Source organism: Leucopleurus acutus, assembly GCF_964270905.1.
Source record: "Leucopleurus acutus genome assembly, chromosome: 1".
NCBI lineage: Eukaryota > Metazoa > Chordata > Mammalia > Artiodactyla > Delphinidae > Leucopleurus > Leucopleurus acutus.
Window position 1 is genome coordinate 27,160,456 of NC_139142.1, and position 142,944 is coordinate 27,303,399.

The window sequence follows — 142,944 nt, forward strand, 5'->3', positions numbered from 1 at the left end:
AGTAACTCTATGGCCCCTGGGAATCATCCATTCACAAGTGAGAACTTCTGCTATATAGCATCCTAACTATTCACTTGTTAAAATATAAAATGGAAATACTGTTTTTTACCAGAAGCACTTTGGAATCAGTTATACCTTTAAAATGGTGAGTATTTCTGGACTTAAGAATATTCCAAAATCAGATATTTAGTTTCATTTTTATCTAGTACAATGAAGTGCTGAACTTCAGTTTCTGTTTTGTACTCTCTAAGATGGAACAGGATAATTGCTAAGCTTTTTATCTATGCGTTATTAACTAGAACATAATATCAGGCTAACCAAGTTATAGAAAACTGTCTAGTTCCATATTGCAAAGATGCCAGAAAAGTGAATTTTTAAGCTTTGGCTGAAACCTACTCAGCTCCTCTGAATGAAAGTCAGCACTTCTAGCTATAAGTAATTGTTTTTTCCATTCAACTCAAAAATCACTTATTGATCATCTATTCTATTTAATGTGCTGAACTAAACTCTGGAGTAGACCCAGATAAATAAGAAGCAATACCTATCCTCACTCAAAGTGCCTTCTAATTAATAGGAGGAGGTAGATGGAATGTCCTCTCTCCAGCATGATCTCCGTACTTTCTTTAGCCACCACTGACTTAACATTTTGGATATTCCTCCAGGAAGCCTTCACTAACCCAGCTAGTTTGGCTTGGAAGGGTGCCCCTCCTAAATACCTTTCTAGAAGATTGTACTTTCCTTTTAATAGCACTTATATACGGTTGTAATTGCCTGTTTATTTGTCTGTTACATGGATTGTAAGCTCCAGGAGAGTAGGAACCATGTTTATTTTGTTCTCTTGTACCTGACACAAGTTGGTACTCAGTGTTTGTTGGATGAATGAATTGAAAGTTGAAAACTATCTGTACAATCTAAGAACCCCGGAATGAAACCAACAAAAAATTTAACAGGGGTTATCAGTCAGTCAGTCTTGCATTTTGGTTTAAAAACCGTTATATATGTATGAAATAATAACGACCTGATATTCTTTCAACAAATAATTTTTAGGCCTATAATATCAAGCACTTTTCTAGGCACTGATGATACATAGTTGTGAACAAGAGGGCAAAATCCAGGCTCTCATGGAGCTTATATTCCAATGAATGGTGATAATCAATAAAGTAAACAAGCAAGACATCAATTTTATAGATAAACATTGTGAAGAAAATAAGGGGTGATGTGATCTGGTGGGAGACCTGTGTTACTTTGCATCACATTGGCTGTAAAAAAGAGAGGTTTGGTTAAATACAAGCACAGCGTAAGTAGATCATCATGAAGTCTGGTACAATAATAGAAAAAATGGATCCAGATCAAGGAAGACAGAAGTCCCTTGTACCCTCCTATTCAGACCCAGTGTGGAAGGTTATGCAGAGTGTAGCATATCATACTTTAAAAGGAACATTGATGGGGCTTCCCTGGTGGCGCAGTGGTTGAGAGTCTGCCTGCAGATGCAGGGGACACGGGTTCGTGCCCCGGTCCGGGAAGATCCCACATGCCGCGGAGCGGCTGGGCCCGTGAGCCATGGCCGCTGGGCCTGCGCGTCCGGAGCCTGTGCTCCGCAACGGGAGAGGCCCACAACAGTGAGAGGCCCGCGTACCGCAAAAAAAAAAAGGAACATTGATGAACTCTAGAAAGGTCAGAGGAATGTGAGCTCATTAGCTCTCATACCCTTCACCCCATTCTACCAATTCTCTTCCTCCTGTATTTGCTGTCACTATCTACCTAAAAACAAACCTAGATGTGAGTGTCCTGGACTCAGATTTGCCTCACCATATCCTAACTGAGCACAAAGTTCTAAATGTTCCTCAGATGGATTTCTTAAATCTGGGTCCCTTTTCCACTCACAGTGATAGTACCTCAGCGCTTGTCTCCCAGCCTCCAGTCTTTGTCTTCCATATTGTCATCAGAGTTCTTTGTAAAGTATAGCTTTGGTCTATGTAAGGTGATCATATTGTTTTTTGTCTGTGCTGGGCACATGAGCAAAACAAGACTTACTAATTATGCGGGGGGGGGGGTATAAATTGGGACATCACATCCCCCAGCAAATCAGGACATATAGTCACACAAATCATATACTCCCCTGCTTAAAAATCTCCAATATTTTCCATTGCCCACAGGAAAAGCCAAATTCTCTAAATAAACATTTGAGGCCTTGTCATCTGCTTCTACCCCACATATGCCATGGCCTCCAGCCACATTGCCTTCTCTTAGCCCTCAAACATCCTGCTCTCTGAAAGACATCTGGAGCCATGTTGCTGGCTTTGACTCCCAGCTCCCCTCACTACCTATGTAACACAGAGCAGGTTACTTAACCCTTCTCTCTCAGTTCCTTTTGTAGAATGGGAATACTATGAGGATTAAACGGGATTATACATAGAAAGAAAACCTTTAATTTTTTTTAAATATTTATTTATTTAGGCTGAGTCCGGGTCTTAGTTGCAGCACGTGGGATCTTTGTTGCAGCGTGTTTTAGTTGTGGCATGCCGGATCTTTTTTAGTGGCAGCAGGTGGGCTTCTCGGTTGCAGCCTGCATGTGGCATCTAGTTCCCCCACCAGGGGTTGAACCCAAGCCCCCTACATTGCGAGTGGGGTGTCTTACCCACTGGACCACCAGGGAAGTCCCAAGAAAACCTTTAGCATAGTGCCAGGAATATAACAATAAATGTTAGTTGTTATCTCTGTAGGACATATTCCCACAATTTTACGATTAAAAAGTAACCTTGGGGCTTCCCTGGTGGCGCAGTGGTTGAGAGTCCACCTGGCGATGCAGGGGACACGGGTTCGTGCCCCGGTCCAGGAAGATCCCACATGCCGCGGAGCGGCTAGGCCCGTGAGCCATGGCTGCTGAGCCTGCGCGTTTGGAGCCTGTGCTCCGCAACGGGTGAGGCCACAACAGTGAGAGGCCCGCGTACCGCAAAAAAAAAAAAAAAAAGTAACCTTGGAGGGCCTCCCTGGTGGCGCAGTGGTTGAGAGTCCGCCTGCCGATGCAGGGCACTAGGGTTCGTGCCCCGGTCTGCGGGGATCCCACATGCAGCGGAGCGGCTGGGCCCGTGAGCCATGGCCGCTGAGCCTGCGCTTCCGGAGAGGCCGCGACAGTTAGAGGCCCGCGTACTGTAAAAAAAAAAAAAAAAGGAACCTTGGAGATGTAAAGTTGCCCAAGGTCACATAACTGATGGAACATGTTTTTTCACTGCACTGCAATTTTTTTAGTGAGTTTAGGGCGGGGAGCACCCTTTGCAGATTCCCCACCTCCAGATACAGTATCTGGCAGTGCGCAAAGAATGTTGCACGAGGTCAGTTGGTCAAAGATTTGGAAAGACACGTAGAAGGAGAATGTGAAATCTGGAAAGAGAGTGTCAGGAGAGTTGACTTAAAATATTCTTGAAGTTATGTGGAAGATGGAGGGACCCAGCGTAGTCCTGGGTAGGTCTGGAAGAAACAACTGGGCACACTGACTGAGATGACAGGAGGTAAGTATTTCCGCTGGGGGGGAAAAAGGTATAAATTGAGGGGAAAAGGTATAAATTGCTTACTAAACAAAGAGCGCTGTGCGATGTTGGAAGGGACTGTTTCCCCAGTCACTGCCCTTGAGATAGGCCTGGCGCCCATGTGAGACTGGATGACCTCTGGACATCGAGACTGTCTGAGCCTAGAGTCTGTCATACAGAGTGAAGTCAGAAAGAGAAAAACAAATACCGTATGCTAATGCATATATATGGAATCTAAAAAAAAAAAAAAAGGTTCTGATGAACCTAGGGGCAGGACAAGAATAAAGATGCAGACATAGAGATTGGACTTGAGGACACGGGGAGGGGGAAGGGTAAGCTGGGACAAAGTGAGAGAGTAGCATGGACATATATACACTACCGAATGTAAAATAGATAGCTAGTGGGAAGCAGCTGCATAGCACAGGGAGATCAGCTGGGTGCTTTGCGACGATCTAGAGGGGTGGGATAGAGAGGGTGGGAGGGAGGATCAAGAGGGAGGGGACATGGGGATGTATGTGGCTGATTCACTTTGTTGTGCGACAGAGGCTAGCGCAGTATTGTGAAGCAGTTACACTCCAATAAAGATCTATTTTTAAAAACAACTGTCTGGGGACCTGGCCAGCAATCAGGGGAGGGGTCTGCAGACCCGTCGATGACGCCCTTGCCCCCGCCAGAGCCACTGGACTCCACGCGGTCTCCACCAGGCGCCGCCACCACCGCCCGAGGCCTCGACTTCCCAGACCGCCTGGAGGAAATGCAGCCTCGCCGCTAGGCTAAACGAGCGACCAGAGAAAGCGGAGGAAACCCCGCCGGGCCGGAAGCACCCAGAACTGCTTCCGGGTCAAGGGGGAAGGACCCACCATGGAGCCTCGCTGGGTGGCGGGGTGGCTGGGCTGACGGGGCCGCGGGCTGGCGTCTGAAGCGGGAGAGGCGCAGCGCCGCCCGGGACACGCAGGCGGGTCCCGCGGCCGCCGCCATGTCGGTGCTGGGCGAATACGAGCGACACTGCGATTCCCTCAACTCGGACTTTGGGAGCGAGTCCGGGGGTGGCGGGGACTCGGGCCCGGGGCCCAGCGCTGGTCCGGGGCCCCGAGCCGGCGGCGGCGCGGCGGAGCAGGAGGAGCTGCACTACATCCCCATCCGCATCCTGGGCCGCGGCGCCTTCGGGGAGGCCACGCTGTACCGCCGCACCGAGGTAGCGGCCCCCGGCTCCGGCCGCCCCCGCCCCCGCCCCGCCTGCGCGGCCCTGCTCTCCCCGCTCGTCGTCCTCGCTTAGTGTTAGTGCCCCGCAGGGTATCTGTCTCGGGGTCTTCATCACTTGTTCAACTCTCCTGCACTAGGAGTTCGTTAGAGCACTGGTTTTACTGACTGGTCGTTTTTGTTTAAATCAGGCAACTGAACAAGTCATTGAACCTTCTCTGAGCCTTAGTTTCCCCATCTGTAAATTGGAGTTAGTGATAGCTACGTACCTTAAACGTAGTATTTACTTTTTAAGGTTATTTTGTGAATCGAACAAAGATACTTTGCAAACTGTAAATTCAAGTAGTTTATGAATGTGAGGTATTGTCAAAACTGCCTTCCTATTGTGCTGTACAGCTCTCCAAGGTCGAGGTGGAGAGGAGGGGATAGCTTCAAAATTCCCACATCCGTGGCAGCTCCTCGGCCTTTGCCGTATCTTTATGTTCAGATATGAACACGCAGTTGGAGATTTTTCTTGAAGATCATGGGGAAGATTGTAGCGTGTTAGTTTCTTCAGTGATTACCCAGCAGCGTTTATGCGTGGGAAATACTTTTTTATTTTTGGTATATTCTAAGCCATTAGTTCTTAACCTTGGGAGGGACAGGACTCCTTTGAGAATCTAATGTAAACATACCCTCCCCCCAGTCCACTACTGCACACATACAAATCCTTTGAAGAGATTTGTGGATTACTGACCCTCAAGTTCAGAATGTATACTGATTAAAACCCTATACTGAGGAGTCTACTTGCAAAAACTAATCATAAACAGGGTTTGATCACTAAAGTCTTAAAACTCTAGTTTTAGAATAGGTAAGCATCCATGAGAACTTGCTGGGGTTGCTGAAGGCGATTGATCTATCAGTGGTCTGTCTGTCTGCAGTTCTGGTGTGTGTTCCAAGGTACTTTTAAGGCTAAAAGATGGAGGAGGAGAGAGGTGGTTGCAAGATTAATGTATAAGGTTAGAGTTACTGTTGGTATTCTGTTTTCTTATTTGTACTCAAAATATGAGAATGAGGAGATGAGCTTTGGCATTCCTATTTTATAGTTAAAGAAACTAAGATAGTATATTTAAGGACTTGCCCACTTAAATTAGAAGCAAATCCTGGGCTAGAATGGAGTTTCACATCTCCTTGTCCATGCCTTTCCATTATTATCATGTTGAACTTGATTACCAAGGTTGTTTTAAGTTTGATTGCACTTTCCCCAAAATTGCACAGTATTATCCATAACACCAAATGTTTATTACATCTGTGAATTTACAAGGGTTTATTTAGAAGCAGCCCTTTCCCTCAAGAAGCGTATATTTCATTGGGAAGACATGTTAGTCTTGTTAGTAGCAAATAGCGTTTAAGCTGTATGTGTATATAAGGGGAAAAGAATGGACAAATATTTTAGTGTATGAGCTCTGAAAGTTAAGGAAATGCACAGTGGGAGGTTCATTGATCTTCCCTCAAAGTTTCAAAGGCCTAACGAAGCCATTCTAAAGGATAGGGAGGGTTATTTAGGTGGTGATGCTCCTGGGCTGGGGAGCAGTATCTGTAAGGAATTAGAGATGTTATAAAACGGAGTGAATATTGGGAGCCACAGGTAAGTCTTCATGAAAAGAGGAAAACATGATAACATAAAAGTGACAGTAGAAAGAGAGCTGCAGAATGGGACAGGGTGAGGAAAGTGAACTCAGAGCCCTTAGACCTGGCTTATTCTTATCCAGAAAGGATAAATGAAAATCACTAGAGAGAAATCTAAATTTGTAAAATTAGAGGCAATTTTAACATTTCTATTTTACAAGAAACTGTGGTCAGCCATAGGTAACCATTTTCCAGTTCTCTATTTCTCCAATACAATCCTCATCATGACTAGCAGTCTTTCATAATGTCCCTCAATAGAATCTTTGAGACCTACCTCCATCCCATATTTTTTACCTGGAATTGACATCATGTAAATTAAGTGTAGAAACAATGTAACAGAATCTTTTTTTTTTTTTTTTTTTTGCGGTACGCGGGCCTCTCACTGTTGTGGCCTCTCTTGCTGCGGAGCACAGGCTCTGGACGCACAGGCTCAGCGGCCATGGCCCACGGGCACAGCCGCTCCGCAGCATGTGGGATCTTCCCGGACCGGGGCACGAACCCGTGTCCCCTGCATCGGCAGGCGAACTCTCAACCACTGCGCCACCAGGGAAGCCCTGTAACAGCATCTTAATGCTTTCCCAGGCCTGCAGTAAATTATGATGCTTGGTTGTATGCAGAACCTTTAAAGTCTGTTCATGTTTAAAGGAAAAAAAGGAGTCAGTCTAGGAAGTTTTCTTTCTAGGCTTACAGATCCGGGTGTGGATTCATTCTCTGCCAGGCGCGAGGAAAGCATGATAGCTGTATTACTGTGTTACAGGATGACTCATTGGTCGTGTGGAAGGAAGTTGATTTGACCCGACTGTCTGAGAAGGAACGTCGTGATGCCTTGAATGAGATTGTTATTCTGGCGCTGCTGCAGCATGACAACATTATTGCCTACTACAATCACTTCATGGACAACACCACCCTGCTGATTGAGCTGGAATATTGTAATGGTAAGGTAGAATTCAGTGGGACTTCCTCCAGTGAGACATTCCTGTGCCTATACTTACCTTAAGGGGGAGAGAAAAAGAAGATACACATACAAAGAATAAGAACTTTAAATGGATTTCTAGAGTTTAAGAGAAATAGTTCAGGCCCTGGAGAGTTTTGAAATGATCTACAAAATGAGGGGAGGGATTTTTACCCTGCATACTCAGTTCTCCTTTGTGATGATAATTCCATCTTCAAATTACTTGTTCAGTTGAATTTTACATTCATTTTTCAAGGTTTTTTCCTTATGAAATGACATTAGTCAGGCATTAGAGACATAGCATGGTTTGACACTTGATATAATATATAATGAAATGGCTTGATATATAATGAAATCTTATAGGTAATATTTATTTATATTGACTTCAACTAAAGCCATCCTATTGAAAAGTGGTCCAAAGATCATAGCTGACTGAAAATGAAAATGATTTCTTTGAACACTTTTGCTTGTAAAATAGCAGTATAGCCTGTTTGTTAAGAAAGTAGACCCTGAGCCCATATCCTAAGCTTCACTACTTTTTAGCTCTGTATCTTGCATTAGCAACTTAACCTCTCTGTGCCCCAGCCTCCTTATCTTAAGTGAGCTTGATGATAAGCAATAGTTACCTCCTAGGGTTGTTGTATGAAATGAATATGTAAAGCTCCTAGCATAGTACTTGATATGTAGCAAATTTTTGATAAATACTGTACAAGCTATTATCCTTATTAGGTAAGAGAACCCCCAAAGCCCTTTCTTGAACTGCATGCTAAAGAGGTCCCAGCATATTCTTCACTTAAATCTCTTAAGAGAAAGCTCCTAGACTTCTAACTTTCTTACTAGATTCTTGTGTACCATGATTGTTCCTGTGTTCAACCCTAAATGTATGAGATTATATTAGAAATTTTTGAAGTAGCAGAAGCCTCAAGTAGCTAACTTCCTTTGTGGTTAGGAGGAACTAGAATGAATGGTGTATTTATTGAAACTCTGAGTTACTAAATTGCAAGGGGAAAAAAGTTGTGAAACTTAACCAGGACTACAGTGTAAGTTACAGCTGCAGGTAGGAAATAAAATGAACCATCATCATTTGCAGTCTGTATTACTTGATAATGAAAGGGAGAAGCAAATTCAGACTTACTCTGCAGGAAGGAGTTAGTAAAGGGAGTAATGATTGGAAACAATCTAGAGTCTCCCCTAAATTTTGGGAAACTTTTTCAGCGTGAAGTGGAAAGAAAAAGAAGTTGATGATATACACCTGTATATACAAAACATCACATCACAGCTGTAACCCAAATGTTCTAATAGTCACACTGAGAGAGTTGTTACCAAAATATTGCAGATTCCTTTAAAAGCAGTTTCGGAAAAGAAAATCATCTGATTTTGAAGACTTTCAAAGTAATTTTATAAATTAGGGCACTATAGAAAGTGTCTTTACTCTCATCTTTTCTAAAAATGCTGTACTTCCCATTTTCATATTGAGTCTCTTCTGTTAGGGAGGGGAATCTCTGAAGAATATTTCAGATATAGTCCTTGACAGATAGGAAGAGTTTTGTACCCATGTACCCAAGAGCTGAGAAGGAAGAAGGGGTATCTTTTAAGAGGAAGCGGAATCCTTCACTTACTGTGGCACCTGTTAAAACCCTAGGAGCGTTGATCTCTATTAAGCAATTCAAACCTGTTTCTTGTTTTATTGCAGGAGGGAACCTGTATGACAAAATCCTTCGTCAGAAGGACAAGTTGTTTGAGGAAGAGGTAATTCATATTTCTGTGGAAGGAAGCTAGAATTGTAATGTTGTGATTCTTGCATTCTAGTTCTGTATTTACTCTTACAACAATGAAGAGTGTTTTTTTTCCTTTTATTCAGACTCCTTCCAGGCTCTGATTGATATTCATGAGAAAGGAAACCTCTAACAAGGAAGCTGACTATAGCTGCTTCCTAAATGGTTTACCTCCACATCATGATTCTCTATGAGCTTTCTTTCCTGGTTCTGTTACTGCATACTGGTATGCCCAGTTTTCTATACCTTTGCATTCTTCCTGGATTTCTTTCCACAAGTCTGCTTCATCATACTATATAACAATATTGGAACTATTTTATAATGATCTGCTTTTTTTTTTTTAAACCCCTACCACTTTTCTTTGCCTACTCAACCTACAAGCAAGAAATGTCAAATCATGTTGAATCATAACCTCTGGTTGCAGCTTCCTTTGTTTTGTGTGTTCGAGTGTGTGTGTTTATTTATATGGTTTTTTTTTGGTTTGTTTCCAGTCCAAGTATAATTTATTTTTTCTCTGCAGATGGTGGTATGGTACCTATTTCAGATTGTTTCAGCAGTGAGCTGTATCCATAAAGCTGGAATCCTTCATAGGTAATGAGTGAAAGAATGTGGGATGTATTCCTTTCCACCAGTCCAACCCTCACCTTGGGTACCTCCCATCAGCACTATTATTTTCTTGATTAAGCAGTCAAGGCTTTTCCGTTGATATAATTTAGGAAGGAAACAGTGAGTAATGAGGGGCGTTATCTTCACTTCCTAAAGTTAAACTGTGATCTAGGAAGGATCTCCTCAGTAGCTAAGTACTGCTCAGTCATCTCTTTAAGAAGTATTTTAGAGGTGAGTTCATTAATTCATCAGTAAAGCCTAGAAAGCCACAATAAAAGTGGTATTAGATTGGTTGGAACTCATAGTAAATGTTTTCTCTGAGCAATAAAATGGGCAATTGTTTTTAATTTTATAATTAAGTCTTTTAATTTAAGTAAAAAGGGCTTCCCTGGTGGCTCAGCAGTTAAGAATCTGCCTGCCAATGCTGGGGACACAGGTTCAAGCCATGGTCTGGGAAGATCCCACATGCCACGGAGCAACTAAGCCCGTGTGCCACAACTACTGAGCCTGCGCTCTAGAGCCCGTGAGCCACAACTGCTGAGCCCACGTGCCACAGCTACTGAAACCCACGCGCCTAGAGCCAGTGCTTCGCAACAAGAGAAGCCACCGCAATGAGAAGCCCGCATACCACAACGAAGAGTAGCCCCCGCTCACCACAACTAGAGAAAGCTCGCATGCAGCAAGACACAACGCAGCCAAAAATAAATAAATAAATAAATAAATAAATAAATAATTTAAGTAAAAAGCTTATTCACTTTGTACAATTAATTATGCAGTTTTACCAGAGCTTTGGCCAGGGGAAACAGCTTTCTATTCACTTTTAGCTATAGGAGAGAACCATTATAAGAACATTTCCACGTCATTATACCCTGCTTAAGTGAGTCATGGACCATTGTTAGAGATTAATGTTAATACACTAGCATTTCCCTTTTTATTGATTTGTCCGTTCAGTTACCATATATTTCTTGATAGCTGTCGAGTGGCTACAGTTGTGTATTGTTACTTTCTTTTCGACAATTACAAAGAATATTGTTCTGTTTTTTTCACATCTTTCAGTAAAGGAAGCCAGAGTATGAACTAGACACAGTTTATCTGTGTTACTTATGGTCAATTCATCTTTAGAAAGATAGTGATTTTATTTAGGTGATCTGCATAGCCTAATCATTTTGCTGCTGGGATGTGCTGTCTCTTCTGTTCTCTTGCCTTAACAAATTTGAAACTTTGGCACCAACCAAGTGTTAAAATTGCCTTGATAATCACTTATTTCAAGGCACAAGTGTTAATTGAAGAGGCAGTACACCTTATAGGAATTATGATTACCTAGGGCACCATTTTTTTTTTTTGGGCTGACCCTCTCAACTTTTCCTAACGACTTCAGTGTTTTGGGGGACATGCCTGTGCTGCAAAACCACGGAGGATGAAGTTAATTCTCTGCCTCCACTCCCCCAAGTCCCCTTCTCAGTGTTAAAATGTATGAGAAAGTGATGACCACTCTTTGGGATCCCGTAACAACCTGAGCAGTGGTAACACACTCTTTTTATTTTGTAATAATTTGGGGCGGGAAGGGGGATGAGATAAAATAGTTGAGTATATGGGTTTAATATACAGCATCTTTTTTTTCAGAGATATAAAGACATTAAATATTTTTCTGACCAAAGCAAACCTGATAAAACTTGGAGATTATGGCCTAGCAAAGAAACTTAATTCTGAGTATTCCATGGCTGAGACGGTAAGTATGTGTTATCCTTGACTTGGTTGGTTTTGTTTTGTTTTTTGGTGGCGCTATGCAGCATGTGGGATCTTAAGCAAAGTCCTAACCACTGGACCGCCAGGGAATTCCTCCCAACGTAGTTTTTTTCTTTTCCTTTCCTGCACTGTGAGATATAACTGTACCCCCTAAATTTTGCACACTTTTCTCAATATTTTTACAAGTTCTCCATACTTCTAAAGCAAGTCTTCAGGAGTCTTTTTCCTGGACCCACTAACAGTCATTTACATGCTCAGGTGTTTTTTCAAGAGCCATTGTCCACATAACAGCTCTGACATCATTGGCCTTTCCAACACTGACTAGAGACTTTTCTAAAAGCAATAAAATACTTTACCATTTTTTCCAGCCTAGGATCTTTAGTAGATTTCACTTTATCTCTCATTTAATGTTTGTTCTTAGGGTGTTAGACATCTCTGTTTCCTTTGAGTTTTTTCTGGTTCAGAAACCCTATATTACAAATAAAGGCTGATGCCCAAAGAACAATCTCATCTTTAATATGATACACAGTCTGAACCGCAGAGCTCCCTTCCCACCTGATCCTATGAAAGACCATTTGTAAAGAGTAGACATAAGCTGATCTTTAAAGACAGTAATCTGATCCTTTTAGGACTTATAAAACCCAATTATTACTCTTCTGGTTTCACAATGCTTTGTCTTTAAAAGAACTTGAAAATGTAAACTAATAAAATTAATTTTGTCCTGATGATTATTTTTGATAATGTTGAGATGTGCCTACAAGCAATCTAGAAATATCCAAGGATACTGCTAGCCAAGGTTGGGAGTCGGCTTCAGGGACTCAGTTTGCTTGTATGACGGTGCCATATTGAGTTTCTGAGGAAGTAGTCATGTTGTTGCATGGATTTTTCTCATCAAGAGTAATCCGATAAAACCAAGATTTAACTTTTTTAACCCAGTTAAATGCAAAGAAGGAACGATATGTAAGCCATCTGAAAAACTGCTTTGCCTTGCTGATGAAAGATGGCTGTCAGTTTTATTAGAATTTCCAGGGTACTCATTGTCTCTCATCTTGGGAGAGGCATGACCTCCATTCAGGGCGCATTTTTTTTCCTTCCAACACATTCTTGAACTCAGAAGGTCTTTTTAAATTTGGAAGAAATTCACTAGCTGTGTTAGTATTACAAATGTTAAATTGAGTCATTTACGAAGTTTCACTACTATGCGTTTCAGTTAGAACTTTTAACCTGTTTATTCAATTACCATCTCTGCACTACCAGTTTTTTTTTTTCCATTAGTGAACTTTTACCAAGTATGCTTTTTATAAAGTCTGTGAAGTCTTAAGTGGGTCTTGAATGCCTAAATCCTCTGTGATCCAGGAATCACAGAGCTTTTCTGTCTCCCAAATTACCATAGGTCTTTACCACAGAGATTGTCCCTTTATAATTGGCCCAAGAGATCAGATATGAATAAGATTTCTCTTCATAGTGGCATCATCTCATAAAAACCATTTTGGGATATGCTGATGAATGTTTTGTAATTGTTATCACTAGTTCTAGGAAATTTAATTTAGTTGTTGAAATATTAATATAGTTACCTCAGAAAAGAAGTTATTCTTTGATTGCTTTCTTTGTTGTTCAGCTTGTGGGAACTCCATATTACATGTCTCCAGAGCTCTGCCAAGGAGTTAAATACAATTTCAAGTCTGATATCTGGGCAGTGGGCTGTGTCATTTTTGAACTGCTTACGCTAAAGAGAACGTTTGATGCTACAGTAAGTTGATGTATTATCCCTGCATTGTCCTTGCAAATGGTACAGCTTGGTTGAGAGAATCAGCTTTATCCCTGAGCTTCTGATTTCTTGAACAGAAATCAGCTGTAGGAAAAATAACCAGTATTCAGGCACTGGCTTAGTAGTGTATTACTAAAATTCTATAGACAAGATTTATTTCCAACTTGAATTCCCCACTGAAATAATCATAATCAAGTAGTTTGAGCACGGTCCTTGAATCCGTTGACTATAATTTTAAAACTGGCTCTAGGATCGACTGTGTGATGCAGCAATTTAGATAAGCTATTTCATCTCTTACGCTTCAGCTACATCATTTTATAAAAGCTAAGGCAAGTTATATAATACTCATTAAAGTGTTTTGATCTTTTTTATGAAAAATTACACCCTGACTCTTAATAAAGATTGCTACTGTTTTATAAACAACAAATCCCTTTAAGTCTCTTTTCTTTTCCTCTTAAGTAAAGCCCAGTATAAAGCAGTGCTTGCCAAACTTTAATATACATAGGAAACCACCTGGGCATCTTGTTAAAATGCAGACTCTATTTTAGTGTGTCTGGAGCTAGGCCTGATATTCTGCATTTCTGACAAACTCCCAGATGATGCCGATGCTACTAGTCCATGGGTCACAATTTGAGTAGCAGAAGTGGATTCACATCCAATATCCTCTACAAACCAGATGTGAGAACTTAGGCAAATCACTTCATGTCTTTAATCCTCTATTTCATTAGCTATAACAAGGGAAAAAATACATATTCCTCTCATAGAGATGCTCTGCTAATGTATATGAAAATGCAAATATAAGATAATGCAGAATTCTTTGGCCTTTTATGAGACCTGTTTATTTTTCTAAGTGCTGAAGTTTATTCTGATCTATCGTCTAGTTTTCTTAAATAACATAGTGGAAAGAAAATGAGTTTTGGAGTCAGATAGACTTTGGTTGAAATTATGGCTCCATTTTTACTATCCGTGTAGTCTTGGGCAAGTTACTTTACGTCTCTGAATTGGTAATGATAACCTTGCATGGTGTTTGCAAGGGTTAAAAAACATTATATGTGCAACTTATGTTTCTATTGGTCTCAGTAAAGGTGGTGGTGGCACTGTTATAATAATTTCTTATCATTATGAACTTATTATTCATTGCCTTGTCTGTTACAGCAGAGTATCACCTGTATAACCATTATTCGGATATATAAATTAGGAGGCAAATTAGTTGGCAAAGGACATACTTAAAGCCAAGGAGCATAGCTAACCTTGCTTTCCTTTTTCTTAGGATTCAGTTGAAGGGTCAGATTATAATATACTCTGAGTATTATTCTATTGGTCGCATATTATTCTGTTGGCTCCATGTTGGCCAGTTGGCTTCATTCTCTGACAGCAGTAATGCATCCCTAACCATTTCTTTTTTTTTTTTTTTTTTTGCGGTACGCGGGCCTCTCACTGTTGTGGTCTCTCCCGTTGTGGAGCACAGGCTCCGGACACGTAGACTCAGCGGCCGTGGCTCACGGGCCTAGCCGCTCCACGGCATGTGGGATCTTCCCGGACCGGGGCACAAATCCGTGTCCCCTGCATCAGCAGGCAGACTCTCAACCACTGCGCCACCAGGGAAGCCCCCCTAACCATTTCTTGCTGATATATACCAACGGTTGTAAAAAGAAGTCAGACCTAATTCAGAACTCTTGCCATTTCTTTATATGATAGTCACAGGCATCTCAAAGCCCCTGCTAGTAGATTATAATGTCATCTTTATATAACCAAGGACAATACAATAATCATTTTCTCATAGAACCCACTCAACTTGTGTGTGAAGATTGTACAAGGAATCCGGGCCATGGAAGTTGATTCTAACCAGTACTCTTTGGAACTGATCCAAATGGTCCATGCATGCCTTGACCAGGTAAGTGTGACTTAACATATTGATTTCAGTTCAGTGCTTTCCCTTCCAGCCTCAGTGTTTGGAGTATGGCATAGATGAACCTGCACAAAACCACATCCACTTCCCCAGGGTAGGATGTATTTGGGGCTGTATCCGGGAGAATAGGCATTGGCAATTCATGATAGTTGTGTGCTTCAGCCAACAAATTCTTCCTTTACTAATTTGCGAAATGAATTTACCATTCTAAATTGTGCTCCATTTTTTATGATCAAGATTAATTTTTTTAAATTGATTTCATAAAATAATAGAGGTAATTTAGAATTCCTAATGTGCAGAATGTTTACAGTTCTAAATGTCACAGTTGCCTTGCAGTGCAGCTCTAGGTCAGCATTATTCAAAGGTGGTCCAGGAACCACAGACGTTAGAATCACCAGGGGATGGGGGAGTTTTACAAGAAGAAAATGAAGATTCCTGGGCCCCACCCCAGACTGACTGGATCAGAATCTCTGTGGATAAAGCCCAGAAATCTTTATTTGTAACAGGCACTCCAGGAGATTCTTATGTACTATATATACTGAAATTTGAGAACCACTGCCCTGACAGTTAAAACAAGTGAGGAAGGTACATTCTCATTCACATATAAGTGTTGATGATAGTGAGCATGAAGCATAGAATGTGACATAAGAAATAGGTTTTTTGAAACAGAAGGATGGTATATAGTGATCTTTGAATAACAAACCTCCAGGCTTCTAAGAGGAAGTAAAATGCGTCTTTAAATCCCATTTTGCCCATTCCATTTACTTATTTAAATATTTATTTTGGCTGCACCAGGTCTTCGTTGTGACATACAGGATCTTCATTGCGGCATATGGGCTTCTTAGTTGGGGCACATGTATTCTTAGTTGTGGCATGCACACTTCTTAGTTGCAGTATGCATGCAGGATCAAGTTCCCCAACCAGGGCTCAAACCCAGTCCCCTGTATTGGGAGCATGGAGTCTTACACACTGGACCACCAGGAAGTCCCCTGCGCATTCCCTTTAAGTTAAAACTAACCCATTGATACTTTTTAGGATCCTGAGCAGAGACCCACTGCAGATGAACTTCTGGATCGCCCCCTTCTCAGGAAACGCAGAAGGTAAAGAGCAAAGAAGTTGCTTCATTTTCTTTCTGTAGATGGCTGACTATTAGAAGCCTGACTAGAGTACTACAAAGAGAGGGTGGTATTTCCTGACTTTGCCACTCTGCTGCTATTTTCTTCCAACATCTCTGCTTTCATTGCTTGATGTAGTTCCTGACTTTCAGCTCCTTAACCTGTGCTACTTTGTTCTAAATTAATACTGATGAGACCCTGGAGCCCTTCACTCCTCCCCGTCTTCTGTGAGTTCTAATCTAGAGTTTGGGCACTAGAGTGTAGTAATTAAGAGAGGAGGGCTCCGGACTCAGACATCCTTATGTTTGTATCTGAGTTGTGTCATTATCTTTGTCAAGTTATTTAACATCTCTGTCCCTTCGTTTTCTCTATAAAGTGAGGTAGGGTGAGGATTAAAGGAGGTAACGCATATAAAGTGCTCAACATACAAAGCCCAGGGCCTGGCACAAGGTGCTCAACAATTGTTGGATAGTAGTATGGGTTTGGACCAGGTCTTTGCTTTTTAGTGCATTTGTTTAGATGGTAGATTGCAATTGGAGGGGTCCTCTTCAGATACCTTTTGCCCATTTCCTGTAGTCGAGGTTGATTGATTCCTGACAGGTTATTTCCTGAGGTTTATTTAGTGTTAAAGATCTCTAGAGGTAGGAAGAAGGTCCTTTATCCCTCATTTTTTGTAGGAGGCTTCAAACCCTAACTCAGAGGAAGAGGTGTTCTTCATCCTTGTTAAATGCTCTAGTCTCTACTTCATCCTGTTATACTATTTTTTTTTCTGTTATACTATTTTTGCCTAACAACCCTTCTTCCTCCTCTACCAGTTCTTTGTTTTTGAATCTTCCCAATATTCAAACATGTACTGTGCTCTTTTTCAAGTGTTGCCCTTAGATGCATTAAGTGATACTAATTCCATAATCTCTGCTGTTTGGTCAGTAACCTTTATTCTGTTGTATTAAATTAATCTTTTTCTGGTTCTCCAGTTGATCTCCAGCCAGTGTTTTAGTGCATAGAATTATGTATAACACTCCAGATGCAGCACTGTAACCTTCCATTTATGTTCTTTTCGTATTCAGGCAATATCACCCTTTAGGGCTGGTTAAGCATATTCTAATTCTTTATCTGGCTTATTTTCCAACAATATATTCACTGTTTAAATCTCTCATTTAAATATTTCCATTGATAATGCAATTTTTATTGAGAGAGTTGGAGATTTACATGTAGTACTTTGTTAGAACTTTGTTCTTTGATGGAAAAACAGAAGACAAAGAGCTTTCGAGATAAAGCACAGACACAGGGAATTGTGGAAGTATTCAGGAAGCACTAAGTCCTGTTTGGCTAGAGGTTCTAGACCTGGCGTTCTCAATAGCAACACCTCAGGAACTTTAAAGAAAATGCTGATTCTTAAGCACCACCCCAGGTCTTCAGCTATAATTGATTTAGGCAGAATGAGAACCCTGAGTTAGCACATGGGAGTGGATACAGGGAAGGAAGGCTGGAAAGGTAGGCAGAGAACGTTGAATGCCGGATGAAGGAATCTGTGCTTTATTCAAGGAATAGTGCGGACGTGTTGGTTATTTATGAGAGGGCAGTTCATGTGGTGAGAGATGCGCCTTAGGAAGAGTTATTTAGCAGTAATAATATCAGTGTTAAATCAGTATAGGACTGATTAAAGTGGATTGAAACTGTGGTGAGACCAATTCGGTGCTACCACAGCCCAGCTGGGAAGTAAAGCTGCCCAGAACCAAGGTGGTGAGACTGGGAAGGAGACGTGAGTGAGAGGGCATTGTATAAGTAGAATCTATAAAACTTGAATATTGAAGAAAGGAAGACATCTGAGTCCAAAATCACTGAAGTTCTAAACCTAGTTCACTGGGAGAATAGAGGGTGCCAGTTATAGAATTAGGAGAGTCAGAAAGAAAAGCTGTATTGGAGAAAGACAATGAGCTGAGCTTTAGAGATGTTGAGTTTAGGGAGTCAGTGGGCAGACTAAAGGAAGATGTCAGCAGGTTCCAAAAACGAGCATCAGAGGTTCTCAAGGTTCTCTGGTCCAGCCTGGAACATTCCTCAGAGACAGAAAGCAAATGGCCCCAGACTGCTGTCCCCCTTGTATTTAATGAATTGTCTAATGCTAGGCCTATAGAACTGTTTCAGTTGTATCGAAGTACTTTCTTAAAAGTATTGTAACATTGTGGGAGGCATATGGTTTATAGAAGATTAAGTCTGTGAAAGGTTTTAAAGAGACACTAGTGCAATATAGGAACCTATTATTTCTCTCATGTATCTTTGCTTTTCTTTTGGTAGAGAGATGGAGGAAAAAGTCACACTGCTTAATGCACCTACAAAGAGACCAAGGTAATGCTCAAGAGACTCTTGAAAAGTAATATATCTTAAATTACCACCAGGGGGTCTTTCTTTCTTGGGTCTGGACATTGTTTGATCCCAGTAAGAAGCCTTTGGCATCCTTTCAGAAGCCAACATCTGCTTAAATGTCAAATAGTCATTTCAGAGAAAAGGAAAGCTATAATTTTACCGTCATGCTAAAGTGGACATCATTATCATGATGAATGTTGAAAAGTTGAAAAGTGTAGGTGTTATGGATCAGACTGCTATCTGATCTGGCTGAGCTGTGATGAAGCCTTAAGGCAGGAATTGCAAAGCCTGCTATGTTAGAGGGTTGAAATAAGTCGTCGAGAAAGAACATACTTTCTCATACCATAATTGGCAGTTCTCAGGGAAAAGACTGGAAGCATTTTTCTTTGATATAATTTTTATGTTAAATGTTCCTTTGTTCTGGGGGTTGTCGTCAGGTCAAGCACTGTGACTGAAGCACCCATTGCTGTGGTAACATCTCGAACCAGTGAAGTCTATGTTTGGGGTGGTGGGAAATCCACTCCCCAGAAACTGGATGTCATCAAGAGTGGCTGTAGTGCCCGGCAGGTGTGTGCAGGGAATACCCACTTTGCTGTGGTCACAGTGGAGAAGGAACTATACACCTGGGTGGTAAGTGAAAGCTACGTACTTAGAACAGTGACGTGCGCCTCATTGTTTACTGGGCCCAGGCTGTCTAAGAATTTTGTTGGTTGAACATGTGCTGCAGAAGTGGCAGCATGGGATGATGGAATGTAAGCTCTTTTGAGAGTAGGGATTTTGTCTGTTTAGTTCACTGATGTATCCCCAATGCCTGGTACATGTTAGGTCGCTTATAAATGTTTTTTGAATGAATGAATAAAAGAGAGAGAAAGAAAGAGAGAAAGAATTAAAAGGCTTGGACTCAGGAGATTGGATTCTCATTTACCACTGGGTGATTTCAGAAGGTCACTTAATTACTCTGTTCTATTACCATGCATTTCAGAGCAACTCATACCTGTGAAATAGCTTTGTAAACAAATGAAGCAGTGTACCATGTCAGGAAAATTCTAAGACTTCCATCAGTGATTGAAGATGGAATATCTTGAGTAGAATTTTCCTTTGTTCCCCTCTAGATTCTATCCTCTCTCTCACCTCGAACAAACTGCCAATATTTGCTGTCTCTTTTCTTATCTCCCACTCATTCCTCATTCACCTACAGTGCAGCTTCCATCCCTCCACTCAATTGAAACTACTCTTGACAAAATGACCTATAAATTGTGAAAATAAAACAGATAGGTACACTTGAGTCCTTGCTTGATCTCCTGTAGTATTTGACATAGTTGGTCACTCCCTCCTTGAAGCCTGGTCTTCCCTTGGCTTCCGCAAGAGCATGTTCTCTTGACTTTGCTCCTGTCTCTTCTGCTGTGCCTTCTCAGGCTCACTTCAGGCCGCTTTTTCTTTACCTGACCTTGTCTTATCTTAGATTCTCGGTTCTTCCCACTCTTCCTCCTTCCTGAGGAAGCTCATTTTTTCCAGTAGTTTCAGATAACTTCTCCATGAGGACAGGCTTTATCCCCAGTGTGTAACAGAGTAGACACTCAACTATTGATTGATAGAAAGAATGAGTGATTTGGCCTCTGTTATAGAGTTTTAACTTGCTGTTATTTCCTAAAATCCTCTCACTTAAAGAACTAGCTTCTGGGGAGCTGCCAGAGGTGGATTGAAATTAGTGCCTTAAAAAACATTTGTGTAAGGACTTACAGTTGAGTTATTGGATGGGAAGAATTACTTATATCTTTAGAACTGTTGAAAAGTCATGTAGGACTATTCTCAGTGCTTTATAGCAGCGTCTTTGATGTTACCAGATTCCTTATGACTGTTACGTATTTCAGGGAAACTGACCAAAATTTGTAAAACTTTTATAAGGATTTCCAAGAGGCTGTACTCCTGTAAAAAAACAATCAAATTAGACTACGTAAAGAATTTTTTCATCATCACCCATAATTAAATAGACAGTTCACCTTAGACTTGAAGAAGAAAGACAAAATTGAGAATGGGTCCTTTTAAGGCCCGATGGATATCAGTCTGGATACTTTAAAAATCTTTATCTGTTGGCAGGGGTTTTTTACTATCTACCATTAAAAGGTTTAATCCTCTTACCTTTTTTTTTTCCCGTTTCTATATTTCCAACTGATTTTTTTCCTACTGTTTTTCTTAATAAGTGATACTACAGATTAGATTAAAGATTTGGCATGAAAAGTTTAAAACTTCACAAGACCTATTTATTTCACAGAACATGCAAGGGGGTACTAAACTCCATGGTCAGCTGGGCCATGGAGACAAAGCCTCCTACCGACAGCCAAAGCACGTGGAAAAGTTGCAAGGCAAAGCTATCCGTCAGGTGTCATGTGGCCATGATTTCACTGTCTGTGTAACAGGTAAGCCAGCAGCAGAAAGCACCCAGGTGCATTTAATGTGGGGTATTTTAGTTAATTCTATGCAGTTTTAGTTGGGATTTTACAACGAAAGACAGTATCCAAAGAACCAAAGACAGTGAGCAAATATTATACACATTAATAACAACATGCCCAACTTGCTATAGCATTAGAGTAGTGATGAGCAAGGAGAAGGCAGGTGGATAACAGAGAAGAGGTAGGATTAGGAGAAATATATCGTATGTCCCAGTTGTGGGGGGAGCAGAAATAACCTCACTACCTAGTCAGGTGTAGATAACGCTGAGTCAGGAATTAGGAGCTCAAATTTAGTTTGGGTCTTGCCATTACTCACTTTATGATGTGTAAAATAGAGATGGCCCGGTAAAATTTTAAGCCTCTTTAATATATCATCCCACCATTCTTTTTTTAACTGTTACTGTAACAGTACACATGACCCCCTAAATACCAACAACTCTAGGCTTGATAGACAGTCTGTCAGATTTCTGTGATATAATCATCCCATGTGAGCTCATTGGCTGAGGTCATCCTCATTCCAGCCCTGCCCAGCTTTCTGATGAGACAAAATAAGTCATTCCTTTGATGGGTTCTGCTTTCCTTCCTTTCACAGATGAAGGTCAGCTCTATGCGTTTGGATCTGACTATTATGGCTGCATGGGCATGGACAAGATTGCTGGCCCTGAACTATTAGAACCCATGCAGCTGGACTTCTTCCTGAACAATCCAGTGGAGCAGGTCTCCTGTGGAGATAATCATGTGGTGGTTTTGACACGAAGCAAAGAAGTCTACTCTTGGGGCTGTGGTGAATATGGTAGGTGTAGCCTTGACTCTGTCCACTTATTCCCAGGCGGACAGCCTGACATCTTGCTTGTGTGCCTCTAAACACATCATGCAGCCTCTATTTGAGAAGTGTTAATTCAGTAAAAGAGAATCTTTTTTTTTTTTTTTTTTTGGCTGCGTTGGGACTTTGTTGCTGCGCGCGGGCTTTTTCTAGTTGTGGCGAGCGGGGGCTACTCTTTGTTGCGGTGCGTGAGCTTCTGATTACAGTGGCTTCTCTTATTGCGGAACATGGGCTCTAGGTGTGTGGGCTTCAGTAGTTGTGGCACGCGGGCTCAGTAGTTGTGGCTTGCGGGCTCTAGAGTGCAGGCTCAGTAGTTGTGGCGCACGGGCTTAGTTGCTCCATGGCATGTGGGATCTTCCCAGACCAGGGCTCGAACCCATGTCCCCTGCATTGGCAGGCAGATTCTTAACCACTGTGCCACCAGGGAAGTCCAGTAAAAGAGAATCTTATAGATTATTTTCGTTGGGAAGGAAGCACTCATTTTATTTTATTTTATTTTTTTAAGTTGAGGGGTACAGTAGATTTGATTTGATTTGATTTCTTTCTTTTTTATTTATTTATTTATTTGGTTGCACCGAGTCTTAGTTGCAGCAGGTGGGCTCCTTAGTTGCCACTTGCCGGCTCCTTAGCTGCAGCACGTGGGCTCCTTAGTCGCGGCTTGCGGGCTCCTTAGTTGCAGCTTGCCAGCTCCATAGTTGTAGCATGCAAACTCTAAGTTGCAGCATGCACATAGGATCTAGTTCCCTGACCAGGGATCCAACCCGGGCCCGCTGCATTGGGAGCACGGAGTCTTATCCACTGCACCACCGGGGAAGTCCCTGGAAGCCCTCATTTTAATGATTTTCTTTCTTATGTGTGTCTCAGGAAGGCTGGGTTTGGATTCAGAAGAGGATTATTATACACCACAAAAGGTAAAATCAGAGGCAACTTCTTCCTAGAGCCTATCTAGGTCACACAGACTCCAGTAATATGTCCTCTTTACCTGACTCCTCATATCAAGGTGTTTATCCCTGACATATTTCCTATCTGGGAGACTGACAATCCGGGATTCCTAATTTAGCACTATGTGGTCTTGTCATCTGACTAAATCATAAAAAGTTGTGAAAGAAGATGCAGCCACTGTGGACACTCTGGAGTCACATCTTGCTTGGGGATGAGCACTAAAATCAGAATGTATAGCAAAAAAGTCACATCAAGCTAAACACACCCTGGATGGGAAATATTGGAAAGCAATAGAGTATCCCTTAACCCAGCACAGCCATTTCCCTTCCCCTTTCCACAGTTGGATACCAAATGAAGTAGTTGTTTGTATTTAGGGGTCATATTGTATGAAATGTAATATCTAATTCCTCTCAGTACTGCAAGAGCTGGCACTGTGAGAGCTGGCACGGGAGCTGAAACAAGCAGAGAGAGCACGGTCACATGCACCCTAGGACACAGGCTCACCCACTGTTCACTATTAACAATGTTTATTTACATTTTAAAAATTAACATATATCTGTGGGACCATTCTCAATCAATAGGATTCACAGTTATTCCTCTTCTTCTGAAAAGACTATAGGAGAAGGTTTGAGGTTTGAGTTTTCAGGTTTCACAGACATCCATCATGTCCCCCCACCATTCTTCAGCCCTGTCTAGTTAGCTGCAGAGGGATGTGAGCCTTCAGAAGTCTTGGTTGCTGCCTCAATCCTTGGTCACCTCACTTATTATATGACCAGACTGGCACCCCATAGGGCTACTGAGTTTCTTCTATAACTATCATGGGATCTCTGCATCTCAGAGGACTAAATCAGTAATAGATCGAAGCTTCTCTTTTCCCAGTGTTTTCTGAGAAGTCTTCCTAAGTAGGACCTATTGCTAAAACTTTTAGCTGACCTGGAATTGCCTTCTTTTACTTTATTATAAAACTTGAGCTCCTTGTTGAAAACAGTAGCCTCTAAGCTTCTGGGCAAATCTGAAGAAAATAGAGCAACCTTTATTTCCCTGTAGTCATTCTGCTAAATGCAGAGCATCATTTTTGAAAGAATTTGAGGGTTTTTCCCTAATACAGGTTATTTTTGGGAGATTTTCTGATTTTTTTTTTTTCTTGCAGGTGGATGTTCCCAAGGCCTTGATTATTGTTGCAGTTCAATGTGGCTGTGATGGGACATTTCTGCTGACCCAGTCAGGCAAAGTGCTGGCCTGTGGACTCAATGAGTTCAACAAACTGGGTCTGAATCAGTGCATGTCTGGAATCATCAATCATGAAGTGAGTACCCCGTTTGGTATCCTAAGTACATCATCAGAACTTCTCTAGGTTGGAATTTCTTTGAAAATGCTATTATTGGTTTGTGACTGTGGAATTTGACTTAAGAATAAAGTGACGATCTCACAGACATTATGTCCAGTAAAGTAGCCAGCCACAAAAGTGTACATACTATATGATGCCCATTATATGAAGTTTAAGAACAGGCAAAATTAACTTATGATGGCAAAAGTCAAAACAGTGGTTGCTTCTGGGAAGAGGGGCATAGGTGTTAACAGAAAGAGTAGGAGGGATCCTAGGGTGATGGAAATGGTCCATATCTTGATCTGGATGGTAGTTTTACATTTATATACCTTTAGAAAAATGTATCAAGCTGTACAATATTGTATAGTATGTTATACCTCAATAAATAAATTGATTACAAACAATCAGTGACGGAATTCAAATTCTACCTTATCACTGAAGTAGATACAAGAAAGTTAACATTATGAAAAGAAACATTTTTCCATATATCACCTCTCTAGGGAGTTTTTATGATTACTCTCAAATCACTGATCCTATACAGGCTTATTAAATGTAATTACCATTCCCCTCCTTCAAGAATGTCATAAATTCGCCACTGATATTAAGTACTAGTCCCCTCTTTGTGTTCGTATGATGAGTTTTTGTCATTTTCTAAAGAGTCATATTGAGACAGGTTTGCTGTCTCAATGGAAAAGGTAAGCATTAATTTTTAAGGGCTTCCCTGGTGGCGCAGTGGTTGAGAGTCCGCCTGCCGATGCAGGGGACACGGGTTCGTGCCCTGGTCTAGGAAGATCCTACATGCCGCGGAGCGGCTGGGTCTGTGAGCCATGGCCATTGAGCCTGCGCGTCCGGAGCCTTTGCTCAGCAATGGGAGAGGCCACAACAGTGAGAGGCCCGCGTACCGCAAAAAAAAACAAAAAAAAAGGAACGTGGTTTTTAACAAGTTGAGAATATTGTAGGTAAAATTAGATCACAGTAAACTGATGGGCTGGACAGAGTCTTCAGGATTTTAATTCCTTCCCCTGCTTTTGTTAGGTATGTAGAGTGTATAACCAAGACAAAAGTCAATGATTCTATCCTTATATAGATGCCTTCTGGGATGGAGAGTTCATGTTGTGCATACCCTAATTTAGGAATCTTAAAATTTTTGTGGTCAGAAAGTCCTGTCTCATACTAAATTCTCTGATTACATATTGAGCTTATTTCTTCTTTTGTTCTATTGGAGATGAAAAGCTACCTGGCACCTTCTTAATAACATGATTCTCTTGAAAGGCCTTTTGATCACCACGACAACATTTTCAGCCTGTTTCCCCTCCATTTTTTACTTCATGAGTCTTTGCTTTGTGTTCTACCTTGTTTCAGGCATACCACGAAGTCCCCTACACAACCTCCTTTACCTTGGCCAAACAGTTGTCCTTTTATAAGATCCGTACAATTGCCCCAGGCAAGACTCACACTGCTGCTATTGATGGTGAGTTGATGTACGACTGTGTACACAGGCCTTAGTATTTCAGGCTCTTTTTTTCTATCAAGTAGTAGTGCTTCTTAACTATATGTACACATTCTCCTGATTTCCCCCATCATCCAGTATTATCTCATTAACAAATTGGGCATTCAAATAAATGTTTTGTTGGTAATCATTATAAGTATATAATCAATACTTTCCTTAATGAGAATACCACACCTATAATTTCTGGCAACTGCTATTCGTATTTAGCACCATCTATAAGTTTTCTAAGTTAAATAGTACCCATTTTCCACATTTAAAATAAAATATATAATATTGAATCACTTCCTGGGTCTAATTGGTCATAGTTCTAGATGCCCTAGCTGCCCTAGGTCCAGGATTGTGTAGCTAGCTTTATATTTGTATACTCTAACAACCAGAAGCTAGTCTATGGGACTCTGCATTGTCTGCATTTTCCCTCTGTTTCATGACCCATTTGTACCTGGTTATTTATTTTTGCTTCTGTCTCAGAGCGAGGCCGGCTGCTGACCTTTGGCTGCAACAAGTGTGGACAGCTGGGTGTTGGAAATTATAAGAAGCGTCTAGGAATCAACCTGTTGGGGGGCCCCCTAGGTGGAAAGCAAGTGATCAGAGTCTCCTGTGGTGATGAGTTTACCATTGCTGCCACTGATGGTGAGTCTGTACATGTTATTTCAGGCTTTCTGGATAGATGGCTATATTTTAATTTTTGCTTGCAAAAGAGGTGGACTGGTTATTTGTGTAGCTGGATCATATGTTTACTTTTTTCTCTGTGTTAAATTGGTGGCCAATTTTTATGCCTATGGAGCTTCATTAACTTTTCATGTGTCCAACATAGTGATTGCTGTAAAAAGGTCAGATTTCTAGAAAATGGCAAGTTAGTACTCTTAAATCCCTACTTTTTTTACTTTAACTTTTTTGGTACAATGTTTTAAGAATTATTAAATACTTATATATATACCTTGCCCAGTACCGTGTTGGTTCCAATGAATGTTGGGTGGCTAGAGAGGAGAACAACATAATTTAACCTTGTTCCTTGGTTGGGGTCAGCTGCACTGCAGTGATGTCTTTAGGGACTGCTAAGGCTTGAAGGGCTATATACCAGAGTTTCTCAACTTTCTGAATTGGTCTAATGGAATTTTCTTCTCTCTTTCCTCTCAGCTATTTCTTCTCCTCAGCATCCTGCTCCTATCACTTCTCTTCTTTATCGCAGCTTATGCTAGCCTTCACTCCCTTTCCTCTTTCTTGTGCTTTCTTTTTTTCTTTTTTCTGTCTTCCTGTATCACCTTCTAAACTCTCTTGATTTTTGTAGCCACTTCTTTCTTGTGACTTAGTGAACAACAAAGAAACATATTTCATCTTCTTATCTTTTGACTCATTTTGGCTTTTTTCGTTATTGCTCATGCTCTGGGACGTCTTTGTTTTCTTTCAGTCTGTGTCTGTTACTTACACAAGAGAGGTCCAGCAATAGTGTCAGATAAGTGATCTCTTACCATATTTAATTAAGTGAACCAGCCTTCAGAGTAGCACATTAACCTTCCCTGCTTGTCCCAAAACAAGTGGTTTTAGGGAACAGACTGGTTAGTTCAGGCTAGATAAATGGAAATGGTACCTAGAAAGACAGGATCAGGATGTCACTGAGGATTAAAAATAGTATAGCAAGTTCAGTAGCACTTTCTGACAGGTCCTCAGAGAGGTAATGTTTCTTCAGTATCTGTGTACTTCTCAAGTTAAACTTCAGAATGACGAGTATAGAATTAGACTCTGTGTCTGGGCATATTACCTGTTGATAAATGTTCCTCTACTCCTTTGAACTGTACTTGATCACCTCATTCACATAGCAGACATAAACTGAGTGCCTACTATGCTCCAGGTCCTCCTTTAGGCTCTGGGACTATAGAAATGAGTCTCAGTAAAAATAGAACCATTGTATGATCCAGCAATTCTACTCCTGGGCATATATTCGAAGAAAAGGAAAACAGTAATTCGAAAAGATACATGCACCCCAGTATTCATAGCAGCACTATTTACAATAGCCAAGACATGGAAGCAACCTAGTGTCCATCAACAGATGAATGGATAAAGAAGATGTGGTACATATATACAGTAAATGGGATATTACCCAGCCATTAAAAAGAATGAAATTCTGCCATTTGCAACAGTGTGTATGGACCTAGAGGGTATTATGTTTAGTGAAATAAGTCAGAGGATGGCAAATACTCTATGTTATCACTTCTATGTGGAATCTAAAAAATAAAACAAATGGATGAGAATGACAAAACAAAAACAGACTTACAGAGAGAGTGAGAACAAACTAGTAGTTACCAGTGGGGAAGGAGAAGTAGGGAGGGGCAAGATAGGGGTATGGGGTTAAAAGATACAAACTACTATGTATACCATAAATAAGCACCAAGAATATATTGAACAGCACAGGAAAATATAGCCATTATTTTATAATAACTTGAAATGGAATATAATCTATAAAAATATTGAATCACTATGTTGTATACCTAAACTAATATAATATTATAAATCAACTATACTTCAATTAAAAAAAAAAGTGACGGGGCTTCCCTGGTGGCGCAGTGGTTGAGAGTCCGCCTGCCGATGCGGGGGACACGGGTTCGTGCCCCAGTCTGGGAGGATCCCACATGCCGCGGAGCGGCTAGGCCCGTGAGCCATGGCCGCTGAGCCTGCGCGTCCGGAGCCTGTGCTCCGCAACAGGAGAGGCCACAGCAGTGAGAGGCCCGCGTACGGCAAAAAAAAAAAAAGTTTCAGAAAGCCCCTGTCCTCAGGGAACTCACAGTCTAGTAGGGTAGGGGAGACATACATATAGACAGATTAGTGCAGTCAGGTAGGTTCAGTGCCATGATTGTAGTATCCAAGTCTAAAGCCTGGAGTGTCCAGGGCACAATCCTCTCCCTTTTTTTTTTTTTTTTTTAATATTTATTTATTCATTTATTTGGTTGCACCAGGTCTTAGTTGTGGCAGGTGGGCTCCTTAGTTGCAGTTCCCGGGCTCCTTGGTTGCAGCATGTGAACTCTTAGTTGTGGCATGCATGTGGGATCTAGTTCCCTGACCAGGGATAAAACCCGGGCCCCCTGCATTCGGAGCGCAGAGTCTTATCCACTGTGCCACCAGGGAAGTCCCTCTCCCTTTATTATCTAATTGAGCTTATTACCTTAAATCTTCCCTGTGCACTGATAGCTTTAATTACTGTACCTGACTTCTAGACTCACTGATTCAACAGTCCCTTGATTTGGATGTCTAAAGATAAAGTGGCTTTATAGCCCGGTCTTCCCAGGTTGGTCCTGATTCATGCCTACTGTCCGGGCTTAATCATTAATAGCACCCCCTTTTCATTAAAAAATGCCCTGATTTGGATAAGAGGTAATGGGCATCTCAAACAAACTTACTGTATTCAAGATCAAATTTCCGATCTTCTTTTCAAACCTGTTCCTCCTGCAGCCTTCCTGTTTCAGAAAATGGCAGCTCTATCCTACACCCCACGTCCCATCCATTCACAAATTCTATAGATTATCCTCAGAATATATCCAACCACTTTTTACCATCTTCACTGTTACAACTGATCTCCCTGCTTCCATCCTTGGGCCCCTGCAGTCAGTTCTCCTCATGGTAGCCTAGGGGATCCTTTTAAATACCTACTGTTCAGAATCTCTACTAGTTTCCTATCTCAAACAGTAAAAACCAAAGTCATTGGAATGGCCTGCATGACCCAGACTCCAGTCACCTCCTGACCTCTTCTGTGGCCACCGTCCCCTCCTTTACTTTGCTCCAGCTGCAGAGGACTTCTGTGTTGTGTTTGTGATACATACTTTGCACTTTGCTATTCCCTCTGCCTGGAAAGCTCTTCCCCTAGATATCCACCTGGTTCTCTCCCACTTCAATCAGGTCTCTGCTCAAGTATCAACAAGTACTTCTCTGACTACCCTGTCTAAAGTAATGATACCCTACTATTATTGTTTATTTCCAGTTTTCTTTATTGTTTATCTTCCTTCTTAGCACTTAATGCTACCTGAAGTAATTAATTTATCAGTCTCTTCCCACTAGAATGTCAGTTCCACAAGGGCAGCAACTTTGTTTTGTTCTCTGCTCTCTTCCTAGCACCTCAAGCAGTGCCTGTCATGAAGTAGATGCCCAATAATTATTTGAATGAATGACCAAAAATGTTGAATGAATGAATGAATGGATGGCAGTATGTAGGAGTGGTGGTCATTTTTACCTGGGTGGCATCAGGAGTTGTTTAGGCTTTATATAGGGGAATAAATAGCTTTCCCTTGTTTTGTACATGGTGGAAAATCTTTTTAGCTCTAGGGCATAAAGATGGGGAACCCAAAAGAGTTGGGAAGCCAGTGTTCTGTTCAATTGTCTGCTGTTTAATTTTTTTTGTCTAGATAATCACATTTTTGCCTGGGGCAATGGTGGTAATGGTCGCCTGGCAATGACCCCCACAGAGAGACCGCATGGCTCTGATATCTGCACTTCATGGCCTCGGCCTATCTTTGGATCTCTGCATCACGTCCCAGACTTATCTTGCCGAGGCTGGCACACCATTCTCATTGTTGGTAAGGGTTCCATATGTGTTGGTTAGGATGGCTTTGACAGAGGATAGACCCACACCTAAGTTACTAATGGTCACATTCTGGCAAACAGAAGTGTCCTGAAGAAAAGAAGCTACTCGTGTAAGTCTTAATAATTGTCAGTGATACCATATCTAGTGGTAGGAATAGAACATTGTGTGCTGTCTTATGATAACATAAGGGCTCTGACCCCCTCGCGGTAGAATTTACTTCTAGTAGTCCACTAATTAGTTTATCTGTGCTCATGCTTTTGTGAGAAACATACAGTACACCTTTAAAAAGAAACTAAATCATAACTGCCTCCTGCATAAAGATTCCTTTGTTATGAACAAATTATAAAGGTCTGTGTGAAGGTTTACAAGTTCATTCTTTAGGTCAGTGGTTCACAACCTTGGCTGCGCGTTAGAATCCCTTGAGGAGTTTTTAGAAATCCCATTGTCCTGACCAATTAAATCAGAACCTCTGGGGTGGGACCTAGGCATTGCTACTTTCTAAAGCTTCCCAGGTGATTCCAAAGAATAGTTAAGGTGGAGAATTGCTACATAGTTGAATATAGAGTAGCTATTGGTGCTTGGCTTATAATATTTTTATCTGATATGAGAGATAGCAGTTATCTCCTAGATTAACTCCCTATCCTAGGCTGTCACTTTTCCTGTCTCTGGCTGTAAACAATGCTTACCTACTGAATATTTTTCCTCAGAGAAAGTATTGAATTCTAAGACCATCCGTTCGAATAGCAGTGGTTTATCCATCGGAACTGGTAAGTAGCAGTATCTCAGGTACCAGTGGTTTTCTAAGGTGTGAGTCTTTGGGTTGAATTCTGTGCAGTCTCCCAAAAAAGGAAATAGGAAATATCTCTGGGAAATGAGGAATACAGTGATCAAGAGGGAAGGTCATAGTTTGGTAGATTTCACAATAAGTTATGACTTCTACATTGCGGTCAGAGGGAGAGTACATCTTTGCCACCACACATGTGGGAGTAATTACGTGGCTTGCCCAACATTGTATTGTGACTTACGTACTGTTCCTTTCCTTTCAATGCTAGGGGCTATGGGTTCTGTCTACCCTTTACTTCCATAGTGTTCCCAGGGGTATTCCAGTCTATAGAAGTAGTCCTTCAGAATAAGCCCTTAGAATTAAAAGTTGGCTGAACTTTCAGTGTAGTTGGGAAAATCAGCCCAAACCTCTCTAATACTTTTCCTTTGGCTGCGTTCTTCATGGTTCTCTTATTTGGGGCCATGCTAGGAAATTGAATCTGTGTTCCTTCTGGTTTTCCATTTGCTAGGGTACCTGTAGTCTTTGATGTCTCAGAACTGGATTCTGATGTTTTGTGCAATCAAAACAGATGAAGACCCAGAATGAGAGCAGACTAAATTACTCCAAAAAGACAGTTGAAAATCTGATCTAGACTTGTTGAGCTCTAGTTTACACAAACACACATCATACCTTTTATTAGTTTCCTTTAGTAATCCATTGCTCAGCATCTGTTTGTGCATATTAATATCTGTCACAAATGATAAAATACCTTTTTGCTAAGCACAGCTGTTATATTACAGCTCTGTTTTACTAGAACAGTATTTAAAGGAAAAACTTAAGATTAAAAGCACATGTCCATTGTCTGGAAAATATAAACTCTGTAAGGGCAACGATTTTTGTCTTTTTTATTCAATAATTTTATCCACATTGCCTAGAAGAATGCCTGGCAAATGGTAAATGCTCAGTAAATATTTGTTGGTTGACTATGTTATAACCATCCAATGGAATATTATATGTGTTAAAATGAACAACATCTACAAATATTTCCATAATGTGAAATGTAAAAAGCAAGTTGCAGCAGACTACATGCCTTTTTATAAAGTTCAAAAACAAGCAAAATAAATAATATATTGCTTAAGGATACCTAAGTATGTGATAAAGTTTTTTTTTTTGCAAGAAGAAATGAAAAATACAAAATTAATCAGAGTAGTTATATATAGGTAGGAGGCCAGAGAAGGAAGGAATTCACAAGGCAGATGGAGCAAAACAGGTATTATTCTTGTTCAGCCCTGTCCCATAGCTCTTTCTGCGATAATGGAAATGTTCTGTGTCTGTGCTGTCCAGTGTAATAGCCACCAGCCACATGTGGCTGTTGAGCAGTTGAAAGTGGCTCTTGCGACTGAGGAACTGAATTTTTCATTCTGTTTAAATTTAAATAACCATATTTGGCTAATGGCTACCGGATTGGAAACTAATTGTACTTTCATGTAGTAGATGCATGTATGGTTATTTTGTTAGGCATCAAAACTTACACATATGTTAAAAATAGTCTTAATGTGTATGTCAAATGTAACATAATTTTTAAAAGCCATTTAAAACAAAAAAGCAAGCTTAAGAGGTTATTTTGGCATCTACAGTTCTGCGGCTTTGGTAGGATCACAGTGTGGCATAGTCAGTCCTCAAGCCAGGTTAGCTGGTGATCGTAAATAAGCTTTTACATTTAACTTTAGAATATACCATGCAATTTTTTTTTTCCATTAGCTTTGGCAAATTACTTTCTTAGTTATATTTTTCTTTGGCTCATATTAAAGCTCAGTGTCATTTCCTGACTGTACATCAGCTCATCTTCATTAAATGTAACTTGGAATATGCTGCATGATATTTAAAGAACCAGCCATCATATTCTTAAAATTCTTACGAATAGTCATTAAAGAATTTAATGAATTTAATGGTTGAGGACTTCTCCATTCAGGTGTTTCCCCAGAAAGGGAGTTAATGGTGAGTTTATCTGGCAACTTTAAGAGGTGTTTGGCTCAAATGTGAAAAAGCTTTGTATATAAGGTGAACCTCTATGAAGGATGCTGGAGTCTGGGTATATCTGTTAAGGCCTGGATGCTGTGGTTGGGGTGAGTATTCAGTAATGCGGTAGAACATTGATAATCTGCCGTGGACATAAGGATAAGCAAGTTTGTAAAGTAGAAGTGAATATTGCTATAAAGATACTGATACACAATACCTTGTATAAAAACTAAAAATTTAGTCCCAAGTATCTGATTTACACTGTTGCTGTTCTGCTTCACGCAACTCTAGGAACCTCTCCGGGGGTCGGTGGGGCTATCAGATGGTAAATCTTGCTGCATAGCAAAGCTTTCTATTTCTGTGCTGTGTATCTGTCAGTGGTTCAGAGCTCTAGCCCAGGAGGTGGCAGCGGTGGCGGTAGGGGAGAAGAGGAGGACAGTCAGCAGGAATCTGAAACTCCTGATCCAAGTGGAGGCTTCCGAGGAACAATGGAAGCAGACCGAGGAATGGAAGGTTTAGTCAGTCCCACGGAGGCCGTGAGGATCAGTAGTGGGGCCAGCAGCTCCTGTCCTGGCTGGCTTCGAAAGGTAATTCCTTTGGTAGAGGTACCTCTGTAGGGACTAGAAAGGATCTGTTTCCCATGTCCTATCCAAGCGTTTTGCAGCAGGCATCTAGGTTTCTGATTTCTACCTGAACCGAAATCACCAAATCTCTAATCCTTTTTCTTCCTGACAAGAAAAGGTATAAGATGTGCTCATACCTGTATTACTTAAATGAATGGAAATTAATGCAGCCTTCCTTGAAGGCAGTTTTTGTAATGCATGCATGCAAAGGTTAAGCTTCTAGATTTTGTACTGTGGTTCGTAGAAGTAGAATATTGGGGCAATTGGAATGCCTTATGGTAGAGAAATGCTTAACAGTGGTTATCTATGAGTGATGGAATTACTGGTGATTTTTATCATCTCCCTTTGCCCATCTGTATTTTCACATTTTCTACAGTCAACATTTACAGTTAGAGAAATTTTAAATTTTGCACCCGCCCCCAACCAAAGAGAGAACGTGTAGATTTAAAGCTCCCTCTATAATAAGATTAAACTTGATAGCTACATAGGAATGTGAATGGAGGAAGCAGCACACAGTTCTATCTAAAGCTTTAGGTCAGCCTTTAGCAACCTGGCAGTTGGCCTCACTGCCATTACCTTAGAGCTTCCCAACTTACTGAATAGCCTGTGTAGACTGAGTGTGTTAGAGAAACATGTCAGACACTCCAAAATGTTCTTGGATTTGAGTTTGAATTTGCTTCACTGTTCACTCCTCAGAGGAAGGAATGGCAGGATGTTGACAGGTAGGGCGAGCTATGTTGTAACCACAACTGTCCTGCTCCACTAGAGGGTGCTGATGTCACGACAGAGTGAAAGCTATAGCAAGAAGGGAATTTGGTCGAAAGTAAATGGCTCAAACAGAACTGATGAGATTCTTTCTTTTATACATAGGAGCTGGAAAATGCAGAATTCATCCCTATGCCTGACAGCCCATCCCCCCTAAGTGCAGCTTTTTCAGAATCTGAGAAAGATACTCTGCCCTACGAAGAGCTACAAGGACTCAAGGTGGGCTCTGAAGCTCCTTTGGAACACAAGCCCCCAGAAGGAGCCTGGGTAACTGAGCTTTTGCCTTTAAATCACAACTAGGTAAACAGTGGCTGTAAGCTCTGCCCACTTCTCCTGGCCTCACTGTCTTCCCCTCTAGCTTCATTGGTTTCCCAGCTGCCCAGCATCAACTCATACTGTCTGTTCAGTAGTGCTTAAAGCCTGTATGCAAGGCGAAACTGATTTCTGTGGAAAAGTATCTACCTTTTCACATTTCTGACAGGCCCCCATCTTTCTATACCAGATGATTGTCTTTCTTTTCTCTCTGCCTCAGAAGTACCAAAACTGAAATTCCAAAATTCAAATCCAACTTTTCATGACACTGCTAGGGTAGGTTGGAGGTTCTAAATGTAAGTAAGAAATAATACTTGTAGTCTACTGGGGGAGCAATGCATGTATACCTAACTTTGGTAGAAATCAAATTGTGGTAAATATCTCAATAAAACTGTAAACCAGGGATCATCAAACTTTTTCTAAAGGGCTACATAGTAATTATTTTAGGCTATGCGGACCATACAGTCTCTTGCAACCATTCAATACTGATATCATAACACAGAAGCAGCCAAAAATAATGCATAATGAATGGGCATGCTTATGTTCCAATAAAACTTTATTTATAAAAACAAGCAGTAGGCTGGATTTGGCCCATGGGCTATCATTTGTTGACCCTTCCTATAAACAAAGTACAGTAGAAGAAGGGAGGAAAATCCAGGCTAGGATAATTGAAAAGCTTCCCAGAAGAGGAAATAAAGCCTTTGAAACTTCAAGGTAAACATTTTAATTCCTCTGTCAGTTAGCTGTCTTGAATTGTTTTGGCGATCCTATTTACTGAACACGTCTTAAATCTCTTCTAAAGTGTGATCCACTACATTTCATGAATATTGACCCTTTGAATCATGGTACCCTCACTGTGATCAGAAAGGCTTGTTCCATCTGGGAAGATCCCACATGCCGTGGAGCACATAGAGTAGAGTGCGCCACAACTACTGAGCCTGCGCTCTAGAGCCCACAAGCCACAACTGCTGAGCCTGTGTGCCACAACTACTGAAGCCCGCACGTCTAGAGCCCATGCTCCGCAACAAGAGAAGCCACCGCAATGAGAAGCCCGCGCACCACAACGAAGGGTAGCCCCTGCTTGCCACAACTAGAGAAAGCTGGCGTGCAAAAAAAAAAAAAAGAAAAAAACTTGTTCGAAACCAAATTGTGCATTCTCTCACTTCAGCATTTTAAATAGGAAGATATCAATGACTTTAAAATTTTTCACAAAGTTCTCCAAAATAGATGATTATTCTTTTACCTTACCATAATGCAGACTGAGGCACTGAGAGTCCTCTTGCTCTGTTATGTTAGAGCCAGGTTCTATTGTAATCCCAGCAGTTTTCAGTTTCTCTTCCATTTACTTTGTGTATATGTGTTTTATATTGTTACTTTAAAAGTAAAATCTGGTAGCACTTAGAGGACATTTGGATTGGGGAGCTGTAGCATCCAGGCAGAACCTCCTATGACCCTTTTCTCCTGTCTCTCTAGCCACCTCGGCTGAATCCCGCAGGAACATGCGCTGGGAAGGGAACACCCTTGACTCCTACCTGTGCATGCAGCACTCTGCAGGTGGAGGTTGAGAGATTGCAGGGTCTGGTGTTGAAGTGTCTGGCTGAACAACAGAAGTTACAGCAAGAAAACCTTCAGATTTTTACGCAGCTACAGAAGCTGAACAAGAAATTAGAAGGAGGGCAGCAGGTGAGAGCATTAAAAGGATAATTGAATTTCTAATTCTGTTTTGAAGAATCACAGAAACAAAACACCAGTGCCTGAAATAGGCTTACTTCTTTGCAAATACTTACCTTTTGATGATGTAATGTTTGTAATTAATCCCAGATGCTTGGTCCTTCTTCAGGCACCTGGATTGAATCATTTCATCACCTAACTTCCATTGTATATTTGTTACCTTTGCTTTTTCTTCTACTTATTATGAAAAACTTTAAACATTACAGTTCAGTGGACACCCATACATCCACCATCTAGGTTCAACCGTTGTTAACATGTTGCTGTAATTATTTCAAATGTGTTTGTGTCTGTGTATGTTTAAAATATGTGTAGGTATTTATCTGTGTATTTGAAGTATGAGTGTGTGTATGTGCATGTATATTTTTTCCTTTTTCTTTTTTTGCTAAACCATTTTCAAGTAAATTATGAAAGTCATGACATAGCCTCCCTAAATACTTTATTACACATATCTAAAAATAAAGACGTCATTCTTCTGGAGAACCACAGTACTATTATCACACTTAACAAAAATAACACTAGTATTCTCAACTCTCATCTAGTACCCAGTTGATACTCAAATTTTCCCAGTTTTCCCATAAAAATGTCCTTTATAACTGTTTTTATTAGACCAGAAACCAGTCAAGAACCCCCTTTTACACTATTATGTTTCTCATTTCTTTTAATCTAGAACAATTCCATCACCACTTCTACCCCCCTTTTTTTTTTAACATTTTTAAATTGTTTTATTCAGTGATCCATACTTCCCTCACTGATTTGAAAGATCACATTTAATATATTGTAAATATCCACATACACACGGGTTCATTTTTAGGCTCTCTTTTCTGTTGCCTTGAGCTATTTAATTAGTCCTATTTAAAATACTAGAGTTTTGAATGTCTTGATTCCCAGTAAGGAAAGTCCTGTGCTCCTTTTTGTTCTTTTCTGGGGTTACATTGGCTATTTTTGCACATTGCTTCTTCTGTATGAATCTTAGAATTCCTCAAAAGTGAAGTTTCTCAAAACTCCCTTTGGTATTTATATTGGAATTTATTAGATTTGCTTTGAATTATATCTTTATTTGAGTAGAGTTGACTTGTCTGTAATGCTGAGTCTTCCCAGCCTTGAATAGTTATTTATTCAAGTCTTCCTTTATGTTCTTACATAAAGTTTTATCATTTCTTAGAAGTCTTGTGCGATTATTTTTGTTGTCATCTACCCCCGTTTTTTAAAAAAATTTCCATGGCATTGGTTTGTTGGAGAAACAGGGTCAGTTGTTTAACAGAATGTCCTACATTCTGGATTTGCCTTATTTTCCTGAGACATTGCTTATCTTATTCTTTTGTCACCCTGTCATTTCTGTAAACTGGAAGTTAGACTTAAGGCTTGATTAGGTTCAAGTTAAAACACTTTTGGTAAAAATACTTCACCGGTGATGCTGCTTGCGTCGTTTTTTTGTTGTTTTTTTTTTTGCGGTTCGCAGGCCTCTCACTGTTGTGGCCTCTCCTTTTGTGGAGCACAGGCTCCGGACGCGCAGGCTCAGCGGCCATGGCTCACGGGCCTAGCCACTCCGCGGCATGTGGAATCTTCCCAGACTGGGGCACGAACCCGTGTCCCCTGCATCGGCAGGCAGACTCTCAACCACTGCGCCACCAGGGAAGCCCTTGAGTCGTTCTTAAAGGGCCATAGTATTGCTCTATATAGAGTGAACTAGGTTAGGGAAATACTGTCAACCTTGGCTTTGCCATTTACCAGGTTTATGTGTTTGGACAAATTACTTTGTTTCTCTGAGCCCTGGTTCTCACCTGAAAGAAGAAAATAGTTGTTGTATGGTTGTTTTGAGAATTAAATGAAATAATGTCTATGAACGTACTTTGGAAAATAATATACACACTTGAAGTAAGCATGGAGTGATTGGCAGCTGTAGGAGGGAGGAGGATTGTTTTGCCTAGGGCTGTTGGAGTTTTAAAACTGAAGAGTTCTGCATCCCAGAAAATCCTGCGGTCCTGGGCAAACCACGACACTTGGTCACCTACCTGCAACAAATGTACAGGTGTGGACTTTATCTAAGGTCCTATTATTAAGGTAGTAGTATGAGCTTCTCACAAAACCATGGCTACACATTCTTAGAGGTGGGCATTGAAAATCTAGTCCTGAAATGCTGTAACTAGGTGGCAATGTTGTTAACCTGGAACTGTGTTTTATCTGGACAGGTGGGGATGCATTCCAAAGGAACTCAGACAGCAAAGGAAGAGATGGAAATGGATCCAAAGCCCGATTTAGATTCAGATTCCTGGTGCCTCCTGGGAACAGACTCCTGTAGACCCAGCCTCTAGTCTCCTGAGCCTGTATAGCCTCCAGGAAACTGGAATCCAAAGACCTTCACAGCACACTTACTGAACGCAGAGAGCGCTTTCCTGGCTTCGTTCACTTGCAGACAAGGAGCGCGAGGCGGAGGCTCTGAAGCACTTTCCATGTACACTTGGAGAGTAGCATTGCCTATTAGATAGGATCTAGGAGTGGTTTTGTGTTGGAGAATGGAAGGGCCCCATGGCCCTGGCTTTGTCCTCAGTGACTGCCATAGCAACAGCAGCTCTGTACCTCATCTGGTGATCCCACCTTTGAAGAGGAGACACAATGCTCACCTTAATTTTGCTGGTAGCAGCTTACATCCCACTTACCATTTTCACCATTAATTGGAAGCTGCCTTGGGAATTCAACACCAGGCATTGCACCTCTGGGTGGAGGACGTTAAAGTGTAAAGCTGGAGTGGGCTGGAACCAGGTGTGGCCCATCCAGGGTCATCTGGAGAGTGGTGAAGTGTTCTAAGCCCTCTCAGGAGCCTTAGTCCAGGAAAGTATGTCTGGTGGAGTCAATCTCCAGCTTGTTTTCAGAAAGTTCAATTATTTTGTGCAGCTAAATGCTTGAGGAGGAGCAGTGGGCTTAGGTTGCTTTTCCTCTGAGGGTTGAGTGAGACTTCTTCAATGAGGAGTAGAGAAAGAAGGGTAGGTCCCTCCTCGTCACACAGCAGGAGTGTGAGGCTGTGGCCAACGCAGGGTGGGATTTCCTAGCTTTGGAAGATTCCTCTGAGAGATGAGGCGTCTCGTAGAGAATTGAGTCTGTGGGGCAGTAAGAATGGACTTCAGAGGAAACTGTGAGGGGAGGCCCTCCTTCAGCTGCCTCTACTCGGTGTCTTCGAGAGGGCCTAGAGTGACTGAGTCTTCTGCCCCTGAGAAGCCTTCTTGTGCCTCTGCCTTCATGGCTCTTAGGGTTCTAATCTTGACATCAGCAGCTCCAACCGCTCCCTTTCTGTATGTCTAGTCAGTGTGTTTCCCCTTTTGGTGTTTTATGAAGCCATATCAGTGAATCTGTATCATCTTTCCTACTTGAGTGGCCCAAAGCCAGCCCCCAGACCAGGTAGTCCCTGAAGCCTAGCAGAACAGGAGGAGCCTGCCAAGTGAGAGGAATTTGGCTGAGAGCTCTCTTCTGATCCCCGTGTCTTCATGTCCTTGTAGACAGGAGCAAGCTAGCTTTCCCGGAGAGAGAAAGTGTCCTAGAAACGTTTGATGGTTTTACTTAAGGATGTGAGCGTTGTGTTTCCACCTATATACTAATTTTGAGTCACAGGAGCTGCCTTGATGAGTCTCATATCCTACCTCCCTAGAAAGAGCTAAATTAATTTTTGTTTCATTTTTCCCCAACCAAAAAATGAATGTTTGATATCTGTTTAATATTTTGGAAGGACCTGTGCAATGAAAATTATGCCATTTCCCTAAAACTGGTGGTGTAAAGGCTGCTGCTCTGGGAAAACCCCTCAGCTGGGGATGGGCAACTCTATTCAATGGGATCTTCTTTGGTTTAATATTCCCATTGTTTTCTCAATTCTGGGAAGCCTAGTACAATGGTACTAATGTAATCACTGAAGCCTTTTCTTAAAATAAGGGAAGGGGCCAACCCTGGATTAAAGTTACAAGTTCTGGGGACTTGGGGTTTGCAACAAACCCTAACAATGGGTTTTGATTCATCATGTAAATGCAACTTTGATTTTTTTCTTTTTTTAAGGACTGACTGGCCTTTCACGTTCTTGTATCCCTCATGCTCACCACCTCAGCAGGCCTGAGAGGCAGGGTCATTTTGGGTGTTAATCATGAGTATTGCTTCTGCCATGGAACCGAGGAACATGGGCATGTTGCTGAGACTATGGGATGAAAGTGAGCACTGAAGGGAGGGTGAGAGCTGGGCTCTTGGTCCGGAGGGGAAGTCACTCTAGCAGTGGAACGCTGGGGTCGTTTTCTCTAGCACGTTCCCTTGGGAAGTCTAGGTTTGCTGTTAATCTGGCTGAGAATCTAAGTTCTGTGCCTTAGAGACAATTTGCACTTTGCCAAATTGTGCCTGGGATAGCCATATGATTTTTCCCACCAAAAAGCTACGCAAACAGAAACCAGTTCAAAGGTGGTAGCCATGCATCAGATAAAAAGTAAAAGGTGAGGCAGCAGAAATGCCTTTGAATGGTTTTCTGTAGCTAATTCTCTTAAATTGCAACCTACTTTTCTTCTTTATGTAGTGCTAGGTGTTTTAAGTTTTCCAGTAGTATTGCTTTTGAGTTATAGTATAACCTGAGTTACTCCTCTGCTCTGACATTGTTGCTGAAGAATTAGCTTATTGTTAGCCAGATGTTTGAAAGGTTGAGGGTGGAGTGGTTTGACATTTCTGTTTTAAATAAACATTTAAACTCTCAATCAGTGCTATGCCTCAGTGAGCCTACGCATCGACCTTAGTCACTGGGGATAAAACACACAGACTCTAGGCCTTCGTGAATTTTTGATTCAGTGAGTCTTTATATAAATAAAGAAATAAATGGTCTTGTAACAGAAACAATGCAAGGGACTTTTGCACAGAAATAATCTTTGCTTCTTGCCAGTTTCTTTTTCTTACTAATAGAATCATTTTTGCTGCTACAACTTTTTTTCCCCCAAAACTTCTAAAATATAGTGCTTAAAATGCAGAAGGAGAAAAAGATGAGCCATTAAAAGAGGAAGGGTCATGTCTTGTACTTATCTCCACAGTGGGCTTTTTCAAGGTACTGCCAGTTTATGTTTGTAAAACTGTTTTCCCGCACAAAGGCTGAAGTGTATTTGGTCTCCCTGGCACAGCCACGTTGTGACTTCTCTTGGCTGAACAGTTCACTAAAGTTTAGAGAAGAGCAGCCTTAACTCACATTTCATTTGATTTTGCCGTAGATTTGGAAACATTCATGATAGAACAACTCTGGTGCAAGGATGTATTGTAAATGAATTATTTCAAATGAGCATCCTTGGGCCTCCAAAGAAATATTATTCATGATAGTGTCAGGGCAGAGTGGGCTGTAGTCAGGACTACGAAACAAGTTCCTTCCTGCCACAAAGCAAAAAAATCATTTATTGCTTCAGTGATTAACTATGGAAATAAACATGCTGAGCACTAAACCTCACAGAATTACGAACATTAGGGAGAAAAACACTATATCACATCTCTGCTGCCTCCTGTGTAGTTGTGAAAAGTGACAAACTGATGACCTAAAGCAAATGTTGGCCAAAGGTTCTGTGCTGCATTCAATACACTGCATATACTTTTTAACGAAGTGAGTTTCACCGTAAGATTTTTTCTCATTGCTTAACCTTTTGAACTTTAAAATTTATAACATCTACTTGCACTAAAGTTTCTTGGATAAAGTAGTATAAAACACGGACAGTAACAAGCAGCATTTATTTATCCTCTGTCATCCTCTGCTATCTAGGAAGAGATGTAGATAGAAAAAGGTTCTTCTTCCCAAAGATCCGATCAAGCTAAATTTAAAAGGCTAATAGATATTCCTGATATAATCAAAGGCCTAAACATGTTGAGATCGAAGGGAACACTATGGCATTGACTATTCTTTGTTCCTCTAGCAGCATAAGAAAGCGCTCCCCACACACACAACATTTGTTCTCCCTGGAGGCCCCTGGTCTGTGACCTTTATAATGTCATCCAGGGGTTCCAGGCCAGGCAGACAAGGCAAATAAGTGAAGCACGCCAGGCGGGGCTGTGGTGATCGTGCTCCACCCCGTCTGGAAGGAGTAACTGATTCTAAATCCCACTCAGTTGGTGCTATACAGGGCGCAGGCCCAGGGTTTCCAGAACTTCCAGTTTCTCAAAAGATGCTCCATATCCCAATTTTTTAATGTCAGATTATATTTTTAATACTATGTCAGTCAAATAAAACATACCTGTGGGGCAAAGCAGTCCACAGGCTACCACTGTGTGACCTTGGCCACCACTTATTCTAGTCACCTACTGCTTTTACCATCAAGTGTGAAACTTAAAGTGGGTACCTCATTAAACTTGACTGGAGAATGTATATATTGGGTTAAATATCCAGTGTCTCTCTGTGAGTTTTCTTTGAATGACCAAACAAAAAGCCCTATTATGTGATACCTTTCTTTCTTTGTAACAGTTATGAAGAGCATAAAGCAATACATGCAGTTTTTTAAAACATCATTTTTTTAGCCTAGCGTCTAGCAGCTTCACAGCTAAAGCCTTAAACTTGCATATCAAATTGGTCTGATCTGTTAGCCCAGCCACTCAGCAGAAGCTGCAGAGGAAATGGAATAAGAGTGAGTGGCCATCTGTAGTTTAGTAAATGTGGTTTTGTGGTCTGCACAGTCCCCTTTGCCCAGGTCAGGTTAGGTGATTTTTCTTCAGTGTTTTTTTTTTGTTTGTTTTTTCTGTTTTAACATCTTAATTGGAGTATAATTGCTTTACAATGGTGTGTTAGTTTCTGCTTTATAACAAAGTGAATCAGTTATACATATACATATGTCCCTAGATCTCCTCCTTCTTGCGTCTCCCTCCCTCCCACCCTCCCTATCCCACCCCTCTAGGTGGTCACAAACCACCGAGCTGATCTCCCTGTGCTATGCGGCTACTTCCCACTAGCTATCTATTTTACGTTTGGTAGTGTATATATGTCCATGCCACTCCCTCACTTTGTCACAGCTTATCCAGTGTTTTAAGCTAACAATTTGAGTGATACTCTCAGGACAGTAATCTTACTAGTATTTCAGATCTGTTGTGTTAGCTTCATCCTACCTGAACTGATAGCTTCTCCCCCATCAGACATTACCTTATCACTTCTCCCATTTGACAAGTCTAAGACTCACTCATTTTATTATTTGTTTAATTTTAAATTCCCCAAACCCATTTATTGAAGGCCTAATTATGAAGGTTACTTGCAGTAGGCATGATTCTGCCCAGAGAAAATTTTAGATCTGCTATCTTTTCCTTCAAAGTTTACTTTCTAGAATAGAAGTTTACTGTGATGTGATCAGCAGGGACACCAGAATGTGACACCAGAATGTCCCAGGTTGCTTTGATGGTATATTTTGCTGCTTCATTTTAAAAGTCATTAAACCAACCTGATTTGAAAGCAGAGTGCTAGCAATAGCTGAAACTAAAGTTCCTTCCTTCCTTTTTTTTTTTCTGACATATGAAATCCATTAGGAAGGAATAACTGCAGAGACATAGTGTGCTTTTCCCCATCCCTACCCTGTAAAGTATCGTACATAAAGATGAGGTTCCCTTTATTACACAGTACAACGTGGGGAGGCTTTAGGACATACTGGCGCCTGAACCTTCCATGCTTGTATTGACTTTTGGCCAGGACCATGTATCAGGGAGGTCATTTGTCTTACGGCAAAACCGTATTTTTTATAAGATACCATGATCCTCTGATACCCACGAGCCAACTTCTTGCAAGAACAAGAGGAGTTAACAGAAGCCATAGACATACATGCAGAGGCAGTGGCAAGAAGGCACAGCAAATGCAGCCACTTAACCAGCACAAACCACAATCAGGCTTGCAAGAAGAGAGCTTTAATGTAGGCTCCTCGCTACTCTTACGTGCCCTCACCCATCAGTTCTTAGGGCAATAACATGAGGCGCCCCAGCCGCAGGCGGTGATTTAGTGGGAAGCTGAGGCTTCCTGTCGCCTCCTGCTGCTCAGCAATGGGTCTCTCTCTCTTCACCGATTTCAGCTCTGCAGGCAGACCTGGGAGATGTAAAAGTTTTAGTTCTTTCTGCTCTGCATCAAATTATTCTACTCCCATTTACTGCTGAAGAGAAGCGGAGCCTTCTGGACTATCAAGGAAGTTTCCACTGTTGTCTGCTCAACTGCAGTGCTTCCTTGGAGGTGGAGGGCGGTTCTTGATGGTCTTACACTTTGGAATGTGCCACTCTGCCACCTTGGGAGCAAAGTGGCGGCTACAGTGAGGACACTGAATATAGTCTGGATTTTCTGCAGGCAGGATGGGAGGCAGGTCGGAGGGGTTTCCACCTTTGGCAATTATCTGCTGGACCTCTCGAGCCTGACGGAGGGTACGGATGAAAGATTCGTGCTTCTGTTTCCAGTTGCTCTTCCAAGGAGGTTCAGGCTGTAAGTTGAAGGAAGACTGATCATTTAACTTGGTGTCTATCTCATCCCCTTCCTGAGTCTCCGTTAGAATGACAGTAAGGAAATTAAGGCCAAAGAGAACAGGAAAGAAGCGACAATGATAACTGACTTGCCAGAGTGGAGGCACTTAAACCAGGGGCCCCCAGCGCCCCCGGGGCTGCGGACTGGTTCTGGTCCGCCGACTGTTAGGAACCAGGCCGCACAGCAGGAGGTGAGCGGCGGGCAAGCAGCGAGCGAAGCTGCATCTGCTGCTCCCCCATTGCTCGCATCACCACCTGAACTATCCCCCTCACCACCCCACCCATGGAAAAAGTGCCTTCCACAAAACCGGCCCCTGGTGCCAAAAAGTCTGGGACTGCTGACTTAAACTAAGGGCCTGCAAAGGCCTATAGTACTGAGAGGCAAGCCTATTTCCCAGCAGAACCCCTGGGAGGCTCAGTGCTTGGAAATACAGGTAGTGGGAAGGGGGAGGTGAACAGGTTGGCTCCCAGGGCTCCTCTCCACCTTGCACATCCAAGTGTCCAACACTTCCAGCACCCTCTCTGGAGAAATTGAACCAGACAGGTTTCAGACTCAGGACATCCAGGCACAGTGGAGAGCAGGGTTAATCTAGGGGCTGAAAATGGAGATTAAGGGCAAGTGTATGCAATGTATTGTGGAATTAACTGTCAGCTTCCTTCCCCCACTCAGCTCCCAGAGTACCAGACACAGGCACCCTCATAGGAGGCAGGAGTTCTCTGGATGCACCAAGCAGTTGAGAGAAAAGTTGAGATGCTGATTCTGAGGGACCCCAATTAAAAGGCTCGCTGTTTGACAACCCTAATATGAAAGCCCTCAGTCAACAAGCCCCACTTAAGCTTAAATATGAACGGACAGTCAGTAAAGCTCTAACAAGGAAGAGACCAAACAAGTACAGGAACACACATGCATACACGCTCAGGAAGTAGCAACAAGGCAGGTAGCAGAAGAACTTTTTTTACAAAAAATCATAATATCAAAGTAGTGTTAGAAGAGATTTTATCTATGAAACAAGAATATATATACTATGAAAAAGGAATGAGAGAACCAGAAAGAACTATTATAAATTAATACTGCAATAGCTAAAAATAGAACTGTTGTAAAATAATGTCAGAAAAGTTACGCAGAATGGGAAAAAGGATCAAGATGGAAAGTAGAAAAGATCAGAAAATTAGGAAGTCAATCTAGAAAGTCCAACACTGACTAATAGGAGTTCCAAAAACAGAAAGCACAAGGAGGAAATTATTAAAGAAGACAATAAACATTCCTAGAAATAAATATCACTACCCTTGAGATTGAAATGGCCTACCCACTATCCAACACAATCATTGTAGAATAAAGAGAGAATCCTATAAGTTTTAAGAAAAAGAAAAAAATCTATAGGTTTCATATAATGGAGCAGAAATCAAAATGGTATCAGATTTCTCAACAGTAACATTGGATGCTAAAAGCTAGTGGGAAAATGCCATAAAAGTTCTAACAGAAAATAATTTTCCAGCTAGAATTCTCTACCTGGCCGATTCATCAATCAAAAATAAAGCTATTATATCGATATTTTAATTCATCCCAAGACAAAAAATATGCCTCCCGTGCACCTTTCTTAATAAAGCTTCAGCAAAGCAAGGAGTAAAGCAAGAAAAAGGAAGACACAGGGTGCTGGAAACAGGAGAGAAGCAGAGAGAAGTTCCAAACAACAGGTCTGCACCAGGCCTGGAGAAGAACCAGTCTGGACTGGAGCAGGAAGAAAAAGAATGGTGGGATGGAGGTTCCGGAAGAAAAAAAAGTCAAACTGATAGAAAAACATTAACAGGTGTCTGATACTGGGCAGATCATTCAGGGGAAAAAAAATACAATTAGGTATGTAGGAAACCAAGCAAATTAAAACATGGGTCAGTTATTAACTCTGGGTGAATGTGGGCAGGGGCAGAATCTGTCCACTCAGCAGTGAACAAAATTTATACGGTTATTATCACATAAACAGCTGACTACTGGTTTAACCCCAAACTGTGATATCACTACAATGGAAGAATAAGGGAAGGAGAAAAGTGGGAGGAGAGGGGATAAGAACCCAGAGTGTCCATAAGAGGTCAACAGATAATGTGCAAAATTGATACATCAAGCAAATAAGTATATTATTTAGAAATATGGAAATGCATACCAGAAGAGCCATCTATCAGAACTGCCTGTGGGAGCCAGACGAGGGGCCAGAGAGGGATGAGGCAAAATACTGTTGATCTGCATTATAGGTCACTCAGTACTACATGATTTTTCAAATGTATTCAAATACTACTCAGATGAAAAGAATATTAATTTTAAAAAGAAGAAAAAAGAAAAGCAAGTAGCTGCTTGGTGATGAATATAGGAAGAGATGTTATCAAAGGAAAAGGAAGGATCCATCAGGAAAATCTTACTGAAACAGACAAGGCAAGAGAATCAGAGTGTTAGAGATGCTATTTAGGAACCTTTAGAATTGAATTAGGGGAAAGTTCCTCAACTATATGATACTTATACTTTAATTCTTCATTGTATTGAAGTTTATTCAATTAACACTTATTAATCACAAAGCACAAAGATATAGTCTCTATGCTCAAATACGTAAGGTCTAGTAGAGAGACAAGAGTATGAGTCTGCTGGAAGTTATGTGAATATTAAAGGATAAAAGAAAAATCACCTGTTCTTGCAAGTACACTGAAGGAATAACAGAGAGACACAAACCACTCAGCTTACAAAGGCACAAAGCTTTGGAATAAAACTTGGGACGGTCCAAGGAGAGGAGTCCATCTCAATCCAGATCCTTTCTGCCTTGATGTCCTCAATGCAACATATTTCCTCAAACTAGTTTCCACAAAGCTAGGGCATCTGATCTCAGAAACCCTTTTTTTTTTGCTTTATTGCTACTGTATTTGGGAATTTAAGAAACACAAGATTCTTTTAGGTTCTAGCCAGAAATAAACCACTATAGTGGGACAGAGAATACCCAAGTGGATTATTGGGTTGACCAGAAAAAAAACAGGATAGAACAGGAACTGATGATCATATCATTATCTGCAAGGGCAAAATGTTGACTTCTCGTTGGAAACCCGATTTCAGGGAGATCGCCGCTAAACATGGAAAGGACTTTCTTGTAGTGATCTCCCATATCGTATTGAAAGAAATAATTAAGACTGCAAAAGACTTCTCTTAACAGCCACCACATAAAGGTGAGTTTTTAAAAGCCCCGCAAATACACACATAAACTGTAAAGAGCTAATGGACAAGAGGTGTTAGCGTGGCAGTGGGAGGGTTGGAAGGAAATGAAAATAGAATAACACTCTCATAGTTTACGAGACTCAGAGCTGGACGGGCTTTGAGATCATGTGGTCTAGGCTTTCGCACATTTTGATCATTTGCATACCACTTTCACTTCATCCCCCTTACTATTTTTCTTTAAATTCATGATTCCTAGAAATCAAGGGCTTACTATGTTTTACTTTTCTAATACGCATTACAATTACTGAAATAAAAGATGCATGTCAGCATGCCACACTTTGAGAAACACTCATTTACAACCCCAGTGTTATAACCTTGACAAGGTGGTAGAAGCTTCACCAGACAATCTTCTCCAGATCTAACTATCCAAATGTGCCTATGAAGTTCCCCCAAATGTATGGAAGTGTCTCAAAGTCACTTTTTACAACATTTTTCTGCAGCTAGGAATGTTCACCAAAGACGAAGTCCTCTAATCCAGCAATCCCACTTCTGAGCATATATCTGGAGAAAACCATAATTCAAAAAGATACATGCACCCCAATGTTCATAGCAGCACTATTTACAGTAGCCAAGACATGGAAGCAACCTAAATGTACATCAGCAGAGGAGTGGATAAAGAAGATGTGGTACATATACACAATGGAATATTACTCAGCTATAAAAAAAAAGAATGAAATAATGCCATTTGCAGCAACATGGATGGACCTGGAGATTGTCATACTGAGTGAAATAAGTCAGACGGAGAAAGACAAATATCATATGATATCACTTATACGTGGAAGCTGAACTGGGCGTTTGGGATTGACATGTATACACTGATGTGTATAAAACTGATGACTAATAAGAACCTGCAGTATGAAAAACCAAACAAACCAAAAAAACAACTAATGCTAAACTTTCTTCGGGTTATTTGTATGGAAATATGTTAATATAAATGTTTCAGACATTACATGAAATTTCTAAAAATCTTATATGTTCTGGTATAATGTTATAAGTCATAATTCTAGTTATTACTTTAAAATGTATATCTCAGAAATAACTAAATTTCCTTGTCAACTGCATTATTATGAACTTTCATCAAATCTTTAACCGTGGTCATTTTTAAGTCTTTGGTCATTTACAGAGAGTTCTGGGTGTACTCTGATGCTTTTGCAAAAATGTTCCTATAAAAGGGTTTCATCTTCAAGGAATTCATGGAAAAGACTCTGACAAGTACAGGTTTCTGGTAACTGACTATACTGCTGAACTGAATGAATAAGCATTTTCAGAACTCTAATGGAAAACTGATGAATTCATAAAAGTGCTAACAAAAGATCAAGATAAAAAAAATTAATTACATGGGACAGAGTGAACTGATGAGGATGATTATAATTTTAGTGACTTTCTGTTTGAATTAAAAAAAAAATCCCACAAGGACTCAGAGGCAAAACATATACAAATCAATTTTCACTGCAAAGTAAAGGAGCTGTTGCAGTGGAGGATTACTGGACAGAATGTCAATATTATGACATAGAAAAAAATATATATATATATGTGTGTGTGTGTCATCTTGGGCATGTTACTTAACTTCTTGCCTCATATCTAAAATGGGATAGTAGTAGTATTGTTGGGAAATTATGTGAGATAGTATATGTAATCTAGAGCACTTAGAATGGTATATGGTTCAACCAAAAAAAAAAAAAAAAAAAAAAGGTACAAATGAGCTTGTTTCCAGAACAGAAATAGAGTCACAGACATAGGGAACCGACTTGTGGTTGCCAGGAGGGAGTGCTGGGGGGGAATAAATCGGGAGATTGGGATTGAGATATATACACTACTGTATATAAAATAGATAACTGGACTTCCCTGGTGGCGCAGTGGTTAAGAATCCTCCTGCCAATGCAGGGGACACGGGTTTGGGTCCTGCTCCAGGAAGATCCCACATGCCACGGAGCAGCTAAGCCTGTGCGCCACAACTACTGAGCCTGTGCTCTAGAATCCACGAGTCACAACTACTGAGCCCACGTGCCACAACTACTGAAGCCCGCGTGCCTAGAGCTTGTGCTCCACAAGAGAAGACACTGCAATGAGAAGCCTGCACACCGCAAGAAGAGTAGCCCCTGCTCGCCGCAACTAACTAGAGAAAGCCCGTGCGCAGCAATGAGGACCCAACGCAGCCAAAAATAAGTTTTAAAAAATAAAAATAGGGCTTCTGTGGTGGCGCAGTGGTTGGGGGTCCGCCTGCCGATGCTGGGGGCGCGGGTTCGTGCCCCGGTCCGAGAGGGTCCCGCGTGCCGCGGAGCGGCTGGGCCGCTGGGCCGCTGGGCCTGTGCGTCCGGAGCCTGTGCTCCGCGGCGGGAGGGGCCGCGGCGGTGGGAGGCCCGCGTACCGCAAAAAATAAGTAAATAAATAAAAATTAAAAAATAAAATAGATAACTAACAAGGACCTACTGTATAGCACAGGGAACTCTACTCAATATTCTGTGATGACCTATATGGGAAAAGAATCTAAAAAAGAGTGGATATATATATATATACATATAACTGATTCACTTTGCTGTACACCTGAAACTAACACAACATTGTCAATCAACTATACCCCAATAAAAATTATTAAAAAAATAAAATAAAGTCTTCTAACCTTAAGGTGTTTACTCTCTAAATGGGGAGAAAAAGAATTCCAAACAATTGTGTTTCATGTATTTACTAAGAAGGTATATCAAAATTAGCCAATCTTGAAAAAATAGATACAGCTTATAGGAGTGGTAGCAAGTCCTAATCTTGGGAGGTGGCAGAATATATTGCAGAGAGCGAAGAATTCTCTCAGGGTAGTGAAATGCTTCATAATATTTTTCTTTATATTTTTCATTCTCTTAAATTTTCTAAAGTAAATGTTTATTACTTTTATAATCGAAAGGACACACACACACACACACACACACACACACACACACACATATTTTTTTTTTCTTTTTTTTGCGGTGCGCGGGCCTCTCACTGCTGTGGCCTCTCCCGCCGCGGAGCACAGGCCCCGAACGCGCAGGCTCAGCGGCCATGGCCCACGGGCTCAGCCGCTCCGCGGCATGTGGGATCTTCCCGGACCGGGGCACGAACCCGTGTCCCCTGCATCGGCAGGCGGACTCTCAACCACTGCGCCACCAGGGAAGCCCAAGGACATATATTTTTTAAGTCTAGATTTTTGGAGTCATTCTGACCCAGATTTATATGCTGACTGTCATTTAAGACTGTTTGTGATCTCAAGCAAGTTAACCTCTCTGACACTTGATTTTTGAACTGATAAAAGATAATGAAATCTTCACAGGGCTGTGGTGAGGATCATATGAAAAGCTCCCATCACTGTGACTGGCACACAGTAGTAATCAATAAATCAAACGTTAATTCTCACTTTCTCCCCATATGACACATGAAATTTTTTTAAAGAAAATGGATGAGTATATAACAGGCTCTTAAAATGATCCCCACTCAAAGCAAATCCATAAGGCCCTTGTTACCTTGACTGAGGCTGGTCCCTTCCAGTTCAAGTACTGCTCTAGTTCTGTGCCCTTGGCCCGGGCCCTGGAGGAATCAAACACTTTCCTCTTGGAACTCTGCATCCTGCGGCAGACGTTGGAGTGTCTCTCCAGCCTGAGCAAGAGAAACTTTCGGCCACAGTGGCTGCACTCACCCAGTTCTGGCTCTTCAGTGGAACAGCCAGAGCCCGAGGAGTGTGGTGCCCTAGACGAGCTAGAATTGCTGGTGGACCTCCGCAAAGCACTGAGTGGCGCTTCTGAAGCTTGAGAAAACGTCTCCTTCAATCGCCCTGAGACTCGGTCTCGGATGTTGTTATTGCTTGCCACCAGTCTTTCCCTTTTGAGCTTCTGAACTCCATAATCAGAGAACTGGAATGGACTAGATCTTTCTTGAGACCGTCCCCAAGTTTCATCCTCTCCTGTGTCTCTACTGAAGACCTCCTCAGACATGAATTCTGGGGAGAAGATAGGTTTGTATGTGGTATTGCCTTTAACTCTCCTCCCGGGGAGTACCATTCTCTGCAGCTCTCTTTTTTCATTTTCCTCAGCCTGTTCTTTTTCCTTCTGGATCCTTCTGAGTTCCTCCTCTGTCTTCTTCAGCTTTTCCCTCAGAAGAGCCTCTTTTCTGCGGATTTCCTCCTCTAAACTCTCCCCTGCAGCCTCTAGTCTTTGGATCTGCATCCACTCTGTCCTGTTGGGGTTTGCCATGACCCTGTCCTCCTGACTGGCAGCAACTGTACCAACCACAGATGAATTCACCCAGTTCCTTGAACCAAAGCTATTGTATGAAAACTTTCTTGGCTCAGGGGGTCTTGGAGAGACATTCTGGTCCCCATCAGTGCCAGCCTCACCTGTACTATGGGGCTTCCGGTGAAACACAGGTTTCAGTGGGTATGCCCGGTCCACCCCAACTCGCTTCTTTGTAAAGGGGATGAATTCCTGGTTATTTGTTTTGGGATACTGGGATTGAGGGCCTGGTGAGTAAAACAAACACTTTGCTTGGCCCTGGGGATTGCTTCTTGAGTCTTGCTGGCTGATTCCAGCACAGCAGGGATAAGAGTCGCTCTGGGCTTTCGTGCAGGTGTTCCATTTGGGGTGAGTGTAGAGATTATCCAGCGTCAGCTCTTGGTTGCTCAAAAGCTTCTGCTGGACATTGTTCCTGGGGTGCCCCATAGAGGACCGCTGGGAAGAGTCACCTTTTTCAGAGGGGTCTTGCTTAGCTGAGTGGAGCTCTGGAGCTTCCGTTTTATTATGTGGGAGCATAATGCCCACAGGCAGAGGCAGTGCCAACTGGAGACCAGCCATTCAGGGCGTGGACTGAAAGCCTAGGGGAGATTTAAACCAGATGTATGTGAGGAGTTTGTCTGAGGTTCATGTCGGCTGCTAAAGTAAACTGTTTCTACATTTGTCCTACCCACATTTTCCCTTAGACTTCTTAGGGACAGTGGTGCTGGGTCTGCCAGAGCTTTCATTCAATAAGCATTTGGTGAACACTTATTATGTCTTGCGGGTGCTTACTAGGTCCTGAGGATAGAAAAAGGAATGTGATATAGGTGTTCCTGTCACCTGGCTTTCCTTTGTATCAGTACCAGCCTCTGCCATACACAGCATACTCTGTAGCAGGTGGAAAGAGCTATTGGATTGAAAGTCAGTTTTTAGGCCTGTGACACAGCACAAGCAGCTGCGCCTCGCTGGCTCCAGTTTCTTCACCTGTAAACTGAGGGGTTCTCTCAGAGTTACAGGACTCGAATTTAGGGACCTTAGGACTCCAAGTCTAGCCCCATCATTTTATAGGTGAGAAAACTGCGGCCCATTGCTAAGTGACTGGCACAAAGAGCTCTCGGGGCTTCCCTCCTGCTGAAACAATGCTTGACCCCAAAGAGCACAGCTGCTGCAGCTCAGGGCCTGCAGCAGGCGCCTGACTGGCAAACCCTCACCCAAGGAGTCCCCGCGGCACAGACGGCAGGTCTGTAATCTGAGAGGCGGGGACCACCTGATCTGGCCGCCGCGAGTTTTAGATCCGGAACGCCTAAGTCGCCTTCTGACCTGGAGGGCTCAACCGGGAAGCCTCTACTGGAGACTCCGCTTTGGGGACAAGCCCTCGCTCTACAATCTGTCGGGCCCTTGGGAGGTCAAGGTGCTGACCCCATGTCTCCCCGCCCTTCCGCGTACCTGAGGCTCTCGGGGACAGCTGTTGCTCAGGGGAAACCCCAGGACTTAGTTTTCCCGACCACGAACCCTCCCTCCACCGACGGCCGCGCAGGCGCTCTCAGCTGGCCTCTGTTTTTCCCGTTGCCTGGAGACGGGAGAGCGTGGGCGCCCAGCCCCACCTCGCGGCGAATTCCGCGGTGGGTGGGTGGGTGAGGCGTGCGCAAGCGCAGTCCGCACACCACCGGGCGCCGCCCCGGGCGCGGGCGCGGTCGACCAGAGTGTCGCCGGACCCGGTGTCCCGCCAACTCTGCAGCTCCTTCCAGCTCTGCCCTTAGGGGACGGGGGAATGGGGTGGGAGAGGCTTTTCTGGGGCTCCATCAAAGAGCTTGGATTTTTCTCAGAGCGATGGTCTCAGATCCTGGGGTGTGCCCTTCTCTGGCAAAAGACGGAGCGCCTAGATGTGCCCTCAAGTCATTCTGCCGCAGGATTCCGGTGTCTGCCCCCTTAGCGGGAGTGGGCCTGCTGATAGCCTTTCTTAGCACGTTCGGCTGCCTTGTACGGGCCCCAGGTACGGCTGTATACTATCTCTCCATGCTTTTCCTCGCAAATAGTTTGGAGCTTGCGTCAAATTTTAGCAACTCGGCTAGGTTTTGCTACGCAGAAGGGGGGAAATTTTTGTAGCCAATCTAATTATTTTGATATAATGTTTTACTCTCACGTGGTAACTCTGGCCCTCTCTTCTTAGGGCCCAGGAGTGACTCAGACAAGTGTAATGATAATAAAGTTAACTACCAGATCGAAAATGCTCAGTATAACCTGGTTTCAACACTAAAGATACTCCATAACTTGCTAACATCAGAAGAGAGTTTATTTGTCTTCATACTTCAGTTCATTTGTGTAAGCTGTTTGGAACTGGCAGCTTACTTTTTCCCCTGTAACTACTTAAAAGATTCATGCACATGAAAAATAATATAGACAGCAGTGGTCGGTGTTAATACTTCAACATGTCATAATACAGCTTTTACATGTTATAAAGAAATGCCTTGGTGGTGCTCCAAGGCAATCCTTTTATGCCTTGTTTTCTTTCCTAGTTGACTCTCCACTGCCTTCTCTATGTATGCATTTTCAGACATTTCCCACTCTTCTCAAGGTCCTAGTTATCTCAGCATGGGGCTTGCCTGTCATCAACTTCAGAAGCTCCCCTCCAGCCTGGCAGAATTTCCCAGGGTGCCTCCCTCCATCTTGACTTCTTTCCCTCTTGTTTATGAGGAAGAAGAATCTTTGTCTTTCCTTGAGTTCTCTTGACTCAGTCCCTTTCAGTACCCTCCAGGAATTGACTCACTTTACCCCTGCATCTTGTTAACTTCAAGTTGTATCTATCCACACACGCTTCTGTGGTTTTAGAATATGCTTAACTTGGCCCTGCACAAAAAGCCTCATTTCCCTTGGCCACAGCTTTCACCTTAGGGTCCCATTCCTTTCTCCTCTTCTCCACTTCTTAATAGAAAACTTTACATTTACTGCCCCCACTTCCTCAACTCCCCCTCATTGTCCAGTCCATTGTGGTCTGGTTCCCCTCTGTCCGCTTTATTTAACTGCTAGGCTACCAGTGACCTTCCAATGACCCTAAAGACAAAAGCTGCTATTTCTTCAGCCTACTCATTTGACATTGATTTTTCTCTCCGTTGGAACTCTTCTCACTTGCTCCTGTGTGCCTTCTTGGTTTCTTCTTTCATGTCCTTGCATTTATGTCTTTTCCTCACCTTCCCCCCAAATGTAGGTGTTCTCCAAGGCCCTCGTATTTCTCATATAAATGTAGTTTCAGACATTCTCTTCCTTAATGATTTCAGCCAAATGCTGAAATTTCAGGTCTCACCTATGTTTAAATGATATCTAGCTTAGTTCTCTCCCCTTAATTACGGACTCAAATTTCCAAATTCCCATGTAGCACTTGCACGTGAATGTTCCTCAGGAACCACAAACTCAATATGACAGAAAACGAAGTTGTGATCACCTCCGCATTCCCCAATCTACTTCTCCAGTGTTTCCTCTCATGCTGAAAGCATCAGTCATCTTCTACTCCTCCCACTTTGTCACCCCCTCTCTCTAACTGGTCAGCAGGTTCTGTTGAAGTTACCCTGCGATGTCTCTTATATATGTCCCCTCCTTTACGTTTCTACAACCCTAGGTGAGTTTCTCCCTCACTTCTCACTGGGATGACACCACTCTCCTAACTGCTATTCATCTGCTCCCCAAACCTATCCTTCTGGCTGCTGCCAGAATAATTATCCTGAATACTTCTGACCCCATAATTCTCCTACCCAGTGGCTGCTTCTTTACCTATAGGATAAAGTTGAAATGTGTAACTTAGCATGGAACTTCAGCTTCCCAGATTAGGTCCAGCCTACCTTTCCAGTCTTGCCTCCCCAGAGGCTAGTCCAGGGCATCTGAACCTTGGCTGTGCTTTAGGACTACCTAGAAAGCAATTTCTGGGAGTGAGGCCCGGGTATCAGGATTTTACAAAGCTTTCCCCAAGGTCCTAATGTGCAGCCAGGGTTGAGAAACCCTGGTCCAGCCACACCTGACTACTTGCACTTTCTTACCTCAGTGTCCTTACTCCAAGCTCCACGTACTGGGAGGTGGTGGAGCATAGCATTCATGGGAGTAGGTTCTGTACTCAGACTGCTTGGAACTAAATCCCAGCTCCATCACTTACTGTTTGTGGTTGTGTAACCTTGGGTAATATGCTGGTTCCTCCAAGAATGCTTTCCCACTCTTCCCAGCCAGAATGAATCTCTTTGCTCCTTTGTGTTCTCATAATATTTTCTGTCCTTGTTCTAGCACAGGGCTGGCTCATGATGAGCTCTCAGTGGATGCTTGTGGAATTGAATTAGCATGTTGTGCATTGTATTGTCATCATTTGCACGCATATTTGTCCCTTACACTAAATAAAAAACTCTTTGAGGGCAAAGATTGTATACCATCCATCTTTGTATATCCTGCAGTGTAGATACTCAATAGGTTAATTCTACAGAGAAACTAGTTTTTAAAAAATAAATTTTAAATAATATAAGCCAGTTACTCTGTTCCGCTTTATTTTCAAATATTACCAAGCGTAACAATTCAGTTCAGCTTCCCACCCCACTCCCACCCCAACGCCAGCACTGAGGTTGTATGATTCTCCAGGATCTGGATCCTCACTTTGTAGTGGGGAGCTAATGGAATAATGAACCTCCATGGCTTCCATTGCAAATCCATCTCACCTTGCCAAGTCTGCCAACCTGGCATCTTCACAAATGGAATCTTATGTTATGAAGGGATGTAAGGTACACAAGCACTCCAAAGAGCAACAATAAACACCACAGTTTTCCTTCATACACATTCTTAATCTTAAGGGTATCTGTATTCAAATGCCTTCAAGGTGACCCTACTTTTTTTTTAAATTAATTTTTATTGGAGTATAGTTGCTTTACAGTGTTGTGTTAGTTTCTACTGTACAGAAAAATGAATCAGCTATACATATACATATGTCCCCTCTTTTTTGGATTTCCTTCCCATTTAGGTCCCCACAGTGCATTAAGTAGAGTTCCCTGTGCTATACAGTATGTTCTCATTAGTTATCTATAAGGTGACCCTATTTTTGTTGTTGTTGTTGCGGTACGCGGGCCTCTCACTGTTGTGGCCTCTCCCGTTGCGGAGCACAGGCTCCGGACGCGCAGAATCAGCGGCCATGACTCAGGGGCCCAGCCGCTCCGCGGCATGTGGGATCTTCCCGGACCAGGGCACGAACCCGTGTCCCCTGCATCGGCAGGCGGACCCTCAACCACTGCGCCACCAGGGAAGCCCAAGGGGACCCTATTTTTAACAATCATCACCCACAACTCCCCTTGACAATTCCCTTCTCCCAAAAGAAATTCATGCAACTTGGTCACTTGGCTTAGATTGACTGATTCAGTTGTGATTATGGGTTATTTTGCTTGTGCTTGTGATTGATGGATTGATTGCTTCAGATAAGCATTGTTTGTAGTTTTCTTAGTAAGGTAGACTCTGGTGGGCCGCTTCCAGAATCACAGAGGGAGAAATAACCTCCATTGGGACCTCCTATACACTTATCTCCGCTGCTACAAATTCCAGACTTAGGCATGACTCAGAATTGGAGGAGAACTGAGAAAAAGGGCAGAAAAGTTGTATGTCTTCTATTTAATTTGTTTGTCTGTTTGTTTATGATGTTTAGTGTTTATCATCTGCCTCCAGAATTTAATCTCCTCCGGTCCAGGGATCCTTTTTGTTCATTAACGTATGTCAACCACCTAGAAATGTGCCTGGCACACAGAGGCTCTCAGTAAATATTTACAGAATGATTGGATTTATCTCAAGTGTTTCTTCGTCTTTGTCTTTATCCCCGCTAGAAAATGAAAAAAGGCGTGCGCTTAGTGACAGAGGTGGGGTGAGGGCTCGGTGTGCAGAATCCTAGCCGAGACCCTGGACAGATCCCGCCCCCCCGCCAATCCGAGGCTCTGGAGCTACTAGACCCTCGCGTCCCGAAATCCCACCCTCTGGGCGGGCTCTGGGCCGAGCGCGCCGTGCGTGATTGGCCGGCGGAGGTGATGGGCCTGAGAGACAGCGAAGGAGGAGCCGCGTTCTAAGCTACCGGGCGCGGCGGTTACGCAACCGGTGGAACAGTTGGCTTGCTGGTCTCCCGGGTAGTCCACCGGAGAGGAGGACCAGGAGAGTGAGCCTGGGGCAGGGCTCCGGAGCGTGCTCATCAGTTCGATTAGCCCTAAAATATTAATAGGGCATTCTGGTGGGGGCGCGGAAGCCAGGTTCGCGTGGGAAGAGGGAAGGATGGAGAGGGAGCGGGACCGGGGATGGGTGTAGGGAGGTAACTGGATAAGCAGGTAATTGCCCCAAAAGAGGCCTCTGTGGGCTCCCTTGCCCGGGTGTCTTCCTGTTAACTTCACACACCCGCGCTTACATGTGACCGCTTACTTACTCCGAAGTACTGGCACCTTAAGGTCAGTACTTAAGGGAGAGGTCACAGTGGTTAACGATGGAGAGGTGTGTGTGTGACCCTTTCTGCCTCAGGATTGGGGGCCCGGGTTTAGGATAATGAGTCCTTTACTTTTCTGCTTTCATGGTCTCTGACAGGTCTGAGCGTGAGTATGGCAGAAGGGGACACGCTGATATCAGTGGATTATGAAGTTTTTGGGAAAGTGCAAGGTGTGTTTTTCCGCAAGTACACTCAGGTATGTGGCTTACAGGCTTTGGGGACATACCTAGGGTATGAGCATGGGAACAAGAGACATGTTCCTGAAAAATATGCATTGGAGAACCTTTCTGTTTGGTAGCTGGATGGCAAAGAGGTGGTTTGTAAAACAATGGGTATGAAAATGCTTTGCAGTGGGTAAAACACAATGCAAATGGAAAATTTGTCTACTGTTATTATTGGTCTTTTCTAACAGTGGTACTTGAGTACCTAGACACATATGGGTGAGCTGCTCTTTTCCAAAGGGGAATAGAGGGCTTCCCCAGTTCTCCCTGTTGTGGCATCATCAAACCAAGTCACAATTCTTGTAGGAAAGTTAACATTGATCAAAGAGATGGCATTTAAGTGACCTTGTGACATTTAATTGCTTCCTCTGCAGCAGCTGCATTTTCTTCAGACCTCTTTCCTTTTTCAACCTCTCCCATTCCCCTATGTAATTCCTTTCCGCTCATTTTAGCTTTTAAAGAACAATTACCTTTTCCAGGTGAAGCTTTTCTAATGAAAATACTTTATCCATTCCAGGGTAAGTAATGGTAACATTGAACATGGAGCCTGGTATTCCTATTTGATATTAGGGAGTAGTTGAGGGGATGAACAAACTATTGACAGCCTCTGTCTTAATATCACTAATCCTCCCTCAATGGACACACACAGACGCAATCTCAGTTTGCCTTCTGTCTTCTATAGAGGGGTATCAGGCTATTGCCTTCCCAATGTATCTCCAACCCCAAAGATACTGAGTTAAGACTGCAGAACTTGCCAAGTGTCACATTCCGGGGACTGTGGTACTTAAAATTCAAACGTGAATCTTTGAAATATGAATGTTAAATATCACTACCTCTTTTTCCAATTACTTGCAAATTATTTCCTCCTGTTTCATGCTCATATATGAAGTGCCTATTGGAAAAAAAGAATTACTGAAAGTCATAGCAAGAGCTATGTTCCAATTAGCTTTGCTACTAATTACGTATGGTAGGTTCCTGTGATTTAGTAAATGGAGGTGGCAGCCTCAAAGATTAATTAAAGTTGTTGAGCGAAAAGGACCAGATGGCAGTATACTCCATCTTTCTCTACTGCGCCTCCCACCCCCCAATTTAAAGAGAGAATAAAAGAATGCAGAAAAACAAATATTGATTTGGAAAACTGAAAGGAAAATGTCATCCTTTTTTCCCCTTAATTAGACTTGTAGTTTATTCTTGACTACTTCTAATCATTTTATTATATATGTTCATTTTAACAATTATTTTGTTTTGCTACAGTCTTTTTATGTGTTGATATCATCTAGCCTCTTAATTTAACTCCATCACTCCTAGAATGAGTGATAATACTTGAAGGGATTTTTTTTTACAGTTAGAATATAATTCACATTCCATAAAATTCACCCTTTTGGGACTTCCCTGGTGGTCCAATGGTTAAGAATCCACCTTCCAATGCAGGAGACATGGGTTCAATCCCTGGTCGGGGAACTAAGATCCCACATGCCGCGGGGCAACTAAGCCCACTCACCGCAACTACTGAGCCCATGCACCACAACTACAGAGCCCATGTGCTCTAGAGCCCTCACGCCACAACTAGAGAGAAGCCCGCGCACCGCAACGAAGAGCCCCTGCACTGCAACGAAGATCCCGCTTAAGGCAACTAAGACCCAATGTAGCCAAAACTAAATAAATAAATAAAATAAATAAATAAATATTTTTTGAAAATCACCCTTTTAAAGTGTATAATACAGGTCTTCCCTGGTGGTGCAGTGGTTAAGAATCGCCTGCCAATGCAGGGGACACAGGTTCGAGCCCTGGTCCGGGAAGATCCCCCATGCCGCAGAGCAACTAAGCCCGTGCGCTGCAACTACTGAGGCTGTGCTCTAAAGCCTGCGAGCCACAACTACCAAAGCCCGTGTGCCTAGAGCCCATGCTCCACAACAGGAGAAGCCACTGAAATGAGAAGCCTGCCCACCGCAACGAAGAGTAGCCCCTGCTCGCTGCAACTAGAGAAAGCCCACACGCAGCACCGAAGACCCAACGTGGCCAAAAAAGAATAACAATTAAATAAATAATAAATTTATTTTTTTTAAGTGTATAATACAGTGGTTTTTTAGTATTCATAAAGATGTACACTAATTCCAGAACATTTTATCACCCCAAAAAGAAACCCCACACCCATTAGCACTCACTCTTCATCCCCCCAGCCCCTGGCAACCACTAACCTCATTTCTATCTCTGTGGATTTGCCTGTTCTGGACATTTAATGTAAATGGAGTCATACAATATGTGGCCTTTTGTGTTTGGCTTCTTTCACTTGACATGTTTTCAAGATTTATCCATGTTGTAGCTTATATCAGTACTTCATTTCTTTTTATGGCTGGGTAATATTCCATTGTATGGGGAATTCCCTGGCAGTCCAGTGGTTAGGACTCGGCACATTCACTGCCAGGGCCTGGGTTCATTCCCTGGTTGGGGAACTAAGATCCCACAAGCCTTGCAGTGTGGCCAAATAAATAAATAATAAAATAATTGTTTAAAAAAATATTCCACTGTATGGATATAACACATTATATATATCCAATCATCAATTCATGGGCATTTAGGTTGTTTCTACTTTTTATCTGTTATAAATAATGATGCTGTGAACATTTATGTACCTGTTTTTATGTAAACATTATTTTCAGTTCCCTTGGGTATATATACCTAGGAGTAGATTGCTGGGTCACATGATAACTCCATGTATAACTTTTTGAGGAACTGCCAAAGCAGTTTTCCAAAGCAGCTGCACCATTTTACAGTCCCACTATCAATGCATGAGAATTCCAATTTCTCCCAATTGTCAACAGTTGTTATTGTCTGTCTTCTTTATTATAGCCATCCTGGTGAGTGTGAAGTGGTATCTCATTGTGGTTTTTTGTTGTTTTGTTTTGAGGTATCAATGAATTTAAAAGGATTTACGTCATATAAAGCATGTTCTCCTATGACCATAATGAAACTAAACTGCCATCAATAACAGAAAACTGGGAAATTCCCAAATATTTGGAAACTATAGAACACATTTTTTTTAATTGTGGTAAAATATACATAATGTAAAATTTGCCATTTTAACCCTTTTGAGTATACAGTTCAGTGACCTTAAGTACATTCATATTGTTATGGTACCATCACCATCATCCATCCACAGAACTCTTTTCATCTTGCAAAGCTGAAACTCTGTACTCATTAAACAATAACTCCTGATTCCCCTTCCCTAGCCCCTGGCAGTTACAGTTCTACTTTCTGTCTATGAATTTGACTACTCTAGGTAACTCATATAAGTAGAATCATATAGTATTTGGTTTTTTTCCTGACTTGCTTATTTCACTAGCATAACATCCTTAAGAGTCATCCATGTTGTAGCATCTGTTCAAATTTCCTTCCTTTTTAAGGCTGTGTAATATTCTGGTGTATGTGTGTACCCTCATTGTGGTTTTGTTTGCCTTCTAATGATTAATGATGTTGAACATCTTTTCATGTGCTTATTGGCACATGGAAGAAGATATTTCTTCTTTGGAGAAATGTCTCCAAATCCTTTGCCCATTTTTTTTAAATATAAATTTATTTATTTATTTTTGGCTGCTTTGGGTCTTAGTTGCTGCACACGGGCTTTCTCTAGTTGTGAGCAGGGGCTATTCTTTGTTGTGGTGCGCAGGCTTCTCATTGCGGTGGCTTTTCTTGTTGCGGAGCATGGGCTCTAGGCGCGCGGGCTTCAGTAGTTGTGGCACGTGGGCTCAGTAGTTGTGGCTCATGGGCTCTAGAGCACAGGCTCAGTAGTTGTGGCACGTGGACTTCAGTAGTTGTGGCGCACAGGCTCTGCAGCATGTGGGATCTTCCCAGACCAGGGCTCGAACCTGTGTCCCCTGCATTGGCAGGCGGATTCTTAACCACTGCGCTACTAGGGAAGCCCTTTAATACATCTTTATTGGAGTATAATTGCTTCACAATACCATGTTAGTTTCATTTGCACAACAAAGCGAATCAGCCACACCCATACACACGTCCCTACATCCCCTCCCTCTTGAGCCTCCCTCCCATCCTCCCTATCCCAACCCTCTAAGTCATCGCAAAGCACCGAGCTGATCTCCCTGTGCTATGCTGCTGCTTCCCACCAGCCAACTATTTAACATTCTGTAGTGTATGTACGTCGATGCTACTCTCACTTAACCCCAGCTTTGCCCTCCCACCCCATGTCATCAAGTTCATTCTCTATGTCTACCTCTTTATTCCTGCCCTGCAACTAAGTTCATCAGTACCATTTTTTTTTTAGATTCCATCTATATGCGTTAGCATACAGTATTTGTTTCTCTCATGCTGATTTACTTCACTCTGTATGACAGACTCTAGGTCCATCCACCTCACTACAAATAACTCAATTTCATTTCTTTTTATGGCTGAGTAATATTCTATTGTATATATGTGCCACATCTATGGAAAACAGTATGGAGGTTCTTTAAAAAACTAAAAATAGAACTACCATATGATCCAGCAATCCCACTACTGGGCATATACCCTGAGAAAACCATAATTCAATAAGAGACGTGCACCACAGTGTTCATTGCAGCACTATTTGCAATAGCCAGGACATGGAACCAACCTAAATGTCCATTGACATATCATGGGCAGTTTTTAATTACTAATTCAATCTCTTGTTATAGGTCTATTCAGATTTTCTATTTCTTCTTAATTCAGTTTCTGTAGTTTTTGAGTCTTTCTAGGTATCTGCTCTTTTAATCTAAGGTATCTAATTTGTTAGAATACAACTGTTCATATTATTCCCTTATTATCCTTTTTTTTTTTTTTTTTGGTAAGGTTGGTGGTAATGTCCCCTCTTTCATTTCTGATTTTAGTACTTTGAGCCTTCTCTCTTTTTTTTTTATTGATCGGGCTAGCTTAAGGTTTGACAACTTTGTTGGTCTTTTTAAAGAATCAACTTTTGGTTTCATTTATTTTTTCTTTCTTCCTGCTTTCCTTCCTTCCTTCCTTTCTTTTTTTCTTTTTTCTATATCTATTAACTCCTGCTCTAATCCTTATTATTTCCTTTTTTGTGCTTGTTTTGAATTCAGTTTGCTCTTCTCTTTCTAGTTTCCTAAGGTGGAAGTCTAGGTTATTGGTTTGAGGGTACTTTCTTTTTAGATTGAGACTAGAGTTGGTGATTATATTCGTTAAAATGTTTCCAGGGGCTTCTCTGGTGGCACAGTGGTTGAGAGTCCGCCTGCCGATGCAGGGGACACGGGTTCGTGCCCCGGTCCGGGAAGATCCCACATGCCGCGGAGCGGCTGGGCCCGTGAGCCATGGCCACTGGGCCTGCGCATCCAGAGCCTGTGCTCCGCAACGGGAGAGGCCACAACAGTGAGAGGCCCGCGTACCGCAAAAAAAAACAAAAAAATGTTTCCAGATGACCATCCAAGCAGAAATATTATTATGAGGGAGAATTAGCTTTTTGGAATTTTCGTAGGAGAAAACACTGCTTACTTGTTTAGATATATATTCAAAACTGAACATGACTCAGCAACATTATGTTATCATTTAAAAATAAAAACAGGGACTTCCCTGATGGCACAGTGGATAAGACTCCGTGCTCCCAATACAAGGGGCCTGGGTTCGATCCCTGGTCAGGAAACTAGATCCCACATTAATGCTACAACTAAGAGTTCGTATGCCACAACTAAGGAGCTGGTGAGCTGCAACTAAGGAGCCCACCTGCCACAACCAAGACCTGGTGCAGCCAAATAAATAAATATACATATAAATGTGTGTGTATATATATATATATATATAAAATAAGAACAGAAGCGAGTGCACAAATAAAACCCATACGAAATCCCCATTCTCAACACCAGTCAAAGTTGGGAGTGTTTTGTTCACTCTCAGAGTTCAGATAAATCATATTGCAATTTAAAATTTAAATAAATTAGTTTTGAGCAGTACTGTTATAACCTCCTGCTCAAAACTCAACACAATCATTCCTATAGCTAATTACCATATAAGGTAACTAAGAACTAGGGATAGCCCATTCCCCTAGGTTAAAAGAAGTAGAAGAGTGCAGTTGTTACACAAAGTCAGCTGGATGTGGAGTCTTATTCAAATCCATTCTCTGCATTCTTTTTTAATGCTACAATCTACAACACTCAATCATGCTGTAGGTATCTCTTATTTTTCTTCATTCCTTAATTTCCTCTGTGTCCTTTAAACTGTTATTTATTTGACCAAAGTCTCTTGTTCATTATGCAAACATGTCTTTGCTTTGAACGTAACTGATTTGATGAATACTTCAGTTCCTCATCAAACATAGTTTTGCTATGCATAACATTTCCTTTGGCCAACTCCAGCAATTTCCCATATTTACTAGGTCACTAGTCTGGCATTTGGACATGCAATCAAGTTAACTCCCGTTTTCTTTTGTAATCTAACCCCTTCTATTTAGATAGAATGTAACAGTCAATAACTTTTATAATATCCTTAATTGGAAACTTTACAAAAATAAAATTGCCTCTAAAACATTGCTACCTTTCCCCAATTTTCAGTCATTCCACAGTTAGTGATTTAAAGGAAAGAGCATTGGAAAGTCTAAGAAAAGAGCAACTACAGTGATTAGATGATTTTCATAAGCTTATGCAACATTAAAGACATTGTGATTATTTAGACAGAAGAAAGTCAAGTGAAAACAATAGTTAATGTAGCCTCATGAAACTTTGGTGTTTAGAGGCTGATCACCAGCTGCTTTTTCCTTCTCTACGAGGATGAGAGAAAGTGGGCTTTGGGTGCAACATAAAGACCTTGGGTTAGACAGTTTCTTTACAGTGAGAACAGTGGATTGCCTCGCCCAGGAAATTGTAAAATACTCTCTAATGATCTTTAAAGAGATATTGGACACTTAATCATCTGGATTTGTTTAGGTGTGGTCTTGGTTAAAGAAAAAAAGAAGGATCAAATAGCTTAATGCTTTTTCTATTTAATATACCCAGTAGATTCTTGATTAGGAGACGGAAAATGAACAAGATATACTCCAGTATCCTAACAACAGTCATCCTTAGGGAATCATTTTGAAAACATCTGATTTGGTCTTAAATCTTTAGTACTTAACCAAATTGACGACATAGTGAAAAATTCTGGTGCCTGGTTTTATAGGGTGGAAGAAGGACATGGAGTCAAGTGGTCAACACTGCATGTTAAGATCAGCAATGAGATTCTCCTTGCTGTAGTTCTGTTTTGACTGTTCTGGACAATATCAAATTAGTTTCAGTGGCTTGATTCTAGGCCAAGATTCTGGCAAGAGATTGTAGTCTAATTTTGTTTTGTTCAATCTCACTGGATTTCTCTCTCTTGTCTTTTTCCTTCCCTTAGGCTGAGGGTAAAAAGCTCGGATTAGTAGGCTGGGTCCAGAACACTGACCAGGGCACAGTGCAAGGACAATTGCAAGGTCCCACCTCCAAAGTACGTCATATGCAGAAATGGCTTGAGACAAGAGGAAGTCCCAAATCGCACATTGATAGAGCAAGCTTCAACAATGAGAAAGTCATCTTAAAGTTGGATTACTCAGATTTCCAAATTGTGAAATAACGGTCTGAATTTAAATTTTCCAAGATACTCAGTGGTTTTGTTTTTTTATTTTTAATAGGGATAGAATTATTCTATGTTCAATATTAGAATTTGTAAGTAAGTTATTTTAGTATCAGATATTTGATAGTTACTGTATATTATGTGTATGATGGAAGGATTACAACTGTACACAATTCTAATCAATAAAAACACAGAACCTTCTGTGTAGGATACTTATTTTCTTTTTGGTAAACTTCATTTTGGGCAAAATGAGAGGTATTTACTTAATAAACATCTTTGGGAAGAGAATTTTGAGGTAATTTAAAGAAGTCTGAAAGAAAAAGCAGTTACTTTTAATCATTTCTTTTTAATAGTTTCCATGAACTTTTCTTCAGGAAATTGTACCTAATAAGAACAAATACCACAAGTTCAGTTTGTTAGCTGTTCAAATGATATTTTGGACCAATTGTTTTTCATTTTCTGGAGTTTCTGCTGTCATCCCTGTCCTCTGCGTAAGGAATTCACATAAATTGATATTATGGGCTAAATTATCCCCCCCCCAAATTCATATGTTGAGTCCTAACTCTGGATACCTCAGTATGGCACTACACTTGGAGGCCGGGCTTTTATAGAGGTAATTAAGGTTAAATGAGGTCATTAGGGTGGGCCCTAATCCAATATGCCCCAGTGTTCTTATAAGAAGAGGAAATTTGGACACAGCCCTGTGTGCACAGAGGAAAGAACATGTGAAGACAGAGGGAGAAGACAGCAATTTTACCAGCCAAGGAAAGAGGCCCTAGAAGAAATCATCATTTCAACACTTTGATCTCAGATTTCTAGCCTCCAGAACTGTGACAAAATAAATTTCTGTTGTTTAAGCCACCCAGTTTGGTACTTTGATATGGCAGCCTTAGCAAACTAATACAAGCAATAAGCATTTTGCTTCATCAGACTTAGATATCTCCTGATTTGGTTTAGTCAGCCATTAAAAAAAGTATATCAGGGCTACCCTGGTAGCGCAGTGATTGAGAGTCCACCTGCCGATGCAGGGGACACGGGTTCGTGCCCCGGTCCAGGAGGATCCCACATGCTGCAGGGCGGCTGGGCCCGTGAGCCATGGCTGCTGAGCCTGTGCGTCCGGAGCCTGTGCTCCGCAACGGGAGAGGCCACAGCAGTGAGAGGCCCGCGTACAGCAAAAAAAAAAAAAAAAAAAAAAAAAAAAAGTATATATCAAATGCTAATTGAGTTTGACAAGTTTATCATAAATTCCAGTTTTTTAAAATACAAGGTTTCAATGAAAACAGGACAAAGCAAAAACTGTAGGTTGGTTAACGAGTCCCATAACACCTATTCTCACAATGCCCTTAGAGTTCCACTCTCATTCCATTAGAAAAGAAAGCTGCGGTGGTATTGGGAAGATACCAAAAAAGTCAATGAAGGGAGTCTTGTTGTCTTCATCTGTAAATTAAGAATAGAGCTATATAGTTTCTTGGTCTTTTCCAGCTCTGAAATAATACTATAGATCTCTAGATGGAAGGCTTTGGATTTATTAATTAACTGAGTACCTAACATAAGCCAGGCACTGTTCTTGCCATGGGGATACAGCAGCAAACAAAAATAGACAAAATCCATACCTTCATATAGCTTACATTCTAGTGAGAGAAGATAGACGATAAGCAAATAAAATATATATTGAATTAAATGGTCGTACGTGCAAAGGAGAGATGAGAGAAGGGGAAAGAAGAAAAAACAAGTAAAAATTGCTAGAAACAGCTTTTCACGCCATGCTAAAACGGGAAAAGGATTGAGAATTCGGGGTACTAGGGAGAAGAGACCTTGGGACACATGAGTAACGAAGCCGGGAACACCTGGTGCGCATGCGCATTGGGGTGTCAGGGACTAGAGGGTATTCTCGGCGGGGCAGCTGAGAAGCGCATGCTCGCGGGATCGCGCGTGCGTGAGCCTCGCGTGCACGAGCCTTGCGAGCCAACGTGCGCGCGTCCGGCGTCCGAGGCGGTTGGTGTCAGGGAGTTGTTGAGGCACGATACGAGGTGACTTGGGGAAAAGCACGCGACGAAAGGATGATTCCGGGAGCTCTTCTACCACTAGAAGGGCCCTGGCGACCGCTGCGGGCCAACTTTACGGGCCAGCTGCGCAGGGGCTCCGGGAGGCCCCCTGGCCTGCCTTCAGCGGGGCGCCCGAGCCTGGGCAGGCTGGGGTTTCTGGTTGCCGGCTGGGGTTTCTGGTTGCCAGCTGGGGGAGGGGATGGGGGTGGAGCTTGGGTCTGGCGGGGTAGGCGGCCTCCGCCCTGCTCCCCGAAGCTTTCTTATTAGCTCGGAACCCGGATGGAGTTGTCCCGTTTGTCCCAGGAGCCCTGAAAGGACTGGGATATAATCAGGAAATCGTTGAGTTGGGTAGCAGTCGGAATACTTATTAAACGTTTACCTCTCATCTTTTGCCAGCTGCAAAGTTCATGATGTTAGAAATCGTCAGATCTGCAATTATCGCTCTGATTTTACCGGGTTTGAAAAACTAGCCCTACCACTTGCGAGAGGTCCCCCCCCATGCTGCTCTCAGCTGTGAAGGGAGGGGACCTTTAATTGCACTATAATCTTATTTTTTTTACCTGTCAGAAAACTTAAAATCAAGTTTAAACAGCCCCTTGCCATCATGATTATTGCCAAGGTAGTTTGAAGCCATCTGTAAAGACCAAAATACAAAATAATAGTAAGGGCCTTCTGAAAACTTAGCAAAGTAATACATGAACAAGATTTAAAAATCAAATACAGAACGGCTTACAATGACAAGGAATTTTCCTATCCTATCCTTTCCCATTCTTAGTCTGTTTCCCCTGAGATAACTACATTTAGCCAATAATAATAATTATTATTATTAATCTTAATCTCTTCTTGACATAATTTGATTTTATTTCCTTTTGTTCCTTCACCCTAGTTATTACAGTGTCTTAACACTTCATTATAAGTTTTTTCTAAAAGTCATGGTTATTGTGTAATGTATAAATGTTGTGAAACTAGCTTGGACTTTTTTTCATGAATAATTTCTAGCTAATGTTTCTTAGCGTAATTTAGGCATCTGTTTTTGGTGAAGTGATTAGCATTTTGAACATGTCTTTGCAGGTCAGCTTCAAGTGTGATTATGATTTCACTTTAGGGCATATGGGATTTAGAGAGGAGCAGTAAAAATTATGAAATTATGAATGCTGTTTTGGATGTTAAAATCACTGCACCAAACAAGAGCTGTGTGATCTGCCTAGAGATCAGAGCTGTAATTTGTTTTGTTTTACAATGTGGTTTAGTAAGAGATTTCATTTACCTCAAATATTTCTTTATAAAGCTTGAGAGAAATGGTTGATGCCGTGTAACTCCGAAGCTTTAAATGTGTGTGTGTGTGTTTTGTTTTGTTTTTCCTCCCATAGGCAATTATTTCCAGTCAGAAAAGGGAACCAGTGCCTGCCTGGCTTTCTCACCAGCTTTCTACCTGCCATGATCAAGTGCTTGTCAGTTGAAGTACAAGCCAGGTTGCGTTCTGGTTTGGCTATATGCTCCTTAGGCCAGTGTGTTGAAGAGCTTGCCCTCAATAGTATTGATGCTGAAGCAAAATGTGTGGCTGTCAGGGTAAACATGGAAACCTTCCAAGTTCAGGTGATAGACAATGGATTTGGGATGGGGAGTGATGATGTAGACAAGGTGGGAAATCGTTATTTCACTAGTAAATGCGACTCTGTACAGGACTTGGAGAACCCGAGGTTTTATGGTTTCCGAGGGGAGGCCTTGGCCAGTATAGCTGACATGGCCAGTGCTGTGGAAATTTCATCCAAGAAAAACAAGTCAATGAAAACTTTTGTGAAGCTGTTTCAGAATGGAAAAGTCCTGAAAGCTTGTGAAGCTGACTTGACTCGACCAAGTGCTGGGACAACAGTCACCGTATATAACCTATTTTATCAGTTACCTGTAAGGAGGAAATGCATGGATCCTAGACTGGAGTTTGAGAAGGTTAGGCAGAGGATAGAAGCTCTCTCACTCATGCACCCTTCCATTTCTTTCTCTTTGAGAAATGATGTTTCTGGTTCCATGGTTCTTCAGCTCCCTAAAACCAAAGACATATGTTCCCGATTTTGTCAAATCTATGGACTGGGTAAGTCCCAAAAGTTAAGAGAAATAGATTTTAAATATAAGGAGTTTGAGCTTAGTGGCTATATCAGCTCTGAAGCACATTATAATAAGAATATGCAGTTTTTGTTTGTGAACAAGAGGCTAGTTTTAAGGACAAAGTTGCATAAACTCATTGACTTTTTATTAAGGAAAGAAAGCATTATATGCAAGCCAAAGAACGGCTCTGCCAGTAGGCAAACGAATTCAAGTCCTCGGCCTCGGTCTAGCCCAGAACTCCATGGTATATATGTAATCAACATGCAGTGCCACTTCTGTGAGTATGACGTGTGCCTGGAGCCAGCAAAAACTCTGATTGAGTTTCAGAACTGGGATACTGTTTTGGTTTGTATTCAGGAAGGAGTAAAAATGTTTTTAAAGAAAGAAAAATTATTTGTGGAATTATCAAGTGAAGACCTTAAGGAATTTAGTGAAGAAAATGAGTTTAGTTTATTTAGTGCCACTCTTCAGAAGCAAGTGTCCTCTGATGAGAAGTGTGACCAGGTCAATTTCCAAGAAGCATGTAATAATATTTTGGATTCCTGTGAAATGTTTAATTTGCAATCAAAAGCTGTGAAAAGAAAAGCTCCTGTAGAAAACATAAGCACACAGAATTCTAGGGACTCGGAAGCTATCAGAAAAAAGACAAATGATTCATTTTTGTATACTTACAAATCCGATGGGCCAGCGCATAGTGAAATGGAGTCATCTTTACAAAACGAAGATAGCACTTGCTCAGAGTCAAGGATCTTAGAACAAGAGACAGCTGAAGCATCAGAATCAGGAGCAAATGAGAAACATAAAAAGTCTTGCTTGGAACTTAACTCTTCAGAAAATCCATGTGGAGCCAGTTCAGAAATGTCTGCAAGCCCTTTTCAGACACTTTATCACTTTGAGGGGAGTGGAGAAGGTCTAGAAATACAGAAAGTAAGTACTACTGCTAATGGCATGGCTGCCAACATCCTGAAAAATAATAGAATTCAGAATCAACCAGAGAGATTTAAAGATGCTACTGAAATGGGATGCCAACCTCTGCCTGTTGAGACGGCATTATCGGGAGCACATGGTGCTCAGAGAGAAGAGAAAAGAAAAGAAGAACCTAGTAATTGTGGAAGAATAAATGTTTTTAGTTATGGGCAAGTTAAATTATGTTCCACTGGCTTCATAACTCATGTGGTACAAAATGAGCAAACTAAATCAACTGAAACAGAACATTTATTTAACAATTATGTTCAACCTGGTTTTGTGAGTGCCAAAGAAACATTTGGAAATAGAACATGCCATTCATTTGAGACTCCAAACACCAAAGATTTAACCACCACTTTAAGTAAAGAATTTGCCCAACTGCCCAACAAAAGATTGTGCAGAACAAATATAAGTTATGGGCTAGAGAACAAACCTACAGCAACTTATAAAAATTTTGCTGTTTTTCAGGAAAGTAGTAAAACATCGTACACAGGTTGCTCACTACCTGACACATCCTCTTTCACTTGGGGTAGACGTGGTTCAAATGGTAGTAAGAACACAGGTAAGTTGATTTGTTCTGCCAAACCCATAGCTCATAAGAAGCTAAGCTTAAGTTCACAACTAGGATCTTTAGAGAAGTTTAAGAGGCAATATGGGAAGGTTAAAAATCCTCCGAATACAGAAGTGGAGGAAAGTATCACTTCAGAAATCACTACCGATCTCAGTCCTCAGGTTGAACCTGACATTCTGTGGAAAGACAAAAACCACTTAGACAACTCTGGTATTTGTAAAATCACTACTATGAAACATGATGATTCAAATAGTAGTTGTCAACCAGTAAGTCACATGTTTTATTCAGAAAAGTTACCATTCTCCAAGGAAGACAGTTGTTTGGAAGAACAGATGCCTTGCTTAAGAGAAAGCCCTATACCTCTACAGGAGTTATCTCATTTTAACAGAAAGCCTTTGGATGTTGAGAAGTCACCTGAATCACTAGCCTTTAAATTATCCAGATTGAAAGGCTCCGAAAGAGAGACCCAAACAATGGAGATGACGAGTTATTTTAATGAACTTTCACAATCAGATTCAAGTAGGAAAGACAGTGACTTGTCCAGTGGGTTAACCCTAGATTCTTGTAAGTTATTTAAAAATGAGCATAAAAAACCAGAAAGTGGCAACATCCCAGTGTCGGACTCTGTCACACAGGGTAATCCCTTCAATAAAGACAGTGAAACACACGCTAACAGCAATACAACAGAGAACGCTGTGATGTCAGAAACTCCTTTAGCACTGCCCTATGATCATTCTACAGTTATCGGTAAGGATTCATATGTTCTTATAGCTTCAGAACAACAGATTGGAAGTCCCGACTCTCCGAGTAGAATGTTAGTGCGTCACGGAGAAGATTCCACAGCTGGCCAAAATGGAACTTGTTGTCAGAGTGAGGAATCTATAGCAAGAACTTGTTCTGAAAATGAAGAGTCCAACGCGTGTTCTTTGGATTGGCAGCAGCATTTTGATGTAGCCCTGGGAAGAATGGTTTACGTCAACAAGCTAACAGGACTTAGCACGTTCACTGCTCCTACTGAGGACGTTCGGGCTGCTTGTACTAAAGACCTGACAACTATGGCTGTGGATGTTCTACTTGAGAATGGTAAGTAGATGGTGTTCACTGGCATGGATGCTTTGGAAGGTGGGAATAATGGCTGAGGAGTAAGATAATCATGTTCAAAGAGATTATCTCAGCGGATAGAATATTTTGAAGCTTAATTATAAAATGTATGTGAAAAGTCTCCAGATCTATTATTATTTAAACATAAAAATACAGTGAAAGAATGATACAGAATGGAAGTGTATGTATATGTGTCTATGGGTGTAGGTATGTGCAAGAGGGTGAGACAGTTTTTAATGAAAATGGTGCTATTGATAGTTGAGAAGATCTACAGTGTTTCCCTACCCCACTTTCCCCTCTCTCCCAAACACACAACTCTAAGAAATTTGTCTTTAAAGGCACCTGCAATGCCAGCGTGGTATTTTTCTGGAAGTTGCTCTCTGCAGCTCCCAGGTAAAGGGCCAGAATGAACCTGTAATCATCGTAGGTTTCCCAGGAAAATCTATGGCTCAGTACAGTAGTATATTTATAAACTTTTTTTTTTTAAAGAAAAAAACTTGACCATAAATTTTGGGGAATATAGTTTAAGGATGTATTTTTATAATCATACTTTTCAAATGTACTTTATTATAATACATATGCTAATAATCTTGATCTGTATAAGTGGCTGTTATTCAGAAAGACAATAATGTGGCTTTTAGATCAGACCACAAGGCCACATTGGAGCCTAGGCTAGGACTCTGAGTTCCCAGGTCTCAGGCAGCATTAAAAGTGACATTGTTTTGGCAGCGTGTTGAGAGCCAGATGTTGGGAGATGGTAAAACTGATTTCCATCTGGCAATAATCTTGGTTTTGCATCAGGATGATAAACACTAAATGTTCATCTGTATTAAAAGTCTTGAATGTTGCAAAAGAATGTAAATACTATGAAGGTAATTGCAAATTAACTTATAATTTCTCCCTAGGATAAGTATCTCTAACAGGAGGCTCTGATTTATTTAAGGTTAAATAAGGCTTTTATTTTTCAATGGTTTCCAGTTTTTTTCCTTGTGAAAAAAATAATCACTGTAGTAACTTTCAAAATATTAAATAGAAGAAAACCCTTTTCTTCAGTACTGCTCCTGAGACTAGCAGGCGGCTCATAAAGACACACGTGTTTTTCAACGTATGTAGTTTTGTGTCCTGATTTATAGTGAATGCTTATCGGAGGTAAATCTAAGGCACTGGCACCTCATCTTCCTGAAATGCAACTGCTTCTGATGTGGTGACAAAAAATAACTGGATCACATTAAACTGAGATGGTTGTTGCTAAAACAAAGGGGGGCAATCTTGGCTGCCATGCTCAACCTAAACATCTGCTCCTGTTAAACAAATCTAGATGTGTAAAACACTTCAACCTGCTCAACACCTGCGTTAGCAAGTCTTGTGGTGAACTTTTGAGAGTCATGTTAAGTCAGAGATTCATAATGAGAAATTAAGTAATTATAGGGTCTAGAAACTAGTTCGAAGAAAAGATGGCTTCCGAGCACCCTCCATTCACAGGAAGGAAATGGCTGGAAATGGCTGGTGCGTAGCAGAACAGTAGGACTTGTTGAACCACCCATAAAACATCACATGAGATGAACTGTTAAGAGGTAAATTTAATTGGACAGAAGAGAGGATCTATAAAGGTAATTTTAAGGAATAGTGTCAAGTCTCCAAGCCCTGGTAGTTTTTTTCTTTAAAATGTCTTTAACGCTGTCCTTTCTGTTAATAGTGACACAACCTTATTTCACCTCACACTTTACTTTTATCATTCTGAATTTATCTCTCTCCAGTTTTTGTCCAACATGTTTATCTTTTTGAAATAATATTTTCATCATGTTTTGCCCCTGTTGAAAACTGTCAAATTCAGCATTGTTCCTAAAACTCAAATCTTATCATCCTTCAGAGAGGAGGGTAGAATTTGGGCCAGATCTTACTGGACTTTGGAATTTAAGTTGAGAACCTTTCATTCATTCATCTATTCACTTATTCACTCATTTGCTGGTCATTCACACTGTGTTTGGAGCTGCCACATTGCAGATTAAATGGCTTTGCTTTCAAGAGTCCACAGTCTATTAGGGAGGACAGCCATCTAAACAATTATAATATGATGAGATAAATGTTAGACACATACTGGGCACACACACATATAGAGAGACACATATATTGGGAATAAGAGGCAGGAAAATTGGGGATCTATTCTTCCTCATTCTGTCTGATATAGATGGCTAATAGGACTAAGCATTAATGCAGATTCCTAAGTTAGCAGAATAATTTCATTAAAGAACTTCTGACTCAATTTGTTGTTTAGTAGTCTGCCTTATGTCTTAATTCAGTTTGTGAAGAAAGAGATTTTATGTAACTTAATTTTTTAATAGTTTATTTTTTGAGTTCAAATGTCTAGGTTTTTCTTTTTTCTATTTAGGATCTCAGTACAGGTGTCATCCTTTTAGAAGCGACCTTGTTCTTCCTTTCCTTCCTAGAGCCCGGGAAGAGAGGACTGTGATGAGACAGAATAACAGAGGTAGGGGCATTAACAGAGATTGCCAGAACACCTAGTACATACTGTGCCACCTAGCTTAAAGAAAACAAAGCAGGGTTGTGTTATTGAGCTTGATCAGTGCCAGCTGTGCCTTCCTGGAACCAGGAATTCCCCACGGTCCTGTTTAACAGCAGAACTAAGTAATTCAGTGCATGCATTTAGATCAGAAATTACTTTTCCAGACGAGGTCAATACTGTGTGATCATGCAGTCTGTGGTGCCTTGTGATTGAGAAAATGTTTCTTATTTGTAAAGATTGGAGCTGAGTCCATATTGCATTAGTTTTATATAAGCAAAATTCTTATCTGCAAAAAAAGCTACAGACATTTATCATTTTTCTTTTCTTCATTTCTAAAAATAGATAAGGTATATTTTTACCTAAAAGAAGTGAGGCTACTAATTTGAACTGGTTTTTCTTCTGGACTTGTATTCTGAAATATCTGGTGCAAATAGTTTGGAGAAAAAACTATAGTGCCAGAAGATACAGTCATCAAGTTTAGTTTAAAAAGTAACAGATCAAAACAATTTAGAGATACAGCAAACGCTGCACATTTGCAGTATGTGGGAACAATGTGTCTGATCTTTGGTCTTGAGGCTGCACCACACCAAGCATGAGACACCATTCACCATTCACCCACTTCCCTGAGGCTCTTGATGCCAACTTTACTTGTCCCCTTTTGCTGTAGCTACTGGGGACGGTGCTGTTGGTCCCGAATCGCTTCAGTCTTTGTTCTCAGAATGGGACAACCCAGTATTTGCCCGTTATCCAGAGGTAGGTCTGCAGCAATTTTTCTTTGCTTGTTATTTAAAAATTTGAATTTCATTTAAATTGGGTATGGACACGAATGACTATATTCATTTGTAATTATGAATGGCAAGTGAGCATGTTTCCAAATAATTTATTTGGAAATTAATATTTACTGTAGAGAGGAGGAATCAGAATTCATAGCAGTTTGGAAGCTCGGACATTTTGGATTATACATGTGTAACCACTTTGTGAATAGTGAGTGTGTTACCACTCTCAGAAACCCTGACTTGCAGCTTTGGCAAAGTATTTAGGATGGTGGTAATAAAAACTGTTATCATTAGATAAAGCAGTGGATCTTCTGCTAGAGGAACAGTTCACCACTGGACCTGAGTATGCATCCTCTCCTCAGTGGGTTATCACACAATGCGCTTTGTGTGTTGTGATACAGGTGTAGAGTATATGAGCATTTGTTACTGATTCATCAGTTAAGATGTCTTTAAGGACTTGCTCATGAAGCGCAGGCAAATTGTTATTCTGAAAGTATTGGTGTTTGTCAGTAATTTTCTGTATAAACAAAAATTATTATTTAAGAGTAATAATTCATAAAGCCTTTTGAATTTTTATAAGTTCCCTGAATTCAACCCACCTCTAATAGGTTCTGTGAAAATGAATGTTTGTAAGGCACTTTGAGATCTTGGGTAAAACAGTTTTGCAGACATAAAAGATTACAGTGTAAATGACGTTTGATCTGGGTCTTTCTAGGTTGCTGTTGACGTTAGCAGCGGCCAGGCTGAGAGCCTAGCAGTTAAAATTCACAACATCTTGTATCCTTATCGTTTCACCAAAGAAATGATTCACTCCATGCAGGTAAAAGATTGACTGTAAAATCTCATTAAAATATGTATATATATATATAAGACCTAAGCTAGACTAACTCTTGTGAAATTGGATTTATTGGATGATATAGACCATCCTGGTCAAGGCACATGTGTTCTTTTTAATCTTACTGAAACTTTTATCATCAGAAGAAAAAGCGAAGGATTAATTATAATTACAAAGAAAAAAGTGTCCTTTGTAGTGTGAGCAGGTTTGGAGGGATGAATTATGGATTCAGGCTCACAGTTTCAAGGATTATATATTGACTTTCTATATTGACAATAATTTGTATTTGTAAATCAACCAAGTAATGTAGAGAAATTGTCCTTAACTGTGCAACAATGCCCCTTTTTAAATGACCCTCTATTGTATGAGGCTACAAATGATATGGCTTAGGAGACCCCAGATTGAGGAGTTCCATTAACAGAAGGGACCCCTTCTCTCATCTGCTTTTCTAGTTTGCCCTCTCTCTACGCCACTCAGGTTGTCTTCATCTCCTTATTTTCAGTATGGAAACAAATCAGGAGGTTAGACCGATCTAGGCAGAGCAGAGCCACCAAGGTCTGAAGCCACCGGTGGCTTTTAACTTACTGCTTTAAGGACTAGCTCCTACAAGATGGGTTTCCTTGCTTTTGCATACATTTTCCAAATTTTTTTCAGACCTATTTGTTAGCAATCTCTGGTCGTATTAATAAATCTCTAGTCATATCACCTGTTAATAAGAGTCATTCTGTTGGGAACATTTCAAATCTACTTGAAAGTTTTATTAGCATTAATCCTCTTAGATGCCTCAGTCTGTTTCCTTGTAGTCTCTCCTTTTGTCTTCTGATCACTCTACTTGCCTGTTCTTTTTTCCTTCCTAATGACTCCCTCAGGTTCATCAGCACCTGTCCTCAGTCTTAGATATGAATGTTATAATGCAAACAACTTTAAATTAAGTACAGTTTTGTCTCTCTCTATGCAGATAAGCTTTTGTTAATCTTTATTTAGTATTGTACCACTTATTTGAATGTATGGCAGGTTCTCCAGCAAGTGGATAACAAGTTTATTGCCTGTGTAATGAGCACTAGGACTGAAGAGAATGGTGAGGCAGGTAAGAAAGAGGTTTAGCCTCAGTAACCAGATGGTCTTCTTTTTTTAAATTTATTTATTTGTTTGTTTGTTTTTATTTTTGGCTGCATTGGGTCTTCGTTGCTATGCGCAGGCTTTCTCTAGTTGTGGTGAGCAGGGGCTACTCTTCGCTGTGGTGTGTGGGCTTCTCATTGCGGTGGCTTCTCTTGTAGTGGAGCACGGGCTCTAGGCACGCAGGCTTCAGTAGTTGTGGCTTGCGGTCTCTTGAGCGCAGGCTCAGTAGTTGTGGTGCACGGGCTTAGTTGCTCCACGGCATGTGGGATCTTCCCAGGCCAGGGCTCGAACCTGTGTTCCTTGCATTGGCAGGCAGATTCTTAACCACTGCACCACCAGGGAAGCCCCAGCTGGTCTTCTGACAACCTCCTTTTAAGGTTATTTTTTTTATATACGACACAGTTTCAATGATTTGGACAGATTAGGAAAAACCAATCTAACTTAATATTATGAAACAACAGTTTTAAAGTACATTTAGTTTTATATTCATAGACATGTATATACATGTTAAACTATTAAGAGTGGTTACCTTGGGAGTGCGAATGGAAATGGGCAGAGGGGAAATTTCATCTTTTACTCTTTAAAATATTTTATAGTCTTTGACTTTTTAATAATGTTTTAATGTGTTCCCTTTATAATAATAGAAAGTTTATATGATGAACTCTGATAGATTTATCAAGAGTTACATATAATCTCTTGGTGACCTGCTTTAATAAAACAACAAGAATTTGTAAATAATAACATTAACTCATTCAACAAATATTGAGTGCCTGTTGCATGCCAGGAACTGTGCTAGGGATACAATGGTAGGAGAAAATATTCATGCAAGAGAAACAGATAGTTACACAAACAATTAAAATTTTAACTCTAGTGTTATGGAGGAGAGAAACAAGATGCTGTAAGAATCTGTATTGGGAGATTTGATTTAGTAGGGAGGTCAGGGAAGGTTTTGTGGGTAAAGTGAGATCTGAAGTATAAGTTAACTAGGTAACGAAAGGAGGGAGGAGTATTCTGGGCAGAGGGAATAATATGCAATTTGTGCTTTCCTCTCCTTCAGTGATAGGAAGCAGGGCAAGCCCTTCCTTGTGTGAGAGCAGGAGACAGGCTAGACAAGTAGGTTGCAGCCAGATCTTAAAGACCAATTACAAGCTTCGTCTTCCTCCCAGCACCAATTGGAAACAACTGAAGGCTTTTTGTTTTCTTTTTTATTGTTTGTTTTCGCAGCGGCACATGTCACATCACATTTGCATTTTGAAAATACTGCTCTGGCTGCAGTGTGGAGCCTGGAGCGCGTGTCGAGATGGAGTCCCAGTAACTGCAGAGAGACTGTTAGGAGGATGTTGCAATATCTAAGAAATGATGGTTAGCTGGGATCAGGGTGACCTAGAGAAAAAGATATTTAGGAGATAAAGTCAGCAGGACTTGGTGATGGATTGGATATGGGGAAGGTATATCAAAGATGACTCCTGGTTTTCTGACCTATGTAACTGAGTGGATGATGTTGCAGGACGACGAGGTTGGAGAAGAAGCAGGCAAGCAGGGTGAAAATCATGAGTTCAGTCTGAAATCCCTTTGAAATGTTCAAGAATGTGTCAGGAATATTACAGGTGTAGGATGCGAGAAGCATTCTGACATGGAGATCTAAATCTGAGCTGTCAGCATAAAGTCAGTCACTGAAGTCATGTGTATAAATTTTAACACCTAGAAGAAGAAGGAAGAGTGAGGAGGGGAAGAGAGATTCTGAATCTAGAGTAATTCCGCCATTTAATAGCTGGGTAGAAAAGGGTGAACCAGCAAGAGAGGTTATGAAACAACAGAAATAGGAAGAAAACAAGCAAAGGTTGTGTTGCAAAGCCAAGACTTTGTACTAAGTGCTGCCGAGAGGTTAAGATGAGGACCAAAATTATCTGTTAGGTTTCCAGACAGTGGAGGTCAGGGACTTCAGATGAGAGCTGTTTCAGAGAAGACATAGGACAGGAGACACTCCAAAATCTGTGACATGGAAGAGGGACTAAGGAGAGTGAGGGTGCGAGGCTTTTTTTTTAACTGGGAGACTCTCGAGCCATTTACAAGGAATGCTTGATCCTGTCAGGCTCTGGAAAAGGCCTGAGTGGCTGAGTCTTGAGCACCACTCGAGGAGTTGGCTCCCGATGGGTAGACCTGCAGGCGAGAGCGTCTAAAGTTTGAAAGCAGTTCATTCTCTTTGTACTTCAAAATATTCTTTTTTATCTTGTTTACAGTATAAATTTATTTAGTAAATGTCACCACAGATCAAAGGTAAAGTAACCAAAAGTTTTGTCGTAATTATCATAAATATAGAATTAGTGAAGGTCAAATTCTAGTAGTCTTACTACTTCTAGAAAGTGAATAGATTGTTTTCTAAAGTTTTGATTACCTGGAATTCTTTGTTGTTTAATACCAAAATCTCTACTAAGGGCACCTGAGACGGGTGTAGCCACAAAATCTCCAGACAGTTAAATTTCTCTTGAGATTCTGGATTGTTACGGTATTGGTTAGCTGCCATCAAGGAGTACTTTTATATAAAGGATTTTTCGAAATCAAAATGTAAGTATTTTTATTGTTGCTCACAAATACCAAAAGCAACCTATTCCTATAATTGAGTTACTTTTATTTTAATATTTGCACATATTTTTAATGGATAAATATACTTGTTTTACATTATTGTGAAATTAATGCCATATAATGGCATTTTTTATTGCATGTTTCCACCTATAATAAAATACAGTTGTTCAGTTATGATCCTCTAAAGAATAAGGATTCATTCATTTATTCTGTAAATATTTACTGAGTGCCTGTTATGTGCCTAGTGCTATTATACATGCCAGGAATATAACAGACAAAAATCCTTGCCCTGATGAAGATTCTATTCTGTTATTTTGGAATATCAAAAATACAGCTCTGACATGAGTAAATTACCTTCATATATTCTGCTTCATTCAATGAATGGAAAATACCATGAACATTTTGTAGACTATAAATCATTCCTCCAGAGTCAGGTGCAGGATTGATTTCGTAGGGTCTCTGACTCTTGGTGATTCACATTGGCTCAGGTTTTGAGTTTGAGGTTACTCCCTCATAATTTATTATTTATTCCATTGTTCTGCCCAATACAGGATGTTCAGTATTCATCACAACCAGCTGCAACTCCTCCTATCCTCAAAGGAGTTTAAAATTCAACATTTTGGGGCCTGTTCTGTGGTTGAACATGCTGTCAGAAAAATCATAATCTTTTTATTTTTCAAGTCAGTAGCTCTTACGCCATGAATTTGATGGTGTCATACAAACAATTTTTTTAATCTTTAGTAGAAATAGGAAAAACAGGCATTATCTAGTTTGATCAAATTCAAGAGGAGAACTTTTATTTCAATATAATCAGTAACAATAAACCTCAACCCTTTGGCCAAAAGTAATAAAATTACAAGCTAAAAAGATGTACTAATGTAATAGAGAATCAGTCCTCCTGTCAGTGAGAAAGGGATTTATTTCCCTGTAGGTTTGGCTTTGGGGTCAGGACATTCTGCTTCTCTCTTGCACCTGAGAGTGTAAAGCCTTGCTACTCAAAATCAAGGTCTGTAAATAACATCACCTGGGAGTTTGTTAGACTTGCACAATCTTGTGTCCCACCCCTAACCTACTGAATCAGAATCTGCATCTTAATAAGATCCCCAGGTGATTTGTCTGCTGTTCAAAGTTTGCAAAGCCTGAGTCTAAAGCTAGGCAAACTGTGGCCTGGGGGCCGGATCCAGCCATAACCTGTTTTTGTACAGCCAGGGAGATAAGAATGGTTTTTACTTTTTTTTTTAATTGACGTGTAGTTAATTTACCGTGTTACATTAGTTTCAGGTATACTACACTTTTAAATAGTAAAAAAAGAGCAAAGGAAGAGTTATATTTTTCGACACATTAAAATTATATGAAATTAATATTTCAGTGTCTGTAAAAAGTTTATTGGAACACAGCTACAATATTCACATGTCTATGGCGGCTTTGGTTCAGAATGAATATTTGAGTAGTTGTGACAGAAACCATGTGTCCCAAAAGCCTAAAATATTTACTGTGTGGCATTTCACAGAAAAATCTTGCTGACCTGTGATCTGAAGTGTAGTAGAATGCTTCATGGGTTCTGGGGCAGCTTGCGAATCAAGGTCAGCTGACTATAAAATGTGTGGTTTAATGATCCTTCATTGTATCAAATTTGAATTAATAAAGCAAAATCAGTATTTAAACATTAAGAAGTAGGGCTTTCACCATGTTTTAGAAATGAAATACTAATGAACTAAAGAGTTTTTCATCAGGGATACATTTGTTTTCGTTTTTCCCATAACTTTAACTTTGTAGGAAATAAAAGATACAGTTGCTATTGCTCAGTTTGTATGCTCCTCTTATGCTCACGTTGTTAAATAGTTTGAATTAAGCTTTTTCTCCCTCAACGCAACATGATTATTTTAATCTTGACCTGAGAATTTGAAAGCCGGTGGTGCTTGCTGGTCTTCTAGGTGGAAACCTGCTAGTCTTGGTGGACCAGCATGCTGCCCATGAGCGCATCCGACTGGAGCAGCTGACCATTGGTAAGGATCTGCTGAGGACTAGGAAAGATTCGGGACTCCCCAGCAGAGTTAATGTACCTGAAAGAGTTTTTCTAACTGTGACTGTTGTGAAAAAAGATGAATTGTACGTTTTAAAAAATGAAGCTGAAAAAAAAAAAACTGTAAAGAAAAAATGAAGCTGAAGCCTGCAGGTATGGCTTCTTTTATAATTGAAAGAAGGTAGTAGTTCACTTTACTAATTCAAACATGTGGGTCTTAACACATGGTCAAAGGCATATTTGCTGTATGCCTTATCATCAACCCTAAAGATTAGGCTACTTTATTACAACTTTCAGCACAAGGATACGCCCCTCCACATGCCCATGTGATCTTGGTTTACCTTCACAGTTCATCAGGCAGAGACTACCAAGCAGCTCAGAAGGCCCAATATATTGTTTTTATTTTAAAATTTAATTTGTTTTTGAATAGGTAGTATAATCCAATAGGCTCAAGTCTGAAAGGTACAAAAGGGAATAAAATAAGGTCTCTTTTCTACCCTTGCCCTTCATCCAACCTAGTTTCTCTCCCCAGAGGCAACCTGTATCACTGATTTGTTATGGATTCTTCCAAAGTCAATATGTGCTTTTTAATCTTTGCTACCCATTTTTCTCATATGAGGCAGTCTGTTCCCCAAGGTGTAAAATACCAGAAAAATCTTTACTCCTGTGGTCAAGTAATAAAAAACCCAAATGTTGTAGAGTTAGTTGAGGACCTAGGGAGGTATTTCATGGACTAGAATGGCAGTGATGTTACTTCCATGTTCACTTTTCCTCATAAAATGAAGACCTAAGAGTTGGGAAAGATACAATAAAAAGTATTAGAAAAACTTTCTTGCTCTAGGCCCTGGACCATTTGAGAATAGTACTGACTGATTCTCTTCAGAGCCTGGGAAATCCTTCTGGAAGAATGAGGGGGCCTTCTTGAGCCACTGGGTTGTGAAGTAAACCCCTTTTATCTCCCCAGTAATCCATATTAGTCAGCCTCTGTTACTGAAACCACATTTGTTGACTATCTACAGGAACATCGCATTGTTCATTTGAATGTAAGATTAAGTCTTATATTTCTTATTTAAGAAAATACTGCTAAAATGAATAAACAAACTAAATATTTACTAGTTTGACTTTAATAATGGAAATTCAAAGCCTAAAACTGAACACTGAACATGCTGCTAAGCATTATAATAATTCCATGACTGTGTCCTCATTTTTATCTGAATCTGGAAGACTTCACTTCCTGCTCTTAACCCATTCATCTTTCTCTCAATAGGTTCCTATGAGAAGCAACAGCCACAAGGCTCTGGTCGAAAAAAATTACTGTCTTCCACTATAAGTCCTCCACTAGAGATAACAGTGACAGAGGAACAAAGGAGACTCTTATCGTTAGTACCACCATGAGGTTGTGATGTTGCTAATGTACATTCTCTGGCCAGGGTATAAGCATAACTATTGTTGCTTATCTCAGTTGAGGCACTGAGACCAAGAGAGGTTACATGACTTGTTCAAGGTCATAACAAGTTTTAAGTGGTGGAGCAGGCACTCAGATGCAGGTCGTCTGACTCCAAATGCTGTTCTTTCCACTATATCACAGCTATTGAGTATAGGATAGAGTTTCCCTGATAATTTTTTCCAGCAGTTGGCTTAGAGTACTCTTACCATTTCTTGGAACGGTCAATATTTATGCTGTGCTGTTTCTGAAAGTGAAGTTACTGCAGTAATTGCTTCCATTCTGCTTTGCCTTGGTACATTCTAGATTCTTAGTTTTTGTTACCATAATCATACTGGGAAGAAAGTAAAACACCAGGCCACAAGGAGGGGGCAAATCATACAATGAGTCACAAGATAGGACATTTTCCTACTTCGGGGTGGCACAAATTATTGGAAATAAAAAAGAGAGAATTGTCTCTAAATTTATTTAAAGTTTGGGAATATGCCACTGCCAATAAATCTTTTTCCCTGGGGTATAATTTATATTAGAGGCAGATCCATTTATTTACATTCCGTTAATTAGGACTTCTCAGTTCCTCCCACTGTTAATTTCTCCCTGCTTTTAATGCTGATTCAAAACATTCTTAACCCTTTTATTTGTGCCAAACTTCTTTAAGTGCCAGCGAGGAGAAGTTAGCAATTCCTCAGTGAAGAATAAAACATTTAGGAACAAGACATAGAAACAAATTGATTCTCTCAACGGAAAAGAGGAAAAAAAAATGAAGGTTACTGTAATTCAAAAAGGAAATTTGATAATAAAATCTAAATAAACAACCATGAGTGTGAGAAAAATATTGTACGTTTTAAAGCTTTTGGCAGCTTTTGAGAAACTATCAGGCATTTGGAACTGATACTGAAATGTGAATGAAGTAATTCTTTTACATTTGAGGTTCTCTCTTTAGGTGTTACCACAAAAATCTGGAAGATCTGGGCCTTGAAATTATATTTCCAGACACTAGTGATTCTCTGGTCCTTGTAGGAAAAGTACCACTCTGTTTTGTGGAAAGAGAAGCCAGTGAACTTCGAAGAGGGAGATCTACTGTGACCAAGAGCATTGTGGAGGTAAGACACAGCTGCAAAAGCTGAGAAAACTGCTGAGTGCTAATAACCTCCTACTTTGTTCAGAAATTCTCTATATTCATCTTTTATTCAACAAGCATTTATGAAATAACCTGCTGGGTGCCAGGTGCCAGAGATTCAAAGATGAATTAGCTCAAGGTGAGGGAGAAGGACATTTAAATAATTATACTATAATGAAATTTGGCCAGCAGAGGTATGTTCAAAAGTGCTGTGGAAATACAGAATATTTACTGTGCCCGGGAGGGTGGAGGTCAAGGAAACTATCACAGAAAAGCATTTGTTTTTTTGTTTGTTTGTTTCAGGAAAAGCCTTGTAGAACAGTAGGAGCCTGCCAAGTACAGAAGAGGGGATAAGGTCATTCTAGACAGAATAACAGATATCAGAGACTTGAAGCAGATCCCGTGCTTAGGGAGCTACCAGTACACATGGCTCGAATTAAGATACACACAAGGTAGTGGTGGGCCTAGATGAGGCTAGATAGGTTGTCAAGGCCAACTCATAAAGGGATTTACCATATTCAGCTGAATAGTTTGCATTTCATCCTGTAGGCAGCCAATGAAGAAGAGCAAAATACACTTTAGCACTGCATTTTAAATACTTTACTGACGTGTTTCGTTTTTTTAAAACAATTTATTTTGTATTTGTTGTCTTTTCTTTCCTCCTTTCCTGTTTTCTATTAGAGTTTTCTTTATTTCTCTTTTTTTCCCCTCTACTGGTTTAGAAGGGGAATTTTAGCTTGCATATATAACACAGTTTAAAGGTAATTTGTTCTTCTGTTCTCTTCATAAACCGTACACAAACCTTACCACCCTTTCTCTTGTACCACTTTTCTCCCATCTTCCATTTTGTTGCCTGTTTTAATTCCACCTTGTCTTTAATTCCCCTGGTAGACCTTAATTTTATAGTAAATGTTTATTTAGCTTAACCAAAATGTTTTCCATTCTTTGTTCACTATTGCTTCTTGCATCCTGTTTATTCTTTGTGTTCATTTTTCTTTTCACTGAAGTAAATCTCTTAAAAGTTCTTTTGTTAAGAGTCCAAGAATAAAATATCTTTGAAAACATCTTTATTCCACCTTCACATTTGCATGATTGTCTAGCTAAAAGTAGAATTCCATTTTCTTATTTATTCCTCAAACATTTCAAAAATATTCTATTACTTCTGACATTCTATTTTTGCTACTGAAGTCCACTGTCAATTTTATTATCATTACTTTGTAGGTAGCCTGATTTTGTCTCTGGTTGCTTTTAAGATTTCTCTGTCTTTGGTGTTCTGCCATTTCCCTATGATATATCTTTGTGTGGATTTATTTTGATTTCCTTCTTGAGATTCATCTTACATATTCAATTTGGAAAATATAGTTATTATCACTTCCAACATTGCTTCTTCCCGCCTTCTCTCTCTTGCCTCCTAGAAATGCTGTCAGATGTCTACTGGACCTTATCATTCTATTCTCCATGTCTTTTGCCTTCTCTTTCATATTTCCCATGGTTTTATCTCTCTGTGATGTATTCTGGGAAATTTCCTCATTTATCTTCCAGTAAACTAAGTTCACTCTTCATCTACTGTTTAATTAGGTGTTTAACTTGTCCACTGGGTTCTTTATTTCAATGACTGTTATTTTTTTCCAGAAGTTTTATTTGGCTCTTTCTCAGATCTATCTGTTCGTTTTTCATGGTGTCCTTTTTTATTCATTGTGGTTTCTTAACTCCTTCTTTAGCTCTTTCTGTTTGGAGCACAGGAAAATCCACATCAACTCAGTCTATCATTTTTTCCAGAAATCTGAATTACTTTAGTAATATTTAAAAATAAAAAGTAGAAGATAGATTTAGTGGATAAAGTGTGGGATACATGGATATAGGAAAGATTTGAGGTAGAGAGCAGTTGAGAGGCTAGTGCACTGGTGCAAGTAAGACAGTATGAAGATTTGACTAAGTCAGTAGCAGTGGGAATGGAGAGGAGGGACGTATTTGAAAGGTAGAATCAAGAGGACCTGGTGAGCAAGAGAATATAAAAGAGATAAAGGAGAAAAGATAAGTAATGATTCTGAGGGCTCTCACTCAGATGACGAGAGGGATGGCGCCGTTGACAGAAAAAGGAAACAGAGGAGGAGAAGTACACCTGGCTAGGGAGTTAGATTATGAGCCTTAGTTTAGACACACTGAATGTGCCTTCAAATGGAGATGTCCAGTGGATGGACAGACTTTGAGATCTAGCACTTGGGAAAGAAGTCAGGGCTGTAGTATCTATTTGGGGGTTAACAGTATACAGTTGGCCCTTGAACAACATGGGTTTCAACTGTGCGGGTCCACTTATACTCGAATTTTTTTCAAAAAACACACACTACACTATTACAGGATCTGCGGTTGGTTGAATTCCCAGATGTGGAACCGCGTCTACGGAGGGCTAACTGTAAGGTTATACAAGGATTTTCTACCGCACAGAGGGTTGGTGCCCCTAACTCCTGTGTTGTTCAAGGGTCAATTGTATATATTTTGATAATATCAGAATCTGGAGAAGGGTCTAACAGACGTGCAATTGTTCAGGGAGAATATGAAGAGAAAAAGAGAGCCAAGCATGGAGGCTGTGGAACACCAGCATTCAGGGTGTATATGTTTTGGCAAAGGTCCAGAAAGCTACTGCTGAAAAGAAGAGACTGTAAAGGATGGTTGAAAATATTTGGTCAGAGAAGGAGGAGGAAAACCAGGGAAAAGTAATATTGCCACAGCCAAGGGAAGTTTTAAGCAAGAAGGAAATGGTCAACAGTGGCCGGAGAGTAAAGCCTGAGGAGTTGGATTTGGCTGTCAGGGGACACTGCCTGCCTTGTGGAATCTGTTCCTAGGGGTGGGCAGGGGGTCAGGAGTGAGGGAAGGGAGAAAGGGGAGCTAAGGAGCCCTCTCTTTCCAGGACTTCGGCTACATACCAAAGAGATGGGGGCGACAGCTAAAGGTTAAGGGTGTCAGGAAGTGTGGGGCAGGACACAGGTGGAGGAAAGGTTTTTGTTTCTTTTCAGATGGGAGAGACTTGAGCATGTTTGTAGTCTAAGTGTGAGAAGACATTGGAGAGGAGGAGGCAGCTAACATGCCAGCTTTGGGATCATCTTGACTTTACCCTTCCCAGAACTGCCCTTTGATCAGACCACCTCTGCTCGGCTTTCAGCAGCGCTCTTTTCTCCCAACAGAGCTTATTTTCTCCAAGGCCCCTCCTCCAAATTGTCTTAAATCCAAGAGATAGGATCTGTTAGAATCTTTTATAGTAATTCAATCCTTAAGTATTTAACGAGAAAATTGTAATGAAAACTTTTCCTAAAGTGACTTCAAAGAGTACTGGCAAGAAGTTTACCTCAAACTGAAACAAGGCTTATGGTTTCAGCAAGTCTTGATTATGTTAATTCAGGCTGATCAGGAGAGATTTTGTTGATTCTGAAAGAAGCTGGGAACAGTTCTGGTATCTTGAAAAAGCGGTAGTTACTTGGATCTAGCAGTTGAAAGATCACGAAGACATCTTTCTGTAAAGTTCTATCCTCTAGCCTAATGAATGAGCCTTTTAAATACTAAATTATCTGGCATTAGTGTTCAATTTGAAATCGAACATTTGAAATGTGAAATGAATGGAGAATAAGATCCGTTTCCCCTTCTCCACGCTTACAGACTGATGTTTTACAAGTCCCAGATACATAAGCACAAGAGAGAAGAGCAAAGAAGTTAGGTTTGATCTGTATCCACACTAAACTTTGTTAGTGGGCCAGGTACTATGAGACATCTTTCTATTTAGGTTTGTTTGGGAAAATATGTGGCTTTTAAAAAATACATAGTATCTACCAACTAGCTCTTGGTAACTGTGCTCATTTATAAGTATGGTGGACTAGTCTGTAAATGAGGCAGGGAAGAGAATTTTCTTTTTCGTTTTGAAGTTTTAAACTTTTAAATTCTTTTTATTTTTTTAATTGGAGCATAACTGCTTTACAATGTTGTATTCTGCTGTACAATGAAATGAATCAGCTATATGTATACCTATATGCCCTCCCTCTTGGACCTCCCTCCCACCTCCCTCCCCCATCTAGGCCATCACAGAGCACCAAGCTGAGCTTCCTGTGCTCTATAGCATGTTCCCACTAGCTATCTGTTTTACGCATGGCAGTGTATATATGTCAATCCTAATCCCCCAATTTGTCCCACCCTCCCCTTCCCACCCCCCCATGTCCATATGTCCGTTCTCTACATCTGTGTCTCGATTCCTGCCCTGCAGATAGATTCATCTGTACCATTTTTTTTCTAGATTCCACATATATGTGTTAATATACAATATTTGTTTTTCTCTTTCTGGATTACTTCACTCTGTATGACAGACTTTAGGTCCATCCACATCTCTACAAATGACCCAATTTCGTTCCTTTCTATGGCTGAGTAATATTCCATTGTATATATATACCACATCTTCCTTATCCATTCATCTGTTGTTGGACATTTCAGTTGTTTCCATGTCCTGGCTACGGTAAATAGTGCTGCAGTGAACTTTGGGGTACATGTGTCTTTTTTTTTTTTTTTAAACATCTTCATTGGAGTATAATAGTTTTACAATGTTGTGTTAGTTTCTGCTGAATAACAAAGTGAATCAGCTATATGTATACATATATCCCCATATCTCCTCCCTCTTGAGCCTCCCTCCCACCCTCCCTATCCCACCCTGCCCATTTTGAATTATGCTTCTCAGGGTATATGCCCAGCAATGGGATTGCTGGGTCATATGGTGATTGTATTTTTAGTTTTTTAAGGAACCTCCATACTGTTCTCTATAGTGGCTGTATCAATTTACATTCTCACCAACAGTGCAAGAGGGTTCCCTTTTCTCCACACCCTCTCCAGAATTTATTGTTTGTAGATTTTTTGATGATGGCCATTCTGACTGGTGTGAAGTGATACCTCATTGTAGTTTTTGTTTGTTTGTTTGTTTGTTTGCGGTACGCGGGCCTCTCACTGTTGTGGCCTCTCCTGTTGCGGAGCACAGGCTCCGGACGCGCAGACTCAGCGGCCATGGCTTACGGGCCCAGCCGCTCCGCGGCATATGGGATCTTCCTGGACCGGGGCACAAACCTGTGTCCCCTTCATTGGCAGGCGGACTCTTAACCACTGCGCCACCAGGGAAGCCCTCATTGTAGTTTTTTAAATTTACTTTTATTTGTTAATTTTTGGCTGCGTTGGGTCTTTGTTGCTGCGTGCAGACCTTCTCTAATTGCAGCGAGCAGGGGATACTCTTCATTGCAGTGCGCAGGCTTCTCATTGCAGTGGCTTCTCTAGTTGTGGAGCACGGGCTCTAGGCATGCAGGCTTCAGTAGTTGTGGCTTGTGGGCTCTAGAGTGCAGGCTCAGTAGTTGTGGCACATTGCTCCATTGTGGGCTTAGTTGCTCCACGGCATGTGGGATCTTCCCGGACCAGGGCTCCAACCCGTGTCCCTTGCATTGGCAGGTGGATTCTTAACCACTGCGTCACTGGGCAAGTCCCTCATTGTAGTTCTGATTTGCATTTCTCTAATGATTAGTGATGTTGAGCAGCTTTTCATGTGCCTCTTGGCCATCTGTATGTCTTCTTTGGTGACATGTCTGTTTAGGTCTTCTGCCCATTTTTGGATTGGGTTGTTTGTTTTTTTGATATTGAGCTCCATGAGCTGTCTGTATATTTTGGAGATTAATCCTTTGTGTGTTGCTTCATTTGCAAATATTTTCTCCCATCCTGAGGGTTGTCTTTTCGTCTTGTTTATGGTTTCCTTTGCTGTACAAAAGCTTTTAAGTTTAATTAGGTCTCATTTGTTTATTTTTGTTTTTATTTTCATTACTCTAGGAGGTGGGTCAAAAGAGATCTTGCTGTGGTTTATATCAAAGAGTGTTTTTCCTAAGTTTTCGGGAAGAGAACTTTCTGAGTCTGGTTTAAAAAGAAGTCTATCATGTTGTAATCTTAGGAAGCTAATTTTTTTTTTTTTTTGCCGCACCGCTTGGCTTGTGGGATCTTAGTTCCCCAACCAGGGATTGAACCCAGGTCCCAGCAGTGAAAGCTCTGAGTCCTAACCACTGGACCACGAGGGTATTCCCAGGAAGCTAATTTATACATAGCCATTTCTAGGAGTAAAGAAATCCTGTGTTTTCTTATAAAGAAATTATTAAATATGCCATATCTCAAAACAGTTTTTAACCTCCAGAGGGTAAACAAATTAGTAGCACGAAATAGTGTCTGCTTTAAATTTCTTTAGTCCTTTTGTAAATATTAACATCTGCAGGGATGTTACTATTGAAAAGGCTACCCTAGGGACAGAGATATGCAAAGGAGGAGAAATTTCTCAACAAAATGCCTCAGAGAGCAAGCTTTTTGACCTGAAGGGAATTGTCACACACAAAAAAATGCCTGTGGGAACTAAGTGACTACTTATTTTTATGATATTTAAACAAGTGTTATACTGAGTGCATAGTTGTAGTGATGATTGTCGTGTATTTATTCTGTTCATGTGCAGTATTAAACATGTTCTAGCTAAGATTGTAAATGCAAACAGAGAGCCTCTTAGTGAGAAACCTCCCTGCTATTCAGTTGAGTCATTAGGCTACCAGTTATATAACCTCATGAGTTGATGAGCGATCTCTGGAGAAAGCTTCAGTAGCTAAATACATTCTCCATTCAGTAAGAGTTCTTTCAGTTGTCTTGGTATTTTGTATTCAAAGTGCCTTACAACAAGTAAATTATTTGCATCTAGGTGCTATATTGCTGGAATTCTTTTCTTCAAGAGGCATATTTTAAAGAAGAAAATTGGAATATTTTGTAAATTATCAAAGGGCTATTATAACATAGCAATCGATTAATGCCTGTTTTCCTTTTTCTCCTCGTAGGAATTTATTCAAGAACAATTGGAGGTAAGCTTTTCTCTTATTTTGGGGTTTCACACAGAGACACCGCACACAGAAAGCTCCATTGTCCCATTTGCTTTTCCACTAATAAAGGATGTGTTTATGCATTAGCTACTCCAGACCACAGGAGGCATCCAAGGGACTTTGCCACTGACTGTCCAGAAGGTGTTGGCATCCCAAGCCTGCCATGGTAAGACTCTCGACACACTAGCTATTGAGTGCCTTTGCGTGCTGCGCGCTGGCAGGGTTCAGCAGTTATGAAAGAAGTAGAAGACACGATTATCACCTGCCTCTTGGAGGGTTCAGTTTGGATCAGGAAACAGTACACTAAAAATTACTTTTACAAAGCAAAATACCACCATATATATTGGACCATAATGCAGACTGACTTATATGAGTGGAGCAGTAACTGCATTTTTGAGTCAAGTTTTGAATGAGCTGTGGGACATGGATTCAGAGGAAGGGAGAGATTACTACAGGGGAGGAAATAGCCTGTGCAGAGATCCAGAGGCAGAAACAAATTAGTTATATGAGGAGCAGCAAAGAATATCAGGAAATTAAGCTGGTGAGGAAGCACAGAAACCTAGAAGGTCACAGCAAAACCTTTAGACTTTATACAGAGGGCAAGAATCATTGAGGGTTCTTGAGTAGCGCAATATGATAAAATACAGAAAACGGTATTGGAGGAACCTACTTTAGGGATCATGACAGCCACAGAATCCCCTGCAACTATCATTTGACCATGGTGGGGTGTCCCCTCCAGACACCCTCCCTCCATTTGATCTCTCCCCATCAACCTTCTCCTCTCTTCACTTCCTGTCTTTTCTGGCTTTGTAACCTCAGTCGCTCATTAGTTTGTCTCCTGTGAATATCACAAACTCCTTCCCCCCTTTATCCTATCTTTACTCCTCATATTACTCCATCCCCAATTTCATCATCTCTGCCTTCAGAGTGTATCTTAAATGTCTCCGATGTGATCGGTTTCTACTGCCGCCTCCCTAGTTCTTGCCACTGTTGAGTCCTCTGACTTAGTCTCCTCACATCTATTCTGGCTCCCCTTCAAGCCATTCTTCCCTCAACACCCAGAGGAATCTTTTTGAAACATTCCTCTGAGCATGTCATTCTTCTACCAAAAGCCTGACAATGACTACCCATTGCTCATGGGATGAACATTTTATTCTTTACCATGGCCTGCAGGCGTCTTCATGGTCCAGCCTCTGCCTGCCTCTCCAGTTTCTTCTCACATCCCTCTCCACCTTGCCCTTCACATTCCAGCCTGCTTCCTTGGTCTTGGTCTTGTGTGCTAAATTCTGCGCTTGCCTTTCTCCTCTGTCTGAAATGCCCTTCTGCTCATTCTTCAATTAGCCATGTTTTTCTTAACCTAAGATCTCAGATTAAATATCATTTTGTCAGGAAAGCCTTCCCTGAGCCTCCTAAACTGGGTTTGGTCTTCCGGTTATATATTCTTCGATATTCTGTATTTTATAGTACTTATAATTTAAACTATTGCGTAACTGTTTAATGCTTGTCTCACCTATTAGATTGTAAGCATCATGGGGGTGCAGGGCATCCATCTCATTCACTGCCTGGCACACCTCCAACACAGAGTGTATACTTAATAAATATTTGTTGACTGAGTGAATTAATGTATGCATAAAGGCAGATTCTGACAATATGAGAGTTTAGAGTAAGAAGATTATGCTAGGAATAGAAAAAAGCAGCAAATAAAATGGACACTGTAGGGAAACAATTAGAGATCTTGGTGATAGATTGGCTCTGGATGAAAGATGACCTTGATTTCACAAACCTAAGACGTAGGCAAAAATATTGCTCTTGCCTCTTTGAAAAAACTCTGCAGGCAAAATCCTAACAAGTTAAGGGATGCCTGCTACAGGGATTAGACAGACAGTGACTCCATAAGGAAAAGCTGAGCGCAGGTCTGTCCTGAAGCCAATTTCAAGCAGTATTAAAGTCACATGAAAGGAGCCTCAGAACCACGTTGCTCTTCCCAGATATTTGGCTCTGACCCCAGGGCCAGCACCGGTTTCCCACCGTACACACCATACCCTCTTGTTTCTGTCTTTTGTTTAGGGGCCATTAAGTTTAATGACGACCTGAGCCTAGAGGAGAGCTGTCGCCTTATTGAAGCTCTGTCCTGGTGCCAGCTGCCTTTCCAGTGTGCTCATGGCAGGCCCTCCATGCTGCCATTAGCCGACATTGACCACTTGGAGCAGGACAAACAGGTGGAGCAATGACTAACAGGAGACTAGCTCCTATTAACCAAATGTAATCTGTCTTAATCCTTTCCCAATTATGAGAGTTTTGAAAAATATGCATTGGAAGTTTTCTTGGAAGTCTCACCATTTCATCTTCTAGCTCAAATTCAAAATGGAGTTTAGGCTGAACTATCTCATTATACATATGATGCCTTTGTATTTTATAAGTTTACCACATGTACAGACTGATGTATCCTGAACATTTGTTGCCTACGGGCTCTAGGTTTGATAAGATGCAGAAGTTCTCTCTGGGGCCACAGAAGGTTGGTAGAAACACAGCAAATTCACTGCTGGCAAATGTAGCCGCAACAGCCAGTTGCTTGATAGTGCTTACTGGAAATGGTAGCCATCTCCAGGGATCTCTAGAATAACGATTTGAGGACCTTCAGGCAGGAAACCAAGCTTAGGACATTTCACATAATGCTTTGGCCCTGATGGCTCAGCAGTCCAGCAACAATGATGTGGATAATGCAATAAAGGCACCGAGTGGTTTAAACTAAAGAGCATTTTCTGTCCTTGTTATAATCTTAAATGAAACAGAACGTGAGAGCATCATAGGAATGTCTACGTTGCCACTTTCCAAAATCTTTTATTTTGCTTACCTTTCCTGTCAAGGGCTATAAAGTCTTTTATTGCATGGAGTTTTCAGGTACTGATGTTTTCTGACTCATCTAGTACATTTTACTCCATTAAGAACTTTTTGTTTCATATGACAGTGAAAAAAATGAAAAAAGTTTTGTCTCCATTCCCGAACAGATGTGCCTCTAGACTGAGTTTTCAGTCCCATTTATCCTAAGGAAATCTATAATCTTTTCCCAATCCAGAAATTAGAAATCAAAACTGATTTGAGTAGCCATAATTAGGAAATACTTATATGTTCCTTGGCTTTTCATACTGCTAACTGGAGTTATTCTCTTTCTTCCCATAGATTAAACCCAATCTTGCTAAACTTCGCAGAATGGCTCAGGCCTGGCATCTCTTTGGAAAAGCAGAAGGATGTGATACAGGGCAACGCCTGCAGGCATCTGCGCCTCCTTGTGAGCTGCCATGAGAACAGAATCATGGTCTCTAAGGAACCAAAGGGATGCTGACTGTAGGCCTCTGGGCAGAGACTGTGAGCAGCAGGCACTGGCAAGGTCTTGACTGACTGGGCCCAGGGCACCAATCAGCATCTCCACCTTCCCTGAGCAGATGATCCCTCCAGTTAAGTAGCCAGATGGAATTCAAGCCTAAAGACAGTTCATTCATTGGCATCCGTGGACACTGGAGGTTGCCCTATAATATCTACTTTTTGTAATTTATTTGGGGATAAAATCTAGTGATTAATTGTTTGATTGTCTGGTTGTTTGTGGGATTTTGGGGGGATGGGATGGGGTTTTTTGGTTTTGTTTTGCAATTTTTTTCCAGCCTCATAGTTTGCACTGATGTGATCTACCTGATGCTGAACTCCCAGGGCTCAAGCCTGCCTTCCCTAGACCTCCCACAGCCTGCTCCCACAGCCCCTCCTTCCCCCCCAGCCTCCTCCACTTCCCTCTGCTGCTGCTTTACATTCTGTATCACAGCCTTAAAGAGTTTCTCCATGCTCATTAAAAACGTGCTGGGTAGTCTTCCGCCAGGCCTATAGTTGGATTATTTTAAGGAGAAAAACGGCTGACAAAGAGAAGCAAGGACCAGGATGGAATAGAGCAACTATAAAGCACTGCTCCTCGTTCTTTGTTTTATTGCCTCCTTAAAACCCTTCAGCTTTGGAAAGCAATGTGCAGATTCAGTGCAATCCCTGTCAAACTACCACTGGCATTTTTCACAGAACTAGAACAAAAAATTTCACAATTTGTATGGCAACACAAAAGACCCCGAATAGCCAAAGCAATCTTGAGAACGAAAAATGGAGCTGGAGGAATCAGGCTCCCTGACTTCAGACTATACTACAAAGCTACAGTAATCAAGACAGTATGGTACTGGCACAAAAACAGAAATATAGATCAATGGAACAGGATAGAAAGCCCAGAGGTAAACCCGCACACATATGGTCACCTTATCTTTGATAAAGGAGGCAAGAATATACAGTGGAGAAAAGACAGCCTCTTCAATAAGTGGTGCTGGGATAACTGGGCAGGTACATGTAAAAGTATGAGATTAGAACACTCCCTAACACCATACACAAAAATAAGCTCAAAATGGATTAAAGACCTAAATGTAAGGCCAGAAACTATCAAACTCTTAGAGGAAAACATAGGCAGAACACTCTATGACATAAATCACAGCAAGATCCTTTTTGACCCACCTCCTAGAGAAATGGAAATAAAAACAAAAATAAACAAATGGGACCTAATGAAACTTCACAGCTTTTGCACAGCAAAGGAAACCATAAACAAGACCAAAAGACAACCCTCAGAACGGGAGAAAATATTTGCAAATGAAGCAACTGACAAAGGATTAATTTCCAAAATTTACAAGCAGCTCATGCAGCTCAATAACAAAAAAACAAACAACCCAATCCACAAATGGGCAGAAGACCTAAATAGACATATCTCCAAAGAAGACATACAGATTGCCAACAAACACATGAAAGAATGCTCAACATCATTAATCATTAGAGAAATGAAAATCAAAACTACAATGAGATATCATCTCACACCAGTCAGAATGGCCATCATCAAAAATCTAGAAACAATAAATGCTGGAGAGGGTGTGGAGAAAAGGGAACCCTCTTGCACTGCTGGTGGGAATGTAAATTGATACAGCGACTATGGAGAACAGTATGGAGATTCCTTAAAAATCTACAAATAGAACTACCATACGACCCAGCAATCCCACTACTAGGCATATACCCTGAGCAAACCATAATTCAAAAAGAGTCATGTACCAAAATGTTCACTGCAGCTCTATTTACAATAGCCAGGACATGAAAGCAACCTAAGTGTCCATCAACAGATGAATGGATAAAGAAGATGTGGCACATATATACAATGGAATATTACTCAGCCATAAAAAGAAACGAAATTGAGTTATTTGTAGTGAGGTGGATGGACCTAGAGTCTGTCATACAGAGTGAAGTAAGTCAGAGAAAAACAAATACCGTATGCTAACACATATATATGGAATCTAAGAAAAAAAAAAAAAGGTCATGAAGAACCTAGGGGTAAGACGGGAATAAAGACACAGACCTACTAGAGAATGGACTTGAGGACACAGGGAGGGGGAAGGGTAAGCTGTGACAAAGTGAGAGAGTGGCATGGACATACATCCACTACCAAACGTAAAATAGATAGCTAGTGGGAAGCAGCCGCGTAGCACAGGGAGATCAGCTAGGTGGTTTGTGACCACCTAGAGGGGTGGGATAGGGAGGGTGGGAGGGAGGGAGACACAAGAGGGAAGAGATCTGAGAACATATGTATATGTATAACTGATTCACTTTGTTATAAAGCAGAAACTAACACACCATTGTAAAGCAATTATACTCCAATAAAGATGTTCAAAACAAAAAAACCCTTCAGGCAGGTGCAAGCCCACAAGGGGCGGTGGCTGGAGCTGGCGCCCCAGGTGGCACGCAGCTCCGGAGCCTCCGCCTGCCCACGTGAGGAGCTGTCAGCTCCAGCCCCGCTCTGTCACAAGCTTGTTGATCATATGAAAATTCTAGAAACGGGTCCCTTGACAAGACATCTAAACATGTTGGGACTGGATTTGTGGGGGCTGTACACATGGTGACGTAATGAAATTCCAGATTCAAGTGGATGAAAAGGGGACGAGCGCCAGGTTTAAGATTTGGCTGTGGCTCCGATTGCCTCCAGCCGGTGAGCCACCCCGTGGGTAAAAGGGAACCGGCAGAGGAAGACTTGACCATCAAAACACGGACATAGGGCTTCCCTGGTGGCGCTGTGGTTGGGAGTCTGCTTGCCAATGCAGGGGACACGGGTTCGAGCCCTGGTCTGGGAAGATCCCACATACCGCGGAGCAACTAGCCCCGTGAGCCATAATTACTGAGCCTGCGCGTCTGGAGCCTGTGCTCCACAACAAGAGAGGTCCGCGATAGTGAGAGGCCCGCGCACCTCGATGAGGAGTGGCCCCCACTCGCCGCAACTGAAGAAAGCCCTCGTACAGAAACGAAGAGCCAACACAGCCATAAATAAATAAAAATAAATAAATAAATAAAAGGCAAAATTCCTTTAAAAAGAAAAAAAAAAAAAAAGCACGGACATAGGTACTTGCCTGGTGGCGCAGTGGTTGAGAATCCACCTGCCAATGCAGGGGACACGGGTTCGAGCCCGGGTCCAGGAAGATCCCACATGCCGCGGAGCAACTAAGCCCATGCGCCACAACTACTGAGCCTGCACTCTAGAACCAGCGAGCCACAACTACTGAAGCCTGTACGCCTAGAGCCTGTGCTCTGCAACAAGAGAAGCCACCGCAATGAGAAGCCCGCGCACCGCAACGAAGAGTAGCCCCCGCTCGCCGCAACTAGAGAAAGCCCGCGCGCAGCAGCGAAGACCCAACGCAGCCAAAAATAAATAAATAAATTTTAAAAAAAAACAAAACACGGGCATAGCCAAGGAACTCTCCTTCCTCCTGTGGCTGCACTGTTCCCTGCTGGCTGAAGGTGCAGCCCAGGCCGCCCTGGCGGATGACACAGGGAAACAAGAACCCAAGGGGGCAGAAGCGGAGAAGAAAGGAGCCCTTGGTGAAGAAGCCTCTGCCAGGTCGTATCAGCTGTTTGCTTCCCCTCTCCCACAGTAAAAGAGCTATGGGATACACACATGTGCTGTTCACAGTGCGGCTCAAATGCCAGCAAAATACACAGTTTAATTGTTCTGAATCCTGTGGTTTCTTTCAGCCCACATTTATCACCTTAACCCAGTTCATGTATATTTTGAATTATGTATATGATCTCAAAACCGAAACCAATAATGAAGCCTCAAGTTCTGGTAGTCCATGAAGTGCACGAATATCTGATTTCACCTGAATCTATTTTGGGGAAGATTACCAATAGAATGTCTTGGTCTAATGATTTGGTAGAACCAATTATTGTACATAAAACATATTTGCATATATGTAAAAAATAAAAGAATGTAAGACAAAAAAATAAATAAACCTCCTTTCAGAGACTGATATTGTTCATATCCCAAACCAGTAAAATGGTGAACGTACTATGAACTTGTTTTAGAAAACATTTTTTTGTACTTAAGTATCTATGTGAAAGCAATCTTCATATCAAAAATGCAGCATTTATTCTTTCAACTTAGCCAGATGTATTCTCTACACTTTTTCAGGAGATAAATGTTACTTTGGTCCCTTTCCAATTGTATCTTGGTTGCATTACAGTATGCCTAACTAATGGCCTCATAACTTCATTTGGGACCGGGACTGATCTTTCTGCAGACGCTTGTTATGCCACTCTTAATCCATACTCCCCCTACCTTTTTAGATGACTTGATTTCTGGTTAATAAGACTCAAAAGACTAAAGTCCTATAAAAGAAAAAAAAGAAAAAGCAAAAAAACAGCTGGTAATGTTTTTTGCATCTGGGATGCCATACAATGAGAAAGATGTTGCAATGAGAATATCTACTTTTGTATTTCCTGACCAGCCTGCTCCCACTGGTCTTTGTAGCAAATGGAATGATTTTCTTCGTTTTTTAATACAGGAAACAAATTTGTGCTTACGGGAGAAAAATTCGTTTGCCGGCAGCCCTGCAGTGAATCTTACGGGAGTGACGAAGTAGTGCATTCACAGAAGGTTTAGGGAAAGCCTTCACTGGTTTTCAAGGGGATCCTCGTAGATCCTTGTAGAATTGCGTAATTGGAACCCTGAAGAATAGGCACCACTGGCCTTTATTCTTCTAAATACGTATAAGTGGTTTCATAGACTGGGAGGGCTAGCCTTAGAAAGGAGGGTATTTTCAAGGGCTCAGCCTCCAGGCCCGGTGGGGTGCCGTGGCCTCTGGACATCTGTCTCCCCTCTCCAGAGCTACATGGAGGTCAGCTGTCCCAGGAGTTTTAAAAATCTTTTTAGGTCAGACCAATCTGTACGATTAAAAAAAAGCGTTACGATACCTCTTATATTAGGGTGATGGGGTGTGATTTCACAAGGTCTTGCTAATAATCTCAAACCCCTGTGTTCTTGAGAAGAGCAGAGGACTAGAAAAAGTTCTCCAAAAATCATGTAACCAATCATCCTGCCCAGCCTGACTCTAGCAATGCAAGAGATAATTATACTATCTTAATAATTTATGAACTCAGTAGCATGTATCAGCATAAAACCAACCAATTAGCCAAAAATATCTAACATTACTTTTATTGCCTGTCAGGGTTCTGTTTCATTCTGTTTTGCTTTTTAACTCAGGTGCCATAAGAGCAGAGATACATTTAATCTTCAAACACATGACGGTAATCATTAACACCTATATGGTGTTTTAAGGTTTACAAATAATATTTGCATAACTTATTTGAATTTCTTGGCAACCCATGAGGTAAGGTGGTATTATTCTCCCCATTTTACAAAGTGGGAAAGTAAGTTTGAAAAATACTCTCTAAGATCACATAGCTAATAAGTAAAGCTGAGAGTGGTATCCAAGCTTTCTGGCTCCAAGAACAAGAATACTAGCTACCATTTTTTTTTTAAAGATGTTATTTTATTTTATTTTTAATGTTTATTTATTTATTTGGCTGTGTCGGGTCCCGGTTGTGGCACACGGGCTCTTTGTCACGGGCTCCTCTAGTTGTGGTGGTATGTGGGCTCCAGAAAGTGCAGGCTCAGTGGTCATGGCACACGGACTCAGTTGCCCCGCGGCATATGGGATCTTAGTTTCCTGACCAGGGATCGAACCTGCGTCCCCTGCATTGGAAGGTGGATTCTTAACCACTGGACCACCAGGGAAGTCCTGATACTAGCTTCCATTTACTGAGGGCTCACTATATACCAAATGCTTTGTATACATGATCTCTAATCCTTACAACGGTCCTCTTAGGAAACTAGTATCTCTCTCTTGCCGTGAGACTACTAAACCTCAGAGATGTTAACCGGTTTGCCGAGAGGGAGAATTCCAGCCCAGGTCTGTAGGACTTCACACTGCACACATTCCCATTATTACCCACACTGCCCTATATCTTTTTAATTTATTAGGGATTTATCAGTTTGTAAACCTAGTGGTTTAACTGTACTTGATTCTGGTTAGCGGAGGCTTTGTTAACTTGAGAGATGAGATGTGTAACGAAGCCATTCTTAACGAGTTCCTTTGTCAGTAACACTCATCAGAATTGTATTGAGAAATAAAGGTGCATACCTTCAAGAAGCTTAGCTTCAGTCAGAGAGAGACAAGGAAACTAATGATAGACTAGGTAACTTCCTCTAATTGTAGGGATCACCCTGAGTTACAGCTATGTCTTTATTATTGAAATAAATGGAAATTAACAATTCTACCGTCAGAATTAAGGCTATATAGATGGCAATAGGAGCTAGTATCAGAAAAGCTTAAGGCAAAGCTTAGAATGTAGGCTAGAAGGAAAAGGAGAGTCTGGGGAGGGGGCTAGGGCAAAGTCCAGAACCCAGCTGGGGATCTGGAACTCCATGAGTAGTTGAGAACGGAGAGGGTCTAGCAATCAGACGTCAGAGCAAGGCAAAAGGTCAGACACAAATGAACAGCTGGGATCTGAGCCTAACAGATCATAAAAAGAACAAGGCAACCATAACAGGTCAGAGCAGGAAGGGGCCCAAGGTCAAGTTCTAGAGATGTGCAGGGGGCTGAGGAAGCCATGCCAAGTAAGAACAGATGCAGCCCATCAGTTCCTAGACAGCACTGACAACCAGGCTCAGCCCGAGCTTCAGGTGGGGGCCGGTACCGGCGTATCTGAAGGAAGGGAAGAGCAGTTTCTGGCACAAAGAACTAGACTCTCCCTACCTGTTTTCCACTGAAGTGCACCTCCTTCCATCAAAACTCTTCACAAAAGCAGGCTAACAATGAGAACTGACTGGTATGTTTGCCACTGTATATCGTGCCAATTTTCACCCCTTCTCAGCTGAAGTTGCTCATCAACAGTGAGATGGCAAAAAGGTGGGCTCAGAAGAGAGGAAAAGAAAGTCTGGGAAACCAAAAATCTGGATAATCTGCATGAAATAAACACTTCCTTCCTTCTATCTCTCCATTTATTCATTTATTTATCATTCAGTAACATTTAGTGAGTCCCTTCTAAATGTATTGAGGCAGAAATTGTGGAAGAGATAAAGAAAAAAGAAGTTATCTTATGGTTTAGGATTTTTCAAGACCTTGAATCACTTTCATCCCATGCCCATTTGTCACAGAGCACTCAATCTTATCCAGAAACATCTGATAAAGTTCAGGCAACCTGATCAAAGCCTGTGGGAATCTGAGTGTCTTACATCTGAGTGTCTCCATCTATCGAACCAGCAAGCTAGCATGACTCAAGTAGCGGTGTGAAGAAGCTGGATTTGGCCAGACTTTCCCTGTACAACTTGCCTGACTAAACAACTTGCTCTAAGGAGCATCCAATCGATCAAAAAAGAAAAAAAATGGTAGTTTGGAGTTAGCTACTGCTATTAGTTTATCATTACTTAAGTATTTCATGACCTCTCTTTTATAGTAGTTAACTGCAGAATTTTACATATAAATTATGAATCTTTGGAATCTTGTCAAGTTTTTAAGTAGCTTCCTTCTTCTCTAGGCAGGTCTTAATTCTAAATGTAAGTAGGGACTTCCCTGGTGGTGCAGTGGTTAAGAATCCGCCTGCCAATGCAGGGGACATAGGTTTGAGCCCTGGTCCAGGAAGATCCCACATGACGTGGAGCAACTAAGCCCGTGTGCCACAACTACTGAGCCTGCGCGCCTAGGTCCTGTGCTCCACAACAAGAGAAGTCACGACAATGAGAAGCCCGTGCACCACAATGAAGAGTAGCCCCCGCTCACCACAACTAGAGAAAGCCCGCACACAGCAACGAAGACCTACAGCCAAAAATAAATAATAAATAAATTTATAAAATAAATAAATGTAACTAACATGCCTGCAAAAACACTACTGAAAGGCCCCTTCTCGTCAGCACAATATTTAATTTAAACATTAGGCGATCGTCGTTTCAAGTGTGGTTAGGCTTGAAGGCAGCCCTCTGCTGTGTGTTGTGAAGACTGAAAGCTTAGACTATAGCTCTTTATTGGTTGTAATCGCTTAGCCATTGCACAACATCCTGGAACAACTGTTTGGTGAATGAAAGGATAATCCAAAGCAGAGATAAAAAAACATTTCCAAACCACATTTCAAAATAGCTCCTTTGTGTCAACTAGATGCATGTCTGCAGAGGGAGTTTTTGCAAGGACAGGTGGATAGTGTAGGCCTTTACAATAATTACATCACCATCTGGTACTATCTTTATGGCAAAGCATTCTGATGTACTGAGTTCTACATATGTGGTATTACAGAGTCATGGAGCTCAATGGTGGAACTGTGAGCCTGGCAGCCTTCATAAACCCAAAGACTGCTGCAACAGATTACTTTGAGAAATGGCTTTGAAGCATATCTGTGAAACTTATGATCTTACGAGTACCGGAATTTTTTTCTTTGAGGTATCACTTTACACTTCAGTTTTTCTTGGTAGAGTATTTTTCAGAGACTTCTCTTAAGAGGCTATGTTGGGAATTTCTATTCCTTATTTGAGTTCCAGGAATTGTGCCTTTCCTGCCCTCCGTCCAAATTGGAAGACATAAACCGTGGGAAAAAGCATCTTTACAACTGTATTGAGTAAGTGATCTAACTTGGTTTATTAAGCATATTCAGGAAGACTTCCACGTCCATGTAATCCTCTATTAATTTTCCAAGCTACAACAGTTTTTAAATGAGCTTCTGGATTCTGCTGCAAAAGCAGGGGTGAGAGGCAAGCCCAAACAAAGGCTGATAAGGTAGGAAGCTGACACAAACACCTTAGCTTCTCCCTGTTCAGATCAGGTTCTCCCTTTCCAATATTTACTCTTCCTCAACTGGGAAAAGGGAGAGAGAGAAATAGAAAAACCAGGCATATAAACAGCTTTGTGGGATTTACTTGACTGAGGTTCTAAAGAGTACGCATTTGTGCAGTTCTGTTCTAGGCACTGTAAGTGTTGACCAAAGAGACAGCCTCTACCCTGGTAAACTTCGTCCATCTCAGTTCTGCCTGGGCAGGATGTTGGTGCTAATTTTAGACCCAGGGACCAAGATGCACAAAGGACAAGTATCATAAAGCACTTTTGGAGCCAGAAACAGATTTAAGTTCCTTGACTCACTGCTGCTCTTACCCCAGAGCACATGGTCGTACCCAAGTGAGCTGCCGTCAAGAACTGGTGCCTTCAGAGGAGACAATTGCTCGAAATTGGTAGCTATAAGCCACTTCACTGAGAAAGCGTGGGGTCTTAGATGCTTTAAGAAATAACTGACAGAGACCTAAGTGAGCCAGGCTCTTCTGTGTCAGAGAGCTTTTAGGTCAGTCCTTTAGACTGACCCTCTTCAGTCTTGCTTTTTCCCTGTCTCAGGGAAGATAAGAATCCTAAGGAAAAGATCTGCTCATGTCAAGTAGCTAACAGAGAGTAGAGCCCTTTCCCTCATCGTCTACCTCTGGCCAGTGTTTATCAAAACAAGGTTATCAAATGCCCTGTTAAAATCCCTTGGGTTGCTTGTTAAACATGCAGATTCCTAGAACTTCCTCCCGTACCTCATAGACACTGCTGCAAGAGGCAGGAGGCTGGCTTTGTGACAAGCATCCCAGGGGGTTCCCCCTGCACACTCAGTGGACCTTGGACCCCTGTTTTGGACCAAACTTCCCAAACATGGCATCCAGATCATCTGGATAACCTGGGGAGACTTTTTGAAATCGTAATTACTAAAGCAGTACACATAAAAAATAGAAACAATATACAAACACACTAAATAAAATTTGAAGCTGTCCTCCTTCTTGCCACCGTTTGGTGTTATTCTTCCAGACTTTTATCCTATGCATGCATATATTTTGTTTTAAGGAAGTTAGTTAGGGTCATATCATGTAGATTGCTCTGCAGCTTGTTTTCCCAGCTTGATTTTGGTTTTATACAGAATATAAAACAGACTTGCTTACAAATCTATCCCATTCATTAACACAAGGGTCACCACTCAGATGCCTACGAGGGTTCGGCAGACAACATAAATGAGTTTAGTGGACATGGCTTGGAACAGCAGAAAACTGGGGGTTTTCCATTTAATGGAATTAGAAGCTACCCAACTATAGCCAAATGCTGCCATTTGGTAATGTGGGCCCAGAGTTGTCAAATCTTCAGGCGTAGCAAGAAATCTGAATTTGTTTAATGTGTAACCTCCAGATTTTAAAATACTGGTAAATAATTCAAATTAAATACTAGATGAACCATCTAAAATGTCTAATCCAGACACTGATCTCAAGCCACCCTTAGAAACCTCTGTTGCAGTGTATACATAATGTTCCACGGTACATCATACTTATTTTAAAACCTGTCTTGTTTTTAACTAACAGAATACAAAATGCTATATTGCTGGACACTTAGGCTGTGACATTACAGCTGCTACAATGGACATTCTTGTCTGTGTCTTTGTGTGCTTGTAAAAATAATTCTAGAAGACTCAAAATTGCCCTGGAAAAGGTTGTACCAATTTACAGTCCTATTAACAGTACATGAGGGCGTCCTTTTCTGGGGCACTCTAAGCAGATTCCCATGTGCCATCCCAGAGATCAGATGCAGTAGGTCTGGGATTGTATATTTTCTCAAACTCCCAGATGATTCTGATGATCAGTGATTTTGGAACCACTGTCTTGGATTATTAACAAGTTGTTTGGGATGAATTCCAGTCAATTATAAAGGAATCATAAATACTTTCATCTGCATTTCTGTTTTAGGCTGTTACCTCTGATTATTGCCCTCTATGAAAACACCAAAGGGCTCTGCTGCTGCTGTTGCAGGCGCTTCAGTCAGAGCAGGACAGTAAATAAACCAACTCAGGAACCTTCGAGCAGCCTTTATTGGCACAGCCTCAGAAAAGGCGTGGTAGTCATTTCTGAGCAAAAACCTGTAGCCCAGCAAGGTCTGCAGTGTTGTGTTTAACACACCACTGAACCAGAAAGTTTAAGTTCCTGAAACAGACGCCCCAAGTCACTAAGAGGCTCCAAAATCAATAGGTCAAGCCCTGCTGCTCTGTTCAGACCTGAAAGGCAAAAAATCGTCCTGGATGTGCATCCTGGTTATAGGATGACTGAAACGGTGGGGAACAGTATCAGTATCAAGTTTTCTCAGCTTGACTCCAGATCACTCCCCCATTACAAGGAAGATGTGTTTCAGCCGTGGCACTGAGTCTCCACTCCATTCTGTGTTTGCCTAAGCAGCTTCTGCTTAGGACGAGTGGTGGTCATAGGACATGATCATCAGGATGGTAGAGCTCACTCATCAGGCGGTAGATGTAGGAAGGTGCATTCCCACCAATGTTGGAGATAAAGAGGGTAATGAGCTCTGGGGGAACGTAGTCAAACACAGGGCAATGAACACTGACTTTCTCCAAGATGTCCCCTGAAAGGTAATCACATGAGCAAAAGATAAAACCAAGGCTCCTGTTCTAATAATTAAGTATCTTATAGATTCTAGGCTCAGTAATGCAAGTACACTCGCCACCCCAAGGAAGGGAAACTGCAGCAACATACAAACCAGAAGAGATGACTTCAGATCATGATACACCCTATGCTTATAACTGTCTAATGCCTTTCCATAGATAACCCTTAGAATAATATTCAAATTTGGGATTGCAACCTTCAAGATCTGGCCCCTCGCCACCACACTACACTAATTATAGTTCATATTACTCTCTCTCTTGCTCATTACTCTCTAGCCACATGGCCATGTTCTTCCAACTGGCTAAGCATGTACCTAAATCAGGCCCTTTGCACCAACACCTGGAAAACTCTTTCCTTCATCTTCACATAGCAGGCTGTATTCCTTCAGGACTCAGCTGAAATGCCATCTCATTAAGTCCCTTCCCCGGACTAAGGTAGTCCCCTCGTCACTTTCCATCTCATCCTTCGTATTTGTTTTCTTCCTAAAACATCCCATGACCTGACATACGCTTGTCTGTCTTTTGCAACATAACGTAAACTCTGGGGGAGCAGGGCCTATCTATGTTATTCACTGTTATATCCCTAGTGCCTGAAATAGTGTTGGATACACAGTGGGTACTCAATAGTCATAAATATTTCTTGAAAGAATGAATGTTTGGTGAAGTTATTCAATTTCCAAGAAGAATCAGCACCCCGAGTACTATGCTTTGCTCCAGGAGGGTGTTAAAGCCCACGCGAACTGTTGACGAGGCAGCAGGCTCACTGAGCAAAGCTGCCTTCAGAATATGTGAGAGAAATGGACCTCAACACACAAAGGTATCCAGGCTACAGGCGAGTTTCAGAAGTAACATTTCAGAGCCTGCTTTCTTTGGCAGTCACGTTACCAGAATGACTCCCTGCAGCAGCCGAAAACAAGAACATTTTCTCATTGGGTTGTCGCCTGTGTCTCAAAGAACTTTCAAGGCCAAACCCAGTCAGTGCTGGGTGATCCAACCCGCCATGGCCCCAATAACGCAGCTAAAATATATTAGTTTTAGAAGAAAATGAACATCGACGAGATCAGGACCCCAAGCACTCTAAGCTGCTAAAGAGAACAGTCCCCACAAGAAGTATGATAAAAAAAACCACAACCTGACGGCATTCAATCCCATTGGCCACCAAAACCAAAACCAAAAGACCGAAACACACATACACAAAAACCCAAAACACACATACACAAAAACCCAAAACACACAAGCGCGTGTGCCGCATACATTCAAGCAACTTCTGTACCTTCTGTGAAAGGCAGGACTTCTTCAGGAGCCACAAACTTGTGAAATGAATCTTCTTCATTGGGGAACTGGAAAAGAATTAGGGAAAAAGAAAAGAATTAGGGAAAAAGAAAAAAAAAGAGAGTGTCAGCTCATCTGACACTTCCACTTTTAGGTATGCGCCCAAGAGAAATAAAAAACATACATCCACAGACATTTGATTACAAAGGCTTACAGCAGCATTATTCACAAAAGCCAAAAGGTAGAAATAACTCAGATGCTTATCAACAGATGAATGGATAATTAAATTGTGGTATATCCATGCAATGGAATACTATTTGGCCACAAAAAGGAACAAAGTACTGTGCTACAACTCGGATGAAGCCCCAAAACATTATGCTAAGTGAAAGAAATCAGAAACAAAAGGGTCCATGTTGTATGACTCCTTTTATGTGAAATATCAAAAATAAGCAAATCCATAGAGACAGAAAGCAGATTAGCAATTACTAGGAGATGGGGAGAAGGAGGAATAGGGAGTGATTACTCAATAGGTACAGAGTGTTTTTCTGGGATGATGAAAAAGTTTTGAAACTAGAGAGTGGTAGTTGCACAATGCTGTGAATGTGGTAAGTGCCACTGAACTATACAACTTTAAATGGTTAATTGTATGTTATGTGAATTTCACCTCAATTTTTAAAAAAGTAGACACCTATAGATAGGCTGATATGTTCAAAGCAAGTAGTTTCTATCACTGGTGAAACTGCTCTTCACTTAGTAACTTCTTGTATTCAGGCTACAGAGGACAGTCCCTGGAACAAATAAAACCAATTCTATGTTTCTAGTTTCAACTTACTTGGCATTTTCAGAAATGGTGTCAGCGAGTGGTGGCAATGTAAACAAAGGGCCTTCCCCAACTGCGTATTGTCCTGACCTTACAATTTTGACTTCCTGAAGCTGACAGGTTGTAACTATCAATGGCTTTTCCTGGATCAAGACTTCTGTGGCTTTTTCCAGCCTCCACTGGGTCTAATCCATTGAGTAAATGCAGACAAAGAGAAGCCCCAGAGTGAGAAGGTTGAAGGCCCACAGTTCAGACCTACACCTTGACTTCCTTCTGTTGGCTAGAGACAGACGAGAGAGCAGATGGAGACAGACAGACATACCTGTGGGGAAAGCTTGAACATAGGTGCACAGACGATGAGTGGGGTGGAATGGTGTTTTGCTGCCAGTGCTAGAGTATGAGTTCCTGTCACAGCTCTCAGGGCACCGTTGGCCAGGATGGTCTTTGTGCCAATGATCACCTTTGGGACAGGAAAGAAAATGTTAGCCATCCTAGGAATAGAGCCCTAAACAGGCCATTGGGCACAAGAGCCGGAATGCTCAGCCTCAGTCTTGGTGTACTGGGGGGTCACACGCTGGTACACCCAAGGGAAAGGGAGTCTAGGCTCAGACCACAAGTTCTAGCATAAAAGTGGGTTCGCAAAGGAAGAATGAACATAGTACAGGACAGGAAACTGCAATATCCACTGTTCTTAGCCCTGTCTTTCCTGGAAATCTATCTTTCATACCTCCTGAGAAGCAGGGAGCCTTTCTTCCACCATCCACCACCGCCAAGCTCTCTGAGCAGAAGTGAGCAGCCCTTTACCAGATCCCTAGCAGCTGACACACTTACCTTAGTCCCACTTAATTCTTTTCAATGCTTTAAACAAAATGAGGCTCCTCCAAGTGAGGAATAATGATTCAGATAAAGGGGGAAACAAAATCAGTTAATAGATTAAAAAGGCCCATGTATATATTTTTAAAAGGTGCTAGAAACTTTCCTCCCTTCTCATGGATATTGGGGGTGGGGTGGGGGTGGAGAACCAACATTTTAGAAGTATAATCTTCATGAATTCGACACACTATAACCCAAATACACCCACCTTGTTGACTCTTGACATAACAGCAAAAATGGCAGCATCCGTCATGACAGTCGTCTCAATACCTGTTTTGGACAAATTGACTGCCATCTCATGACCCTGCAATAGGAGAGAAAGGCTGATGCTGGGAGGAAGAGTGAGAGAGAATGAAAGAGCTCTGGGGATTCTGTGATACTGGGTATATCCAACGCGCAATTTCCAACAGATAACTAACTCATCTGGTAGGTATTCTCTGGGAAGCAGGAGGAAGCCCAGGGGACTCTAATAAATGTTTATTACTCCCCAGCAGCACCAGGACAGCCACAAAACTGGAAATATGACTTGCTTGCATAATGCAGCAGAGCTGACAAGACAGATCCTAGCTCATTATTTTACAACCTCCTTGTATCCTTACATACTACCTTTTTTGGAGACCTATTATTTACCGAAAGATTGAGTGAGGTTAGACCAAGCATCAGTCATCCTCAAGGTAATTTACCCTATTTTGATTCCTAAAACAACCAATATTTATTTTTTTCTTGGGCCTAGCAGCTCACCCAACTTTCTTATTTTTTTTTTTTTTTTTTACCCAGTTCTATGAAAACATTTATTGAGCCTTTATTTTACAGAAGTGAATACCACTGACTCTCTCAAGGAGTTTTTAGGAGAGACATATATATATATAAAACTTTTTATATATATATATATATTTAAAAAACCTCTAACATGCAGTAATAGATATAATAATAGAGGTACTGAAGTAGGAAGTAGTATAGAGCTAGAATTGATTCATTTACTATTGGAAGGGTTGGGGAGAAGGGGCAGAAGAACAGCCGTGAAAAACAGTTTCCCAGAGGAGATGATATCTAAACTGGGTCTTGAAGGTTAAAAACAAAGGTTTCTTTCTTTATATGGTATGAAAAATATGTCACCCAACTTTCCTAAACCAATTTTAAGAATGTTAACAGGATGAACTTGAAAATTCCCTTAGTGTTTTACTTTGTCTTCTCACTGTGCCTTGCTTATCAATTCAAAGATGGCATGGAGCCCACCTACCCCTCCTTTATTCTCTCCTTATTTTAAATTTTTCTTAGCAACTCCAGCAGTCCCCGTACCTGACAGAAAGGTGCACACTCTGCCACGATGACATGGAATTTCCTCTTTCGGGCAGCCTCTTTGAGGAAGGCCTCCACTGTTCGGGAGAAGCCAATGGTCATGATCACCTCATTGGAGTGGATGTGCTCCAGAGCCTGGGCTGCGATGTTCTCCGTTGTCCCTTCTGCAAGAAGCCAGTTTTTCAAGAAAAATATGACACTGCTATGCTACAACACAGACAGACACTACAGAAAACAGAAAGGGATGTGCACCCTTCTCTAGACTGCCCACCTAGCAGACCCTGGTAACACGTGGTCAATGGACTTAATGTGGAATGTCACCTTTCCTTAAAAGCCCTGCTCCTCCACGATCTTCCATCTCCCAAGTTCTCAGCCTACCCTCTTGCCCAGCAGCACCCCTATTCATCAACTTACTCCCTGTGCCCCTGCCGGGTCCCAACACCAGCTCTTTACAATTGACTTTGAAGACAATGAATTTAGGCAAGAAATGGTCCAATTTGGGAAATTCTAAAGTGCTGAGCGTGGGGTAAACAGAGCTTCCCCCCAAAGAACTCCTCCTCCAAAAGGTGGCCACAACACCTCCAACTGACAGGGAGGCCACGGTAGAAAAACTGGGGGTGGGGTGGGGGGGTGGATTTGGAAGCAGCAGCTCAGTGCACAGACAGACTCGGCTTCTTCCTCCCCTGGGAACGCTGATTGCAATAAGTATCTACAGTTCTCCTGAGTCACACAGACAAGTGGGTGAAGGTGGCCTATGTGTATGTGTATGTATATGTGTATGTGTGTCTGTATAAAAATTCAAGAGGAAGTTTAGTGAAGGAGGGTCTATCAACTGTGGTTTTCGGGGGTTCATCTTCTTTAAAATAAAAATAAAGCTCTTCCCAAATAGAGTCTCCGCCACAGCAGATCTGCAGTCGATAAGGGGTTAGTCTGTAAGGAAATGTAAAGAGGGTTATCTTAGTCTGCCACCTATTCCAACCCTTCCTAATCAGGATGAGGGCAAACTTTCGAGCACCAGAGGACTGGTAATCTCCCATCTCTGCTGATGACAACTTCCAGGGTCTTCTGTTCCCTCATCTGCCTGCCACCTGTCCTGTCCACCTAGGGATCAGGACTCACCCAGTTCCACAAGCAGCTCATTAATTGCTTCAATGATGTTGGACTGGAGTTGAGCATAATGGGAGCGGAAATCCTCGCTCGAGCCCCCGGATGTCAAGAGTTTGTGCAGGGACTCCTGCTGATCGCTCTCGTCGCTGCGTCCGTGGAGTCTATGGAGGCAACAAGACCCAAAGAGGGAGGTGGGGAAGAGATGTGGTCATTAAGGTAACAACAGCTGCTCAGCTCCAATAAAGGCTCCATGTAAAAAGCGTCACTGGGTCCAACCCCCGGCCCAGGACGTGGGCCTGACCTGCCATACTCCTCCCGGATGATCCTGAGCACTCTCCGCACCATGTTGCCCACAGTGGTCTCTGAGGGTTGAGCGGCCGTCATTCTCCGGCCTTCTCTGCGGATCAATTCCATCAGCTCCCCTGTCGTCCAAAGAGAGAGGGTAAGCGCGGCAAGGGCGCGGTGGGGCCTGGGCGACTTTCCGCCCGGGGATAGGAAACGGAAAGTGGCGAGGGAGGCGATGGAGCTAGGCCTGCCTCACCTGCATTGCTCCAGCGGTGGTCCGTGATGATCCGGCGCAGCAGCCCCAGGGTCTCCCGGGCCATGTCCTCGGAGCTGTGCCGCCCGCCGCCCCGCTTCAGTGCCTCTACGAAACTCTCGATCCTCTCGGACAACTCCGAGCCCTTGGCCTCAGCCCCCGGCATCTCGAAAAAACCCGCCTCGCCGGCGGAATCCACACCTGCACGACCTCCAGACTTGCACTTCCGGGGCAGGAGAGGTCGGCTTCCGCTCTGCGAGGAAGACTCCAGTTTGGGAGACGGCAGGGCCACGCCCCTCGCTGCCACATCCCGCCCCCCCACCTGCCAGAGCCAATCAGAGACTTGGAGCTCGAGTTGTTCAGTTACGGCCGAGCGTCCGCGCGCCTCCGAGGTTGGAGGACCGGAAGTGACCTTTCTTGCCTCCTCAGACGCTGAAGACCTTGCAAGTGAGGCCTCAAGAGGGTGGCTAGACCAGTTGTGGAAACAGCCAGTCTGAACGCCCCCCACCACTACCAGAGGCTACGCTGGAAAAGTTGCCGCCCTCTTTCCCGGTTCCTCAGCTCCGGTGACGGCCCAGCCTCCAGATACAGACGCTCAGAGTGTGCGTCCAGGGTCAGCTACCCCATGGGCCGACGCCCCATTATAATGCTGTTACACTGCGTGTTACTGGTTCGTTTGCGCCTCTGTCTTTCTAATAGATTGAGCTCCCTGACGGCAGGGACAATATATATATTGTTTGTTTGTTTGCCTTTGCCCTTTTCTTTTAAATGTCTAGCACGCATAATATAAGACAGAGGAATCGGGGATGAGGAGATCGAATACCCACCAATAAGGAGATTCAAAGTGGGAGTTAATATGGGAGCAAAGATGATATCCTTCCATCTGGACTACAGAGACTAGAGAGTATAACATAACACCAAGAGCTACCATTTACCTAAAGCTTACTAGGTGTTGGATACTGTGTGTGAATTGTCTCATCTAATGCATCTCTGTGAGGTAGGTCCTCTTATCCTCATTTTACAGATCAGGAAACAGAGCACAGAACTTAAGCAGTTAGTAAGGGGATGCGTTTATATTTAAATCCAGGTGTGTCTGAACCCAAAGTCTGTGTGTAATGAGAATCTCTAATTATTTCCTTAAGATAAATTCTTAGAAGTGAAGTCCTTGGGCACACACATTTCTAAGACTGCTGTTACAGTTGACAAATTGCCCTCCAAAAAAATGTATCAATACGAAAATCAGACAAAGATAGTACAAGAAAAGAAAATTGCAGACCAGTGTCCCTCATGAATGCAGATACAAAGATCTGCAACAAATTATTAGCAAACAAAATCCATCAATACATAAAAGATTAATGCATAATTATCAAGTAGAATTTAAACCTGGAATGCAAAGCTGTTTTAATATTCAAAAATCAATTTGAGAAACCATATTAATATTCTGAAAAGTAAAACCACAGGATCATATCAATTGATGCAAGAAGCATTTGACAAAAATCAACAGCCATTGAATATAAAAAAAAAACCACAAAACCTCTCAGACAACTAGCAATAGAAAGGAAATTCTTCAGCATGACAAGGGACATCTACAAAATCCTATACCTAACGTCATACTTTATGGTGAAAGACTGCTTTCTCTCTAAGATCAGGAACAAGGCAAGGATGTCCACTCTCACTACTCCTATTTAATATTATACTCAAAGATCTAGCCAGTGCAATACGGCAAGAAAAAGAAATTTTAAAAACATACAGACTGGAAAGAAAGAAAACTGTCGCTATTAACAGAAAACATCATTGTCTACATAGAAATTCCCAAAGAATCAACAATAATAAGAAAAAGCCTCCTAGAACTAATACATGAATTTAGCAAGGATACAAGGTCAACACACAAAAATTTATCATATTTCTGTATACTACTGATGAATAATCAGAAACCAAGATTGAAAACATAGTAGCTCCCAAAAGCCATAAAATATTTGTCAATTTTACTGTGTGTTAAGTTTAAAATGTCCAAAAAATTCTATGAGTTTACATGCTTGCTGGCACTTATGTTCTGGCCAGTTTTGGATATTGTCATTATTTTTCCAGGTATAAAGCCGTTAAAAAATAAGGTACATACTATTTTATACATACAAAAGAATATGTGCGTATGTATATGCAAGTTATGAAACTTGACAACAAAATGAACACCCATGGGCCCATCTGTCAACTTGAAAACTAAAAATCTCAAATTCATAGACACAGAAAGTAGAATGGTGGTGGTCAGAGGCTCGAGGGAGGGTTTATTGTTTAATGTTCAGAGTTTCAGTTGTACAAGATGAAAGGAATTCTAGAAATGGATAGTTGATGATGGATGTGCATTTATATTGTACAACAATGTAAGTGCATTTAATACCACTGAACTGCACACTTAAGGGTTAAAATGGTAAATTTTATGTTATGTGTATTTTACCACAATTTTAAAACATAAATAATTTGTGATATTTTTAAAAAAACACCTAGAATACTGCCAGTACCATCACATCAATGTGTGTACTCTTTTCCTAACCCATTTCCCTGCCTTCGACCACACCCAAGGATAACCACTAAACTAAATTTTGATTGATATTCCTTTGCTTTATGAAAAAATAATTTATATTTACAATTCCTAAACAACATAGTGATTAATCTTGCTTGTTTTGGAGTTTTTTTACAAATGGTATTATAATGTAATCTTCTACAAGTTGCTGTTTTTACTTTGCATGACGTTGCTAAAATTCATCCATCTTGTTATATGTATCTGTAGTTCTCTTGTTTGCACTGCTGTGTAATGTTCCATCATGTGACTATACCACAATTTATGTATTCATTTTCCTTCAACAGATATTTGGGTTGTTTCCAATCTTTTTGGGGGGTGAGAGAATATAAACTATAAATATTCTTTTGTATATCTTGGCATACCTACAAGTGGAACAGCTGGGTCATAGGCTATGTGAACATTCAACTTTACAAATAGTGCTAGTATTCCAAAGTGGTTAAATCAATTTATGCTCCCTCCAGTAGGGCTTAAAGAGTTCTAGCTTACCAACACTTGGTATTATCAACTATTTTGGGGGGTGGGGATGGAATCAGGTGGATATAAAAGGATATATCATTGGAATCTTAATTTGTTTTCCTGATTACTAATGAGGTTGTTCTTTTTTTTCTTTTTCCATATGTTTATTGGCCGTGTGTTTTTTCTGATTTGTGAAATATCTACTTGTGTCTTTTACCTACTTGCTTTTGGTTAAAAAAAAATCTTTTTCTAATAGATTTGTAGGCGTTCCTTGTATATTCTGAATACTAATTTTTTTCTTAGTTTATGGCTTGTCTTTTTACTCACTTTGAGATGTCTTTGAACAGAGTTCTTGATTTTAATGTGATTAAATGTATCAATCTTGTCTTTTATAGTTAATGCTTTTTGTGTTTTATTTAGAAAATCCTTCCCTAATCTAAAGGCATAAAGATAATCTCCTGTATTTTAAAAATTGCCTTTACACATAATTTTGAATTACTTTCTATGTAGGGTAAGAGCTGGGATCCAATTTTATTTTCTTTTTCCATTCTTTCTTCAGTGATTTTCAGTGCTACCATTGTACTATGTGAAGTTTGTATATTGTGTGAGTCTGTTTTGGGGCCCTGTATTTTGTTCCATTGCTAAATTTGCTTATCCCTGAGGCAGTATTACATTATCTTAATTATTACTGTCTTATTTTTTTTAAAGTCTTGCTCTCTGGTAAGAAAAACTCCCTTACCATATTCCTTTCTTTAAGAGTGTCCTGACTAGTTTTGGGCCTTTGCTCTTTCATATATATTTTAGAAATAAATTGTCTATTTCTCAAAAAAAAACCCAAAACACTGTATTGAGATTTTGACTGACATTGCTTTAAACCTCTATATCAATTTGAGGACAGTTGACATCTTTAAGATACTGAGTCTTACTATCCATGAACGTGGTGTATATCTCTTCTTATTTAGGTCTTCTTTAATGTTGTCCAGTAAAATTTTAAAATTTTCTCCATTTAGGTCTTGCACATCTTGTGTATAAAATTTATTCCTAGGCATCTTATATATTTGTCACTACTGTAGATGATTATCATTCTTTTTCATCATTGCCAAATTGGTAGAGAAAATACAGAAACTCCTTTTAATTTTCATTCCTTTGCTCAGTAATCAAGATGAGCCTTTTTCATGTTTATTTACCATTTGCATTGCTTCTCTTATGAATTACTGGTGCATGTGGTTTGCCCATTTTTCTAATATGATGTATAGCAGACATTCTGATTGTTCATTCAATATCCATTTTTCCCTTCCTTGTTAAAAATAACTGATTTTGTTTTGTTTCTACCCACAGGGAAGGTGGTTTTAGCTTATAAATAAATCCTGATTGGTCTAAGCCAATCATAGTAATTCCATTCTACTTTTTTTTTTTTACAGATTGGTGTAGAATAACACACTTTCTAGTTAGTGAGATGTAAGGAAAATCTGTTTGGGACTTCCTGGAAAGATTTCCCTGTTCTTAAGAAAGAAACAGACTACGTAATCTCTTCTATTTCTGGACTTCTTGGATGAGATTCCTAGAGTTAATGCAGCTATCTTGTGACGATGAGGTCTTAAGACTGAGGATAATGTTAACATTCTGAGGATTTCAGAACAGAAAAACAGAAAGAACCTAGACTCTTGATAATGTCAATACTTAATGGATAGTTTACATATATTAACTCTTCATCCTTAAAACAATCCTTTGAGACAGATACTATTAATATAACCATTTTCAAAAGAGGAACCTAAGGCATAAATAAGATAAGTAACTTACTCAGTGTCACACACTCAGTAAATGGAAGGGTTGGGATGTAAACCCAACAATCTAGCTTCAGAGCCTGCACCATTAGTCTATATATCGTGGTGCCTTTTTCTTAAAGTTGTGTGAAATCGACAAATTCAGAAGTTGCCCTACCTTTAGACTTCTTATTATATGAAGTGATAAATTTCTCTATTGCTTATATAATTTTAATTGGAATTTTCTGTCATTTGCAGCCCAAAGCATCTTGATTTTGGGTATTTATTTTTTCTAGTTGACTTATAAGGTATATTTATATATTAAGGATACCAACTGTTTGACTGCAGTTTATGTTGAAATATTAGTATTTTTAGAAACTTTGCCCAATTCTCATATGTTGCTGTGGGATTGTAAATTGAAACCTTTAATAGGACAATTAAAAAAAAAAAAAGCAAAAGACTTTAAAACTTTTTTTCATACCCTTTAAACCAGCATATTTATGTCTAAAAATTTATCCTAAGAAAATAATCAGAAATAGGCACAAAGATTTATCCACAATATTTTTCACTGTATTATTTATAACACAAAAATAAGAATATTCCTAAAATTCAAAATTAGGAAATTGTTTGGAAATTATAGTATGGCCATGCAATGGAATATCATGTTTTAGAAGAATATTTAATGACATAGGAAGTGCTTAATGATAAGGAGGATTGTTGACAACATACTGTTAAGTTTCAATCACTCTGGAAAATAGTTTGGCAGTTCCTTTCAAAACTGAAAATGGACTTATAATGCAACCCAGCAATTACACTGTTGGTCATTTATCCCAGAGAAATGAGCACTTATGTCCAAATAGGAAGTTGTACATGAATGTTCATAGCAGCTTTATTCATGATAGCCCCGAACTGAAAACTACCCAAATAAATGTTCTCCGATTGGTTAATGTTTAAACAAACTGCAGTACATGCATACCGTGGAATACAGCTCAGCAGTAAAAAGGAACTATTGGTGTATGCAACAACTTAGATGAACCTCTAGACAATTACACTGAGTGAAAACCAATCTCAAAAGTATACATACTACCTAATTCCATTTGTGTAACATTAATGATAAAACATAATTATGGAGATAAAGAATGGATTCATGGTTGCCAAGAGTTAGGGATGAGTGGGGGGATGGGATGGGTGTGGCTCTGAAGGCATGACACAAAGCATAGTAGAACTGAGTTTCTTGATTGTGGTGATGGTTATGTAAGGCTACACATGAGTCCATGTATAACTAGTGAAATCTAAGTTCTATGGACTGTACCAGTGTCAATATCTTGGCTTTGATACTGTACCACTGCTGTATAAGATGTTACCATTGGAGGAGGCAGGGGAAGAATGCATGGGCCTTGGTGTACCTTGCTTTCAACCTCCTGTGCATCTACAGTGATTTCAAAATAAATAAAACTTCATGAACCAGGATTTATAAAGGAAAAACATGTATGTAAAAGAAAATCATAAAGTATTACATTACTCTAACTGTAATTATTAAATGACTCAGTGCTAAAATAGATAATAAAAGAGAATTTATTTAAGGTCTGCAATTTTTCAAAAAAGGAGGATGAGAAAATAGTATAATTGGTGGTATCTCAATTTCATTTAAAATATTTATATGTTATTCATATAAATTATAAAAATACACATATATACTTACACACACACACACCTATACACACACACACACATATACATCAAGTATCATTATCTATATGTCTACATATACCTATATCTGTATTTCTATGTGCAGGTGTGTGTGTGGTTTTGTATGTGTGTATAAATGACGTATACCAAGATGTTAACAGTGGTTATCTCTGGGTGTTAATGGTTACAGGTTTATCAGAGACCCCTAGTTGCCTCAAAAGCCCTTGTTCTATGATAATAGGGTTTTACCTGGGCAAATAGCCACCCAGAAAAAAGACTACATTTCCCAGTCTTCCCAGCAGGTAGATGTGGCCATGTGACTACATTCTTACCAATGGGATGGTATGGACGTGTTGTGTTGCTACTTATGAGAACCTTCCCTAGGAGATAGCCGTCATGGGTCCTTGGCCTCTTTATCCTTTTCTCTTCTTGCTTCCTTTCTGCTCTGCTAGCTTAGATTATGAGGATGCAGGCCTCACTGCAGGGAAGGCAGAGTAGTGAGCTGGAAGGAGCCTGGGCATCCTGAGGCCTCCGTGAGAACTCCCATGCCAGCCTGGACTTTTGGACTTCGTGTAGCTTTGAGCAAAATAAACTTCACTCCTGTTTAAGCCATTGTTATCTTGGGGTTCCTCTCACTTGCAGTCACACCCAGTCCTAACAAATGCAAGAGTGGTTTTTATTTTCATTTGTGTACTGTTCTGTATTTTCCAAAATTTCTGCAATAAACACACCCATTTATAATCAGAAAGAAAAGTTATTTGTAAGTCAAAGAAAAAAACCTTTCATCAGGCCCATTCTCTCAATGAGTAAGATTATGTTGACCAAATCTTCCAGGTTTTCCCAAAGGATCCCAATCTCAAACATTCTGGCTAATTGTCTGCATAATTATCAAATCGCAGTTTCCAAACTTAATTTGGAGAATAAGGTGATTATGATGATAATTCTCAAGTAGGGGGAGGGAAGCTGACCAAAATATTTGTGTCTTTCTCCTTTTCTAAAGAATCTCCTTTAGGCCATCAGATCACTTCCTTTTCCTGAAGGGCTTTGACTCAAGGCTTGGGCATGTGAATGCACTACTGTTTTTATCCTTCTCTGATTGTTTTGGTGGATAAGTCATGTCTCTACGCAACCTGAGAACAAGTGCTATTGTAGTGGACACCTGTTGTTTTTGTCTGCCCTGCACCCCCTTTCCTTTGGGAACTGCCCCTCCTCATCCCATGTCATTCAGGTGAAACTGTCAATCCCAGGGTCTCCTGGTGCCCAGCATGGCCCCTCACCGCAGGGATGGCACACCACCCAGGTCTAGTCAGTCACCCACTTCCATGATGGCTGGTTTTGCAAAGCCATTCAGTTCTTCCCTGTGATTTGCTATACAGACCTGGAAGACAGCAGGTTTCTCTCCTCTAAATCTGCTCTAGGGAAGTTGGCGTGGACTATCAATGGCCAGCTTTCCTGCGTCATGGAGAAAAGCTTGTCTGAAGGAGAAAGTCAGGCAACTGCTCCAGGAGAAGCAGAAGTAAGCAGAGCCAAGTCCTAGAGCGAGAGGGGAAAGAGCAAATGGAGCCTGAAGGTGGAGCCACCCTTGGACTTCTCAACATATTCCCCTTTGGCTTAAATTGTTGAGTTGCTAGAGCCTTGACTATGTTTCTCTTTTGTCCTCCAAGGGACCCAACCCTATTCTCAGCTAAGGTAGGAGTTTATTATTATTTGATTGATTCTGCTAGACTAGAAGCTAGTCTTGGTCTAAATGTGGATTTATATTTTTTGGAAACTGGCTCTGTTCTTGAGATTCCCTGGCACTTAAATGTGGTTCGTTGCTAGGAATTTGGAGGGAAATTCTACTGACAGACACAGTGGTAGTCCCAGAGAGTGTGATTAGAAGAAACTACGACCACTATTGTTATTAAGACTGTATTAACAGTTGCTCTTCACAGAACAACATATTCAATAGGCAACAAATATTTATCAAGCATATAAATAAATATAAGCACCACATTGCATATTGGAAAATAGCCCCTGTAGCAGGGGAGACTCAATAAGCAGCAGCATCCCTTACAGTTAGAGGATCTTGCCTTTTAGTTAAAGATATTCATATTCCTTATCTCTTTTGGTCTCTAAAGACCCCTATGAAGTGGGCTGGCTCTGGTCAAGAGATCAGTTATTCCACAATTGACAGGTCCATCCTAAGTGAGAATTGTACCAAGCACATAGGTAGACAGAATCAAATAGTCTGTGATTCTGGGGGAAAAAAATGTGGAGACCAAGGCCCATAGTTATCCTCTTAGCTATGGTAGCAGTGTAATGGAATGTTAAATGTTTAAATGCTTGGGCTTGGAAGTCATGTAAATCGCAGTTGAAATCTTAGGTCTGCCCCTCCGAAACTGAGTGATGTTATCTGTCAGTGGAGATGATAATAACAGTGACGTTTGATAAAGGGTAGTGATCTTAAAGATTCAGAGACATTGTACTACTACTGATCTTTAAAGCAGTAGGTCTGGATACCCATACCCATAATCAAGAGAATTTTTTAAATCTCTAATAAAAGGTGATTCTGGTGTACTTAGAATTTTGAAGACCAGATAGTCCAGACAAAAATAATGCTAGCTTTTATTTCTATAACTCCTCTCTTCAAGAATGAATCAGTTAGTGTAACTACCTGAGAGTATTTCAGAACAGCTACAGACCTTGCATGATGGGGCAGCCCAGTCAGGAAGCCTGGGTCCTGGGTGCTAGCACTTCCTACCACTTTTGGGGCATAAGTGACACTTAGCAACTAACCTACGGGCAGAGGCTGCTGGTGGCTTGCAGGGACCCAAGGCCCACCGTCTCCCATCTGGCTCCCCTCCTTCTTTCCCTGGAATAGTTTCTATCCCTGGTTTGAGGCCTGTGGCCAGGAACATCCTTAACAACAGACAGTGATTGTCTAACTGCAGAGGGTAGGTTGATTAACTGGTTCCTGACCAGAGTGGAAAAAGGAGAGGCAAGGAGGCTTCTCAAGCGTGCTGTCTACATTGTGCAGAATGCGGCAGATGGGGAGAACTGAACTGAGTACTGAGATCAGAAGGTTCTTTCTTCTTTTTTTAATTATTGTTTTAAAAATATTTATTTATTTATTTTTGGCTGCATTGCGTTGTAGTTGCAGCACGCGGGATCTTCATGTGGCATGCTGGCTTCTCTCTAGTTGTGGCGCACGGGCTCTGTTGTTTGTGGCACGTGGGCTCTCTAGTTGAGGCACGTGGGCTCAGTAGTTGTGGCACGCAGGCTTAGTTGCCCCGCAGCATGTGGGATCTTAGCTCCTTGACCAGGGATCGAACCCGCATCCCCTGCATTGGAAGGCGGATTCTTAACCACTGGACCGCCAGGGAAGTCCCAGAAAGTTCTTTCTAATCTCAGCTAATTTCACTTCTTAGGGCTTGAGTAATAAGAATCACAGTGTCCTCCACTTACTAAGCACCTGCGTTGTGCCAGAGGCTATGTATTAATTACATCGAAACCGTCCAAGTCTCTCCAAGGTAAATGTTAACTTCTTCATTTTACACTGGAGGGCACCAAGGCTCAGAGAGGTTAAATGCCATGCCCAGGCATATAGCCAGTGAGACAGAGCTTAGGTTCTAACCCAGGTTGGTCTTCTCCAGTGACTTCCACAGTGCCTCCTAACTCCACAACGTCTATACCCTTCATGTTAGAGTGGGAGGAATGGTCTTTAGGGGTCAAATGGGCCAGACTCCCACCAGTCCCTGAGGTCTTCAGGATCTTGGGGATATAAAGCTCTGTGTCCCTACCCTGTCACATGAACAAGGAGCCAAAGGATGAGACTGGAGCTGATGCTGAGAAAGCTGAGTGGCAGTCCTCTGAGAGCTGTGCCCTAGCCTTGCTAGGATGCCCTGCACACAACTGAGGGCGCTGGGGGGTGGGTAAGGGAATCTCCCTGCCAACCCCTACCCCCTGAAGGGAAACCTGAGTGGAAACCTCCCAGGGCTCACAAGCCTAGCCTGGGGTGGATGCATCCTTGGAGCCCAGTGGCCAGGCGCACCCCGTGGGAAAGCCTTGGCCCTGGCCTGCCTGGGAGCCACGGTGGTGCCGCCTCCTGCCCACGGCTTGGCTCAGCGGGTTCCCAAGTGGCTTGACTTCCTGCCCCCCTCCACCACCACCCCCCACAGCCCCCAGGGAGCCAGGGAAGCCACTGGCAGAGTTGGCTCTCAGCCCCCAGGCCTCCCAAAGCCCTTTCCCTCTACACCTTGGGGCCAGGTTTCCTGCAGCGGAGCAGGAGGAGAACCTCCCATCTCCCTAGGTCTCTTTAGGGCTGACTGGCCCCATCCCTACTCCTGCTGCTGCACACTGAAGCAACACTCTGGGCTGCAATAACAGGGCTTTGGGTATGGGCTGTTGTTTTTGCAGCTGGGCTGGGGCGGAGCAGCAGCTGGGAAGGCTTCTCGGGTACCGACCATCTGAGAAAGCCCCGAGCCCGCATTCCCGCTATGGCTGGGACAGCCCCTTCAGGCTAGCAACTGTACTGTTCCTACAGAGAGGCCCCTGGGCAAGGCTCAGAGTGTGAAGGGAAGGCACAGAAAGAGGCCAGCCAGGGGGGAGCGAGAGCTTAGGGGAGACCCTGGGCCTGCTCTGAGCCAGCCCTCGCCCAGCAGGCTGTGCTTCTCCCCTCATTTCTTCCAACTGCAGCTGGACCGAGCCTCCCCCCCACCCCACCCCCGCACACATCTGGCAGATGCTGAAGCAAGCTTCCTTAAAACAAACAACAAACAAACAAAAAATCTCATTTACTAGGGGCAAAATGTCGGAAACTAAAAAGAATAAAGATCAACCCGTAATCCCTTCACTCAAAAATATTCATTAAGAACATTTTGATGTATTTTCTATGACCTCTTGTTTCTTTTAAATTGTGGTAAAATATACATAACATAAAATTCACCATTTTAACCATTTTTTAAAGTTTGTTTTTAAATGTATATTCATATTCTTTTTAAAAATTATTTATTTATTTATTTTTGGCTGCATTGGGTCTTTGCTGTTGCGTGTGGGCTTTCTCCAGTTGCGGCGAGCGGGGGCTACTCTTCATTGCGGTGCGCGGGTTTCTCATTGCGGTGGCTTCTCTTGTTGTGGAGCACAGGCTCTAGGTGCGCGGGCTTCAGTAGTTGTGGCACACAGGCTCAGTAGTTGTGGCACGTGGGCTCTAGAGCACAGGCTCAGTAGTTGTGGCACATGGGCTCAGTAGTTGTGGCGCATGGGCTTAGTTGCTCTGCAGCATGTGGGATCTTCCTGGACCAGGGCCCGAATCCGTGTCCCCTGCATTGGCAGCAGATTCTCAACCACTGCGCCACCAAGGAAATCCCTATATTCATATTCTTGTGCAACCATCACCATCTCCAGAACTTTTTATCTTCTCACATTGAAGCTCTGCACCATTAGACAGTAACTGTCCACTCCCCCCAGCCCCTGGCAACCATTCTATTTTGTGTCCCATGAGCAGTGTAGGAAATCCAGAGCCTTTTCCTTCCTTCACCACGTGTTTAGCGCATTTCTGAGCACTCACGCGCCTGGCCCTGAGGAGCCAAGGCTGCTTGTCCATGACTTCTTTTTCCCTAGAGAAAGACGGAGGCCTCCACCAGCAGGGATTCATGTACCCAACAATCTGTGAGTGCCCCCTGGGCTCGTCTGTCCAGTTGAGGTGCCAAGTCGTTGATGGCCATGCAGTAGAGTGACTCAGGAGAGAGCCAGCCTAGGTCTGGAGCCTACTCAGAGAGACTGCAGGGCAGAGCCGACCTGGGAACAAGGAAGCATCTATGGGGTAGGGGTTCAGGGTCTCCATCCTAGGTGTGGCCTAAGTTTGGCCCAGGACCCCTTGGCAGACCCCTTAGTGACTGCTCAGCCAATCCCACGCAAAAGGATAGCCGTTTTTTGAGGGATTACTATAGGCTAGGCCCAATGACTCCTCTCACAAACCCTAGGCAATAGGTACCTCTATTGTCTCCATTTTACTGACAAGGCAAGTGAGTTCCACAGTCATTTGGTACCTTGTTCAGGGCACACAGCTACTGTGTAGTACAGCTGGGATTTGTACTCAGGTGTCTAACTCTAGACCCTGTGCTCTAGACCAGGGGTCCCCAACCCCCGGGCCATGGACCGGTACTGGTCCACGGCCTGTTAGGAACCAGGCCGCACAGCAGGAGGTGAGCAGTGAGTGAGGGAAACTGCATCTGCTGTTCCCCACCGCTCACATTACCGCCTGAACCAACCCCACCAACCTGCCACCAGTCCATAGAAAAATTGCCTTCCACGAAACTGGTCCCTGGTGCCAAAAAGGTTGGGGACCGCTGCTCTAGACTATTCCCATTTCCTGCTTCTTCTCACAGGGGCTCTGCTGGCACCCAAAGGAAGAGAGAGGGAAGGGCTGTGGACCAGTGATGGTCTATGGGGGTGGGATTTGGGTCTGCCCTCTCTGCCCAGCCTGGTCCAATCCTAGACCAGAGACCCCTGGCCACTGGGAATGGGGAGTGCTCTATGCCCCAAGGGAACCTGGGTGGGGCAGGGATGGGGGCAACTGGAGAGGGAGCAGCTGGGGACCGCACTGCACACAAAGAACCTGATTGTGTTGCAGCCTCTTTTGTTTGGGAAAATGAGTATCACGAAGTCATCTTGTTTTGGACAATCTGGTGTCCCAGAGACGCAAAGCCAAAGAAAACATGGGCTGAGGAACCGGAGCCAGCAATGCTGAAGCCTGCAGGTGAAGCTGGCCCTTCCGGGGTTGGACAAGGGAGCTCCTGTGGGTTCTCAAGCTGGAACCTGGGTGCTGACACCCAGAGCAGGCTCCTTGCCTAAGGCTCCTTGTAGTCCAGTCAAAGGACAAGCCTTGAGCTAGGAAAATTAATTATTCCACAGACTGATGGGAGCAAGGGATCTGAGGTGCTCAGAGCCCCCCACTGAACCCCAACCTTGGCCTGCAGGCAGAGGGGCCTCACCACATCCAGGAGTCACTGGAAGGCTCAGAGATCCACCAATTCCCTGGGCTCCATCCCTTAGCCTGAGGAACATGAGTGAGATGAGGCCGGTTGGGGGCCGGCCAGGCCTCGGACGGTCACAGCACCCTACAAGGCAAGGGAAGGCAGCTCAGTGGGAACCCAGGCGGGGAGGGGTGATCTTTTTTTCCGGAACAGGATTCCCTGTGGGGCGCAGAGCAGAAGTCAGTAGGCTCTAGAGTTCTGGACATGCCTATTTGACTCGGCTCAGGTCAAGAGGGCGGCCCACTGGCCTGGCCTCACCAGCCAAAGCCAACACAGGAAATGCCAAGCAGACCTCAATGTCCAGGCACCTAATTTGCGCTGGTTGGCCGGGAGCGCCTGCCTCCCCAGCACCACTGGGACTGGGAGGGAGCGATGGCGTTAGTGCTCAGGGGACGCACAGTCTCCAGGCCTGTCCTGGTGGGCCCTCCACCCCGGGGCCAGGAGGAGCCAGGCAAACACACAGGAGACCAGCAAGCAGCGAGAGGAGTCAGGCGTTACCCTGGACGGCGGCCACCGGCTTGTTGTTGGGATCCAGTTTCACACTCCTGCTCCTTCGAGGAGAGCTGTGAGGGGTCACCCCCTCCTCAACACCCTGGGAAGGAGACTGACGGGCAGACAGTTGTTAGCGCGCCGCCACCATGGTGATTAAGGCTGCTGTAATTGGCCTCGCAGCCAGGCAGGGGCCGGGCCTGTCAGCCAGCAGCCGCCAGGGTCTGCGGAGCAGGGGAGGGGGCCACGGCACAGGGAACAGCATGTGCTATAGCTGTTTGCACTGATCGGATTAGTTTGTGAATTGACATTCAATCCTCCTCGGTGATTTTCTTTCTGGGGCCCCAGCCAGGGCCAGAACTGTGGGGGTGGGTGGGTTGTGGGCAGGGAGGAGACACGGGTCTTCCGGAGCTCTTTTTATTCAGGCACCAGCTGGGGCAGGGTCCAGGGCGAGGGTCCGCATCCTAGGTGTGGCCTTAGCTTGGCCAAAGAGTCTTCTGCAGCCCCTCAGTGACTGCCCAGCCAACCCCATGTGGAGAGACCTGCTCATCTCTTGCTGGAAGGGCCCCTCATCCCCATATGCCCACTGGTGCCTGGTACCGGTCGAGCCTTGCAGGTGCATTCTGTACTCCCAGGCCCAGCATAGTGCCTGGCACAGAGTAAGTTGGCCAAGGATATTGGCAAAGTGAGTGAATCGGTGTCCTCTTCCCCAGTTGGTCTGAGTGCCTTGTGGGAGAATCTCTGTGATCCCCTTCAAGGTCTGGGTGGTCCTTGTGGGAGCATTTTTCCAGACAGTCTGAGGAATAGAGAGCTCTTGGGCCAGCGGCCCTGCCCCTGCTTCTACAGGCAGCATTCCTTAAGCCATCTCTGATGGGCTGTTGTGCTACACTTCGGCCAAGTTCTTCCTTTTTGCGTTAGTGTGTGTGTGCGTCCATGCATACGGCTGGGGGAGAGTATGTGGGCTGCCCTGGAGGAACACTTGATATTTTCTTTCCTCTACATCCTCTGTGTTCCCTCCCTTGGAGGTCCCAGGCAAGGAGGAGGAAAGCTAGGTGTCTGGTGTGGAGGCCTCTGGGTCATGACCTTTTCAGAGCCTGTCTTATTTACAACTTCAGCCTGAGGCACAGGCCAGGCTGGCCTCCCACCTGCCTGTCCCGTCAGTCCCCTCCCTGAGGGGTGCCCCAAGCCATCTGTGAGTAGGAGCTGGTCCTGGCTGCTCAGGGCCTTGGCTGGGATAAGGGGCAGCGCCCTCTCCACAGGAGGATATGTTGGAGGCCAGGTAGCTGGAGCCCTAGAGGGAGGCCCATCAGGTCAGCACTGGTGGGCAGGGGCAGTGGCCAGCACCCACCAATGGTGTCAGGTGAGAAGTGTCCCTTCAAGCCTAGGAATGTATGTGCCCCAGGCACATTGGGGGCTGAAATACAATCCTTCCTTCCCTCTTGCTAGGTTTGGTTTGAAAACCCCTCCCCTGCCAGGTGACCAGCCCTGCCCAGCCCAGGCCTCCAGCACCCCAAGACCCTGAGCATGGGTACAGCATGGGCTCCTGGGGGACACTGGAGGAGAGGCACCACAGCACTGACCCCGTACCCCTCCCTAGCCTGCTGTTTCCTTCTCATTCTCCAGCCCCTTTCTCCCACCCCAGCCCTTCCTCAGGGGTTTTCCAGTCTCTGCTCCATCATATCCATTCTCTGCAGTGAAGGGGCTGGAAGCTGTGGCAAGATGAGAATAAGGCCTGGCTGTGCAGCCTGGGACAGCCATTAAACTGTTCTGAACCTCAGTTTTCTCATCTTTAAAATGGGAGTGAGGAATATCCACACTCTGTTTACTGCCTTAGAGGGATATTGACGATGCATTGTTGAATGAAAACAGCAGGATGTAGCACAGAATGCATTGAAAAGGTCTGGAAGGACATCCAATAAATTGTAGACAGAGGTTATCCAGGAGTGTGGGAGTTAAGGGAGGGACAGAGCAGTGAGTGCAATTTTTACTTAATATACCTTGATATTACTTGAATTTTATTTCAACAAGTAGGTACCTCTTTTTTTTTTTGGCCATGCTGCATGGCATGTAGGATCTTAGTTCTCCAACCAGGGATCGAACCTGTGGCCCCTGCAGTGGAAGTGCGGAATCTTAACCACTGGACTGCCAGGGAAGTCCCCACGTATGTACCTCTTTTGTAATTAAAAAATGTAAGGGTTCTAACTTAAAGGGCTATTGCCAGCTTTAAATGTTAATGTACGTTTGTTGAATGAATGAATGATGGATGAAGGCCCGGTGCATGTCTGGCTCAGGACATGCTTCTCCTACCCCCACCCCCGCCAAGCCAACTCAGACTCCCCACTTATCCACCTTCTTTTCCTGAAGGGGTTAAAACAGCAGCACTTCCAAAGCAGAGTAAACGGAGTCCAGAAGCCCCTAATGAGGCCTCAGTGGGATGTGTGGGGTGACATGGAGGCGGCACCCGCCCGGCAGGCCACTAGGCCAGCCCACTCTGCTCAACTCAAGACCTGCTTCCAATTACCCATGAAATCTGAGCTGGAAGAGACCTATTAAAGCCCCATTTAGTTTGATCCCCCTGGGGGCCAGGGATCTTTTCCGGCGACATCCCCCTCCTTATCCGACTGGGACTCCAAGCCCTTTGGATGTTATCTCCTCCTGGGTCAATATTGTGACAACTCCAGCTGTGACCCAGGCCACCCTGGAGCCAGAGCTGATCCGAGCCTGCTGTGGTGCAGGGGGCCCCAAACCCAGCTCCCTTCCTACCTCGAGGCTCCCAGAGGTAGCAGGCAATCATGGCAGGCTGACCACCTCCTGCCGAGCCCAGCCCAGCCTCTGCCCCTCGTTCCAGGCTCGTCTGTAGGAACCGGCTTGATGGCTCCTGGCCCACCTGTTCATTCCCATGGGGAGCTTTTATTGGTAGGGACCATCTTTCACACATTCCCAGTCGTGCCTGGTACAAGGTCCCATGTTTCATAACACCCGTTACATAAGAAATAATAAATAACGATGATGAATGACCTCCTCCCCACATCCCTGAGCTCGCCTGGGTCAGACCTCCCAGGGAAGGCATGGGGGCTCCAGAAGGAGGAGGGGGGAGCCCAGGGTGTAGCGGGCACTCACCCTCCTTCCACACCCTCCCCAGCACCTCTGCGTGTCCTCTCCCACAGCCACTCCCTCAGGAGCAAGAGGAAGCCACCAGGAAAGGCAAGGCAGGGGCCCCAAAGCCCCTCAGAGGAGGGGGACCCAGCACAGAGGTGGTGGCCCAGGGCACGCCCTCACGTTCAGTTGGCTTTGGCTCCCTCAGGACCACCCTGGTGGGAGCCTGTGCCCACCGAGGCCTGCCCTCTCCCTGCCCTCCCAGAGCGCCCTGACTTCCCGAGGCACCCCTCCCAGTTTGGGCCTCTAAACACTGTTCCTGTGGGTGGAGGCCCAGGGCTACACTCCAGGGACCAGGCAGGCGGGACTGGGCTGGGCCTTTGGGGGTGGTCTGCTGGGAGAATCTGTGGCTTCTTTCCCGAATTCTGGAGCAGCAGGGAGGGAGTGAGGAAGCCACTTTGGGGGCAAGGCTGGGGCAGCCACTGGGAGGTGAGAGGAGGGCAACAGGAAGTGGAGGATAAGAAGGTTTTGGCGGGAGACGAGGAGGGGAGAGATCTTAGGGGCAGTGTCCAGAAGTGCGCCTGGCTTATCCTCTCCCCAAACTCCCCTCTGGGCCCCCTCAGAGCTGCAGAGGACACCCAGCCAGTCTCCTGCCTCCGATCCCCTCCACCACCCGTGGATGGATCTGGATCCTGTTTGGGGGATCTTTGCGGACGTAGATTTTTTGGCCTTGGTCAATGAAGGATGCTCTTTCTTTCGGTCTAGCCTAAGCTTCCTTGCTGCATTTTAAACCTGTAGCTTCTCGTTCCACCTAAAGTGGGTTCACACAGATGGACGCTCCCTCAGCATTATTAACCTGTTGCGTTGTTCCTCTAAAGTTCACTCCCCAGAGGAAAGAGGAACATAGCCCTGGCATTCTCCAGGTACTCTGGCCCTGTCACTGTCCCCACCTCCAGCATCCAATATATGCCGCTTCTCACAGGCCCAGGGAGGGTTCCCATTGCCTGGGACAAGAACAGAGCCATTACCTCTTACTGGAACCTTCCTGAGCCCTCCTAGTCCTGGTTACTGGCTATGTGGGGGACAAGGGGTCCTGAGGGCTGGAGGCCAGGGGCCAGATCACCATGGGGCCAGACCCCTGCCTCTCACAGCTGCTCATTGCTATGGCTGGGCAACCGCACAGGAATGCTTCATTTATCTCTGTCAAAAGTCAGGATGCAGTGTGCAGCCCCCTCCTCATGCCCCTGGAAGTTGGGGGTGGGTGGCGCATGGAAGGCACACTGCCTGGCCTTGGCCTTCCCCAGTACCCGTGGGCAGGGCAGAAGGAAGCACACCAGGACACGGACACCTGCATGCACAGACAGATTCTCCTGCAGATGTGAGCACATGCCTTGTACACACACACACCCACAAAGCACATGCTTTGGCACACGAGCACAGGGTCTCCTGCACAGGCTCATGTGCACACACATTCACACACCTGTACACACCCACTTTCACACAAGCAGAGGCACATTCATTCCCACACACTTCCAAACCCACACAGCTCCCCACGCACATATGCTGCCTTATATCTTCCCCTGAACGTACATATATTCATCTGCATACAATGACACATTTCATGTGTACTCACATGGGACATTAATGGAAGGTTCAACTGCTGCCTGATTTACATTATGGAGTATATGATGGAAGTTGTTCAAAAGCCATTGGCTCTGGAGAGCATGGGAGGGGGTGGAAGAGGAAACCTGGGGCCCCAAGGGAAGTTTCTCTCATGACCGTTTGGGAGCCATCAGCCTCCCAGGGCACCAGGAGACCCCAGGCCTTGCAGAGTGGGTAGAATTTCAGTAGATAGGCATGGAGCTGTGTTCCAGGAAGAGGGTCTGGCCTGAGCAGGGGCGTAGAGAAGGGGGAGTTTCAGGCCAAGTTTGGGGCAAGGCTTGGGGATGGCTTGATTGGAGGGAAGGGTTCTCTGGAGGGTTCATCCTAGGGGATGATGCAGCCAAAAAGTGCAAAAGGCTTTTTGCAGCAGGGAGCCATGGCAAATGTTTGAGCTGGAGAGTGTCAAGATGAGAGGGCTCCTTAGGTAGCTTCATGCAGTCAGTGCTTTGTGCTATGGGAGCCCAGAGTGGGGAAATGAGCGATTCTGCCGGGTACCAAGGGGAAGGAGCAGGACAGCCTCATGTCTGACATGGGCCTCCAAGCTGGCAGCTGGGGGCGGGGGAAGGGCTGTGCTCTTATTCACATGCACCCCATAAAGCCAAGCACAGATTGTCTTGAGGAACTGAGCTATTCCATCTATGCTGGAATCAGGAGTCCAGGCAGCTATGACCAAGTCTACCGGGACATGCAAAATGAGGCCAGTGAACAGTGCCTGATGCTACCCTGGGGCAGGTTGACCCGACCTCAGAGAGGAAAGGAAGTATTCTCCTGAATGAGGGAGAGCCATGGGTTGAGGACACAGGAGGAGCCTTCAGGGCCAGCTGGCTGGCCTTCCCAAGGGACCACTCATGTCTCAGGGTCACCCGGATAAAGAACGGGTGGAGTTATGGGGAGCACCTGGCTCTGATCCTTTGACACATCCCCTCCCTTGGAAACCTCACTAAAGACATTCTAACCAACCTCCACCCACTGGTGACCCCACCATCCTGCTGAGATCTGTGGCTGAGAGGCTCAGCATTCCAGGCTCCAAAGCCACCACGGCCCCATTTCCAGCCTCCATCTCTTCAGAGCGGGAAACACCACATCCCAGCTGTCTGACCCAAATCCACCTGGAGGCCAGCCAGCTTGGCTGAAGTCCAACTTAGGCCAGATCCAGGAGACACTGCTGGGAAGAGGCAAGGGCTGGAAGGAAGCTGCAGGGCCAAACCCTTTCTGGGCCCTACCCCGTAAGGTTCTCCCTGGCACACCCATGGGCTTGCCCATTGCCATGTAATTCTGAGCCGCTGGCCCCCGGGGGCTGCAGGCTTTAGGCCTTTCTGTGAAGTCCTAAGTGATACAGGTTACCATAACAGTGGGTGGTTGGACCCCACCCTGATTGCCAAAGGCCTGGAGGTCTGGCTTTAAGCCCCACTTGGGACAGAAGTGAATCTGGTTGAGAACCCAAAGTCCCATCTTGCAGATTTGAAAGCTTGTCAACAGGCTTATGCAGAGACCCTCACTCTGAGAACAACTCCCTCCTTCCTCCGGGCCCCCCGTATCTCCCACCCCCACCCTCAGCCAACAGACAGCATCAGCAGCAACAGCTGCTGCAGCCCTCGGGACAGCCTAGGGCCACCACCACCCCTGCTGAAGGTGAAAGGAGCTTGGGCATGTGCGGTGCAGGGCTGCTGCACCCTCCTTAGTTCTGGGGAGCCGGCACCTCTCATCCTCCAGACACCTGCCCCGTGGGTCCCCAGCCCCTGAGCAGGCTCTTCGCTCCCTTCCCTCTGCTTTATCCTCCATCCATTCAGCTCCCAGCCAGGAGACGCTTTTCTGATGCCCATGGCATCTGGTGCCACAATTGGTCTGCCACATTCCATGCATATTCCCTCTCGGCCCCTTTTGCAGAGAGAGGAGCCAGATGGATGCAGAGTCAGGGTCAAGAAGCAGGATAGAGACAGCCAGAGGACACAGCCACTGAGACGGTCCCCGAGGACATCTGGTGACAGAAGCAGACACAGAAGAGGATGGCGAGACAGAGGCCCAGGGTCAGGTGACTCCCACTGAGCAGCCCACGTGAGGGTCGTGGTGGGTGCTCCTGTGTGGGGGCGGGGCCAGTGCTGAAACAATCTAATTAAGGGCTGGCCCCTCCCAGCTTCCCCACTGCTACTGACCGCCAGGTCTGGAGCTCGGCGGGGTCACCTTGTGGGCAGGTGGTTAGGGTGGGGAAGGGTGTGCGCTTTGGAGTGAGATGCTTGGATCCGGCACTCACAGGCTATGTGACCTAGAGCAAGTGCCTTCACCTCCCCACGCCTCGGTTTCCTCAGTGAAAATGGGTCTGCTGTTGTAGCCATGATTCTCGAGAGAATTGAATGAGTTAACATTTGCAAAGTGTTCAGAGTTTCTGGCACCGAACAAGCGATCTCTAGGTTAGGCTATTATTACTCTCATTTTCTGAGCCTGATTTCCTTGTTTGTTAGAGGTAAATAATAATGCATGCATCCCAGTGGCTGTGGGGAGTGAGTGAGTAGATGTCAAGGCGGGGTCCTTGAAGGCACTCTAACTTGCCTGCCCCCGGGGCCAGGGCCCACCCCATGTCCCAGCCCCGAGCCTGACTGGCCACAGAGGCCCCCAGGCAGGCCTCATGCCCAGCCAGGCAACAGGTGGCAGGGCCGGCAGAGCGCAGGTGCTCCGCCTGGGGGTGGTGGGGGACGAGGGGGGGTGGTCCCTCCAGTTTCCTCCCCACGCCCTGCTTCCCCCAGCTGCTGGCTGGGCAGGCTGTGCCTGGGAGGAAGGCTGGGCGGAGGGAGGCAGCAAACTTTCAGCCGGGGCTGAGTAAGCGCCATTTCCTGCTGCCCCCGTCAGCAGCTTCAGCAAGGGTGGCCAGAGGGCGGCTCACAATGCTTGCTGGGGCAGGCGCTCAGCAACGCAGCAGGGTCACTTCCCTGAATTGTCTTGTTCGCTGGCTCCCCCCAGCACACCTGGCAGGCCTGCCTGCCTGGGGAACTGTGGGGTGCCCAGCCAGGCCTGAGAACATCATCCTGGGTGGCAGCCAGTCCCCAGCCCGCAGCAGGCCAGGAGGCAGGGGCTTGGCTGGGCATTTGCTCTGGGGTCTGGACACAGCATGAGGCTGGGGCCCACAAGAGAGCCAGACGGGGTCTGAGTTTGGCCCTAGCCCACTGTGCCCTCTAGCAGCAGCAACAGGAGTGTCCGCACAGGACTTTACACCAGGACTGGATTGGGGCCACCGTCCCTGAAGCCCTTACTGGCAACATCTCTCACTATCTCGGTGGGCTTGACGTATAAAAAACCCCAGCAGACACTCAGCCAGAACAAATGCAAACAGCCAATACTCACTTGGAGAACTTACTCGACTGCCCAGTAACCAAGGAAATGTATCCAGAACAAACCTGAGACATGACCTTCCCAGATCTGATTGCAAAGGTGTAAAAGAATGATGATACTGAGGACTGCCAAGGTGTAGGGATCTCATCATCCTGGACATTGCAGGGAGGAACGGGACAGCTTTACTGGAACTCGACAATAAGCATCAGAAGGCTTTGACCCAGAAATCCTAGGAATTTAAGGGATGCGAGCAACAAATATGTAGGCATGCTCCTTGTAGCGCTGTTAATAATGGAGAAAACATTAGACATTGCCTAAATGCCCAATTATAGGTAGATTTGAAAAGAAAAATTTAATCACGCAGTGATAAGTCTTCCCTGGGAGTACAACCATTAAAAATGACGCCACATTACAGCACTCTCCAACTTTAATGTGCACAAGAATATCCCTGGGATCTTGTTAAAATGAATATTTTGATTCTACAGGTCTGGGGTGATAGCTGAAATTCTGCATTTCCATCAAGCTCCCAGGGGAAGCTGATGTTGCTGGTGCCTGGACCACACTTCAAGCAGCAAGGCTGTAGAATTTTTACTACTAATATGAAAAGACATTACCAAAATATGATAAAATGAAGAATAGCGTGCTACAAACAATATGATGCCATTTTTATAAGAGATAAGATATGCGTGCATAGAAAACAAATCTAGAAGAATATAAAACAAAATATTAATAGAGGTTTTCTCTGGGTGACACGGTTGGGTGATTTTTATTTTATTCTTTATGTTAGTTCGTATTTTCTACAATGGATATATGGTCATCTCTCGGTATATGCCAGGCACTGGTTCCAGGACCCCCCGAAGATGCTCAAGTCCCGTATATAAAATGCCATAGGGGCTTCCCTGGTGGTCCAGTGGTTAAGACTTCACCCTCCCAGTGCAGGGCCCCAGGTTCTATCCCTGGTCAGGGAACTATCCCGCATGCCTCCGCTGAGAGCCCCCATGCCGCAACTAAAAGATCCCGCATGGGGCAATGAAGATCCCACGTGCCGTAACTAAGACCCGGCTCATGCCGCCAAATAAATAAAATAAATAAATGAATATTTTTCAAAATAAAATAAAATAAAATGGCATAGTATTTGCATATAACCTATGCACATCCTCCCATATACTTTAAATTATCTCTAGATTACTTACAATACCTAATACAATGTAAACGCTATGTAAATAGTTGTCAGTATGCGGCAAATCCAAGTTTGCTTTTTGGAACTTTCTGGAATTTTTTTTTACTGAATATTTTCAATCTGTGGTTATTTGAATCCTTGGATTCAGAACCCTCAGATGCGGAGGGCTGACTGTATACTGTTTAATTAAAACAGAGTGACTGTTAATACCCCAGGCCACACCCTGAATGTAAGAGGTGAGTCTCAATGGAAGGGAAAGCATTGCTGAGACCAGTTACGAAAATTGCATCCCTTGGTGCAAGAGCCAACCCTGAGCTGAAAGGCCTGGCCAGGCAGAGGCCTGGGAATGGGGTTCTTTGGACCTAGACCAGGAAGAGACTGCAAAGTGTAAGAGGAACCCTAGGTGGTAGGCTTGCAGATGAGCTGTCCTCATGGAGGCAGGTACAGGCCAGGAACTGAGACCCCCATCCCAGGCCCTTAACACGGGAGGGCAGATGTCTATCTCAGGCTCTGGACAGTGAGCCATTCCCCTTCCCTCAGTGTTTGTACCTCCTTTGTCCTTCCTTCCCCTGAGTGCCCACTGGGACCAAAAATGTGGGAGCAGAGGGCATCAGGAACAGAGAGACCCCCATGAGAAGGTGAATCCTGTTTCAGGGCAGAGATCAGACTCACAGGATGGCTCTTCCAGAAGCTCTTCTTCCAGGACCAGCCTCTGAGGGTCTGGGTTTGCTACAATGCAGGACAGGCTTCCCACACAAAGTGATGCTGTGTTCGCCTACCTGAGGACAGGGTGACTAGAGAGGACCATCAAGCATTTGCAAAGTATTTTGTGGGGTAACCTGCTGGATGACCTTGCATGGGCCCTGTGACCTTCTCTACATGAGTTTTTGCAGCCATAATAGAGAGGAAAATTACCCGAAGATCTTTTGGGCTGCATAAGGCTGTGAGCTTCATATGCTTGGGGAAAGAAAAAAAACAACACACAACTCTTTGCAAGTTGGAAAAACATGTACCAAAACTGAGAAGCCTGCCTATCCTTTTTGTTATTTTTCAGAGAGAACATGACTTGAGGCTTCCTTGCCAGTGAGAGTCTGCTCCCCAGACATTACACCTACCCTGACTATGGGATTGGGATGTTCATTTTTCTATGCCATGGGTTCTCAAAGTATGGACAGCATATGAGATGATCTGGGGTGTGTTTGAGATGATTTTAGCTAGCCTTTAATAGTACGGAGTCATGGAGTAAGAAAATTTTCCCCTTTCCAATTCTCTTTCCATCCTTCTAATGAGTTAAAAAGAAAGCCTCAGTTAGGGGCTAATGTGTCTCTAACAACTCATTAACACTTGCTAAGTGTCCTTTTTAACAAAAAAGAGCAGACCTTAGGCTCAGAGTCTTCACTGGCATTATTCAGCTATAATTTAATTTATTTTTACAGTTACTGTGCTATTTAAGGTAGTGATATAAAGTTTCCTTTAAATTTTTTTTTAAGTTAAAATAATCAATCTAAACAAACAAATACTAGTGTAGGTGGTATTAGGATACAGCAAGCTTCATGAATGTGGCACATGGTTATGAAGATTTTTGGTCCTTGGAGGGATACAGCACACTTGCGGAGAGTGATCCCTCCAACTGACTCTTCTGAGACCCCCTCACCCATCACTGCTTATACTGGCTCTGGTCTTAGGGGTGACTCCTCAGCTTTTCCTCCTAGTGCTGCCAGGTTTTGAACATCACAGGGGCTGAAAGTGGCTTAGTTCTTGGACTCTCCCCCAGTACTACCTAGAACAGGGCCTGGAATAGGATAGATGTCATTCAAAAAGGGCTAAGAGGTCTGAGGTCAGAGGTCAGACTCCATGCGGCATATGGTATTTGCCATTATCCAAGTACCGAGTGGGAGCTGGGAAACTGAGTTCTGGTCCTTACCCCTACTCTCATAGCTGTGTGGCCCTGGACAAGTCCCTTCCATCCCCTCATCCGGCTGCTTCACGGGGTGTTTTCAGCACACTAAGTATGTGAAAGGGGTTTGAAATCAGGAAATCTCCGTAAGGTTCATTAGTATTATTATTGGCCGAATCACAAATCCACTGTCATTCAAAACCTTTTGCATACAGAAAATAAGACGTGAAGATGAGCCTGGAGGAAAAGAGGGTGGTAAGATGCGGTGAGAGGCAGCAGGGCTGGAAAGGGAGGATGCCAAGGACCCTCCTTCACACCCTGATCTAGGTCTGGGGATACCTGGAAACTGCCCTCTGTGACTTTGAGAATAGGCCTCCCTGCCACTGGGGCTCCCCAGCACTGTCCAGCACAAAAAAACCTGGTCTTTGGGGTCACGTGTCTAGTATCACTTGACAAGTTCCAGCTCCGTCACTTACTGGCTAGGTGACCTAAGGCAAGTTACTTAACCTGTTGGTGCCTCATCATTCTCATCACTAAAATGGGGCAATGCCGACTCTCAGGACTATTGTGAGGATGGAGTGAGATCGCACATGTGTACAAAAGACCTGACACATAGCAAGTGCTAAGTAAATATGGGTTCCAGAGAACTCCTGCAGGTTCCTGGAAGGAAGGGAAGTGATTCACAGTATATGACATCATCTGGATCATTTGATTCATAATTGGGGAGAATTGGACTCACCAGAGCTGTTCTGGTCTAAAGCTAGAGCTGGAAAGTTAGAGAGTTAAAGTGCAGCTGTCAGCTCCATCTCCACTCCCATCTCCCACCTTCACCACATAATACCCAAGGCAGGCGCCAATTCTGCCCCCTTAGGGTCTCTTGAGCTATAGATTCGAGGCCCCTGGTATTCTCCAAGATGAGGGGAGCTGGAGGAAGAGGAGGATCTTTGGAGGAGCAGCCAAGTGTTCTTTGACTCATAAGAGAGCCGGGGGCCCAAGGGGCCAGCTGGAGGTCCGCTGTCTGTCTGCTGAAAGCTCTGCTAGACTTTCTGTCTCCTCCACCCCTGGGAATCCAACCATAAGAGTAACTAATCTGGCTCCCCTCTGCATCCCTTGTCCCCAGCACAGTTTCCTTCTTGTGCTCTCTGGGAGAAGATGAGAGCTGGGAAAAGAGGGATGCGGCTGGGGAGGCAGGTCCAGCTCAGCTGGCCCACAACATCTGTACCCTTAACTGTGGCCTCCCCATGCCTGCTTCGAACTGAGAGGGGATTGGAGAGCGCCAGTTCTCCCTAGGAAGCAGTAATCTGACTCACTCTCCAGGATAAGCCGTGGACGATAGCAGTCTTTTTTCCATAAAACTCATATAGAACTGTGGAACTCATGTTCTCACCTTTATAAGGCAAAATGTGGAATAGCACATGTGTTAACAGAAAACTGCAAAATAATGACGACTTAAACAAGATGGAAATTAATTTTCTCCTCACATGAAATAATTTTGGAGTTAAATAGGCCAGGGCTGTTATGAAGACCCTGCAAAGTTTTCAGGGACCCAGTTTCCTTCCAACTCATCTTCAAGGTGCAAGATGACTGCAAGGGCTCCTACCATCATATTCAAGTTCCAGGCAAAAGCTTGGCAGATAGAGAAGTAAGACATGCTTCTTCCTTTAAGGAGACTTTCCAAAGGTCAAACCCCAAACTTCCATGTACACCCAAAACTCTAAGAAGCCCTAAGGGGCAAGGATTGCCAGAACTTAGGCATAAAGTCACTGCCAGCTCCAGAGATGGCTGGGAAGTGAACTCTTTTATCTGGGTGGCATTGGGTCCCATCCCGTCTCCTCATACAGCCACTGTCCTGATTCAGGCCTCTCTCAACCCTGTGATAAGCACAGATCTGGTCTTCCTGCCTCCAGGCCAACCCTCCACATCTGGCCATGTCACCCCCTTGCTCAAGAACCTGCAGTGGCTCCTTGAAGCCCTTCGAAGAATAAACTACAAGCTCCCAGTATGACCTGCAAAGCTCTTCACAATCTGACTCCAGACTTCCCTTCCAGACTCATCTCCAGGTACAGATGCACACCCTCCGCACCCTGCACACAGTCCAGCCGCACCAGATTCCTCTATGTCCCTCAAAGGATCTATACCTCACCAAGGTACTCCCCTTGACTACAATGCTCTTTCCACCCTTTGATTCCTGATAAACTTCCATTCATCTTGTGAGATGCTACACAAGCATTACCTTCTCCATGTGAAGCCTTACTTCTGTCCTCTGTGGACCTCCCGGAAAGTCTCTGGAACACCCTCTCACATGTCTGAATGCCCTCGAGAAGACGGCCATCTAAGGTTCAGAGCCGCCCACCCGCATGCTACCACGGGCCTGCAGCAGCGGCCTTGGAGGCTTTGTTTTGCACAGACTTAGTATTGTTTAAGACAGCATTATTAAGCCCTTCGCGCTGCACCGGAAGCTCCTCCAGCACCATCGCTGTCTTGGTGTCCCCAGCAGTGAGCCCAGGGGCTGGCACTGAGCAGGGCTGAATGAGCGAAGGACCCACAGAAGACGCAGCTCCTTCTCTCTCCCATTGTAGCTCAGAGCCCTGCCGATTCACCGGCCTGGCCCCCTCCCTCCGAAGTGCAGAATGACAGCTTGACCAAGGACTAACACTCTTAGCGATGACATTAAAATGGAACAGATACGGGCCCTCACAGCAATCCTCACCCAGATCCACGCCGTTCCAATTATGAGATGTTTAGTCTATACTGTCTCCACTGACCTTTCGCCCCATAACAGACAACGTCATTCCTGACGAGAACAGAAGCCCCTTGCCACCCCCTGGGCTCCCAACACTGGGGAAGCACCGAGCCAAGAGTCTGGGTCCTTCGTCCCCTGCCAGCTCTGGGAGGCCGAACGGAGGACAGACTGGCTGCCCAGACTCCGCAGCCTCTGGACATGGTGCTCTGAGGGTGAGGCGTGGGGATGGGGCTTTTGGTTGCTGTTTTCTTCTACCTCTCCCCAAGTGCCCCACCCCCATCAAGTGCTAGGAAGTCCTTCAGTTACTACCAAGAAAGTAGGCATGACGCTTTTCCTTTGGGGGAGTCCCTGCAGAAGACTTTTGTCACACTGCCACCTTGAAGAAGTGGCTGGGGCATTAAGACCTCCTTCCCCAGGAAGCATTAGGCCCTGGTTCTAGGGCCCATCTCCCTTCCCCTTCCAGCTTCTGGGTGGGTGCCTCGTCTGGGGGAAGGGACGGTCAGGATTCTCAGGCCAGGGAGGTCCAATATTGATTTTGATCCCCCATCCCTACACATACACGCACACGCACCAGCAGCCTTCTCCCCACTCTTTCTGCTCCCGTAGCACTTTGCAGCTTGACTCTGGTTCTATAGAGGCTAATTCATAATTAACTGTGATTATCTATGACCTGGGAGCATCTGTCTCCTTAGGTGAATGGTACAGAGAAGGGGCCCGATGGATGTGGGCGCCCTCTCCTCTCCCATCCTCTCCCACTCTGTGGAGAAGGAGGTCTCTGAGGTTGGCTCCACCCCTTGAAGGGCAGAAGAATAACCCAGAAGCCTTGCCTCCTCTGGGATGGTTTTCCTGCCATCCGTGGTAACCATGGTGACCATGGCGAGGTCTGCTTGAAGCTCAGTGGGGGTAATCTGGCCCACCTCGTTCCCCTCTCCCCAGGAAATGATTATAGCAGCTGAAGTTATTAAATACTCACAGTGTACCAGACACTCTGCTATGTGATCGACTTCCACTTTCTCACTCAAGCCACACAACCAGTCTCTGAGATGGGGTTAGAAAGCTGAAAAGACTTGCCCAAGGTCACACAGCTAGAAAGAGCCAGGCTCTTAATCCCTGCCTGACGCTCCTTCCTTGCACAGCCTCAGCTAGTCCTTGCCCATCCCTCTCCCTTCTGCTGCTTGCCTGGAACACAAGAGGTACTACCCCGGCGGGAGCTACTACCCGCCATCATCCCTCAGGCCTCCTTGGTGGAGTGGGGGAGGAGAAGGTTGACCTGCCACCCAAGCCACCCAGCTGTTGCAGAGGCAGGACAGCCCGGAGCTGTCACAGACTCTCCAGTTCTCAGAAAGCTCTGTTCCACATCACAGCCGATTAGTTACAAATTGCTTCCTCTCCTCGTGTATCACTTACACAACAGAGAGAAAGGGGAGATTGTTCCTGAGGACAGTCTCCCCGGGCCCTCGCACCAGGGCAGCTGGGAGACACAATGGGAAAGAGAGGAGGGGCTA

General features: G+C 42.9%; 5 protein-coding genes across 14 annotated transcripts; 3 read left to right on the forward strand and 2 right to left on the reverse strand.

The window, feature by feature from the left end:
- Nucleotides 1-4,385: 4,385 nt before the first annotated feature.
- On the forward strand, nucleotides 4,386-42,496 carry NEK9 (NIMA related kinase 9). Of its 3 annotated transcripts, none has more exons than XM_082840089.1 (22): nucleotides 4,386-4,722; nucleotides 7,153-7,330; nucleotides 9,041-9,096; nucleotides 9,643-9,713; nucleotides 11,352-11,457; nucleotides 13,093-13,224; nucleotides 15,026-15,136; nucleotides 16,187-16,251; nucleotides 18,562-18,612; nucleotides 19,068-19,260; nucleotides 20,903-21,047; nucleotides 21,673-21,873; nucleotides 22,768-22,814; nucleotides 23,996-24,151; nucleotides 25,535-25,643; nucleotides 26,151-26,312; nucleotides 30,074-30,244; nucleotides 30,960-31,019; nucleotides 33,413-33,621; nucleotides 34,528-34,689; nucleotides 36,208-36,417; nucleotides 38,655-42,496. In XM_082840089.1, exons 1-22 carry the CDS (start codon nucleotides 4,504-4,506, stop codon nucleotides 38,775-38,777), a joined length of 2,937 nt encoding a protein of 978 aa, XP_082696215.1. In that variant the 5' UTR covers nucleotides 4,386-4,503; the 3' UTR covers nucleotides 38,778-42,496. The 3 variants fall into 3 exon arrangements, with proteins under 3 accessions (XP_082696215.1, XP_082696216.1, XP_082696214.1); XM_082840090.1 differs by having other exon boundaries at nucleotides 4,398-4,722; nucleotides 21,673-21,909; XM_082840088.1 differs by having other exon boundaries at nucleotides 4,398-4,722; nucleotides 34,528-34,641.
- Nucleotides 42,497-44,624: 2,128 nt separating this feature from the next.
- ZC2HC1C (zinc finger C2HC-type containing 1C) lies at nucleotides 44,625-52,989 on the reverse strand (the record flags this gene model as incomplete). Of its 2 annotated transcripts, none has more annotated exons than XM_082837931.1 (2): nucleotides 44,625-44,888; nucleotides 51,667-52,989. In XM_082837931.1, the coding sequence occupies 2 exons, from the start codon at nucleotides 52,987-52,989 to the stop codon at nucleotides 44,625-44,627; spliced, it is 1,587 nt and encodes a 528-aa protein (XP_082694057.1). The 2 variants fall into 2 exon arrangements, with proteins under 2 accessions (XP_082694057.1, XP_082694056.1); XM_082837930.1 differs by having other exon boundaries at nucleotides 44,625-44,906.
- A 1,219-nt stretch (nucleotides 52,990-54,208) lies between these two features.
- Nucleotides 54,209-66,926, forward strand: ACYP1 (acylphosphatase 1). Of its 2 annotated transcripts, none has more exons than XM_082838805.1 (3): nucleotides 54,209-54,403; nucleotides 58,984-59,081; nucleotides 66,466-66,926. In XM_082838805.1, the coding sequence occupies exons 1-3, from the start codon at nucleotides 54,241-54,243 to the stop codon at nucleotides 66,679-66,681; spliced, it is 477 nt and encodes a 158-aa protein (XP_082694931.1). In that variant the 5' UTR covers nucleotides 54,209-54,240; the 3' UTR covers nucleotides 66,682-66,926. The 2 variants fall into 2 exon arrangements, with proteins under 2 accessions (XP_082694931.1, XP_082694932.1); XM_082838806.1 differs by lacking the exon at nucleotides 54,209-54,403 and adding an exon at nucleotides 58,554-58,658.
- Nucleotides 66,927-68,664: 1,738 nt separating this feature from the next.
- Nucleotides 68,665-96,339, forward strand: MLH3 (mutL homolog 3). 6 transcript variants are annotated; one of them, XM_082838744.1, is made up of 13 exons: nucleotides 68,665-68,711; nucleotides 70,097-73,449; nucleotides 75,857-75,955; nucleotides 76,659-76,744; nucleotides 77,483-77,587; nucleotides 78,617-78,689; nucleotides 83,239-83,310; nucleotides 84,595-84,706; nucleotides 85,715-85,874; nucleotides 92,764-92,787; nucleotides 92,893-92,971; nucleotides 94,873-95,024; nucleotides 95,986-96,339. In XM_082838744.1, the coding sequence occupies exons 2-13, from the start codon at nucleotides 70,164-70,166 to the stop codon at nucleotides 96,106-96,108; spliced, it is 4,371 nt and encodes a 1,456-aa protein (XP_082694870.1). In that variant the 5' UTR covers nucleotides 68,665-68,711; nucleotides 70,097-70,163; the 3' UTR covers nucleotides 96,109-96,339. The 6 variants fall into 6 exon arrangements, with proteins under 6 accessions (XP_082694870.1, XP_082694871.1, XP_082694872.1 ...); XM_082838745.1 differs by lacking the exon at nucleotides 75,857-75,955; XM_082838747.1 differs by lacking the exon at nucleotides 68,665-68,711 and having other exon boundaries at nucleotides 70,131-73,449.
- A 10,707-nt stretch (nucleotides 96,340-107,046) lies between these two features.
- EIF2B2 (eukaryotic translation initiation factor 2B subunit beta) lies at nucleotides 107,047-113,775 on the reverse strand. Its single transcript, XM_082837849.1, has 8 exons — nucleotides 113,550-113,775; nucleotides 113,310-113,430; nucleotides 113,021-113,169; nucleotides 111,902-112,065; nucleotides 110,811-110,906; nucleotides 110,052-110,189; nucleotides 108,911-108,977; nucleotides 107,047-107,597 (listed from the first exon to the last, which is right to left on the reverse strand). Exons 1-8 carry the CDS (start codon nucleotides 113,710-113,712, stop codon nucleotides 107,440-107,442), a joined length of 1,056 nt encoding a protein of 351 aa, XP_082693975.1. The 5' UTR covers nucleotides 113,713-113,775; the 3' UTR covers nucleotides 107,047-107,439.
- Between the last annotated feature and the right edge of the window lie 29,169 nt (nucleotides 113,776-142,944).

Coding starts and splice junctions, on each gene's coding strand:
- NEK9 (XM_082840090.1), top strand. CDS start 4,504: ATGTCGGTGCTGGGCGAATACGAGCGACACTGCGATTCCCTCAACTCG. Junction 9,097..9,642: donor ACAAGTTGTTTGAGGAAGAG/GTAATTCATATT, acceptor TTTTCTCTGCAG/ATGGTGGTATGGTACCTATT. Junction 31,020..33,412: donor TGGTTTATCCATCGGAACTG/GTAAGTAGCAGT, acceptor TGTATCTGTCAG/TGGTTCAGAGCTCTAGCCCA.
- ACYP1 (XM_082838805.1), top strand. CDS start 54,241: ATGGTCTCAGATCCTGGGGTGTGCCCTTCTCTGGCAAAAGACGGAGCG. Junction 54,404..58,983: donor CTGCCTTGTACGGGCCCCAG/GTACGGCTGTAT, acceptor GGTCTCTGACAG/GTCTGAGCGTGAGTATGGCA. Junction 59,082..66,465: donor TTTTCCGCAAGTACACTCAG/GTATGTGGCTTA, acceptor TCCTTCCCTTAG/GCTGAGGGTAAAAAGCTCGG.
- MLH3 (XM_082838744.1), top strand. CDS start 70,164: ATGATCAAGTGCTTGTCAGTTGAAGTACAAGCCAGGTTGCGTTCTGGT. Junction 78,690..83,238: donor TGAAGAGAATGGTGAGGCAG/GTAAGAAAGAGG, acceptor CTGGTCTTCTAG/GTGGAAACCTGCTAGTCTTG. Junction 84,707..85,714: donor GAACAAAGGAGACTCTTATC/GTTAGTACCACC, acceptor TTCTCTCTTTAG/GTGTTACCACAAAAATCTGG.
- EIF2B2 (XM_082837849.1), bottom strand. CDS start 113,712: ATGCCGGGGGCTGAGGCCAAGGGCTCGGAGTTGTCCGAGAGGATCGAG. Junction 113,170..113,309: donor ATCCGGGAGGAGTATGGCAG/GTCAGGCCCACG, acceptor TTGCCTCCATAG/ACTCCACGGACGCAGCGACG. Junction 108,978..110,051: donor TGTTCAAGCTTTCCCCACAG/GTATGTCTGTCT, acceptor ATTCTTTTCCAG/TTCCCCAATGAAGAAGATTC.